At 41.2% G+C, this 116,251-nt stretch overlaps 1 protein-coding gene across 7 annotated transcripts; it reads right to left on the bottom strand.

Moving 5' to 3' along the window:
* Positions 1 to 7,345: 7,345 nt before the first annotated feature.
* Positions 7,346 to 78,795, bottom strand: PICALM (phosphatidylinositol binding clathrin assembly protein). Of its 7 annotated transcripts, XM_075416497.1 has the most exons (23): positions 78,503 to 78,795; positions 47,065 to 47,207; positions 44,790 to 44,865; positions 43,437 to 43,539; positions 41,203 to 41,296; positions 39,938 to 40,049; positions 38,734 to 38,840; positions 37,501 to 37,542; positions 36,700 to 36,785; positions 35,351 to 35,474; positions 34,864 to 35,000; positions 32,392 to 32,492; positions 28,011 to 28,160; positions 26,018 to 26,098; positions 23,172 to 23,279; positions 22,117 to 22,248; positions 21,997 to 22,027; positions 21,061 to 21,160; positions 19,482 to 19,505; positions 17,383 to 17,442; positions 16,081 to 16,185; positions 9,923 to 10,025; positions 7,346 to 9,032 (listed from the first exon to the last, which is right to left on the bottom strand). In XM_075416497.1, the coding sequence occupies exons 1-22, from the start codon at positions 78,630 to 78,632 to the stop codon at positions 9,933 to 9,935; spliced, it is 2,139 nt and encodes a 712-aa protein (XP_075272612.1). In that variant the 5' UTR covers positions 78,633 to 78,795; the 3' UTR covers positions 7,346 to 9,032; positions 9,923 to 9,932. The 7 variants fall into 7 exon arrangements, with proteins under 7 accessions (XP_075272612.1, XP_075272630.1, XP_075272621.1 ...); XM_075416515.1 differs by lacking the exon at positions 9,923 to 10,025; XM_075416506.1 differs by lacking the exon at positions 19,482 to 19,505.
* Positions 78,796 to 116,251: the final 37,456 nt, after the last annotated feature.

Here is a 116,251-nt window from a genome sequence, read left to right as displayed (position 1 = left end):
GGGTCCCTTCCAACCCAAAACTTTCTATGATTCTATGATTCTATGATTCTATGATCAGACATGGAATGGGTAGATGCAGGCTGCCATAAAATGTAGACCTGTTACAAAACATTTAATACCTTGCTAAAGCAGAATCTACTTTATCCAAACATAATTCAACTATTGCTAGAAATTGAATGTTTTAACACATTTTTTCTGTCTCTGTAAAACCCCTACTTAAATGTATTGAAATAACCAAAACTTAATTGAAAAACACTAAAAAAGAGCATAAAAATCAGCAAAGTATTATTTTAATTTTTTTTTTAAAGAATTGGCCAAATATATTGTGTAACCCTGTATCTTTGGTTCGTGGCTAGTCTCTGTGAAGGTGTATCTTAGTGCGTTGATTCCGTGGGGGGTTTTTCCCCCTCCCATTGCACATCCTGGACACCCTGGATTGTAGGGCCAATTACGGCTCCTATTACATTTCCATATTGCACATCACCAGAACAAATTAGTGTATGAACAAGGTTCAAGAACTCATGCTTACAACAAGCTTGGCCCCTGCCTGTTGTCCCATTGATTATATATGAATGACAGTTAATGACAGCATCAAGACTATAAATTAGAATTAGTAACAACTTCATGCGTAAATGGCGTGAAGTTAGCTGAGTGGGCTTGGCTGAATCTAAGCAGCAGTGGGTTGTGTAACAAAACTGAAGAGCTATCAGTACAGCCTGGGTCATGCTCCTTCCTGATCTTGAATTTTCAGCATATCAGAAATCCAGGCTGAGTGCTTCTGTTGCAAAAATATGTTGGGTTAAATTTCATGGAACTATTTTAACGCTGAGGCTTGCCTGGCAATTCTGAGTGGATTCCTGCAGGTAGTCGGTCGTTGTGAGACAAGATAACCCAGGACAGAGAAAGCCAGCACATCACTTACTGTGCTTGCTGCCTCACCATAGAGAAGTGAGATATCTGGCTCTCAGTAACTGTCCGTTATCAGGGAGGTTTCGATGCGTTCCCAGGAGACGAGATTAAGACGCAAATGGAGTCATATGCCGTGCAATCTTGTAAACTTTATTTCAGTGAGCCGGGAATCGGAGGTCGGGCGGGGATGGCAGTGGGGGGAGGAGAAGACGAGACAGAAAAAAAAAGGAGTAAAGTCGGAAAAATCCCAGCGGGCGAGGAAAAGAAGCGCAGGGGGTGGATCAGTTACCACCACCACAGATTTGACGATGTCCAGCGACGTACGGTTGGCTCAGTCTCTGTGCAAGCATGGAGGCCCTAGCAAGGGCGGAGGCCAGGAGCAAGGCGGTGAGGAGGAGAGCAAGAGAAAGAGAGGGCTCCGAGGAGCATGTGCTGCCCTTTTAGAGGGGGAACTGGGCATGCGCAGAGTGTGTCCACATACGTGCAGTTTGTGCCATGCGTGCTGCCCGCTTAGACAAGTCCGCTCTTGCCTGTCCATGTGCTACTCTGTGCACAAGCGGTGGTTGTGGTGGTTTTTTCAGAGGCCAGGAAGAGATGACAATGGCAATGTCGACACAAAACCAGTTTGTAGCAGTCTTCTACAGTAACCCACTGACATCTTACATGACCCACAGCATCTCATCCTGTACTTCAGCACAAACATTTGTCATTTTTCAAGGGAGCTCACTACAAGAAGGGCATTGAGATGCTGGAGCATGTCCAGAGAAGGTCAATGAGGCTGGTGAGGGTCTGGAGAAAAAGTCTTTTGAGGAGCAGCTGAGGGAGCTGGGGCTGTTTAGTCTGCAGAAGAGGAGGCTGAGGGGACACCTTATTGCTCTCTGCAACTACCTGAAAGGAGGTTGTAGTGAGGCAGGTGTTGGTCTCTTCTCCCAGGTAACTAGCAATAGGATGAGATGCAATGGCCTCAGGGTGTGTCAGGGGAGGTTTAGATTGGATATTAGGAAACATTTCCTTACTGAAAGAGTGGTCAGACATTGGACCAGGCTGCCCAGGGAGGTGGTTGAGTCCCCATCCCTGGAGGTGTTCAAAAAAACCATAGATGTGGCACTTCGGGATATGGTTTATTAGGCATGGTGGTGATGGATGGATGGTTGGACTTGATCTTGGAGGCCTTTTCCAACCTGAATGATTCTGTAATTTTATCCCTGCCCAGTAGGCCTCTCCTTGAGTTGCAGGTGCGTGTGCCTGTTCTCTGGGCTCCACTGACTACAGCACCTCAGAAACCAGGCTCACAAGCAGACTGTAGAGGTAGGAGCCTTCATCTCAGACTGAATCTCACTTGTGTTGCCACATGGTAAACAGTTCACCGAGTTTGGACAAGTCCCTGCTGTAACCCAGCTGAGTTACCGCACAGATGGAGGTGACTCAGGACACGGTTTAGCAGGCCTGGTGGTGTTGGGGTGACGGTTGGACTTGATCTTAAAGGTCTTTTCCAACCTTAAAATTCTATGACTTCCAGCACTCGCGTGTCGAGGGAACGGGGATCCGTACCTGCGAGGTGCTAATGTTTTCAGCACAGCAGAAGCCTCCCCTCGGCTACACGGGCTTTCCTTGAGTGAAGTGCAAGCCCTGTGAAATGGCTTGCTGGAGAGAGAGATTAGTTCTGCTCAGCGATTAGTTTAGCTTTTCGTTTAGTTGCAGAATTGGAATATGGCTTACGCTGAACAGCTTTTCAGTTAACGAAAGGCCTCTCCTCCTCCCCACCGCTCCCCAGAGGGCACCGACATTTCCCAGTGATGTAAATGTAGGGCCCCTCTCCAGGCCCCTCTTTGCTTACACCCACAACGTGTGCCACCACGGGCAGGACATACGGCAGCACAGCTTAAACTCGTACCTTGGGGAAAAAACAAACTTCCCCTCTTGAAGTCACCGTTCAGCCTTTTACCATAAAGCCTGCGTGGGCGAGAGGGAGTTAAAAGGCAATCTGCAGCACGCTCACGAGGGCGCAAGCCACAGGCTGCCTGCACGAGGCAGGAGCAACAGCCTGTAGCAAAACATACTTAGCCAAGTGTCCCAAATCCCCTCCATTTCTCTAGGATTAGTGTTAAGGCCAGTCTGAGGCGTTCACAGGGAGACAGTTAGGTCTTCAGCAAATGAGGCATCTGGATTTGATAATTTTGTTACTGGAAAAAGCTCTCAGAAAGGAGCAGCGTGTTGAAACACTGAGGGCCGATTGGTCCACCTTCTGGCAGCACGGCCAGTGCCTCCAGCTCCTACTTAATGTGAGTCAGGGCTCACTACTCCAGATAGCACAAAACTTAGAGGAATCATCCTCAAGTTCCCAGCATTATGAAACACCTTTTCTTTACTGTGTTTCTGTTGCGCAAGACAACTCTAGGACACCAGCTAGGCTACAAGATGCAGAAAAGCGTCCGTGTGTCCCCACAACTACAGTCCGAGCAAAGCCGCGGTTGCGCTGGACTCCTGTATTTAACTGGCACACAACTCTCAGAAACTCAGTTTCAACAAGGGAAAAAAACCTCACAAAGGTTCACTGGAAATTCAAAGTTAAAGAAATAAGAGCATCACCCAAGTGGCGTGTCAGTGTGTGGTAATAAAGCCGTTTTAACAGAACTGCAGTCCACGTGCTGGACCTGAGGAACATCAACCCACCAGGTGCCTCAGAAGCGCAGTGCAGCGGGGCGACTGAAGGAGCTGCTGAGCGCAGCACACCGCTGGCTCAAGCCCTCTCTGAGCAGTTTCCCTGCAGACTCAAGCAACTGGATTACATTGCTTTATAGTCTGGCCACGCAAGCATGATCCCTCCCCAGCCTGCGCTGCGGGGAACGGGGGTTACTTGACTTTTGGCCTGGTTTTTTGAGAGGTTTGCAGCCTCCGATGGAGCTCGGTTCTATAACAAGGCGATCTCTCGCAGGTTCAGACCTGCGTGCTTTGGGAAATGAGAGTAGGAGACTCATTCTGCAGCATTTGTTCTTGTTTGGCTGCTTTCAGAGAGAAATGTTTATTAAATGCTGTGCTTCTGTGGGCTGAAAGGAGTTTGCCAGAATAAGGTCAAGGCAGAAGCTGATGGACTGAAAAGTTACACTGTAGTGACAAGCAAGGAACAGGGAATCTAATGGTATTACCGTCTGAAGCTGCTGATGGCTTGCAGCTGGATGTTTCTCTGAAAAAGACTTTCCCTTGGACTTTAAGTCCACAGCAGAAGTCAGGATGTTTCTCTGTAATGCTACACTCCAGAGCTGATGTTCTGCAGACTGCCACAAACACGGTGTTGTTTTAGGCCATGATGTGGTAACAGGAGGCCAACAACCGATCCCCTATGTGACCCACTGAACACCTCCACCGAGGCACAGAAAACTCGGATTTGACATGGTGCTGGTTCTTTTCCTCACTTTGGCGATTAAAGATTGTTTAGTCTGGAGAAAAGGCTGAGGGGGGACCTTATCACTCTCTACAACTACCTGAAAGGAGGGTGTAGTGAGGCAGGTGTTGGTCTCTTCTCCCAGGTAACTAGCAATAGGACAAGAGGCAATGGTCTCAAGTTGCATCGGGGGAGGTTTAGATTGGATATTAGGAAACATTTCTTTACTGAAAGAGTGGTCAGACATTGGAACAGGCTGCCCAGGGAAGTGGTGGAGTCCCCATCCCTGGAGGGGTTCAAAAAACGTGTAGATGTGGCCCGTCGGGACGTGGTTTATTAGGCATGGTGGTGTTGGGTTGATGGTTGGACTTAATGATCTTAGAGGCCTTTTCCAGCCTGAATGATTTTGTGATTCTATGAAGTGCAGCAAGAGGCTAAAATCATATCAAATAATGCTTTTCTAGAAAAACAATACTTTGGCAATTGCTGTAGCTGGCACAGGGAAGTTGAGCAGTTACCACTACGAACAAAGCAGAGCTCTACACTATGAAAACAAACACGAGAGCTCGGCTCTCCTACAGGGCAGCTGCCGGATATCCAGTGCACCGTGCCGGCATCCAGCGCCTTTGCAGTTATCAGCACATGAGCATTATCACTGACCCAACAGAACGCTGAAGGAAGTCAGTGCTTTGTTTCAAGGCTTTTTGATCTTCGCCTCCGGAAATTTCATCAGCAGAGAAGCAAGAAAAGGAATAAGAAACATGTTTTACTCAACTGATTTGTTACCCTGGGCAAGTCATCCCCCACAGGCGCCGTGGCTAGAGTAGTTACTCAGCCTTCAGATACAACAGGGTGCCAAGTGAGCAGCTGCAATGTTCTGCCTTCAAGGGGAACCTGCTCCAGGCTCTCTCCTCCTCACTCACTCTCCTGATCTAGCCAGGACAGGGCCTGCTGATCAGGCAAGGCCCTTCATTCTCCGATCTGAACATGGAAAACATCCCTAACTCGCAGATTCTTCTCGTTGGGCAAACTCAGCAGAAGATGTCAAGACTGTTTCTGCTCTCTCCCCTGCAGGGTGAGCAAGCTGCCAAGGTCAAGTCAAGAGACTGCCAATGGGCCAAGGAGAAAGCTCTTATTTAGTTTACGTACGCTCCCATTAATGTTGATTTTTCTTCTGTATTCAGCACATTGCTTCACAACCCCTCGCATTATCTTGTCAATCTTCTGCTCCCATCAGCAGTCCCTGTCTTCCTCCGTGTTTCCAGCACCTCATTCCCCTTTTTCTGCCACAATCTTTATCTCAATTATGTCACGGCCTTCAAGCTGCACTTCATTTATGTCGCTACAAAATTCATACCCGGCTCTGACAACGGGCACTTTGTGTCTAATAAAAGACGCAGGGCTTCACCCCGTCCCTTCTTCTCGCTGAGGGGTGGCTTGGCAGCGGGGGAGCCTGTGACTTACCCAGTAGCTGGTTCAACAGACCGTCTGATGTCATGTAAAAACAGCTTTTAAACGTTTCCGGAGGTACTGTCAATGTCAATTTATTGCATACAACAGCTCGGTTTAGTTTGTGACTTTGAAACAAAGAACAGCAGCAGAAGAATTTTGGTTTGTCTTCAGACGAAGATTCTACATTTGGGCTTTTAGAAAACAGCTGAAGTCAGCAGCTGCTCAAGTTCTTGTTCTGACAAGAGTAATTGTCTCAAGAGGTAAATCCAGTTGCTTTAACTATGTATTTCTTTGATTAGAAAAAAAATATCATGACAATTTGACACGCTGGTTTCCTTCACAAAGCTCTAAAAGGAATGGCAGCCCTCGAACAAAGCACTGTATCCTCCACGGCTTGCTGAGAGCAGGCAGCTTTCCTAGGCAGAGTTTGCTCTTCGAGATCAAACAGCCTTTGGCCTCCCTTTTGAGGGGAACCAGGTTTTCACAAGCCCCCATTACTGCAAACAGCCAATAACTCAAAAGAAACAGGTCCATGAGCTATGCTTCTTAAATTAAGCTGCAACTGAGGGTTATTCCAGCAATACTGAAGGCAAACCTACTTATTAGGAGCAACATAAATGGGAAAATAAGCCTCAGGAAAACTCTCCAGCCAGTTTGTCTCTGAAGAGTAAACCAAATGCAAGGTTTATTAGCAAGGTCTCCAACATGAAAGCTAACACAGCTGCTGTGCAGACTTAAGAAAAACACAGAGCAACTACGAGCAAGCCCTAAAGGATAACAGACGAAGAATTCATCATCCCTGCAGAAGAGATGGTTTGATTTGTTTGGGGATTTTTGGTACCTGCATAATTTGCAGCCTCAAGTCTGCAGCCCCACAAAGGAGGTCCAAGGGATCAAAAAGATCTAAAAACACAGATCTATCTTCAGTCAAGAGCCTCAAAACAGAGGCTGAAACCACTGAGCAGAGAGCATCGGAGACCTGAGCAGAGGACAAGGTTGGTGTCTGCTTTTGTCATAACCCACCATACTGGGCTATGGAGGGGGAGGAAGGTCTACCTTAGTCCTTCACACAAGCTACAGACCGATTTGAACAGTTTGTACCCTGGTAGTTACCCATTTAGCTAATGGGACACAAACGTGCACCTTTATTCCAGCCAATTCAGACAATTCACATTTTTGATACTCTGAGTAGAAGGAAAAAACAAACAGAAGTCACTGTCGGGTGGTGCAGGCCCACATCGAACGCCTCAGAGGAAGGTGAAGACTGAAGTAACCTGTACATGAAACTCCCCAGGCCTGGGCACGTGCATTATATACTCCAAAAGTAACGGTTCAGGGTTTTTTTATTCACGCTTTTAGAAAGAAATTTTAAATCTGCTGATCTGACCAGATAATTTTACAATGTACATCCTCCAGGACAAGGCTCAGCAGTGACAGGAGGGAACTTCCATTTCTACCACAACTCCCCCTGATGCGAATGAGCGCCTAATGCAGACGACAGTCTGAGCAAGCTGTTGAAAGCTTCACCAGCGTCACCTTCCACTGGAAGATTAGAGAAGATGCCAAAATAGTTATTTTGGCATATTTATACTCCTTGCTCAGTTACAAACAGTACAAGTTTATTGCCATGGAAATTATGAAAAACCAGAAGAAATATCATATTAAGGAATCCAGCTCTTAACAAGACAACTCATGACAGTGGAACTCCGGCCGTCTACCACAGCACCAGGGGGAAGAGGCGGTCTAGGTCACATCACTCTCAGAGTCACAGCGCTGCGCGTTCCTGTAATATAATCTGCACATAGGAAATACATTTGGTATTTTATTAAGTAAACAAAGCAATTATCAGTGCACATTTTAAGCAGCAAAAAGAAAAGAAGCACCTCAGACTTTCATACCGTAACAAAAGTTCTGTGGAAGCTGCATTTTATTTGAAAATCCACCCATTTTTGCTAACATACATTTTAATATTTTGAACAAAAATAGAATCTGCAGAGACAATGCAGCAAGTATGCTGAATTCATGTCCAGAATTGCTTTCAGATCAGTGACTATCCTTCCGAAGGCCCCGCTCCCCACAGAAGTTATGATGTATTTACACAAAGCACCGATCAACAGCGCTACTTTAATTCATCGTGAACTAAATACCCACCAGACGTATGTAAGGAAGCTACTTCCCCTTTTTGAATTGCAAAAGGTACAGGATCATAAACATGGCACTAGCCAAATGAAAAGGCTTCCCCCCTTCCCCCCCCAAACACACACCACCTCAATTTTGGTTTTGTTTTTTTTATTTTACAGAAAAGAAGGAAAGTCTTCAAGTGAAAGCAATTCCTCACATTCATTTTGGAAAGGCCTTATAATGTCCAATGTAAAAATAATGACATGCCAAGCACAAAGCAAGAAAGTTCCTTCCCAACGCACTAATGCTGAATTAAAAATGTAGTGCTTCTTCTAGTCAGTTAACTGTTCCCTTGCAAAATCCTAGGCACAGAATTGACTACAAGGATTAATGCATTTTACAGCTCTTCCCCCAATTCCCATATATACTGAGAATTCATTAGATTCAGACCTTTAAAATATTTAGTGCTCTGTATGTCAGCTGAAAAGCATTCTGAATCAGATTCATTCTTCGTGGATAAAAATCAGACATACTGTATACACCCATACTCATTTTCATAAGGAGTTTTTTTTGATACAATATTAATGTTAAATTGATAATCATAAATAAATACAAACAATAATACATAAGGAATGTCTACTGCAAACTGAATATATAATTTTTAAAAAAAGTTAATTTCCATTACTGCTGTGCCTACATTTGTGAGGACTGAAGAAAAGGTAACTGCAGAATTAAGAGTTAGGATTTGACCCTCCCCTGCCCAAAGTCGTGTTTCGAGTTACGGTAAAGGACACATCTCCATTCCAGACAGCATTTCCAAACACCAAGCTCAATCTCCAGAGTAAAGGCTTCTCTTCGTATGTTACCGATTACGGATATTATTAGAAGCTGAAAGTATCGACAAGTTAGTCACCAGGACAAAAAAAAAAAATAGATCTTAGTCTTAATTCATGGCAATTCTTGGCTTTGCCTTGTATATTGATGTTTGCTTACGGAGCTGTCCCGGCTTCCTTCATTGGTCTTCATCACTTCACTGCATCACTTAACGGAAGAGGAGAGTTTGAGAGACTGAAGTTCAGTTTTTCCTGGAAGTGGGGATTTACTGGTGAGCACATCTTTTTGAAAATGTTCCTTGCTCTTCCATCTAAAACAGTTACATAAACTGAATCTGGAAAGATTAAAAACCTTCGTGTTAACATCCATAAGAAGTAGGACTTCACTACAAACCTGTTTCTTCAAAATTTTCCATTCTTCAAATGCCCAAGCTACCCCAAGATCTGAAGTTGCGAACAGAAATAAAAATTTTCCAAGATCAGGGCCAGAAAACCACCAAAAGCCATCAGGATGTTCTACCAACTACACCAGCCACAGGAACACCTCTTTGCATTAAGCTGGTTTGTCCAACAACAAAAAACCCCTACTTATCCCTGCAGTATCGTCATCAACATCATTATGAGGAGAACTCCAGGTCACTTTTCACGCTGAACCAGAAGAACTGCCCAAAGAAAAGCTGATGCTGTGTGCAATGAAGTCTACTCTTTCTTTACCCTATGTATTCTTGAATTTTTTTAATGTTTTTTAATTCCCACCTGCCCCTAACTGATAAAAAAAGACAGAACAGCTCCAGTGCACATCTGTACCCAAATGCAACCCTCGCGCCTCCTGCATGACGTGAACTCTGAGGTCAAGCAATGTGGTGAAGGGGACGAGCCGGACGCCAGCAGCAGGCGTTTGCTGCTAACCACGATCCCTGAACATTTTCCTGATGAAATGGTAAATGCCAGGTCCTAGCAAAGTACCCCGTGTGCTGGCTCCTGGAGTTCAGAAAGGAACAGTCAAACTTGATTTCCAATGAACTGAAGCAAAACCACTTGATTGGGCCTTTAAACTGCTGCAGTCAGGTACACCAGGTTTCCAAGTCACTTCCACAATGCTTCCAACTCAACATGACTTGTTTATTTTCGTCAGAAACAGTTCTAGTCACATTCATAAAACCTGAATTAGAACTTTAGTTTTGTATCACAAAAACCAGCATCTCCCCAGAATAACGGACAATACCTAAGTTGTTCTACAAGAAATCCTGGAGAGAGAGCTCTGCAAAGGGATCCTTTCCTGAGGCTCTGTGAGGACTCTGACTGGAAGGGCTGGATGCTGCAGACAGCTAGTAGGAAAGACGACAGAGAAAGGGAAAGAAAAAGAAAAAAAGGTCTCAGAATGACAGAATATGAAAGCTGAACGTGTAATGAAAGGACAAGGGGAGGTTAAGAGGCAAACTTGGCAGAAATCAACTATTAAAACAAGGTGTTTGGTCATATGGAAGACAGGAAGCCTCTTCAATGGTTGGTGTAATGCAGAAACAAGCTGGACATGACCCTCCAGAAAGGAAACTGACTTTTGCCAAATAAGCGGATAACCTCGTGCTTTCACAGCAGCTTTCTTTGAAAGAAGATACAAAACAAAGCCTGACACTCCTGTGAAACACGTTAGCACTCTCCCCGCTTTACTGGCAAAACTATGTACTGGTGGGGAGCGATGGGGCCGGGGGTCTGGGAGCTTTCCAGACGCCTCCTCCAGAAGGAACAGCTCTCAGCATCTTCTCCTCTCCAAGCAGGATGTGCATAAAGAGGCTGGAGAGCAGGTAATGGCTATTGCTCAGTTTGGGGGCTAGAAGGAGAGAACGTGGGGATATATTCTGGGGGTAGAAAAAAAAAAAAATAGATGCAAGTCTGTCAGCCTCTGTCGTTTTAGGTGAGACGTGAAGCCTGAGACCGACAGTTTATACACTAACAAAAATCACGTCCTACAGCCACGTATTTAAAGCACCACACCCCAAATTCAGCTGTGTAAAGCACAATCTACAAGGAGCCAATACCGGCCTTCCAGCTGCCGCTGCTGGAAGGCACCAGTAATCTGCAGGCTGTAATTGCAGGAGTGTCTCTCTGTTGATTCATGGGTTTTAGCCATTTTCCTTCTAGGTTAGTGCTTTCCCAGTTACAAATGGTGCTTTATTAAATTCTATTTGTCCTCCTCCTTTGTAGAACTTGCATGGTTTTGCACTTACAAATAAAAGTCAGCTTTCTCCAGTTCAGATTCCATCACTTTAACAGTTTAGTCGTAATCGAGTCACTAACGGCCAGTGCATACTTGCACTTCATGTCCACTGCAAAAGACTTTGTAAGACAACAAGTTTCCTCTGGAAATACCGGAATGCCTGCCAAGCCACGCATGACAGGGAACGTGCTTATGGGAACTGCTTGCACAAGTGCCCAGAGTGCAAATATTGCCATTGCAAATTGAAATTTTTCCCATTAATGTCTCTCTCAGAAACCACAGGGAGGCAAGTTCTTTCAGGATCAATACTGTCTATCCGTGCTGGAATCTTTATCTCCCTCCCGAAAGCCCACTCCCAAAGGGGCACTCGGACCCAGTCCCCATAAACAGATCATGGAAGAGTCATGAGACAGAATGGGAAGTGCTTGAGAAGCAGCTTCAGGATGTCAGAAGTTCCCCTTGTAAACTCGGTTCTTCCCTTTGGAAAGCCGCAGCACACCATACCCTGCCGCTCTCCAGGATTTGAGCCAGACTAAGGATGAAGCCCAGCAGAGCCCTAACTTCAGCAAGTCCTGCCCGCTGCGACGGGGTTTCGCGAGACATTCTTCCTCTTCACGGACAAACGGCTTGAAGTCGCACATTAAGAGTCCTGTTAAATCGAGCTGGCAAATCTCCAATTGGTATCAAGTCCAAAGTAATGTCCCAGTTTGAAAGCACTGTGGAAGACTGGTGGGTTTAGAGCTGTCGTTTGTGCAACCTCGGGGTCTAACCAGAATCAGAGGTGCCATTTCAGGAAACCTGTTCAGGTTAAATACCGGGAAAAAGAACTCAACAATGCTACTTCCTAGATGCCACAGCCAGATTCAGGCAAGGCATAGCACCTTTCAGTAAATACATATTTTAATGTAATTCCTCTAATTATTAAAAAGGAGGCCTAAAAAAAATGTGCAAAGTACAGTTAGACCGTTTCCTGCATTGCATCTATCCACAATACCACTTATAAACATATCTGAAACCAGAACCTACCTCGGCAGCTTGTAAGAAGCATTTGAAACAGCGGCACTGGCCACCAGTTTCTCCAGCGCTGCCCTGCCCAGAGCTGTGGATTTGGCCTCCTTACTGCCCGGCGCTGGTGCGATATGAAACGCAGCGTACTGTGCGGCAGCAGGCCCAAAGCTTAGGCTCACCTCCAACAGCAGTAAGGGGAGAGCACTTCTCACTGCTTCCAAGGACGACAACAACTCCCCAGAGTCACAGTAACACCGAAGAACCCATCCACAGGCGAGTGTCATACCAATTACCATTGTGAGCTAGAGTGGTTTCTCATTAAACAAGTCTGCCAAGCTGCTTTAGCATCTATTTTAGAACTGATGTGCCAAAAGGAGCACCTGTAAAGTCTACTTTATGGCATGTCTGTCCTGAACTTCATACCCTGTTCTTACAGCTTCGAAAAACCCCACCAAACCAAAAAACATCTCCCCTCCCCCCCCCCCCAACCACCTTCCTCATCTGCACATTTACCCCGTTCTTCATCGTCAGCAGGTGATCACTCCTATGACCTCCGCTGTACAATTCAGCATTACACACCACACGGATCCTGGCAGCAGGCCAAGTAATTTCTGTATACCATTTAAAAAATTTTCACTACCCAGCTGCTTCTCCTCCTCAGGCTACGTCCTTTGGGGCCCATCAGACCAGAACACGTTAGCGCTTACAGGCACGTCACTGATCTGTCGGTGTCGTACCGTTTTACACGAGCCGACACGGCAATGGTTTTGGTGGTGGTGAGCATCCAAGCACTGCTGTTGTGCGTGACGACGCCCAGGTCTTACCATGTGTTGTTTATACCCCGGTCAACTGGACGTCAGAGCTGGCCTGTCAGAAACCCTCTGCGTTTGCCACTCTGCCTCACGCCTGCCATGACTCCGGCTGCTCTTCAGCCTCGCTGGGACCACCGACTCCGCCTGTCCCTCCCTCACACACACGCTCTCCCCTTCGCTGGCTACAATTTAATTACACAGCGCCGGCCATTCTCACTCTGCTGGGCGCACGATACAATATTCTGCAGTGAGGGAAGCCGGCTATTTTATCATGACGAGAATTATTTTCTTCCTCAAGCTGGAAATACTGACCCTAATTCAAGATGTCCCTGCTCGCCACAGGGGAGCTGGGCTAGATGACCTCCAAAAGGTTCCTTCCAACCCAAAGCACTCTACGATTCTATGAGTTCAAAGACATAAAGGCACATACCAGTTTCTTTTAAAACTACGAATATCTTCTGCACCTAGACTGTCAAAGAAGCAACTGCTCTAGTCTCTTTCTCAACAGTTTCAAATTATTTTGCCCTTAAAAAACCCAAACTACTCTTGCTTTTGATAGCAACAATTAGAAGTAAAGTTGCATGCATGTAAACAACACTTGAGAGAGGCAAAATAGGTTTGTCTAGACATAGAAAAAGTATATTTACAAAGACAAATCCTTCAGAGTATCAAGTCAGCAATACCAGTTTAAGTTATAAAGAAACTGGACAGCACTGGGATGCCTGTCTTACCAGGCTGTGCACACAGCAGGAGGAGTTCCCAACACACTACAACTTGGCAATATAATTTTCTGGCAACAACTTTGTATCTGTCATTGTGCTTTTAACACCGTCAAGTTTCTTTACTGCAGACAGCAACCAATATGAAAACCAATTTACTTTTTGGCAGTGATGACACTGGATAAAACCTGTATTAGAGTAGCGGTGTTTCGAGGGATCCATGCGGGATGAGGGCAGTGTGGACTGTGCGCCTTTCAGATAACCTTTATTCATTCATTAAGATTTACTTACCCCAAGAACACACATTTTTATGTCTTTATTCTCCTATTTCTGGCACAACAGGAGTATTAACTAAACCTAAACAGACAAATACGCTCTCAGAAGAACCTCAAGACTAAGCATGCAGTAAATTGAGTGTAATCATGTTGTAACTCCCCTCCATGGCTGTACGTTAGCGAGTGCCATCTCTGCGGCGTACGGGGCAGCAGCTCTCGCAGGCAGCCTTTGTTCCACTGAAGTTGCTTTATTGATGCCAGCCTTCTGAAAATGACGCCTACAAGCAATGCAGACCATGTGTCTGTGGGAAAACCCTTCCCCGCCACACAGCAAAGCACCAATTCAGAAAGCATGTTTTCCATCAAATTAATTCTCACAGGAGCCAAACCTGTTGTCAGAGAAGCACAATAAACACAGCTCTACACACCTCAGTTGTGACTAATTCCTCTTGCTCCTGTTGTGACAGCCAGCTAGGATTCAACCTAGACCCAGCCCTGCAGTGTCAAATGGAGCAGAGAGGCTCGCCGAGCTACTCAGACCTACCTACCTGTTTGTAACTGAATCAGGCAGCTACGCAGATTTTTTGGGGGACTTTTCAAAATTGACGTTTTAGGAACTGTAGTAAAACCCCCTCTTATCCTGGAGAATCCTTTAACTTGTTCTCTATTTAAGAAGTGTCAAACACATCTTCCCCCTTGAAATAGGATCAAACTCACGTGAAAGATACTGAGTCACTTGTCTTAAGCAACAGTGAATGTGCAAAGCAGCTCTCAGAAGTTCAAAAGAAAGTCAGTTGAAAACTGTGTTTCTAGCTAAGGAAATCTAACAGCGTCCCTTCCAGATAAAACTTTTTAAAAGAAATAATTTAAAACTGTCTGTTTTAGCATAGAAAATGGACGTCCTGCCCACTGCCAGCACACAGCATAGCCTCTCCTGCTAAAGGATCAGATTCAGGCATTGGAGAAACATTTATGGCTCTTTTCCAATCTACAGCCGAATTAGTTTCCCTCCACACTCTAGTCCCAAAAAGACCCTTAAGTGAATTTATCCATGCATGTTTTTAAGCAGTCACCTATAAAGACAGAGCTCATTACAGTAAGATCAAAATACAGTCCCAATATATTACATTTTTTTAATAGAGTCATGATGTACCATGTCAACTTCGACAAAGAAATGTTTGACTAGGAAGTAAAACCACACTGCTTTTGTTTCACAAACACACCAAAATCTTCATGATCTCAGTATTTTCTGAAAACAGTATGAAGAGGTTCAAGGTTGTCCATCCCTCCACCTCCCTGTTTTTCTTTTATTTTCTTTTTTTTCCTACTGCAAAAAGCTATCTTCGGGTGGCTATTGGGTTAAAAAAGTGACTTCAGATGGAAACCTCCCAGTGACAGAAGTCTGCAAACAAACAATACGAGGTATGTACAACGCCAGTGTCGATGCAGTCCGTTGTTCTCGGTGTTCGTCAGTAACCCCGCAGCACGCTCTTCTACTCCGGTACATTAGGTAGCAAGTCTGTACACGACACATCACGAGAAGCAGAAAAGCAGGCAGTTTAAGGAACGCTCCATTGAACGTGACAGGGAAAGGCCAGATAGATCAGCGTAGCTAGTGAATATCTACCCTGTGCTGTAAATGCTGCCTGCTGCAAAACCGTGGAGGAGTACGAAGACCTTTGGAGAACACAATAGTTAAAGCTACATGAACGGGCCACGTGCCTCCCACCGAGAGGGGTCAGTACGAACAGCCAGGTGTTGGGCTGAAGTTTCACCACATTTAGTATCATGTTCTTTTCAAACCCATCTATTACCTTCTATATATAACCTAAACTACAGCATTAATAGACTTCAAAGGCTACACACACCTTGTTCATCCCCTGCAAAATGCTGTCATTAAGCACTCAAAAAAAACTTGACAGATACTGCCAGACTTGGTCACATTATAATCTAACACTTGGACATGTAACAGGTCTAAGAACAGCACCACGTATCCTTCGGAGAAAGCTGTAAGAGCGCAATCTCAAAGCCACACGTAGAGGTAAAGCAGCAGAGAACACAAACGCTGGGAAGAAGCCTGTCTGCAGCAAACAGCACAGCCACGAGCTGTTCTTATCCTTTCACCTCAGCCACATCCCCTGAAAAACGATGCCTTCACGCGCTACCCTCTTCTCTGTAGAATGAGCTTTGGTGCCGCCAACCTCAATATAAAAACCTAGGAAGCAACCCTGACATCAAGTCCTGGGCTTGTGCACCACACTTGTCCAACACAAGAAGATACCAATATGCTTTTAAAGGAACTGACCCAGCTGTGATTTGTTCCTAGCACCAATGATGTCGAATGTACGCACCTGTGCTCCTGGTACAGGGCCAAAAGGGTTTGGTGGTCTCATGACTGGCTGACTGTATATTAAAGTTGGCTGTGTCATTACTGGTATGCCTCCCATCTGTGACGGCTAAAAAAATCCAGACAACATCAAGTCACACACAGCATTAACACATTGCAAGTATTTAAGGAGAGAAAGGAAAATGGTAAACAGGTGAAGAATCTTGCTCATATTTGATATACGCAATCATATAAGATCTTTCTACAATATTCTGTAAATAAAGATTACTGGAAAGGACCATTAGAGCCTTTTCAAGGAATACTCTCAGTAACAACTGAGCCCATTTAATGTCTTATTGCGAAGATCTGAAACACTGCAACACTTGTTTAAGCACAAGCATTTGTCCTCGTCCTCTTGCTCCCCAAACTGAGGTCTGACAGCGCTTCCCTGTCTACCCTCAAAAGCACAAGAACAGTTTTACAGATACCAACGCAAAGCTGAGAGTTGAAGAAAAATTGAAAATGGAGAACTATCATAGAATCATAGAAAGTTTTGGGTCGGAAGGGACCCCTAGAGGTCATCTAGTCCAACCCCCCCGCAGCGAGCAGGGACACCACTAACTAGATCAGGTTGCTCAGAGCCCTGTATGGACAATCAATGCTAAGTCATTATGCAGTTGAAGTCTAAAGTGTTACTGACACTCTGGGCTGAGCCAAATTAAGAGTTTAGCATATCCTAATGGTCTTAGAACCATGCCTTAGGTCAGGCAGTGTCACAAGCTTGCAGTTTTGTAGCATCAATCATTTGGTGTTCAAAAAAAGTGCAGATCTGGCACTTCAGGACATGGTTTAGCAGGCATGGTGGTGTTGGGGTGACAGCTGGACTTCATGATCTTAGAGGTCTTTTCCAACCTTAATGATTCTATGATTACAGACACCTTTTGCTGAGGTTGGGAGCAAGTATTTAGGAAACTTCACCGATAAAATATTCCTGTCATGAATGTAGCTACCTATACTCACAGGATACAGTTATTTCTATGTTACACTTATTTCTACACCAATAAAGCCCACCAAGAACAGACACTGTCTTAATCTTAAACAGTTTATGAAAAACTAAGTGAGGTAAGAAAGAGCAGACTTAATTTCAGAGAAAACCCACTGAAGTAGTTCAGAAAACCAAGACTTCATGATCTGGTGAAGAATAAACCAACAGGAGCTGAAATTCAGTCTTCAGTAAAACAGTTCAGAAAAACAAACGCTATCAAAGCGCAAGTGAGCAAACGGCCCCCAGCCCCCGAGCGCTGCGAGTCGCGGCAGTTCCACTCACCATCCCGTAGCCCATCATTCCTGTCGGCGTGGTGGCAGGGTATGCCATTACCGGCGGCGCCTGGGGCGAGAAACAGAGGTGAACTGAGAGGAGAAGAGACCAGCTGCACACTGGTACGACATCGCTTTCTAAGGGTCAGCTGCAGCACTGAGCTTATTATCAACACAGCACAGAATCAACAGGTTTTGCAGTCTTGTGTATAAGTGTATCCAAATTATTTCAGATGGAATATGATGCCTAAGCTGAAGTTTCTAGGTGATCTTGGCAAATCTATAGTTACGTATCTGCTTTTAACCTGCTGGGATTCTAGCTGATTACACTAAAATTGCAGGCTACCATTCCTCTCAGCATCCTGTTTAAAGAATGCCGTGTGAGGCGGAAGTCTGGGAGAGAAAACCCAGGAAGCAGAAGCATTTTTTTAATCCCATGAAGTACATACTTATATTTCAAAGTTAGTAATGGTGCACAAGGAGTCTTAAGAGAGAATTTCTAAAGACTCAAAGACCAAATTACCATTGCTTCTACTGACATTACAGGAATTCTCTTCTCTTTAGCCAGGATGTACACGCTATGGGGGTTCTCCTACCATGCTTTAACATGCTTTAACATGAATATTCAGCTTGCATTCCCTCTCTCTCACCCACTTGGCACAGAGAATTTGAACAGATCAAAAGTCCTCTTAGTCCTCTCCAGATAGGTTTGTTACCCTTAACCTGAGTTAACTGGTATGAAGTTACAGTAAGATTGCTGTCAACAGACAAAACCTGCTGGGGTGAAGCTACATTCTGTAAACAACTTGGCAACATCTACCTAAAAAACCATCTGATAACTCTTAGAAAGAAAAATACATTAAAGACAGTTCTTCATATCCTTACCATATTCTTTGTTCTACAGTTTCATGATCTCCTTTCTAAACTAGTATTAACTCTTACAAGGACAAAAAAAAAGTTGGGTTTTTTCAAACTATAAATTGGTGCTTATAAATATTCAGACAATTTGCTGTTTATCCACTCCACTTCCTGTTAGTCACTCCTCCAAAAAAAAAAAACCCATCTAGTTTTCATGCTATCGCTAGGGGATTATTATTCACGACAAGACAAAGACCACATGTATTTCTTGGTGCACAGAGATTACTGATACAGAAAAGAGGGAAGTGACAAAGTATTAATATTACTGCATTAATCAAAGCAGATAAATTGTAACATCACGAATAGGACATCAGCAAAGCTGCTTCTGACTCAGTTCTAAGATATCAGCTGCCTCTGCACAGGGAGTAGCCAGTGTCGCTGGCATTTCAACTGCCATCAGAATGGATTTCTCCCATCATGACTTATCTAGGCTGAGTCCTATGCACATATTGCACACAACTGGCAAAGCTATCCTAAAAATCACTTATTTTTTTGTTTTGCTTGTGTATCCCCACCTACACACAGACAAACATGCTGACTAAATTTATTTTTGAGTGCTCAAGTATGGACCTACCATCCTTTAGTTACAGAGTTACCCTGCAATAAAAACAGAACACAGGGAAAGACCAATATCATTGGTGACAAAGAAAAAACATCCTTTGAAATGAAAGACTGCATTCCTCAGACAGCAAGCACAGGTTATCGCTTGCCCTTTGTAAACTGTCAGCATGGATCTTCTTTTTTCATCTGAGCATTAGTGACATATTGGTCTCTCCCCATTAGAATAAAAATAAAATAAATCTACCATAAATGTGGATAAAGTGCCAAGTATAACAGAAGCCCGTGAGGTTTCATGCAGTTATTCAAACACAAACAATTTTATCTTCATTCAAAATTCACCAAGTGCATTAAAGGCAGCACAGACACACACCCCAGCTCTCTGGCAGCAAATGGTACAGTTTAAAGCAAGGAAAAATAATCTCGATATTTCCCATGCCATCATTCGAGTCAAGAGCCTGCAGACCACCTATGAAGTTTGTGTATGCTAGGAAAAGCTCAATTTTTGGCACACCAAAGATTTTAAAAATGAGAAATGTGTAAATAGCAAGAAGGTTATGAGATTCTGCAACAGCAGTGGTTAATATCAGCATGCCAGTTGATTGCAAAAAGGCTGTGGGTTGTTTCACTTACGTATTGTGGAAAATGCATGCCATTCTGTATTTCCCAGGGAGAACAATTACATAATGCAATAACACTGGATTAGAAGCAAATACTTACACAACGGAATATACACAGATAGCATTTTAGTTCACAAATACATTAAATGTTTATCCCGACACATTCTTGTAATTCAAGTCATTTACTGGGACAACGTACACCTGTGATACTGTCACTGTTATTAGGTTTGCAGCTGTTTTGCATAGTCCATTTATTTGGTATATGCCTTTTTTCCAAAGACAAGAAAGCCTTATTTTCAAAAGCATATTTATGTAGCAAGCAGCAGCAACTCCACAATAAATAGACCAGCAGAGGAAAACAAACTTCTTTTCCCCCCCTTGATCATTTCTGTTTCAGGATTTTTACGTTAATGGAACAGTTTCACAGGAAGAGAAGTGTCTCAGCAGTATCTCTAAATAATAAAAGCTGTTAAACGTAATGACTGATCACAAGAAGATGTATATACAAGACATGAGTTATTAAACAGATTCAAGCACACAAGTGAACTCAAACCACTAGTCATTAAAGCAATGAGTAGCTACGGTTTCTTCAACACCTACACACCCTCCGGGAATGCCCACAGACATTTCTCCCTACATAGTAAGTGGTGTGAGTTGGTAGGGGACACCCAGTAGGGAAGAGGTGGTGGATCCAGGGAGACAAGATTGCTCTCTCCCAATCCACAGCGTTGTATTGTTACACTGCGGAGTCAACCTCCCCCCCATCAGTTACAGAGTCAGATGCAGTAAATCCTCGGGGGCGGTTTGTTACCTGCTCTGTCCACGTACGGTTCTCCAGGTGGGTGGTGAAAGGACAAGTAGGATTCACATGCAGAAATGCTCTGTTACCATTGTGAAAACTACTCATGTAAACTCTTCTTTTCTTTTTTGACATGTGATTAAGAGCCCTCGCTCTACGTGCTGCCCCCCAATCCTTGCCAATACTACCTGCCACAACAGACACCATGAAGTCCATCACCAAAACTGACACGCATCAAAAGCAACTGCGCACACTGGGCCAGGAAAGCCGCAGTTACATTAAGAAAGCTACGGCCCACATGACTGCACAGACACCTCTACAAATATCAAGAGCATTAACTCCTCGGGCTCTTCTCACCCCCAGCGGGGACCGAGTTCTAACATATCCATACTCGAGGTATCAGTGCACCCAAACAACACATTTTTCACACTTCTACTTTCTAGACTGCAAAGTGCCCCCCCTGCCCCCCCCCCCCCGAATTCAGTTTTATGTCAGCCCAGTGAAACGCGAAGGCTGCTATCTTGCCACGAGAGAGACCAGAGAGGCTGGTCAAACACTACTGAAGTTTACGCTAAACCCGCACATGTCACATCACAAACTATTTACTAGAACTGCACAGCTAAGAAAAACAAATCGAAGCACTGCACATCTCAGAGTGAGCACTTCAGTCTTCTGCTACCCTTTCACTGCAACTGTAGTGGCCTACAGGCCACTTTCAGATTTCTCTGTTATAGATCAGCATGCATCTCTCAGTTGCAGGGAAGTTGCTATTTCAAAATGAGTATTCGCTTACCAACGTTGGAGCATTCCACGCAGTTGTAGGTGCAATCTTGGGTTGCCAGTTGGAACCACCTGTTAGTTTCTTTTCACCTGGCTGAGTCCAGTTTACATCACTTCAAATAAATTTTTTTAAGAACTGTTAGAAAACATTGGATTTTCTTACAAACTCCCTCAAGTAAACAATGTGTCCTCTTGGAAATGTGGCTTCTTCTGTTAGTGAAGAAACTCATTTGGCAAAGGAGTTGATAAAAGGTCTCATGACAGCTTGTTTTGGCTACGAAGAGTAAGGCGAGATGTTCAACACGAGCCACCTCAGCTTTACCTGATCTCAGTCCAGCTCCCCAGCAGAGGTAAGTTAGTCTAGTCTAGCTGGCTTTCCGTGGGTCAAGACAGTTTAGTTGGGAGCAAACACATACTAGATTAGTGAATGATTTCAGAGTTGGCACAGATGGGCCCAATCAGCCTGAAATTTGCTAATCACATGCCCAACTTTGCTGCTAGAGCAGGTGTTCGCTATTCAAGAACACAGCCTGCTTCAAAATTCACCTCTCTAAAGGTCAACCGCAAGTCAGAGGCTGTCGTTTCACAGTCATTAATACAGCTCTGCACACACTCGGATCACACAAAGTATTTCTAAGGTGTGCTAAGATTACCTACAACTACAAAAAAAAAGTTTTGATGAATTTATTTCCTAAACATATACAAAGCCTGAAAGGAATCGGAAACAGGAGGACATCTTGCCTGCTGTTACTGCTGTCACTACCACTCAGCCTACAGTCACCTTCCAGCAGCTCTCACAGCTCACTATAGCTCATACGCGAAACAAAGCGCAATCCCAAACGTGCTCCGAAAGTTCACGTTATGCTATTACACACAGGCTTGAACCTCTGCTTTCAGAAAATTGTACTATCAACATCAAAATGCTCGACTTTTGACTAAACATACTCACTTTTTAGTAGTTCCATTTCCAATGCCCAAATCTGCCACAAAGTAGAAAGAGATACTATTGAAATTCTACCCGTTTGAGAGAATTTAACAAGTATTTATATGTTAGTGGTTCAATACTTACTGCCTACAAGATTGGCTAAAGATGAATCCAGATCATCTGACACTAATTTGTTAGGCGGTACTTTGGCAACTGGAAGACTCTGGTTTTGAGAGGCCACTGTTGGTTTTAGGAGACCACCTAATTCATCAAAGCCTTGGGATGATAAACACAAAAGTGGTGATTTGAATCACAGGCCTCCCACAAACGTCGTGACATTCAATTAAACAGACAGCAAATTCAACACCATGGCTACACTGATTTAACACAGTGATGCTACACTACACAAGAAGGATAAAACTCGTTGTGCCTCTTGGTAAAGCAGATATTTACTACAGAAAGGAGATTTTACTTGATCAGCTTAACCTACATAACATCAGTTTTACATGGAATGGATTCACAATGACTGCAAAGCAATCAAAATGTAAAACAAAATAAGCATCTTGAGTACTTCAGTCTTACAAAAACACTTCTGTATTTGCTTTTAACAGATCTGTGGTTTGCCCAGAAAGAATCCAACGTCAAGAGTCCAATGTCAAAAGATCCAAAGTATTTACTTTCCAGATGCTCAAAAGAACAGAAAGAGTACTATTACTACAATACAAATTTACTGTGTATGTTTGGATAATTTATCATTTTCTGAAATAATCTTAACATCAGGAGTAACACGTGGGCAAAGAATTGCCACAAATGTGTTGCACAGATATATAAAATGAAGATGCAACTTTACCTCTCCCGACCACACTCTGCAAACACAGACCTAATTTCAGTGGGAAGTGTGTAAAAATGAAAGCTGTTCACTGTGTAAAGTTTTAATGCACAAATTATTTAAGTGAAGAAAACCTATCTAAACATTTCAGAAGGGTGCATGTAGAAATAGCATTTGAGGAAAACTTATTTGATTACCAAAGAAAATTTGGACGAAGAATGCTGCTAGTGACCTTTTAAAGCCAGCTTTCTTTTCTTCAGCCAGAACACTGTCACAGCAGTATGAGTAAATAGAGATTAAGAGATTTATACCTCAGGAATAAAAAAAAAACTTAAAGGACATATGTCATCTATTTTAGTGAGTGTCTTACCACCAGAATCTAGGACAACACTGGAAGATTTGTTTCCAAACACAGACTCAAAGTCAACATTAAGGCCAGCTGATGGCTGTGGTTGAGCAACAGGAGATGGAGTGAACCCTGGGGGGAAAAAAGAAGTTGAATGTTTTCATACAGCATTTCGCATGAGTCCGTCGTCTTTATGCAAGACAAGCCAAATAAATATGTAGATTATTTAAGTACCACAGAAAGACTAGGAATACCTCAAAGGTCCAGATTACACCCTGACACCGAGAAGCATGTAAGAGAAAGAGCTGGAAGCAGTTTATTGGAAGTTTATTTGGAGTTACTCCTCAAAAAAATGGTTTTGTCTCAAAAACTGGAGAGACAGGCCATAAAAGACACTCCTCCCCCAGCCGCTAAATCTGTGGATTAACTATTCACATCTTCCTTATTCTTTCACCAAATACTTACAATAAAATTATTGAGGAAATAATCACCATGCTTATCCTGGAAGAGAAGCTGGCTGGGTACAGAATCAGTTTCGAGACTACCTGCCTGGAGATTATTCCCTCCGTGTTTTGTATTAGGTGAGCAGTTCTTAGATACAACTGGATCAAGATCCAAACCATCCCAAGGTGCCTGACTAGCAATGTCTTCAATGAAACACGTTTCATACTAATAATTTTTATAGTGCTTAGTTATTTTTGGACACACATTTTGCAGGCGACCATGTTTTGCAGGCAAGGTTCTAGTAATTATGGCAAGATACAGGGGGTTAAAGCCAAGTTTCAACTCCTGTTCATGTCTGAACTCACTGTATTTGTCTCCTGCTTTAAAACAGTTCTCCAGATGCACATTTTTTTCAATACTGTGAAAATTCATTGCAGTACAAAGCCTTGCATATGATGTTTGGCAGTGTTGATACTTCAGTAATATGGAACTAAATATTGATTTATTTCTAAAACTATATTTTTTTAAAGTTATATATGAACATGCACACAAGCATGCATGTACATCATCTTGCTATTCAGGCAATTACAGAAGCAATTATTACTTTATATGAAAAGTACTAAAAAAATTGCAATGCCATCTTGAAAACCAGCTCTTCTTGTTTCTAACAGGAATTGTGATGATACAGAGAAATCAAAGAAAAGGATGACAAGTACTTCAGCAGTAAAACATCGTGGTGAACAGAAAAAACTGACCAAGACTACTTCTTGGATTTCATTTTGCTTGCTGTGGCATTTCAATCTTACTGTCACAGATTTATAGAATGGCTTGGGTTGGAAGGGACCTTAAAGATCATCTGGTTCCAACCCCCCTGCCATGAGCAGGGACATCTTCCACCAGACCAGGTTGCTCAGAGCTCCATCCAACCTGGCCTTGAACACTGCCAGGGAAGGGGTGTCCTCCTGAAATAAGTCACATTTCACCTACAAAATTAAATAACTACAGGATGCTATCCTTGAACAGAAGCTTAATGGAAATTTGGATTATGTGTTCCTTCCTGTTTGTCTTAAAGGAACATACAACTCATAACTCAAATGCATCCATCTCTACAAATTTAAACAGCGTACTTATTAAAAACAAATAAAGAAAACAGCATACAGCAAAACATGGGAAGCAGTAATGTGGGAAAAGATGGAGAGTAAATAAACAACAAACCAAAATGAGTATCTTTATGACAAGTGTACCGTCAAGTTGTAACAAGCCATTTCAGAGACTCTGATTGGAATTCCTTTGATGGGATGTCCTGCAACTCTTAAAACCGTGCCTGTACCAACAGAAACCTTGACTTACAATAGCTCTTATTTTTCTTTAGAAATGGCCTTAAATGAAACAAGCTGAGTTTCCTGCTCTCGCATTTTAGGAAATTCCAAGCTGTATGAAGCTAACGAGATGAGACGAGCCAGAAGGCAAAACAATACATAGGACTCCTTTGAATCAGGCTCTGAAAAAGATCAAATCCTACTCCTGGTACCAACCACCAGCCCAGGGCATTTTGTCTAACCTGGATATTTTGAAAGGTGCAAAGGTCAGTATTTTTAATGAAGTTCCTTAGAGGGAATAAACCAACAAGACTTGACAGAAACTAACCATCCTGCTTTTTGGACATGGAACAAAGGAACAGAGCCATACGCAGTATTTAACCTTTTGTTAAATTACTCTAGCTAATTTCTATTCAAAGACACTAAACCAAAATGTTACTTTATGGTGCTTTTACGAACTAGCTCTTCCCCAAACCGTTCATTGAAGGTATTCTAAACCTTGCATAGCAACAATGTTAACACGCCCTGTTCAGTCTGGTTTAGGTAGATCACCATCTGCCAGTCCACAGCTCCTCTAGCAGCTCTCAGGATGGTATTCCAGCACCAGCGTCAGTACCAGGTTACTATACAGATGTGTGCAGCTGGGCAATGACTAGCCAATAATTTAATGCAGCAGATACCTCTTTCTCATGTTCTGTTGCAAAGCTTTGTACTAGTTTAGTGCACTGTTTAAGAGTAACATATCAACAAAAACGCCATAAGCAGCAAAAACATCCCAATCCCTTTATCTTAAAAGCAATGAGGCAGAGTAAGATGAGAAGATACTTATAACATGCAAGTCTTGTGTGGTATGCAGCAACACGTGAACTACAAGAGATCCTGAAATGGGGAGATACTCATTTCATGTTCAGAGTAAATAAGCCTCAGTTTAGCACAAACTGGAAAAATATATACCATTTGTGACAACACACCTAGCACAAGCACATGAATAAAAGTTGGAGCCACTGTAACGATGCACTTCTGTAGCCAATAACATACCTACTAGTTCTAGGCACACAACACATTCAAATTTCTGTGTCTGTGGTAAGGCTGCATCCCATTACCTACCTCCAAATAGACCAGCTACAGAAGAAGGCTCATTGCGGAAATGAGAAGCATTAGGGTAAGCTTGAGGACCACAAAAAGAATCTGATAAGGCATATCACACAAGAGAGAGAGCCAGGAAAGGAGAAGAGGGAGAGTTACCGAAAGAGAACCAAGATATACTGTTTATCTGCTATTCACAAATTTAATTTCAGGTCAGTATATAAACCCACATATACTCTAATAACACAGAACCAATGGAATGAAATTACTACACATCAGACATACAGTAAGGAACAAGTTTACATTATCTATAATACAGAAGGGAACAGCACAGTTTCAAAGTTACAGCTATATTAGGACAAATACTTCCCTCCCTCCCCCCCCAAGCAAATGCCACGTTTTACACCCTTGGAAGAAAGGAGTGTAAAAGCTTCAAGGCATTTTTCTTATACCTGAAGTATAAGGATACAGCCCAATAGTGGATTCATATTTGGTTGCCATAAAGGGGTTTAGTTCAGTAAATGGATTGTAATGATCTAAAGAACCAGAAAGAGTCATTTTAAATTCACATTATTGCAGCAGCTTGCTTGTGCTACAGTGAAAACTGCATGTACGTTTCACATATCAATTTGTCAGGAGCTCGCCCTTTGCTTCTAGATATATTTGTAGAGTATGAGACACTGGGAGGGAATGCAGCATATCAAACACCCTCCATCTCCAGCGACTTCGGGGCTGTCGTGTGATGAATCCTACACAAACCAGCGAGCGTCACAAAAACCCACCAGGCTCCTTGTTCACACAGCCCTGCACTGCCACAACTTTTTGTACGACTGCAGAACAAACTACACAGAGGAAACCCATCTGTCTGAAGAACCACCCTACTAAACACAGCTGTATTTCAAATGATCATTCTACATTCACATGCAGCCATACAAATACTACTGGAAGCGTGGGAAAGATCGATTAGAAGCATAGGCCAGATTAGTACGCAGTAATACCAGCGTAAGGTACTTGTATACTACTGCCTCAGCCAACTAATCCTCCCCAGGAATTGTGGAGAGAAGTTCACAGCAAGAGTTCTTGTGCTTGATCTTGCTTGCTTACTCTCTCCACTAACCAAACACAAGCTGGGAAACTGCTTAGCGAAGGTGACAAAGCGTAGGTGGTATGAATATCTCTAAAGATATCTAAAGAGATCCCTTTGTTTTCTCTTTGTTAACAAGTATCAGAGATACCAAAGATCTCTTTGTGTAAGAGCCTGGATTCCTCCATCATCACTTCTAGTGGGTTTCAACCAGCAAAAGAAAGTCCGGCTGGTGCAGCACAATTGTCTTTAAACCTAACTTTGCTTAAGAACAAAACTGGCATGTAATTAACTGATTTTTAGTCTATGAAAGCTATAAAAGTAATCAAATGATCACATAGCTGCACCAACAGAAAAGTGAGAAGGACTTCTAATCTGACAGCCATGCTGAACCACATCCGAAGTAGGATTTCAACAGTTTTCAAAAGGCGAGTCATTAGTTTATTGCCTCTCAGGTAAACAGTGCGAGTGGCCCATGCACCAGAATGTGCAGGGCTTTACCAGCTTTGTTCACGCCAACAGGACTGAGGGAAACACGCCCGCTACCAAGAGAGAGTTACATTAAGCTCCTATGTTTAAAAAGCACATTTCAACCTGAGGAACAAAGCAGTAGCATTTTCTTTTCATTCTCAGGCATACGCAGTATTTTACCTTAATATTCCGAAGCATGAGAGACTGTGTAAAACCACACTCAAACAACTGCCTTAACTAAGTTCCTTTACATCAGGTAGAATCCCATCTTGGCAGCCAAGAAAGGACTTCAACACCATTTTCATGGTACAATTACTAAATCAAGTTCTAACACAGCCCAAAAATTGGCCCCAACCAACCAGTTCTGCATTTCTGAAAGGCCCCACATATATACTTTAGAAACTGAAACAATGTTACAATTTTTAGGAAACAGGAAATTAGTTTAAAATGGTACTTTACCAACAAACATTTCATGTGTGGGTGTCCTACTGGTGAAAGTAGATACATCAGAAGACACAGACAGATGAGCAGCATCGTTAGTTTTTGTAAGGAAAGGATTTAGGTTTGGAATGGCATCATCAACACTATCAACAGTAGCAGAAAAAGGATCTGTTCAATTCCAGAGAGCAAGAGAAAGAAGAAAAGGGAGATGGATTTAGTCACATGCTGCTTCCCAGGTATAGAAGAGTAAGAGTTAAAAAGAGTCCAGGAAGTATAGTTTTCTCCTGACATCTCTAAACTTGGCATGACCTGGAAAATTGTTTAATTTTCAAATTGTCCAGAATTATCTGTTCTCTGCTCAAGAAAAATGATATAGATATTAGCTACACATTTACTTATTTTTTTCAAATTAATACCATCTTGGTCTTATGAAATGTGCTTCTCCCATAGTGTGTTTTATACTGGAAATTACTATGTTACTCCTCTTTAAAGATGATCACTTTTGGCTTCTCAGTCACGACCTGCCACTTGCAACAAATTCTCTTGAGCAGAGCCTGCCTCTTAGCATGAGAGAGCCCCAGGTGCTAAGTGAGGATTCGATGCAATACCATCCTAAGAATAGCTTTAAAAACCCAAACAAACAAAAACAACCGAGCTGTACTTTTCCTTCTTTAAACTCTGTTTATGGATATTTTTGTAACTGGGCATCATGAAATTTTCAAGAGCTACAAATACACCGAGGCAGCACACAGGACAAAAGCACTTTCCTTACTACCTGGGGCATCAGGAGCAACAAGCTTGTCGTGGCTATGTCACCCACTGCAAGCAAGCAAAAACCTGCTCTGCTTTGAGGGACAACAGCCAGTGGGCAGCAACGACGAAAATGTCCCTTATTAAAAAATGCCGGATCATACCGGGGAATGAAGGAAACTTGGATCTACGCAAGTCACTTCCCGAGGCAGATATGTGACTTTTGAGGTTTCCTGAGGATGGATACAGTTGCCAAGCTAAAACACTCCTGTGCTCCGGGATCGGACGGATAACCAGGACAGGAATGACAGCTACAACACTTGCTGACAGAAGGAGCTGTGGTTTAGCTGCCTGGCTTGAAAGGACACGAACCCTTGATGGCAAACAAGAACTCACTAGCGAGATCAGGGCCGCCCCTAGCCCTGTTTGTTTTATCACAGTGCCTAGAACTGCAACTTAACTCTTCTAGGCAAAGCCACTACAGAGGAACGTCTGAATAATAATTATACGAGAGATTTCCTGAGGACTCAAGTTTCTGGCCTTTTTTTTTTTTGCTTCCAAAAATCCTGGTTAGATTACCGATTTATCCACAACTCCTGTAAATACTGCTGTGCTGTGTGCAGCAGCTTCAAAGCATAAGTTCTTTTCTCTCCCTGAATCTGACCTCCTGATTCTCAGCTGTAAGCCCCACACAGCTTGATAGCACGTGGATTTCAGCCACACGCCAAGTCCTGAAGAAAACAAAATTTTAAAACCATTGCTGCATTATTCTTTGCAGGCTTAATACACACTTTGATTTCCTGCAAGCTGAAGGTATCTTACTCAGTAAGACCTGACTTCTCTCCCAAATTGCTTGGCTATGCTGCAAGAACAAGTGAAGTACCTTAAAAAGCCTTTTTCTAAACCATTCAGTCAGCAAAATGACAGTGTCAAGCACTGAATAAAGGATAAGCAGAATAAGCTACTACAGTATTTGCAATATGAAATAGCAATACAAAACTTTGTATTGTCTGATGCACATTTTGGATAGTAATATTACCACCTAATGCACTTGTGGACATGCCACTCGGCCAGTCACCTGAAACTGAGTCCTGGCTTTCAGGCACTGCTTACAATGCTATTCTAGAAGCTGTCGAACAAACAAATCTGACAATAGGACAGGTCAGATTATCCTTTAATGAGCTCCTGCTGGCTTTTTCTGTTGCTGCTTCACATTCTTCTGATTCTACTGTTTCTCCTTGCAATTGGAAAAAATCCGAACACATAGGTCAAACTGATTATTTCCATATTACTATATTGTTTTGCTTCTGAAGTTTAGGTACAAATTAATAGCTGGCAAATACACCAAACAGCTGGAACAGTCTCTGAACAATCCCAATAAACAGCTCAGATAAAACAACATGAAAGAAGCTAAAAAAGGACAAAAAGTTTTTAACTGTGTGTGTTTGAAACTACTACCCACTGGAATTATTTTACACATGCACTCAGCAGGATCGTTACTACATACTACTTTCTGTTCCCAAATCCCAAAGTTGTGTACGGAGTTTCATGTGCTTTGACTAGCAAGACAATGCAACACAACTTCAGATTATCAAGATATTCTCAGACTGTTCTCAGACTCTCGTCTGCCTCATTCTAATTCCAGCCGGTGTGTTCAATCTTGTCCGAGTCTCAAAACTTGCCAATGCTAGCGACAAAGGTAACTGAAAATTAATTGGATTTGGGTAATTGATATCCTTGCATATTCAGATTTTTAAAATTTCTGTCTCTCCTGACAACACCACCTCAACGTTTCTGAAGCCCAATTTCATCCCTGAATACACGACATCCCTTTGTGTCAATGTAATCACTCTGCACCTTCAGGATATCATTAGGCATTAATGATTCAGGTGCATTTAAAAGTAGTTTGAATTTTGCAAACTTCTACCATTACATGATCCAACTAGAAGTATTTTACCTGCGAGAACAATGATAAAGGTTTTTCAGTGGCATCTCTTACAGTTTGAAAAAAGCAAACTGAAAACATACAATTGCAGAATGCACTCTCCAGGAGTTTTTAACATCGTTAGCTTTAACATTTTTGGCAGCACAAGACAAAGGGCAGCAACCCAAATATAATGCCTTTGTAACAAATTATAGTTTTATCACACATCTAAGAGCTGCTGCATCAAATTTTGAAAAGTAACTGAATTTATTCCATTGCAACTTGTAGCTGGTTCGGACACTCTTCGCAAAGTCACCGTATATACCAAATACAAACATCAGCATGTCAGAAAATTACCTACGGGAGGGATGCTGCCCAGTGGCTAGAGCACAGGACTGGAAACAGCTCAGGTTCCATTGCTGGCTCTGCCACTGACTTGCCGCATGACTTCAGACAAATGTGAGAAGGTGCACAAAACACAGAGCACGGAGAAAAAAAATAAACAGGGAAGCAGAGTACATACACTGCTTATTATGAAGATACATGAGACAACTGGACAGATGTTTAGGAAAAGCTATGGATCATAAAAGAAATAAGTGAAGTAAAATTTCAGAACAGGGCTATTCCGATGCCTACAAAGCTTTCTGAAGCAGCAACTCCCAAATTTTCACATGATACAAGAAGACATTTTTTGCAAGCACCTACTTTTTTGAAAAAAACATCTGGAAACAGCCACATAGTTCAGGAGTTTACTATTTTATTAAGCATCATTTACGTAGAAAAGTAAGATCTTTATACAAGATTTTTAATCCTCCACCGGTACAACCAACAGTGCAAGCAGGCAATATGTTACCTATATCAGAAGTATTGTGGAACGCTGCAAAGCAGCAGAGAGAAAAACGGCTTTGAGTAAATGACTCAATGCTCTAACCCTCAAACTAATTTGCAGTAACAGTCAGGACTTTCTAGAACGCTCTTGCTTGCCTCCTTGGTTTAAGGACTTGCCTGTATCAATAAGATAATCTAAAATCTCATTCAGTCCACCCTAGCAACCGGTCAGAACCATAATTTGAGTGTTCTGAAGTAAATTTCAGAGGGAGGAGTTCCTTATAATTTTTGTCTCGTCACTTAAGAGATTCAACCACAGCTTTTTATTAACTTGCCTTTGTAGTGAAAAGAAACACAGCAGAGCATTTGTAAAGAGGTGTCTTATTTTTTTTTCAATAATTAACTCTGGATTTTCTCGCTTTCTATGTATAGTTGTCACGACTACTCCTTTCAGACCTCATCCAAGTTCTGCTCTATCGCCTGCAAATTTGATTTAACATAAGTCAAAATTTAAAATGTGCATTTAAAAAAATTCTGTATCCAAGTTCCTGTGTATGCGGCATGGGCTATCTGGCAGACATCTTCACAGAACTGACTTCTCACAGCTAACTCTGTAGCTTGCTACATGACTTGAAGACAGCAGTTGAGATTGACAGAGCTCATCAACAGTTAAAGTAACTTTGCTACTAAGAACTTTCATATCAAAATTCTTTGTAATCACCATGTGCCACTATACGATTTTAATCCATACCCAGATTTGACTTTTTCTGCTCCCTTCATCCACTCATAGCTCGTCTTTGCAACATCTCTGTTTTTAAGGAAGAAACAGCCCAGAGGAAACATTTACAGGAACACGGCCATAGGAACGAGAACCTTAACGCGATTCAGAGTTCTTACCTCCCCAGGTACTTCCTACTTGTGGAGCAGCAGATATAGGATGTACAGATGGATGAAAAGTTGGCTGCAAATCAAGCAGATCATTTGGCAGCTTTGAAGTGCTACAAAGACAAATTAACACAACTGAACTACGTCACAGTTTTCAATACAAGGCAAACGTTAGTGACTGTCAACAGTAAAGAAAGCTTTGTTTCAAACTGGTTGTTACAAAAAGGATAAAACTAAGCCAAAATCAGAGTCTAGTGAACTTCACATTTTCACTTCTGTAGAAAAGGGTTAATATAACAAGCTAAGTCCTATGTCATGCCAAGTGACTTTTTTCAAAGCCAAGACAGAAAGACAACCAGTCTTCTCATCTTCCTCACAGGCCAACACCAGAGCTAGAGCACGTTATGTTCAGCAATCTTCAGCAACTCTTAAAATCACCTCATGCAAGCCCTACAGTATGACAAAAGCAAATTGAACTCTAATGGGCTGCACCACCAAAATGTTACATCTAAATTCCACAATTCCTGTCTTTCCACTATCAATCTCTGCTGAGAAACTGGCTTGCACCTACGAGCTGCTTTCCCTAAAGTTCTTCAGTAAAATGTAAGAAGGTAAGAAGCCTTGAAACACTGTCACAGATTAGTCACATGAATGAAAACTCATTTAAATGCACATTTTAGACTATTCAAAACCAAACTGAGACCTAAGAACATCACATGGAAATTAAGACTTCACTCCAACACAGCCACTACAATAATTTCAAGAGTCAAACAGGAACAGTAAAATTCATCCTCTTGCAGAGAGCTCATTTCATACTTTAAATTAGTCCTGGAGAAAAAAAGACAAAAAAAGGACTACTGGTGTTCACTCGGAACTTTTTAGCACACAATGAACTAGAATTTGTGTCTACAGCTGCTACTATGGACAGAAGCTAAGTCGCTGTCGCACCCAAGCATCTTTCGAAATGAGACTGACACAAGAATTAAAGGCTAGCAGTCACATCCTAGATCTCTGTATATTTTCTTGCTGACCCCATCACTTGTATCACTCTGTTTTTTCTATTTCGTTTCTACAGTGATTGAAATCACATTTTACTACAACTGCTCCTATTAAAAAGCAGTGTGGTCTGACACAGCCCTGTACTGTGGGCAGCAGAACCAAGATAATTTTCAATGTAAAGCTTGTTCAAGTCAATGATCGGGACTAATAAGACACATTGCATCTAACAGCAAGCAGCTGAACTTATGACCCAACACCTCGCCTCCATAGCAGCTCCTGCTGTAAAATCTGGTCTTTGCTCGTAGCAGTCATTCCGCCAGCAACTGAATTTAAACATAAAGACAAACTAGCATTTGCTTTTTTAGAAGAAAATGCTCTTGTCTTCATTATGTAGCATTTCTGGCTGTTTGAAGAAGCATTATCAGATGTTTCTATGTTTCAGACCCCTTAAAAAGCAAGATCAGATATTCAAAGTTACTAGATCAAAGCATATGACCATTTCAAGTATTTTGGCCTCTAAAAAGCAATTTAAAATAATCTTTTTTGAAGCTCCTTATATGCAATTGAGCTATTTTCCACATGTGCTGTGTCAAGCAATTTCGCACAGTAGCTTTCTAATAGGGAAAGGCGGCTGTCAAAGAGCTAACTACTTCAAAAGAACAGCAAAAAGCTAAAGGAGACAAGGAGATTCTTATGTGAGCTCTAACAGAATGACCAAGCAATCCTTTAGCTTTAGGATCACACTCAAAGCAAAAAAAAAGCCTTCAGAGAGTTATTTCCTTCTACATTGACAAAAGCACTGTACCTTCTGCTTGATTTGACAGCTATTATACAGAATGAAGATCCCACACTTACTCATACCAACAGCTCCTGCTAGTCTAAGATCAGGATTAGTGTGCAGTGAGTACTCCTGCACTCTCTTTGCAAGTCCTTGCAGACAGAGATGTTCCAGATACAACTCAAGACTGCAAAACCTGCCTCTCTTCTTTCAAACCCTGTTTCAGGCTTTCCTTTTTCTGAAAATCCATCAAGAACATTTGTTACCACTCTATTTAAAAAGATCTAGAAATGCAACATTAAATGTATTATCTTTATGACTATTAAAACATGTATTATCTTTATGACCTCCCAAACTGAATTTTCATTTGCCTTTTCCCAAATTAACTTGTAAGGTTCTCTGGGGATAAAGCATGTATGTTGTCTAGTTCCCGCCGTCCAGGCTCACCGACTCAGAACAGCTACAATGGTTGTCAGTTGGTTCTTACCAGAAACTATTCTGCAAACGGACGATGAAAACACAGTTTTTATGTTATTTACGGCAATAGGTTATCTTCCCATCAACTTTACTGAAAACTTCATATCTTATCACATCATTAACGTACTCTACACCCAACCAACTGTCTGCAACATACGCTCTGCAGCAGAAATTTAGAGGAAACCCCAGCTGCAGCACATCTCACAGAGAAGCAACACCATTAAGCATACCTGTTTGAAGAGCTAGGGGTAGAAAAAATATCAATGGCTGGTGTAGTCATTATGCTTCCCGCTGCAGTCGACACAGGAGAAGCTGCAGTTGTTAAAGAGGTATGAGGTTTCTTTGCAAGTTCTTTTAGACGTTGCTCCTGTTGGGAAAGTGAGCTGGCATAAGAAATCCAGAAACAACATTTGTGTATATGACTTTGGAGGTAAATAAAGCAGAACTTAAAGAATTCTTTTTACTTATTCCACACACTAGTAGTGTCAGCTACTTATAATCACAAGAGTCAGTGGTGCCACAAATACTTCAGAAACTATTTAAACAAACCCTCCATAAGTTGCATGGTACATGTACATAAGATTCTACTTCCAGCACTTTGCCAGCAGTAGATGTTCAGTATTACTGTTTTTTCCCCTTTGCTCCTTTAAGGATCTTAATAAGCTATCAACAAGAACATAGGAAAAGTGTTTTCAATTTAAAATTCTGTATGCCTACCTTTAAAGCTTTTAAGCGAGCCTGTTCTTCCTCTAACGCAGCTTGTTTTTCCCTTTCATCAACCTTCGTGAGGGACAGGCCAGTGCTTGCAAGGGAAGAGACTGCATTGGAAAGGGTGGTAGCCCTGAAGTAATTGGACAAGAGAAAAACTGGCTGTTGATAGGTGACACGTGATAGGAACACCTACGGAACACTTCGCTTGTATCCACCCAGTCTCCTTCTGAACTGTTTATAACATTTATACCTTACACTGTACCTTCCAAAGCAACAAGTTTAAATAAGGTATAATGTATGAACCGCAAAATGAAAACGCCTAGAAATCACGCCATCTACTCTTACACTCTGGATTTTGGATTCTCCCCCTTAAATGTTTCCCCTCCAAACTGCATCACAGAATTCACGTTTGAAGCCTTTGCTCCCTTCCTGTTTGCTCAAGATGGCATTATTTGTAGATACGTAGGAATCTCCAATAATCTGGGCTCCATTTCAAATTGTTGCTAATTTAACAGGTTTAGTTAAGAAACTACCAATGTAACTAGTATGTCGCAGAGGTAAAGTTCGCAATTTATCATCATCCTTAAGAGAGTGCAAAAATATTTAAAACAAAGCCATCTTACAAAAAAAAAGCTAATATTCTGAAAAGTACCTACCAAAATGGTGCTAAACCTTAGTATTGTCACTCCGATCAAAAAGAACACATTACTGCCTTATTTTCAAGCATGCAATAAATAAACGCTATTTAATTTTGCAATTCTTCCCCCTCCAATATTAAGCTTTTTTAAATTTAAACAACGAAGTTAGTTGCCTAGAGGGTTTCTCTAGATTGCGCTTTGTGTTTTAGCAAGCACTTAAAAATCCGTGAATGCCTTTTGCCATATACAGTACAGCTTTAATCCCCAATTACTTTAAGAATTGGTTCTTAATTTAAGGACTTCCGGAAGCATTTTCTTGCTTTTGACAAAAAAGGGATTAAAGTTGAGATACACAGTCTAAGGGCATTAATAAATAAATGTTGCATACCTTAGTCTAATTACTAACATAAAAAGAACATCTGCAGGCAGTAAGTGAAAAAACCTTAGTTTCTCTCCAGAAGTTGAAGATTAGATATTAAAAGAATTACTACTAAAAGATGGATTCTACAGCAAGTGCTTGCAGCTCCTTAGATTCCAGTTCTGTTGAGCTGTCTTAAATACTCAGCAAAAGACATGGTAACTTGCTATTCTATCACTACTAATACAATATAGTCATCTTCAACATAGCCTACACAAATATTAGCCTATTATGAAATAAAAAATAATAGCTTTAACATTCGATTCAACAATTGTTTAAAAGGACAAGGGCATATGCACCTGCTTGCAGCTGTGGAATCTTTGATTTTCTTCCCTTCTAGAGAAGCTAAATGTTGTTCCAAAGCATCAAGAAGGCTACTTGGTGCCTGCAAAGAGAGACACGGAACAGATCTGAAGAATCTACGGCAAAGCAAATCAGAAGTTAAAAGACTTTCAAAGAATGCAACTGTAGGGCAACTGGTACAACAGCTCAGAATACTTACACCACATCTTGGCATCCTGTACATATTTAATTACTTAAAATATCAGATGACGGACTCTCTTCACTAAATTACTCTGTCATACTGACTCATCATTAAGTACTGAAATATGCCAAGAGATGTTAAAATTAACAGCTAGGAAACAACAAGCAGACAATTGGAAGCAGTCTGTGTTTCAAGAGACACTAAGAAGGAAATTGCACCTAAAGTCATCTCTGTGTGCACGCTCTGCAAGCCCTCAATGATTTAAATGGGCATACAGCAAAAAGCAAGCTTGGTAAAAACCACAGCTTCATAATATCGTGTGAGAGTTTCAGTACGTGAACACACAGATCCAAATTGTGTCTTCAAGCGTGATATAAATCAGGTTGCCTTAAAACTCAATTAGAGTATGACAGAAGTTATCAATAATATTTTACAACAGGATCACTGCACATTAAAAGCCAGGCTCTGACAGAGACTGGATGTAATCACAAACTTGGAAATAACCTAGTGACAACGCATGCAAGAAAGCGTAAGTGAATGCCATAATGCCAAGTTTTTCTGATTATGCAACCCCAAAACAGACATGTACTGGCAAACACATAATAGGTTTAGCTACCTGTGAGAGATCTGGTATGTCTCCTCTGTCAATTCCAACTTGCTGTAATAAAACAAATGAGCTTTAGAACCTGTTTGCTTTTCTTAAAGGCAGAGATCCTCAAAAAGCAAACAACATTAAGATGAGTCATATAAAAACCACAAACCTGTCCATATGCATTTTAAATTTCTGTATAATGGTTGGTTATAATAATTTCTTCTGTTCAATGTATATACATTTGACATGGGCATGTTACAGAGATATTTTAACAGGTACAACCTTAGAAATAAAACAGAGTAAGATTCAAGCATTTCAGAATTTTAAGGCTAGAGAAGTTTGCCTATCCCGTAATTTATGTGGTAAATTCTCAGACCTACTGATACAGAGCATATACTTGCTACAACAAAGTACCTTCAAATTTAAAGGAGCTGTTTTCTAAAACGCAGATCAAACTTAAGATGTTCTACAGCAGGACATATATTGTTACAATAGAAAGAGTAATACTTTGAGCTTCAGCTGATAGTGTCATTGACTGAAGACAGCTGAAGGCAGTATCTCCGACAGAGATATTCTGTCAGGACAGACAGCAAGCCAAGCTTCATGGCTTAATTTTGTGTTGAGAGATATGAATAATGAAGGAAAGCCAAACAAGAACAGGAGCACTTCCTGAGCAATTCCATAATACTAGGACATCAATTCAGCAAGGCTTCAGAAACAAGAATGCAACTGACTAAATACATTGAAAAAAACCCCACAAACACACCATTTTGCAAGGTAACTGCTTTTTCCTGTATAAACACACCTGCAGCCAAGATATCTTTAAAAAAAAATCATCACATGTTCATCTGCTTGTCCCAATTTCTTATTTGTGAACTGTTATTTCATCTATAACTCATGGTAGAATTATGGGTTTCAAACTAAAATACAGCTAGAATCATGGAAAGCAGAAGATCACCACAAAGTTACTTAATTTGTTTAAAAGCAAAGCTGCTCTTGAAAGACGGTTCATAGTTATCATATAACTGAGGAAACTTTAAAACACGTATTTGTAAACCCTCCCTAAAATAAGCCAGTTTATAGTCAGGTTTTTCAATACAGCCCTCAAATGAACTAATCACCAGCATAGAGACTGACAAGGTGACCCTTGATGGAACTGCAATTAGGCTGGAAGAAAGAAGTATCAGCTTTATGACAACATAAGCACTTTATAAGCTGTTTCAAATCAAGGGCAAAGTTCGGCTGACTAAATTTTACCTCTGCAACTTTAAGGAACTCCGAGATCCGTGTCATTCTAGTGAGGAACTTCTTATATATATCAAGGCCTTCTTTGCACTGGTTCTTTTTCATATCAAAGTATTTTTCTATAAACAGTAAGAATACTTGCATTAAATAAGAAATCAAGCATTCCGCAAAGGATATGCAAAATAAACACATATAAAAAGACAAACAGAAAACGCCTGCAGATCTGTCTACTTCTACCATCTGGCAGTCAAACTCTATTCCCATGGCCACGTATCAAGATTTTGATATTCTCCGCCAGACTGATGCCTCTTGTTACGGTGTGGTCTACAATGAAGGTGCAACTGATGAAAAAACATCAGTGCTGAAAGCGAGAGGGTCCCACGCTCCTTCTTGAAACAGCACTTTCAAGGCCTGTTTCTGTATTAAGCTTCACTCAAAACATGAGTGAAAGCAACTGTGTGCTAGTTCTTCTTACTGACGGAAAAGAAATAGACAGGAGCTGCAGACTAGAAGCATGACTATCCTTGACTAAGTCTGGATTTTGCTTTCCAATCTTGCAAGCATTGCGTAACAGCAGCAATCAGGTAGCCTGATCCAATAACAGAATACAACCAAACCAAGCAAATCAGATTTTCAACTTCATTATTTTCCAAATTTAGGTTCCCCTGCATCTTCAGTGTGTGCAGGTGAAAGGGCCTGAAGCCTGAATTTGTAAGTCCCCTTAAAACATAGGATATATTTTAGAAATATAAGCCAGTCAATCATTAAAATGCATCAACATTAAAGTTTTGATAGCCAAGGAATCGCAGAGGCTGGGACTGCAAATTTGTAACTGATCATAACTTCTTCCATATAAAAAGAAACAAAACCTGATCTTGTTTCTTAAAGCCAAAACCATCAGTATCAGGATTCAGGTTTGCCACACAGTTCAATGAGACAAAAAAAAATGCCAAACAAAGCAGTGTAAGAAAAAAAAAAGTGAAGAAATTCTCAAATTAGCTTCACTTCCACAAATTTACCCATCCCTGTATACAATGCAATGGAAAAGGCAATTGGGCACTAAAATCTTGGAAATAAATGTGACCTGGAAGTAACAGCAATATTTTGATGGTTTACAATAAGACTATTTCAACATCTCAAAAAAGAGCAGCTCTCTGCGATTGTTTACTGAGTGCCCTCCCCAAAGTTTAACATCACAGAAAGCAGTTACATTTACCCAAGAGGTTAATAATCCCTTCGTTGTACGCCGCGAACAGTCTAATGGCATCTTTGAAGAGGAGCATGAAGGCAGCATTAATTACACCATTCGTGAGTTCATTGCTATTAACCTAAGAAGATCAGAAAAAAGTTAATTTAACTGAATTGATCCTTTATTGGCAAGCTTCTAGTTGAACTCCAGTATGCTATGCCAAGGCGTGCTTTCCAATCATCTCACTGGCTATTAGAGGAAAGTAGCAGCACAGCAAATCAACACAGGAACACTCAGCACAGAATTAAATCGAATCATCATGTGGATCAGGTTAGCCATGAGCCAGCAGTGTGCCCTGGTTGCCAAGAAGGCCAATGGGATCCTGGGTGCATTAAGAAGAGTGTGGCCAGCAGGTCCAGGGAGCTTCTCCTTCCCCTTTACACTGCCCTAGGGAGGCCCCATCTGGATTACTGTGTCCAGTTCTGGGCTCCCCAGTTCAAGAAAGATGAGGAGCTACTGGAGAGAGTCCAGTGGAGGGCTGCGAGGATGATGAGGGGACTGGAGCATCTCTCCTATGAGGAAAGGCTGAGGGAGATGGACTTATGTAGCCTGCAGAATAGAAGGCTGAGAGAGGACCTTAGAAATGCTTATAAATATCTGAAGGGTGGGTGTCAGGAGGACAGGGCCAGACTCTTTTCAGTGGTGCCCAGCGACAGGACAAGGGGCAATGGGCACAAACTGAGGCACAGGAAGTTCCGTCTGAACATGAGGAAGAACTTCCCTCTGAGGGTGACGGAGCACTGGAACAGGCTGCCCAGGGAGGTTGTGGAGTCTCCTTCTCCGGACATATTCAAGACCCGCCTGGACAAGGTCCTGTGCAGCCTGCTCTGGGTGACCCTGCTTCAGCAGGGGGGTTGGACTAGATGATCCCAGAGGTCCCTTCCAGCCCCTACCATTCTGTGATTTTGGCAGACATTTCTGTTAATGTTAACTAACATACCTAAAAGATAGAGGGCAGAAATAATCAACTTTTAAATGAACAAACAATTCTTACACGACGTACATAATAAACAACACCAATTTAGCAGAAAGCATTCCCTCCAGTCAGAACATTTCTTTTTTCTGGATTATTGGGGGTGTATCAATGAACCAAATGATTTGTGCTCTTTAAGCTGTGCTGATAACATGGAGCCAAGTTAAAAACCTTTGATCTTGATCTACTTTACAAGCTCCTGCATGTTTGTACACCAAAGTCAACAGTACGTTAGACATGTACATGCTGCTAAACTCACATTGAAGTCCAGAAGTGCATCCATTTGATTTTGTATAATTGGTACAGTTTTTAAGAGTTTTTCTGTGCTCATTGTTCTCATCACTCCATCAGCCCTGTTGTGCAAAACAAAAGAAAATTCTCCAGCTGAATTTTGAAGGCAATTGTTAGTGAGAAACACAATGTAAAACTAAAACAGGTCATCACAGAAAACATTTAAATCATTGCCATTCAAAGTAGGCATTTTGATGTTTAGGAATGCTGTCTAGCCAATACAACCCTAATAACTGCAGTGTAAAAAAGCAACAACTTCTATTTGGTCAAAATATGAATCCAAGATGAACTATTTTTCAGAGGAAATTAAACTGATAGTGCTCAGAAATATAGCAGAGCTATGATGCATAATGTAACCAACAAAATCCTCTGAAGGTTATTTCTGAAGCAGATTTTTACCTACACTTTTTTCAATCACCCTATTATTATTTCATGATCGTTTGGGTGATTTTCTTTTCAACTAAAAGCAGTAAGACAGAATAAACAAATTTGACAATATATTTTTCAAGCTTTTCCAGAAAGATTCTAGAGACTACATGACACTTCCTTTTAATGGCTGACCACCAGTACTTGGTTGTTTATTAGCTGTCCAGATTAAATAGACTAAGAGCAAAAATACCCAAGAAAAGCAACAGCCAAGGAAGATTAAATCACTTCAGTGACAAGAAACAACTGCTTTCTGTAAGACATCTCAGACAGCCTTGTAGCTGCATCAGCATGCACACAGCAAACCAAATGTGTCCTGCAAGTGCAGATCTCACAGTGCATCTGCACAGAAAGGGCTGGGGCTGTTCCCCTGGCTGGGAAGCCACAGGGAGCACACTGCTTCCAGCCTTCCACTTGGGCCATACACTCCCCTCCTGACAACCAACAGCGACTGCAATATACCTAACGTGCCAGGGCACAGGAGCAGAGGCCCTGAGAAAAAAAAAAAAAGCTATGTGGAAAAGGTAGATTGCAGCCACTGGAACAGTTCTTCCTTCTGGCTCACAGAAGGACCTCCAGGCACGTGCTGTGGGCTAAATAATTCACCATTAGGCCTAAACCACCTGATTATAAAGCAACTGTGCAACTCCCCAGTGTATCTGCAGCCACCTGACCACACACATATCCTACATGTGGAAAAGGCTAAGTGTTTTATGTTGCTGGGACTCCAACCAGCTTTAGAGGCAGAAACAGTGGAACCACCCAAGCATTCCCCTTTAACATCACTTTTCCAAATAAAATGGGCTGTACAGTATTAGCAAGGAGGTATATGGGATTTGGAAAGTCTTCTCACGCCAATTTCAAATGGCTTTATAACACTAACAGATCTTGTTAGGCAGCCCACTTAACTTTTAAGTATAAGATAAATTATCCTGCATATGGATGACAAACAATGCCCAAACGTAAAACTAAAATTATGTTTTTAAACTTTAAAAAGCACTGCGTACAGAGATAACGGATAAAGATGGAAAGACTTTCAGTTGTGACCAGTACATTCTCTCCAGCCCCATCAATAAAGGAGATCACCAGATTAATTCAATCGTTCACTATAACTTGCATGTTATCTAACTGCCCGTGCTCTGCACTGTATTATTTCACATGTAAATAGTTACCTATAGTCTCAAACAATTGATTTCTCTTAAAGGAGCTCACCCAGGGAAAATCTGAATTCCTGTAGCCAAGCTCTCCTAATTTTGGGGTAGCATCTACTACAATGTTCTGTTAGAAGTATGAATTGTACTGCCTTCACAAAGGTAGTAAACTTCACACAGACATTTGGGCACAAGAACAGAAACACCAGGAAGGACTGCAAGGTTTCACCAAACACCCATCGTCTGAACATTCCAGAGCTAGAAACACAAGTAAACTGCACAGTCCCCTACACTACATGCAAGACAAAGTAACTTTGTGATCTATCATGGAAGACTCGTGCAAACTTCTACTTTTTTGATACATACTTTGAGGCATATCATTTTTCATTTCTTAATATTAAACTGTTAATGTTTAAAGAAATAAAATTACAATAACTGAAGTAAACTATTTTTGCAATATACATAACTGGGCAGTTGAGCCTTTGTGTGTCATGGGAGACATCCAACTGAGAAAAGCAGACATTACTGTCTGTACTAAGCTGGAGCCAGCATCAGTATTTCCACTTGAATTACAGGACATAGACCAAAACCTCAAGATAAGCAAAAACAAAAATACAGTGCTTACCCTCTTTTTACTTTTGTGAAGTCAAATGCCACTTGTCTATAGGAAACTGCCTTTTCATTCAGATATCTACTATACCGTCTGATAAATGTTGACATGTCATAGCCTAAAAAACAAGTTTCAGAAGCTTATTACTCACCTAGTCAATTAAAGATCAAAAACCTTACTCTAAATAAAGTGCAAGATATTAATGCAAGACAGTTTTGTTATATTTTTGCCTGATGTTGCACAGTTAATCTGTGTTACCAAGAACAGTGTACATCATCCTAGTCACCATGTAAATCAAACAACACTACAAATATCTTGAAGACTTGAACTATGTAAAAGTTTACATTTCACTTCCTAAGGAAATTACTTCCAAAAGAAAAACAAAGTATTTTTATGCAAGTTCTCTCATACTCTACTAGAAATTGCTACCAAAAAAATTACACAACGCATTCACAAATATGTTTGCATCAACTCCACGACACATTCTCTCATTTACAACTGAATAGAAAAAAAAAAGGCATTGAAGGAGACATTAGGACACAACAGAGATTCTTCCGTGTTAAGACAGTGACAATAGGAAATATTTTTAATAACTGTCAGTCTCAGGATACAGACCAAGCAAAAGATCTATACCGAGATCATGGAAGTTAAGACTCAATAAAATAAGGCAATCTGGTAGACTCTTGGTTATCACTGAGGTGGTTTCTGTGCTCAGGCAACCACTCTGTATGCCCACTGCAGTACAATGGTGGCAAAAATTGGAAGCAGCTGTGTAAAAAGTAATGCAGAAATTAAGAAGCCATCTCAGGAGAAAAAAGATGGCAGCTAGATGTACGATCAGAACTGCACTGAAGTGCAGTATAACAGTTTGGAAGAGTATTTCACTCAAAAAAATCTGAACCAGAGAACACTTACTTGACCATAGAAATAGTCTAAAAGATGGATGGAATGGTCTTTGAACAATTTCCCAAAAAACTTAATTTATTTTGTCTTTTTTAGACACAGTTCTTGTCTCACTGACTTGCAGTATCTGATGCACACATGATGCATTTTTTGAAGTATAACTTAATCAAAATATACCTTTCCAAATGAAGAAATCTCTTCAGAAACAGGAGGAATACTAAGTCAGATCTGTTTAGCTAAGAAAGTTAGACGTACTTATCAGTAAGCCCTTCCTAAAAGATGCAACAAATTCCTCCAGCGGACAGCTTCCGCCATGCCACAACAGCACTTTAAATTAAGAAATGCAGTCTGGGGTAAAACAGACAGAAAAATTACATCTTAAATGACACACTCCATTAGAGTTACCAAGTTGCATTTTACTGTCCCCCAGCACACTACTAACTTTTAATGAAAAAGACGTCTTACCTTGCAGTCCACTTTTGTCTAGGAAATTGCTCAAATTAAACAATGTGTTTCTGGACGCCAGATACTGGATAAAACGCTAGATGAAAGGAAAAGTTTGAATGCTTTTACTATATTACCAATGAGCTGAAACTGAGGTAACAGTTCTAGAAACTCTTTTTATCTAGCTTATGAAATTCAGCTTTTATTCTTTAAGACTGATCTCCAATCTGGAAACTATCACAAAAAGTCAGACAAATTTTCAAATGAATCTAGTTATTTTATGTATAAATCCATGAACAAATCAGTCACGCAGATATGGCATGAAGGCCTCTGACTGAAAGACTGACTATTTTAAGCCAGAACATGGAACTGGAAACTTTTGTAAAAATCCCCCCAAATGCGTTCTCATTTCACATACAATAGTTTCACTACAATTTTATAACAATTGATTTCATTTTACCAGTCAGCCAAGGAATCTTTGTTCAGCCTACAATTGTAATGGTGCTTAGCTTAAATATGAAAATAAGGTGATGTAAAGGTTATTTTGCATATAAATCACACAATAAACAAACACAAGAAACTATCTAAAACATTAACACAGTATCACACAGAACATCTCAGTTACACATAATTCTGAATTATGTTTTGCAAAATGAACGATGCTATTTTCATCTTGTAAAGACACATTTCAGATCACTGGCAGCACTAAATTATTAGTAGGAGAAATAATTTTGTCTTATGAACCATTGTACAGAGAGTTGCTACAAAAACAAACCAATCATTCACTCGCAATAACATCTCGACAGAGGAAAAAACAGTTACGATTAGTGTTACAGGTACTACTGAGTTATTTTCATTATTTAAATACATAGGTTATGTAGAAAGAAGACTCGAGAAGAGTAAAGGCACTGAGTAATTAGTATAAATGAATTAAGCAAAAGCTGGAGGATCGAACGCTTTTCAATTCTTTTACAAAGGGATCTACAGATTCCCTATAAACTTCTAGACATTTTCATAAGCACTTGATTTCCATGTTCATTGTACAAGTACTATTTCTAACTGAAAAGTTTCATCCTGAGCAGCAATCTTACCCTCATTACTTCTGTAACACATTTGGCAAGCAAAATTTGTTTGACAGTTCTGTCCGTAAAATTGAAAGTATTTCAGACAGTGGTCCATGAAATACCTTTAATTACTATGATGTGTATCGGTATCAGTTTAAAATTTGTATGACTCAAAGTGCAAGTACAGCAAAAGCATATAGACTCTATTTTGGAAAGTGTCAGTTATCCCGCTGATGATGCTTCAAGTCAACATGAGAAGTTTGCCCTCTTGTGGCTTACTTAGCTTCAAAGAACAGATTTTCACCAAGACCAGAAATACTCTGCAGCTAACCTGCAAGACAAATCAGTATTTTTTTTTTTTTTTTAAGAAAAAAAAAAAAAAACTTAACCCCCATCACCACCATGCAGCCAGTCAGCCAGAGGAAGCAGTTACATGACCTCTAAGAACTCCGAATGCAATCCAAAAGTTTGGGCCCTCTCCACAAAATCCTATTTGTAATTTTCTATAGCTATCCCTCTTAATTCCAAAATTTATATAGCTTACTTTATACTGACTGTTTGCAGTAAAAATGAATGTTTACAAACACTTTCTAAGAAAGCCATAAAAGTATAGTTTTGTTTTTTTAAATGCAGAAAATTCAAGCTGCTGCTATGCTTGGCATTTTGAAAAATAAGACCCCATAGGAACTGAAGTCGTGGAACAAAACAAGCTTATTCCTTTTTTGTGTAAATTGAGGCTTTGTTTAATTGCTCTACGGTATTTGGCGTTATTCAGATGTTCACACTCAAAGCCAGCTCACAGGCACACATTTGTCTTCACTGGAAAAGGTTAGGGGGCGATGGTGGAAATCAGAATTGAGTTACATGGGAGAAAAGCATATCTGGATTAGTTAGAGCATGAACCTAAAAATGCTTCCATTTTCAGCTTTCAGAATCCCATTCAAGAGAATTTCTGTTGGGTTTTTTGTTTGTTTTATTATTAGGACAACATCACAGAAAAAAAAGTACCTCCAGCATTCAGGACACTTACTTTTGATTCTAAAATTACACACTTTCAAGTAAAAACAAACTAAACAGACAAACATATGGTGAGACCTTGTCTAATTCTGCATGAACACAAAAAGGTAAAAATAAAGATTTTTCTTACAAAGATAACCAGCGGAAGCATTTAGCTGACTTTTATAAGAACGAAGTGCTGTAACTGTTCTCCGATATATCATTTTTTGTATTACCTCATTTCCATACACCATTAGATGATGGGTTGTGATGAGAGATTTGAAGACCACTACCCAGCTACTGTTGGTAGTTCTTTCAAACAAACTGTCTGCCAGCTGTGGGATGTTCACATTCATCTCATTTGTGCACTGGATTAAATCTGCAATACAGAAATTTTTGTTATTATTGTTACAAGTTCTGTGACGGAATATCAATAACATACAAAAAAATACCAGTACGCTCCTTTTTTACATTGTAATATTTTCTTTGGAAACTGAGGGGTTTTCCAGTAAAATACATAATTTCTTGAGAAGTACCACGGCACTGGTCTACCAGAACCTTGTAGTACAAACTCCACTCTGCTCACCGCCAAGATTCCAGGTCCTCAATCGCTTTTGCAGTTGCCTTAAAAGGTCCTGGAATAGAAGTACCATGATGACTTACACTATCTCTGACTAACAACTCCCAGCTTTCAAACATCTAAAGCATTAAATAACAAAATAATTCTTACATGCTACCACTTAATGAAGTTTTACTGGAAGATTATGGCTAGAATTAACTGTAACCTCAGATTTCCGGCCTCTTAATAGACCAGTAAACACTTCTAGACATTGGTTCAATGTGTGTAATAAAAGATTCAAATATTGCTTAGTCTTCATACAATGCAATCAACACCTTCAAGAGGTCAAGAGGAAATGTTGAATGAAAAAAAGGAGCTTCTAGCTACAGTGCCAGAAGCCAATGCACGAATTTAGTTAAAACAAAACGGGTTGTTAACTGAAAAGATGGTTAGCAGTACAGCAAACCCCAAGGTCGGCTAGCTAAAACAACGCTATCCAATTTTTGTTCAAGCTGGACTTCCAGTAGACAAGACCTAGTGACTCTTCAAATAGTTGTTCAAAAGAAGTTATCCTGTCTAAGCTTTCTGCTAGATTTGGTACTGTCACAACTGTATAACCAGAAGGAGCCATACTTATAATACAGCCAATATAATAATCCAGTAACACATTACTAATGCCGATGAAGGAAGCGATGACTTAAGATCATGATGCTACAATGACAAATACAACAGAAGCAACTATATTAACATCCAAACATGGTATAATACCATACAGCTTGCTAACATTTAATATTGAGCTTAAATTTAGTGCAACATAGTAAAGATGAGATTTTACTACACCAAAAATAAAACAGTAATTTTCACTTAAACTGCGAGCCCTCACCAATGCCGTAGCTCAGTAAGTATCAAGACTTGAGTAAGGCCTACATCTGCCCATCTAGGGGCTACTAAGACTAACTGGAAACATCCATTTAATCTGAAGGCAAACATTTAACCTTTGAAGACAGTTTTATACCTTGCTATGAATGATCATTCATCATGAAGGACTCCTGAAAGACAGAACCCTCCTTCAGCTAGAGAAGCAGGTAAGCATGGCTACCACAAACTCAGAACTAGTATGGTCAGAACTGAAACATTGACATTTACAAGTTTAAGTATTAAAGGAAGCAAGCAGGAAATGATTTCTACATTCAAAATGTAGTGAGATGGAGAGATTAGCCATTCCTTTATCTACAAGTAAAACTGTCATGACTACAGGCGTTCATGACCTCATTTTTAAGTCACGGTTATCTATGACTGGATCATGATTTGGGGCTGTTAAGACAATGCTAGGATATTACTCAGCAAGAGATGTGCTCTGAACTGGATCATTAAAACTAAGCCCTGCAGCTTGATCTTCATGTCTTCCTACCTAAGTAATAACACAAGCAGTTTTGTGCAAGGCTATCTGTCAGAAACGCACATTAAATACAAAGGTACGTGCTTCACAGGATGTCCAATCACACATTTCGGCAGAAGAGGTGCAAATACATATTAGAAAGTGAGAATTGCTATTCTTAAATGCAGTATTTGCCAACTAGTCAAGAGTAACAGAGGTGTCACTTGAAAATCCACTCTCTAAAATTACTAAAAAAATTAAATCCATTTTAGATTATATTTCATGCCAGAAATGTTTTCTAAAATGCCACTGGACTTTCAAATCATGTTTTGGTATCTGTTGCAGTGTGTGAAAGAAAACAGGCTCTGTTACGCAGCAGAAAATCATCCCTCACAGGACTGATGAGTGTTTATGTGAAAAGCATATGAATGAACTTGGGAGGTGGGAGGAGGGAAGGCAGGCCCATTAGGAAGGAGAACCAGAAGCTAACTGGGAGAGAACACAGGCAAGAACAGAAGTACGCAGGCAAGTCTAGCCTTGAATGGAAGGAAGTCAATTTGCAAATGCAAACATGGGAAAGAGTCACTGTGATACCAGTTACTACAAACTATGTTTAGCAAAACATGAAGTTTCTTTCTCTACAAAACACAGATTGAAGACCACTGATGCTCAGTAACCTAGCATGTCCCAATAGACCAAAGTGCCTACGTCGTATACATTCCATAGAAGTTATATCTATCTGAAAGTGTCTTTGAAAGTACTCGCACAAGCGATGTTAATTAGGTAAAGAAATATTTGTACAGTTAAATCCAAACTGGATCAACAATTTTTGTGCTAACCACAGCATAAGAAGCACAGTGCAGACACAGCAGAAGAGAAGCCAGTACTCTGCATCCCACACTGCTACACTGCCTGCTCAGGAAGACTGTCCCATACAGCATTCTTGCTTATTTATCCTGTTCCCACAGACACCCTTCATTAAGTGAGAGGAACAAATATATAATTATTTTTACATCCTACATTTTAGACAACTCATCTCACACCCACCTATGAAAATACAAGGTACATATTTTGAAACCTAAGTGCCCAAAGCAACATATCTCAAGACTGCTAGTTACTGAGTACGGTATGAGCAATACCACAGGCAGGTATATAACCAAAGGGCAAGGCACTAAAGGGAAAAGGTTTAACCTTGGAAAAGAGAAAAAAAAAAAAATCAAGCAAATAAAAAAGGATAACCCTTGGTGAAAGGGTGATGACTTTCAAGGTTATGTTTCATCTTTGACCTTCTTGTCATAGAAGAGAAGGATGAGGGTTGAATACTTAACCCCCATCAACACTACAGAAAGGAAAGTCACTCTACTGACCTTCTGCATTAATGCCCACAACACCTCACAGCTGAAAAAGGAACCCCCTGGGGAAGTACAAACCATCTTCCCAACTATAAAAACTGCTACAACTTCCATAAGACACACAGCATAGAAATATTAAATAATAAACATCAATCATTTACTCAAAGGCAGCAGCAGTTAGCACCAAGAATTTTAAGTCAAGCTTGCAGCTGACTGGGAGAGTTGTACGAGGGAAGCTTTGACAGCAATGAACACACAGTCATGTCCACAGATGTAGCTGAGACAGCCCTGACAAAGGCCATCAGGATGGCCAGGGCTTAAAGCACACGATGCACAAGAAGCGATTGAAGGAGGTGGGTTTATTGCATTTGCAGAACAGAAGCCTAAAGGCACAGAGGGGGAATATAAACTGTCTTCAGTCAGATGTTTCGTGAAGGTTCACAGCAACAGGATGAGAGGCAGCAGCCAGGCTGCAACAAGGGAAATTCTCATTAGTTGGAAGAAATTAAAAATCTTCACAATGAAAGCGGTCAGGCACCAGAGCCCATAAGCAACCACATCTTTTAAAGTCTGCCATGGTTCACGTAGGGGGTTGATGGGAAGACCTCTGGAGTCCCTTCCAACCTAAAGTCATCTACAATTTTACATACTGTCTATAGAAAGAGAATAAGAAAATGGAGACAGACAAAAACAGAGAAGTGACTCACAAAGTAAGCTAAAGTCCAAACAAGTAGTCCAACAGAAGTATATTTCTAAAGATATCAAAACCTTAGACCCATTTACATGATTGATAATACTTCTGTTTTGAAGAACTCCATCTACCTACCTACACTACATCATACACCAAATTTCAGCAGAGATGTCAAAAATTACATGATTTTCCTGGAAAACAGTTCTAGTTTGTTTTCAAATAGAAGAAGCTGAACCGTATTTTTGTTAAATCAGTTTAAAAATTTTACTGTTACCCAATTTTCACATAATTCAGTTCTGTTTGGGTTTATGGCTTTTTTTCCAACACAGAAAAGATTTTGCGAAGAATCATGACAAAGGTCTGGTCTACAAACATTGAAGATTTGCAATTGCACCTGTACCAACGCAACTGTATTGCCTAATCCTGCTGAAGTTAACTAGTACAAAATGTGCAGTAAAATAGAATACTCTGTGTAAGAAAACGAATGTATTTGTACTCCCAGCCAAGATACCTACAGTCTTTACAACTGTTCTGGCTTCATTACAGGAAAGAACCAAATGATTCATTGCTTTACACAATTGATAGTTATTAAGTCAGAGAAGTATAAAGGTGAAAAAGTACAGCAAGACTGAAGGTTCATACCCAAGAAACAAGCAACGATCATCTACACAAAGCAGCTACTACAAGGCTAAGATTTTGATTTGAAATACAGCATCTGCTCCACACTAGGCACTACTACACATGTAGATGTGGATTAGCCAACCTGTAGTAAGTGATCATATTATTCTTAACTTATGGCAAACATGAGGCAGTCAGGCTAGATAATAAAGCAAAGGCATCTGCCACAAATGCTCCTAGAGAACGTGTGCGCTTTCAGAATGTGCCTGTGACCTAACTCCCTGTGCAGAACCTCTTTCTATACTAAGCAGCCTCCTAAGACAAAGCTCTGAAAAACTAGTTTACTTGCCCACAAAGAGAACCATCAGGTAAACCAAACGTGTCTTTACGAATTTCATTCCAGAACCTCACCCATATTCATTCACAGTAAGATTCTAAAAATTTGGCTTGAACATAGACTAACTCAGACTGTATCATTTGCAGTAACTTGAACAGTAAACTGAACATAAGACAGAATTAGGTACTTCATGTACATACAATATCTGATTGCTTCCAATGATTTAGCCATACCTCTCATTTTGAACAATGTTTCTATTCATACATATCAACCTGAAAATATTTATAAGAATCAGATCTTCCTGGCCAGCAGAAAGAGTGCCTCACACCTCTAGTTACTCCAGAATAGGTCAAGCAACCATGACAGATTCCCATGTTGGTAACTACTGCCTTTTCATCTGTTCTACCCAAGATGCTATCTAGAGTAAACACATAATTGGTTATATTCTTCAACATACCAACAGATTATTTTTTTATGCCACAGACAGTACCCATCCAGTAAGCAGGCAATTAAAATATTGATCCTTCAACATTAGTATGCAACACACAGTGCCAAGAGTTAAAAAAATTATATTCTTCAGTAAAAAAAAAAACCAAACAATCCACAAAACCATAAAGAGAAAGTGAAGTAAATGACATCCCACTCGCAGTTAATTCTTTATTTATATATTCCCCTAGATACAGATATAATTCTTTCAGCCCCTCATATAAAACGTTTTGGCCAAACAGCAAAAAGATTGAAAATGCTGAACTGCTTTATCCGGCCGTCACCTGCCCATTTTCTACATCTCATTGAATCTGAAATCATGTCTGCTAAAATGACTAAAAATATGTGAGATTCAACAATGCTCAGTGCTGGGTCCTGCACTTGGGTCACAACAACCCCATGCAATGCTACAGGCTTGGGGAGGAGTGGCTGGAAAGATGCCTAGCAGAAAAGGACCTTGGTGTGTTGGTTGACAGCCAGCTGAACATGAGGCAGCAGTGTGCCCATGGGGCCAAGAAGGCCAACGGCATCCTGGCTTGGATCAGGAATGGTGTGGCCAGTGGGAGTAGGGAGGTGATCATGCCCCTGTACTCGGCACTGGTGAGGCCACACCTGGAGTACTGTGTTCAGTTTTGGGCCCCTCACTGCACGAAGGACATTGAGGGGCTGGAGTGTGTCCAGAGAAGGGCAACGAGGCTGGTGAGCCGTCTACAGCACAAGTCTTAGGAGGAGCAGCTGAGGGAACTGGGGTTGTTTAGCCTGAAGAATAAGGAGGCTGAGGGGAGACCTTATCACTCCCTACAGCCACCTGAAAGGAGGTTTTAGTGAGGTGGGTGTTGGTCTCTTCCCCCAAGTAACTAGCAATAGGACAAGAGGAAATGGGAAACTCAAGCTGCACCACGGGAAATTTAGACTGGATATTAGGAAAAATTTTTTTACTAAAAAGAGTATCAGGCATTGGACCAGGCCGCCCAGGGTAGTGGTTGAATTACCACCCCATAGTTATTTAAAAGATGTGTAGATGTGGTGCTTAGGGACATGGCTTAGTGGTGAACTTGGCAGTGCTAGACCAACAACTGGACTGTATGATCTTAAAGGTCTTTTCCAACCTAAATGATTCCATGATTCTATGATTCTGGTGCAAGATTTAGCAGCTGAGCTTGCCCAGGAGAAACTATTGCAAAATCAGTTTCTTAAACACTCACGTCAAAATTAATTGCAAATAGAAAGTATTCTAGAATACACATTGCCTTCCTAAATTGTGAAGCTACAGTAGCGTGAGTGATCTACGGAACAGCATCTCCAAGTAACAGTTGCAACAAAGGAGCTCGTTACCTTAGTGTTGACAAAAAAAGTGAAAATATGGCAATATGTAGTTCTTCCAGACTGACTAAAATTGGCATAAAACAGGACCAAAACAAAAAAAATCCTCAGAATAAGAGCACTTTGCTCTTCGTTCTCATATGTATGTGGCTATTGCAGTTCTACAAAGTTTCCTAATGATTTTCCAGCCAACAAGTACTGCAATTCCGGAAAGTAGCTCATATACAATATTCAGACTAACTACAACTAGAAAAGACACAGTGTCCCAGATCCTGATAGAAACTCAAGAAGTTTGTATTCTAAGAATTAGCCCAATTTATTTATTTTAAAAAAGATATTGAAAAACACAGTTCAAAAAGAGCAGCTCCACAAGACAAGCAGCTCATTTTACTGATCCCTTCTTCTCCTGTTTAAAGGCTGCAGTTCTCACACTGCAGCTACCCAACGTGCGACCGGCTTTGGATGGCATGTTTTCTTTCGCTGTCCGCTAAAGAAACTACAGTTATAAAATCTGTAAGAAGCTGTTCTGGCGGACATTGAGGAGTCAAGTCTGTGTTTGACATCCACCCACAGCCACAGAAACTGGTGTCACAAATGCGGCACTGCAACTTAGTGCAACATTCAATATGGAAATGGCCATCTGAACAACAAAAGGGGCAAAATTTGCCTTAATGCATATTTTATCTTCAGAAACTAACAAACACTAGAAGTACAAGACATGATTAAAAACAGGCACATATACCTTCACCACATAAACAAATATTTGACTTCTCCCAAGCCAACATAAGTCAACATACCAAAGCCACTACAGATGATTAATCAAGTAAAACCATCAGCCTGAGCTTATACATTCAGAATACGCACATGCCTAGCTTCAGGTCCAGTAGGAGTCTCCAATTTATTCTATGAGCTTCCACAAGCACACATTTACACAGCTATGCCTGGTAACAAGTCCTATACATGAATAGTTCTTTTTTTTTTTTTTAAAGATTAATGAAGTACCACTCTACTAAATTAAGCAAATAGCTGATTTCTTTGTCTCATTACCTCTGGGCAGATGTGCACATTACATATCTCTGTGCTACCACAAGGTACTGTCAAAGCTTAAAGGTCATTCTGAATAGACTACACACTTTCCAGATAGCATATGCTGCTTTATTTCAGATAAACTCAATGCCCAGACAAGGAAAATACTATGATAAAAGGGATACATATATAATCACACACAAATTAAAACTTCCACAAAAAATTCTCGATAGCCTACTCTTCTAGAATAGTCTGAAACTAAATAGTCTAAGATCCCAACTACCAGAAGTTCAGCATGCCAAAACAAGTGAAGTTACCCATCAAACTACAAAGTTGTCAGGAACTTCTCATTTGTCTTAACACTTCATCTTTTGTTCACAAGATGAAAGCTAAAAAACATTATTAGAATTTAAATACATATTACTGCATCCAAAGTATAAGCCAAGTATGCATCATATCAAGTTTACCTAATTGATAAACCTATAATTGAAGCCAAAACACATAGCAAAGCCTTTATTTTAAAATATAAAAGGAAACATAAAATATTTCTTGAATGAGTTGAGTAATTATTCACATGAAATTATGTCCACATAGAGGAGTTCAACAGAACACAACTCATTCAGCACAGGGATTAGCTTTCAGACTGAAGAGACAACATGCTAAGCACTGACATTCCACTTGCAGAGGGAACACTTGTGGCCAGTCACCCATGGTGGAGTATGGGACCGTGTCTATACTTAAGGTAATTCTACACAAGAGTGTGCACTTGCTTATGATCAATTCCCCTTTCACCTGAGGCCAGACAAAATTATTTTAGTAAAGTGCTTGAACTAAAGATTTAAAAAGCTATTGATACAGGATTTTCTTCTTTTCTTCCCCCTCTAGGGGAACAGTTTCTCCACAAAACGTAACATTCAAAGCTGGAACAGTTTCATTTTTATTACACTTTTGAAATCATGTGCAATGAGGAAAGTTTTGGTGTCCTCACTTAACTAAACAGCTGAAACAAAAGAAAAAAGAGATATAGGTGTCTGCTCTGCAAAGACTCAAGTTCTATTCCTTCCTTTAGCTGTCTAAATTTCAATCCATATCATAATTTCCAAGTTATACTACTTTCCACTTCCTGCTCTACACAAATATTTGATCACTGGAACAGAGCAACAAATGCTAAGAGTTCCCTCATTTGGTAAGCAATCTTAACTGAAATGCAAATGCTGAATATAACCATCCGTTACACAGTTCCACACGTAAGGCATTAGCAAGGGGTGGATGAGAATGTCAGCAGACCCACGACTGTTTCCCACATAATGACACACAGTGTAGCGGCAGCTAACGCTGTCATTTCTTTCAGAATTTGGCGAAAAATTTCAAAGATCAGAAGTTGGCAAATTTGAGCCAAATTGGTTAACAATCTGAAGTGATGGGGTTTATGATGATAGGAAGTTTGCCACTAGACACAAAACTCCCTCCTTTGATTTTGTGTTAGGAATACAGCAAGCAGTAGTGGTGGTGAAAAGGTTAATTTACTATTTCTAAAGAAATTTCACAGGGTCAGGATTAATTTCCTCCCACCCACTTAAAACAACTGGCATGATCCATGTACCCATGTTGACTTTAAATAGGCTCATCACACATTCTGGCAAGGCGCACACGCCTACCACATCTTTCCTTTCCAGGAGGACACGGAAAAATGTTCTAAAATAGGGACAATAGGTGTTATTGAAGAAAAAAAAACAAACAAACAAACAAGCACTCCTGTTAAATTACTGGAACATTTGACAGCAAGTCTTGAATGAAGCAGAAACTGAATTTAAGCACACTTTGCAGCAGCCGTGAAGTCTTCCATGGTCAGTTTTTATTCTGTCATTTGCTGAACTTAAGATTTCTTTTTAGCCTTGGTGGCTTGTTTGAAGTTTAACATGAAAGATTAGAACTACCCAATCTCTCCATATTAGATATTTTTTCTAGTTGATTTGTTCAAATTTCCATAACAGAACATCTTCCTACCTTGAATAGAATGCAAGTCAAGATAACCCCTTGTTTTCAAACACCCAACATAAAGCATTAAGGAGAAGAGTTTTTCAACTGGCCGCTGCTGACAAGTATTTTGGATTACGGTGGTTATCTTTTCCACTCACCCTGACAAGCTGATTATGCAGGTAACAAGCACTTAAGATCTTTCTTATTCTAATTTTATCCAGTTTCAAATAAAGTATTTTTCAAAAAACCCCGAAAACTTGAAATTATTTCACCAATACATATCAGTTTTATCTGAAAAGTTTAAGAACTCTAGCAAAATCCTGTGAAAACATTTATAAAACATTTAACATGTATTCTTCTTCAGTATTTAAACACTAGAGGGTTTAGCTGTGCCATGAAAGGATTTTGGACACTTATAAAAAAACGAGAAATCAGAAATACTAAAATAAGAACAAAATACAGAGGTTGGCTATAAAATTTATTATTAAACTCTACTTCTACAGATTAACAGCTCTGATGACTGAACAGACACGTTCAGCCTGATTCTATGCATTCTGACATTTTAAACTCAGATAACTTTATGTATACATACAGTAAATTTTAAATAATTAAACAATTTCTGTCCCGTTCCATAGGTGATGTCCCTTTTTAGACGTGGAAAATAGGACTAGAAAGTTCCTAGATGAAAGTAATTTTCAGAAAACCAATCTGTCTAAAAACAATAATCAAAGTAGTTTAGAACATTAATTCAAGCATGCAATATTGACAATTATTTTAAATTAATTTCTTCCTCAAAGAGATACATTTGGTAACTGCAAATGAAGCCTGTGCCAGAACAAAGAAACCCCAAATGGCATACTTCAGTGATCCAGTTACAAAGAGAGCAATGTTAAACTTCCGTCTGAGCCAGTAATTGATATTCAATCTGACAGAAGAATGTTATACACCCAGCATGTATTTGAAAACTAAGTGATACTGAACTGTTTTCACAATTACCAGAAAATACCTACATTTGTGTTTTAAACCAAAATATGCCATAAACTATATTTACTCTAAATTAATTTTTGTTTCTCTTCTGAATAAACCTATTTGTACCAAACTGCTTTACTAAGAGGAGTTTTCTACAGCAGACTTCCCAGTGGTTTCACCCAAGTCACCTCGAGAGAGGAATGAGGAAATCTGGACCACACATTTCTTATCATTAGACAATAAAAATTCAAGTTGAAAATTCTTCCTCTGCATATAACATTATTCCAAGAGCTGGGTACACTGACTCAGGAAATAATTTATGAGAGAGTTACGGAAATCTGTGAAGACCTACTCTGTTCAGTGCTTTCCATGTTTAAAAAGGAACGTGATTTAATCTTATTTATATTAGACAAGCAGAATAAAAAAGACAGAAGGCAGGTTTAATACAACGTAGAATAACTTGTTCTACAGCCAATGATTTATATTTTCATTTCATCAAGTTCCATCTTGTCTTTTTCTTCCAATTCAAGTAAGACTATCATGTTCTCTTCTCCTATCTAAAACTGCAATTCCTAATTGCAATTTTTAGAAACTACTTTAAATCTCCATCAGTAACCCTGTGAACTCAGCATTATTGCCTCAGGTATCTCTAACTGTCTAGACTTACTTTTACAGCAACTCTTTGACTAGCCTTTACTTCTTATGTTTGAGAACTGTAAAAAACGATTAAGATGTTTTCCTGTGAAAAACAGAGTAAAAACAGGTTCAGCTGGACAACTGCTTCAACAAAGACTTCTCTGAAGAACATTAGGATTTGTGTACCAAAACTCATCAGCAAACAAAGCATCAATAAATAAAATATTAAAAGAAGTTAAAAGAAGGGAAGAGCAACTCAAAAACCAATAGGTAAGTCACACTGACAAGATTTTTTTTTTTTTTAATTTACTTTTCTTCTTAACTCCCACATACAAGTAGGTGTCAAATTGCCATTTTGATCAACCATTCATAATGATTATTCAAAGTTCTCCACAGTTACAAATATTGCAGGAATGACAAGTCTGGCTAAGCTACCTTTACAGAATCAATTTCAAGACATCACAGAACATCGCTTCCCAAATCATTTCTTACCTTTAAACTTGTTGAGTATCCTTACCACACTTTAATGGCTACACTGCTAAATTTTGTCTCAACAGCTCCAGCCACATATATTAAATACAATACTCTCACTTCAACTATATTTGTCTCATTAATCCAGAAACAGTTGCAGGCACAATTACACAAGCTAAGTGTACCATGACAGCATATAAACAAGTTAGAGCAGTTTAGAAACTGAATATAACAACACCATGATCCTTCCTCATATTTGCTTAGATAAGCAGATACATTTATCCTTGGAAAAAACAACAATTTTAAGCCATTCCGTTCATCCTGCAAGCACCACCACGTTACACTTTCAGACAAGAAACGTTGCTGGTATTCTGTTAAGCTCAATTCAAGAGCATAACCTGAATTGTTAGATCATCATAGCAGAGTAAATAAAATGAGTTATACATACTTAGGATCACCGAGTGATAAAACAATATGTTGGGCAGAACCTCTGGAGGTCATTTACTGTAATCCTACATCTGACATAGGTCCATTTAGACCAACTAGGCTTGCCAAGCTCCACTCAGCTACTGCAGAGTCTTGACTAAACTGATAGGTTGTTGGAGCCTAGAACCCTCTGAGGAACATGTTCTCAAAGACATCCGACTGTGGATTCAGTATCAGTGACAACTAGTTTTGCTGAGTTTTATGAATCTTCCTGTCCCTTTTTATATAAGTAAAAGGTTATCAAGCTCACAGCTGATCAGACTTGGAGCTAATGAATCTCACTTATGCGGCTCCTCCTACAAGCTAACTCATTCCTTCATTCCCCCAACACTGATGCAAGTTTAATGTGTCACGTAAGTTAGTTTTTTTAGATCAACACAAATTCATAAGAACAGGTCAGGATGATTACACGAACAGTTAGTCTAGGAGAACCATCAACGTGGAGCAAGAGTGAGCTTAAATTACACTCCCCTTCTTACTCCCTCAACTAACTACCCCTTGTATTATTTCAAACACCAGCTACTTAATTTTCAAAGCCCCTTGTAACTGAAGTTCAGCCTATCACATCTCAATCACTATCAAATCACAGTAATCAATAAAAATTGGAAAGAACCTCAGTTAACATGTAATTTCCCTGCTTCATCTTAGACGCAATTAATTACCCACAGGATATGTTTTCATGACAGCTCACTCACATGAAACAGGGTGGTCCAATTCCTGTCTTTACCCACTAACAGCCACACACTTACACTGCTTATGTTATGCCAGCACTGGTGTACTACTTTCCAAACCACAGTAATTTCTCAGAAAATTTAAAAAAAAACCCACCTAACTTAAGTGGTGGTGGGTGGAATGATGGGGGATGACACATGGGGGGGACACAACCCTGCATAGTTCTTCCATTGTCCTACAGGATAAAAAATGTCTCACAGAAGATCAAAACTGGCAGAAGCCACTACAGAAGAAGTGATGACATGCAAAAGTAAGAATAAGAGCAAAAAGGGAAGCGGACAAGTCCTCCCACTTCCAGCAACAATGAGCTATTATATTACTCGACCGTCCAACTACAGTCACTCGCTGTTCTCCAAAGATGTCTGCCTTGGCCTTCAGTGGTTATGCTACATCCCCACAATTCCAAGGTTCCTTAGACCTATCTTATATCCCAAAAGCCCGATGTTCTGGTGCAGGTTAAAAAAGGAACTTCCTCTTGTCCTTCTCAGTAGAGCCCTCTGCAAAAAACCATCAACACAATGGAAAAACACTATTCTCTTATCTACCTTCTTAATAAAACAAATAGTTTTCTTTCAACTTTTCCTAACTTTCCAGTCACCTTAATTCACCTGATCTCCTCTGGATTCTCTACAGTTTCCTTTTTTTGTTTTTTAGTATAGTGCCCCAGCCTGGATACTGAAGCTCCCCAGCACCAAATACAATGAGAATTTCTGTCTCATAATACATTCTTCCATAGACATTTGGAAGGACACCCATCTTTCCTGCAGCCTCACAGTGGTAGTTTATAATGAAAATGAAATGAGCCAAAGCCTCTTTGACTGCTCTGCACTTTCAGATAATCCTTTCATACTTAACTGTGACACCTTTCTTACCCTTCAGAACTTTTCACTGCAATCATTCATGAACTACTATTCCACTTTATCAGTGTAACTTTGTCTTCTAATCTCGTTCTGAAGAGCAGCTGCAAATATTCCCAGCACAGTGCTATTCTCTGTTAACACATGGTGTATTCCAAAATACTGGTTATTCATAAAAGCATCATTAGAACCAGATACGGACATACTCTCCCCTTCAAATATCCTCCCATTTGACAGCAAAGTGATGGAAGCAGCCTGCAGTGAAGCAGTTCTCCCATGCACTACTGAGTTCGAGGGTCACGGAGAAAAAACGTGCCAAAAAACACACCTGTTACCTGCACCCATCAAGATCAGTTGTTGCAACAGGAGAGAACTATCTCTTAAAATCTTAACATATTAATCAATACAAAAGTACCTAAAATATATTAGTTATGTTTTTAGAGATTAATTTTCCAGGTCCTCTCCTCTCCCTACAATTCCTTTGCCTTCTGTTCATTAGTATTCACGTTTTCTTAGAGACAGCTGCCAAAAGTTTAAGAGATTATTTAAGCTAGAATAAGAAATTTCATTTCAGAGGATGTTTACCAGGTCCTGTCCATTTGAATTCAACTAACGTAAGTAAATATTCCTTAGCACAGTTGTTTTTTGTTGGTTTTTTTGTTGTTGTTTTTTTGTTTTTTATTTTTGAGGGGGTAGGGGGGAAGATAGCATTCCTTTCATCTTGTAAAGAATAACTGTACTAAATATCTTGTCACAACTACCTCTTGCGAAGCTTAAAGAAAAAAGGCCTGGTAATGTTTGAGCCATCTCAGTATCATATTCTCCCTATTCAGATAGGCATGTTTTAAAGCTAATCATCATGAAATTAAAGGTTATGGATCTCTAGAGTGGATATGGCATACTGGCAAAAAAAAAATCTTTAGATGAGTAACCAACAGTGAGTCCACATGTTTCTGCAGAAGAACTGTTCTGACAATGAACTACATCTCCACCGGGGATTTTTGCTGGTATTGGTTTTTTCATCACAGCTTTCTTAGTAAGCCATTTTAAAGAGTGAGTTAAGCTCTTTTCAGTACAAAAACCCCACATTTTTATTACAAATCCAACCTGCAGAGACAGCTTTTAAGCACACATGTATAGTGATTTTTTTATATATGCTGAAGTCACGTTTGATGAATACAAACTAAGAAGCCAAAGAAAAGGGGTGCACAGCTATACTGAGCACAAAACGTGAACGCCGATACCCAACTGATGTTCATACCAGTGGACGTTTCTGTCAGCTCAGCCTACACCGAAGGATCCACGGCTCACTGGAACTGTCTTGGCTGAGGATGTGTAAGACCAACTTTCAATTGTTTCAAGCTTCAATGCGACAGCATTGCTCTCCTTCTCCACACCACAGCAGCAGTTTGAAAGACCTCTCAAAAATTACAATCTCCCACATGCAACACTACTATTTAACTGAAACATCTATACCAACTTTAACAAATTTAAGCTGGGGGGGGGGAACCTATCAGCATGAAGGATCCAGGTCACAGCAATAAAAAAATTTTGCCAAACACTGTTGTCAAACTTCTCTTCCTGTACACCATCTATCCATGGTAATTTTCAAGAAGTTTGTTAACTTCTATTTGCCTGTATTTCATACAAAGAAGAGATGGATCTATAAGATTACTTACACAGGTAAAATTTTTCTCCCCCTCTGAGTAAGTAACACTTGTTACTTACTGAGTAAGTAACACTTGTTATGGCGGCTTTTCAGATATCCAAGTATTTTCTACTGTTAAAGAATTATCCTTACAAAGTTCCAAGTTTTATTAATATTGCATTACTCTTCAGAAAAGACTTGAAGGTCTTCCTCCAACCAAGACAACAAATCAACTTCTGCTTCAGCACTCTAAGGCTGGGAAATACACAAGGCATGCTAAAACTACTGAACACTTTTGCTCTACATTCAATTCTTACAGTACCTTTCAAAAGAATTTTATCACGAAATCTAGTTCAAAAGAAGTATTAGCTCCCACACATACGCTAGTACATTATTCCCACTGAAAAGTACCTGTAAACTTAGAGCCTTGATCCTATCTTTACAAGCACGCTTAATAATGAGCCTATGAATCATATTCTAAAGATGATTCTTGATTACAAGATGAAAAATGCATGTATCAGCCAACTAACATGACAATTCTTGCATAAGCAGTACATTCAATCTGAGTATTTGACCATTGGCCTATTTAAACCATGGAGAAACAAATATTCTTTTTAACTGATCACATGCTAGTTTCAACGCATCCATGAACAAAAATATCAATAGTTATTTGTTTAACATGAAGTCGGTGTTTTCATAGCACACAACTGCAAACACTTGAGGATACATTCACTTCTCTAGATTCTGACGAGCTAGAAAGCAGGTACGTACCTTAGTGGAACTGTGTGAGCAGCACTGTTTGAGAATGTATGAGGACAGGTGGCCAGGCAGAATTTGATTTTGAATGACAGTCATCTGATTCAATATTGAAATAAATATTTAAAGTTTAATACATCAGAGTATAATATTAAATTACTGTGTTAAATATTATGATAAATCTTTAAGTATCCAATATAATATTTATAGTGTGGATAGTCATACACAGTGGAAGGATGGAAGTACAATGAATTGCATTAGGTGGAACATTTATCTTTTGATGAACACTAATTACTTTGAAAATCGTATAGCTTTCACACTTTTCATCTCCTGCTGCATTCATGAAGCTATTTCAAGCAAACAGTCTGCATACATGCGAGTTTATCCCATGATTCTACCTTAAGGTGCATAGAGAAGGCACATAACACGGTTTATAGATAGCTGAGAGATCAGTATGTGATGCCAAAGATATTAACCTTCAGGTCTCTTCATTATCATGTACACATTGAATATGTTATCACGCTGTTCTCTCTTTCTCTCTGACAAGAATAGTGCCCAAGCCATCTGCCTTTGCGTACTGTAAATTTTTGGTTACAGTATGCACTTAGAGCCCTTTCCTTCTGCTCCAAAGGAACTTAGTCTGCAAATACTCCATAGCTATTACACCTAGACACAATAAAAAGAAGTTGTGCTAATGGACATGCATTAAAAACAAGACCCGTGAAACACACATATAAGCTGCTGTTGTACTGCCAATAGTACGCAACTAATCCTTGCAGATTGCTCTGGAATACCTCCTAGACCCATGCAAAGCACTAAGAAATGCCCTCACCTGGCAGCTTGCTAGTAGTGGTACAGTAACATTACTGTAGCCAGCCTAGTGGAACAGAGAAACCATTCTGTCAACAGCAGACACTGCAGAAAAATCCTCTACGAGCACAACTCTACAGTAGTTTTGCAGCAAGATGACCTATTTTTTCAAGAAGGTGGGCCTTTAACGTAACAAGGGTTCACTCCTCAGTCCTGCAAAGAACACCTGATCTCAACTTGTGGCACTAAGTCCTGTAGTTATTGATGACACCATTTGTGATAAAGTTAAATGGCCTGTCTCCAAGTGTCCCAGAGCTCACCTGGTCCGTATGGGATTCAGCTCAAACCTGTTAACAAGCATACCCAAAGGCAGCTGGAGTACCTATACCACCTTGCAACATCTGTGAGAAAACACGCCTGACTTCATGCACAGCACATCTAGTCAGCAAACACCTCTAGCACAGTTTCTGAATCTAAATCTATGTATCTTCTAAACATACAAAGTATTGACAAAGCATCATTTACATGTTTCTTAGAAGTTTAACTTCCACATCCTTTTATTCTCAAAGATGCATAAGAAAGTAATTCTGTAGTAGTGGTGTACCATCACTCTATAGCACAGTGAAACTGAAACCACCATCAAGCATTAACACCAGCCTGACCTCCTACCACCACATCGCACTGAACAGATTTTCAAGCCAAAAAATTCTCCTGATCTTTGTTATTTTAGAACTAATCACACACACGTAATTCCCATTTGAATGCTAGTGCTGCATCTTTAATTAGACAGTTCAACAGACAAAACCAAAGATAAGAAATAACCAAAGCCATCTGACCTGAGGTTTTCCTACTTCAATATTGTGTCTCATTTTACTAGCTCCCAAGTCTTACTCACTGTAGAAAAGTTGTTTGGGATATCCGTTTTAAAAAGACTTCAGAAAATGTATTTCCTTCTAAACAGAATCTAGTTCAGAGCAAGAATAGCACACTTCACCCGAATGCCTCTGGAAGCTGTCAGGAAACGAGTATTTGAGTTAAAGGAGTTACGCCTCTGTATTTGCCTACCTCCACCAGAGCTGAAACTGCCGATGAATATGTGTATATCCATCTCTGCACAGCAAAGTTCTCTGGTCAGACTATGACCTTTTCTACATCAAAGGTTTTCCAGTTTCTGGAAAGCATCCATGCCAAAACACATCATCTACTATGCAGCCTCCAAGACTGTACAACGTGTCCTCAGCAGAACAGAAGTTATATGGGACAATAAAAATCAATGTAATTGTAAAAATATTTAAATGCATGGTAGGACATCTTTCTTGGCAGATACCATTCTCTACAGTTTCACCTACAGTAAAGGGCTGTCTGGTTAATTACTGACAAAAAGTCCCATACCTATCTTTTCATTGAAATATGCCTTCTTTTGTCAAGAATTCACATTAGTTTGTCATACAAAATAAGCTGTACTGTCAAGAGATTCTAATGGTGCAACAGCATTTATTATAGGACCTTTTGCCCCTGCAGTACATTAGATAAAAACCAACACTCCACATTAAACTGTTTTCATATGCTTACAGAGAGTGGCAAAATTGAAAGCTTAACCTGATAAAGAGAAAAATCTGGGAAACTTTTGCACCTAACAAAGAAGTTTAAGCCACATCCTAAAAAGGTATGCTTATTAAATCACGTTCTTCCACCACCAGAAAGATGCAAAAATGACTAAGTCATTTGGGTTCATTGTAATATAGAAAGTATCAAAAACCCAGTACATAAACTTACTGAAAGTGGTGGGTTTTCTGGCATATAAGAAACAGAAGCAAGTCCAAAATATTTAGGGTTTTTTTTTTTTTAATTAGTACTATATATTACACAACAGTGCAACATGTTAATTTCCTTATAAACGGCACAATGCCCACCTGTTGGAGCAAAACTCCTCAGGTCATAGGTTTCAGCTCAGATTCTCACTATGGGGAAACTTTACACACATCATGCCACAATCCAGGCATTCAATATTTCCTATTTTGTGTAGAAAATCTGTTTATCTTACATTTCCATTGATCGCTCAGAAAATACTCAGAGCATGCCTCCACACTGCCCTGTCAGATGATCGCTTGCTGGTTTAGCTGACTAAATAGAGTTTAACAGCTCTTAATGAAAACTAGTTCTTATTTAAGAGCTTATAAACCATGACAAAAGAAATAGCCTAACAAAAGTGGAAAAAGGGAAGAAGTGGGGAAAACAAGGCAAAGTGGAGAAAAATCACACTGCTAATAAGCAACAACACAAAACAAACCACACATTTCATGAGTGAGTTCTGCTGAGGAATCAAATGTTTGTTCTGTAGTTTCTATAAAAGAAGCTGGTTAATTCCAAACTAGTAACCATCAAGATATTACCACAAAAGTTCTCTCTCCGCTGACAATGCAGGGGCAATAAAAACATTTGCTCAAAGTCTGCTGCACAGTGTTTCTTACCAAATCTCAATTAACAGACCAAGGAGGAAAGCAATTTAAATTATTTGACTATTATATGATACAATGCATTTTCTTAAAGAAAAAAAAATCTTGACAAATTATTTGAATGTACAGAGCAGAAAATCCTCAAATTTCAAATATTTATCATTCTACGAAAATCAAACATCAACATTCTACAAAGTCACTGACAGAAAATCACACAAGACAGCATCGGTTTACACTGTTGGGTACTTGGGCTAGTATCTCAAGAGATCAAACAGGCTAAGTTTTGTAGTCCCTTATGTTATCAAAACAGCTTAAATACATAGTTTGGCAGAATATGTCTGAGATTTCTCTTTTTCTGTGCTGAAAAACTGAAAGAAAAATAGTCAGCTTTGTAACAAGGCATAGAAAACTGAGATGATAGTATAAAGTCTGAAATGAATTCTAGACATTAAATTGTGCAATTGTGTTGATTTCCTTCTATTCCTTGCTCTTTCCCCTAAATCTCACAAGTGATTTCTTCATGTGAAAGGTCACCTACATACCAGCCATCTCCATATGACTTCTGTCTACTCCTCAGTAGGACTAACCTTCGTTTTTCCCAGCAGGAATAGGAGAAAGAAGCATAACAACATAAAGCTGCTTCTTCCATGCTAACATATCTTGTGACGTGCAAAGTTCTACTAGTTTCAGTTAAAAAAGCATCACTACTTTCTAAGTTACCATTCTTTTTTAAGCAACTAAAATTCAAGATACCTGGATCTAGAGTACTTCTTGCAGCCATTTTAACACAAGCTCCATCAATTCCATACCATCTATTTCATATCTTGCACTTCAAGTAGGTGAACTCATTCATGGAGATTTGTCACCAACAGTCACTTTCATACCTTTCATTTTGGCCAATACAGGATCAGCTTTTGACATGAACTGTGTTAGCAAACTGGATAGAACAGAACACCGGAGCTCATTAAAAAAAAAACAAAAAAAAACCTCACCCCTCCCCCCCATTACAGCACAGGTGTCTTCACAAAACTGTTTCAATGGACACTCGTGTATTGTAAGCGCGCAGCTCTCCCATGAAGGGAGGCAGTCAAGTAAAGGAACAGCTAAAACCTCCTCCATGCTATTAATAGAAATGTTGGAAATGCCTGCCTAATTTAGCTTTTACTTCCTTCTTCAATTTAGACTAACATCTCCCATGAGATATTTGGAGCTCCCCGAGCAAACAAAACTCATCCTGGCTCATCCCAAGTACAGCTTCAACGCACATTTGCATAGCACCCTTTCACACGGGCACAAGAGCTAAAGGATCAAAAACATCCTTTACAGCCCACGCCAAAGTTGCACGAGTAGAAGTTTTAAAATATACTGTGATACTGCTCCTGTGGAGCAGGAATGGTCTTCATTGAACATGGAGAGTGAAAATGAAGTTGTATTTGTCCAGCACCACACGTTAAGCTCTACCAGGTTTCAGTAGATAAAGCAAAAGACTCTACAAAGGGGACCCACCCTCTAACAACAGCGCTGTTATGTCCGAGTTTCATAAACCCAGCTCAGCTCTTCGCCTCATCCCCCCCGTTTTAGAGACCATTGGTGAGCACTTTATTAAGAGTGGCCATGTAGTTACAAAGTTTCACAAGTTTTAGAGCAAACAAAGCTTCAAACCCTTCAGTTTGAAACTGGACGGGTAAGTGAAGTTGTATGCAGTAAGAACTCCTCCCTATCCCACAGCTTTCAGACGGGAATTTCTCTATTCACCACGCACAATGACACATCCGTATCACAACCAGCCTCTAAGATAAACTAACTGCAAGAGCAGAAGTAACATCTGCCTTTTTGTCCTCAGTAAAAGCAAAGCTGAGTTCAGCCAGATTCTATCTTCAAAATAAAATTGTTGCATGAAGAAAAGCTCTAATGATGCAAAATATAGTTATTCTGTCTGCTTCAAAGCAAGCTTTGTTCACTGGTTAAAACCTCAGAGAGCTAAAAAGAATATGGAGCTGCAGTAAAAACTAGGTGTTATAACATCTTATGTCAGCCCTACTACATACCAAGAGGCTGACCACATTCCTGTCTACAATGGCTCCTCATTAACAGTTTAAAATAAGGACAAAAGCATCTCCTCCAACGCATTGTATTTTACTTACAGATAATTAAATCTGAAGAAAGTTTCCTCAAAAAAACTGTGTGTAAACAAAAAGCAAAAACCAACAAAACAGAAAATCAGCCCCTGAAATGTAAGGGCTTCAAATTCATAACAATGCAATTCCAAACATCAGAGGTCAAACTAACTGTGCTGTTCCCTGGTATTTGAGAGCTAACACAAAAGTTTCTCTGGATTTCCATCCACTTACACGTCAAAATCAGCACAGAAACAAAGTTCACATATTCCATATTTTCAATGCAAATTAAGCTACTAGGAAATTTAGTTAACTTATGTTTTAGCTTTAATTAAATTTGATAGGCTTAATGATGCTACTGTCGTGGCAAAGCATTCCAGATGAACAGATCTAGCAGAAAGTTTGAGCTAGCTACCTATTAACTATCAAGAACTTAAAAATAAAAGTCTGTATAAAAAATAAGAGTTATCATTCTCCCCCAAAGCACACCACAGTGGGCTAGTCCCTGTGTTTCAAACAGTTCACAGCTAGGAGCTGTGCATCAGGAGCTTTTCCACGAGACAGTTAATCAAATGCAGCAACTTACTAGGCATTTCACATCCCTGTTACAAATAACTACATCCCAGAAAAGCCGAAGTGTTCATATTTGTTTTCCGTTGGCTTTTCTTTCATTCCTATGATTAAAATCCATTTCACATGTATTTTCGATACTCTAAATTTTATTCTGCAATGCTGTACTGTGACACTTGTGACTGAAATGCAAGCACTCCAGGGAGAAGTAACACCTATTGAATTTAACACAGGTTATTAATATATTACAGAAAATTTCTTAAACGGGTAATAAATCCAAATTCAGCAATTTAAATAAAACCCAGCTAATTAGAGCACATCTATACCAATGAAAGCAAAGTCACATGGACTGTCACGCTGAGAATTAATTCAAAATTAAAATCTACTTAAGGATTCCAGCGTATTTCTAAATGGTAAACAAACTTGGTTTGTCAAGAGGAAAAAAGAACACAAGAACATTGTTCAAAAACCCATTTTTTCCTATTTAACTGCAGCTATAATTTAAACAGTACTAGTTGTAGCTTGCAATCAATAAAAAGTAATTGCAAGTAAAACACCTGAATTTCACTCTTAAAACTTACAAATTGACATAATCACTTACAAAAATATTAAATTTCAGCACCCCTTGTAAGACAGAAGAAAAGGATGAAGGCATTTCATGAGTAAGAGACACTCAGCGAGGTTAGCTTTACATCAAGACAGAAACAAAGAATTGCTTTGCAAACTACAGCTGTATGTAGCTGCTATACATAATCAAGTAAATATTTCTAACAGACTAATTTTTAAATGAAAGTTATTTTTATTCCGTACGTAACAGTATATTTGCAGAATTCTGAACATCAATGCTTTCCAGAAAACAGAAAAAGTGACAATCAATCCAATCAAATTACACCACCATTCTCAGAAAAGGGCTTAACCATCACAATGAACAACTTTTAATATTTCACATAAAAATAAGGTCAGATCAAGAATACAGAGAGTTGTGGATCAGAAACATATTCATAAAGTTTGAAGGAGGTTGCAATGACAACTGCAACTATTAATACAATACTGGGTGGGGAGGGAAGAGGTTAAATCACATTCAAATTCACGTGTAACCCAATTTTCAATTAAGTATCGACCCATTTGTCAGCAAGAGCAGAGATATCAGTCGAATAAACCAAGTGCAACTGCAAACACATGTAGGTGAAGTGCTGATCACAGAATCACAGAATAGAAGGGGTTGGAAGGGACCTCTGTGGGTCATCTAGTCCAACCCCCCTGCTGAAGCAGGGTCACCTACAGCAGGCTGCACAGGACCTTGTCCAGGCGGGTCTTGAATATCTCCAGAGAAGGAGAATCCACAACCTCCCTGGGCAGCCTGTTCCAGTGCTCCATCACCCTCAGAGGGAAGAAGTTCTTCCTCATGTTCAGACGGAACTTCCTGTGCTTCAGTTTGTGCCCATTGCCCCTTGTCCTGTCGCTGGGCACCACTGAAAAGAGTCTGGCCCCATCCTCCTGACACCCACCCTTCAGATATTTGTAAGCATATATTAGGTCCACTCACAGCCTTCTCTTCTTTAGGCTGAACAAGCCCAGCTCCCTCAGCCTCTCCTCATAGGAAAGATGCTCCAGTCCCCTCACCAACCTTGTAGCCCTCTGCTGCACTCTCTCCAGTAGCTCCTCATCTTTCTTGAACTGGGGAGCCCAGAACTGGACACAGGACTCCAGATGAGGCCTCACCAGGGCAATGTAGAGGGGAAGGAGAACCTCCCTCAACGTGCTGGCCACACTCCTCCTAATGCACCCCAGGATGGCATTGGCCTTTTTGGCAGCCAGGGCACACTGCTGGCTCATGGTTAACCTGTTGTCCACTAGGACACCCAGGTCCCTCTCCGCAGAGCTGCTCTCCAGCAGGTCCGCCCCAAGTCTGTACTGATGCCTGGGGTTGTTCCTCCCCAGGTGCAGGACCCTGCATTTGCCCTTGTTGAACCTCTGGGGAGAAGAGGGGAAAAGAGGGGCACCACATTAGGTAACAAGACGAAAGCCAAAACAAAAAGCACGCAGTTGAACAGCAAGAAACAGGTACAGAAACACTGCCCTATCTCACTACAGCTCTTTACCTACCCCAGAAGAATCCAAACATCGCCAACAGCAAAGCGAGTTACAAGCAGCCTTTAAGAATGCAAAGAACATGACTCCAAATTCTACTGTTTGATAGCCTAAACACTCAATCTTTTGATATGGCAGACAGAATGACAAATCACAGACAACCAGAACCACCCTGAGTGGACTTCCAGCCATATGAAAGGCATTAGAAAACCTAAAAAAATAAGCAAATAAACTTAAAACATGTTTACTTCTGTTTGTAACTCGAGTTTAGTTTCAAACTTGGTATATTATCCCTTCTGGGTCTTGAAATCCAGTTTACTATTGTTACTGTAGGAACTTACGCTGTGCAGTAGAATACTAGCAGGTTGTCTTTGTTAGGGCTTGGGGGAGAGGGGGGAAGGGGGACAGGGGAGATGTGTGTTTTGGTTTTTAACAAGACTAATCGAGGAATGATTTCATTATCACCTTTGTCAACCAGATAAACACACAGTTTTTACAAGCTATTAATGTGGAAAAACTTTTTTTATACACTGAATATTTGACTAGGAAACAGTGTTATTAAGGATTCATAATAGTTAAGTTACTAGAATTTAAAGAACTGATTAAAAATCAGCCAAGGTTACAAACAGTGTAGATACTTTGTTGATGTCATAACACACAGCTTGCAACTGGAGTAGCTGAGCCACATGCTACTGCAAGTACCATATTTAGAGTAAATATGTGAAATACCAGAGTGCCCTTTCAACCCGCACAAACTTACCACTTACTACATAAGCAAAAGAATCACTGCTGCTAGAACGGCACCCCTGCAAGAGCGTACAGATGTTGGGACTGAAGGACTGCTTGCTTGGGAGGAAGCAATAACATTTAGTTAAGATTTCAAAAGTCTTTTCAGCAGAGCATGTGGAAAGGGGAAAAACGAAGGTGTTGATCTGGTATGCTCTTCCTCAGTAAATAAACATAGGTCAGAAGGAAATTGCATAGGAGAGCTCAGAGTGAGTATAAAACCCACTTTCTGAATTTTTTATTTTCTAGACCATGTATATGTCACAGCATGACTTAAAATAAAACCACAGGATTTCCCTTTATGCCACCAGCACTCACTCCAGTAAATTTTCTTATTCTTTGTGCTAGGAATTGACACTCCCAAGTTAAATTTTGGTATAGATCTTTGTTTTCTACACCCTCTGCTTTGAGGTAAAACTTATAAAAGTCTAATTTACTCATGTTTACTATTGCAAATGATCCAGATAAGCATTACTTTAATAAAGCTCCTTTAGCAAAATAGCACACCGTGTTTAGTCACAAACGGAAAATCCAACATATTTGTTAAATCTTTATGAAACGCTTAACTTCATTAAGTTATTTTCACACAGTTAAATACAGCTTAGGTCCCTAATTTCTCAAATCTCAATACCTGATTTGTCACATATTGCTTATAACTTGGATTTGCCATTAGGAGACTTGAGAGTACTAACATTTACTAACATTATTCTGAGCTTTAGAAACTAACAGATAATTGATACAGCTCTGATGTAAAGCTAGGGGTGAAATACAAAGTGTAACAGGACTTCTACTTCCTTTCAGTTCACAAGGATAGATAGTTAACAAAAGTTCATACCCTGCCTGCTCACAATCACCTTTCACAATGGAAAAAATTGCTGAAAGAGCAAGAAAAACATCAGAACCAACAATTTTGTACAATCAGGTTTTTTTCCTTTCCACTTGGTTGCAGCTTTTTGGCCAGTTATTTCTTGTTTACTTCTAATCTGGTGCAGACGTAATCAGTAATAAAATCTCTCTGCTACCTAAGCCTTTACAAGATAACATTCAGCTCCAAATTACAACCACCTCTAGCATTCAGACTTCAACTGGCAGGAAATCTAAACGGTTAAACTCACATACTGATGGACAAAAAATCCCCAGTTCTTCCACACAAAGCAAAGTTTTCATTGCTGCAGCAGATGAATTTGCAAAGATGTCCAGAAGTAAGAACACATACTTGAACTTTTGCTTTAAACTGGTATTATGAACTATTTGAAAGTTTTTAATAGCTGTCCCACTACAGGACTTCAAGATTTTATAAACAAGTTATTTAAAATACTTACCTGATTTCTTCCAACATACTTGAAGAATAGCTTCTGTATGGTTTGCAGAAAAAAATAAGGGTGCTCATATCTGACCAGTAGTAGACCAGTGGGCTATTTTTAAAGAAGTAATTGATGTTTCAGAATTAATAAAAATATTTTAAAGATATAAGCTTTCAAATACAAAAGGTGATTCTGCTTCAGAAAACGTGCTGCATTTTCCAGTGACAGCAAGAAGTCAGTAACATTTTACAAGTGAGTTTTCCCAGCATTCTACCAGCATCACTTGCTACTGTAGCGTACTGATCATGTACTTTGCATCAGGCAACATATACAACACAAAAAAGAGAAGCTTGAAATTCCATGTTGGAGAAGTCCTCTTTTGTATTATGCAAACTAATGTTACTTTCTAAGCAAAGTCACCAGGAACAACTTGAAACTTTCACATCTACAGATCAAAACCTGATCTTAAGATGAAGAACTAAAGACTGAAATAGATCACTAGGTCACAGGCTGAACTACAAAAAAAAGCCTCTTCCAAGCATCACTTTTAGAAGATATGAGATGACTGCACCATGAAAAAAAATAAAAATCACAACTAGAGCTACAGCCAAAAGTTACATGACACCTGAATAACCACAGTTGATGGGAAACAACAGCAGTGTGAAGATTCACAGTAAGCTGATTGCAGGTGTCCTACAGCTTCTCCTCCTTAGTTCCTGCCTCTTTCTTCATCTGAAGCAGAATTCTGCTTCGGGCTAAGTAAAATAAAACAACAGCTGCAGAACTAAATGGCTATTCTTTCTGCAAATGAGCAGCTGTGGTAGAAAATTGGCCCTCTGGCAGTCTAGAGGAGTATGATAGTTCTCATACTCTGCTACAAGGCACAAACAAATATTCCAGAGGCATTCTAGTAAAAAGTTACGAAAAGTTGGCAAAGGAAGAAACAATAAAGGAATCATGGAAGAACCCAGAGCGAAAAATGAATACTTCAAAAGAAAGGTGTAATAATGCAATTATCTCTATCTAAAATAATTACAGTTACACAGAACAGTTCTAAGCAAAAACAACAATGGACTGCCTCCAGAAATTTAAGTCAGCTATAAAACGGGAAGCAAAGCCACAAGAAACTTCAGGTAATCCTGCCAAAACCAGAAAGAAAATATGAATTTGGTGAAGTACTGCAATACCTTACAAGGAATGTGGATAATCTATTTCTACTCGAGAACACAGTAGTACCCGCAGACACCAAGAGTTAACTCACTGCACCACTGAAATAACCCAGTTACGCTTCAGTACATAAAGGCAGGCAAGCACTTAAAACACTGGTCTTCCCAGCTTTACCACCAATCTCTTGTGAGATATAGGAAAAAGCAATGATCCTTGTCCCTCAGTTCAAGACACCCTCCGCTTACCACTTCATTTGGAAACAGAAGCTGTCCCCAGTACAAAGCAACTCTCTAGCTGGACTTTTATTTGCACTAGTAAATAGCCTCTAGACAACACCAAAACAGCTGACACTAGGGACTTGGGAAGCAAGTTCCCAACAAGCTCACTTAAGTTTACTTTCACTTACATACCTTCTCACAAACATCTGCTCAACACAGGGCAGGGTTCTGGTTTACCATCTTCCTTAAAAATACAGATTTTTCTTCACAATAAGAAACCAAGGAAGTTACACTCTGGCATAACTACAGCAAGATTTCCTGTTAAGAAGGGATAATTACAGCATCGCAACTTCCTTCCAAGCTATCCATCCACATTCTCCTTTAAATAGCGCTACTCCACTAGCTACCAGCAGATACGGTTACTATGCACCGTACTCATTCAAGCACCCAATCCTAAATAGGTTTCAGATCAAAGCTGTTTTAACTACACTCCACAACATGCACAAGTACACAAACATTTTTATGACACTGAGATACCACTGCTACAGCACTTTCACTGAACCGACCTAGCGAAACTTCCTATTTGGCATTAACTATGTATCTTCTAGTTTTCCTAGTATGAATTATCCACCACACATGCATGCTTCTAAGCGGGGGGGTGTGCCTGCATATGTAAAAAAAAAAAAAGTGAAATCTTGCAACAAGTTTTCCAGCACTATTTACATTCAAACAACCTGAAGCACTTGTTCTTAGCATCACTATACAGCAACAAAAAGCTAAACACAACAGAAAGGGTTGTATAAATCTCAGTGTACAAGTTAAACCACAAACCAGTTTAGAGCTATCACTGCTCAGAGAGGTGTGAAAACTAGGACAAAGTCCTAGCAAAACTAGGTTTTCTGTAAAAAAAAAAAATCAGGAACTATGCTTTGAGGGTTTCAAGACTATTAAACCTGTCTGATTACTGCAAAACAAGTAATCCATCCTCACAAAAGCAGCACCTGGATTAAAAAACAGAGAATCCTCATCCCAGCTATAAAACTGGACCTTCAGAATAGGAGAAAAAAACTCCCACATATCCCGAGAGCAAGCATATGACCATAAGATGATTGTTGCTCCCTGAAACCAAACAAGCCACTAAGCTTTGTAACAGGAGAGAAAGAACGTTCTCTGGAGTAGATTACATTTTTATCATCACAGGCTACAAATGCCTTTTCACATTCTTTAATTATTAAAGTAATGGTCACTAAGGGAAATACAGAGGGAATACACAAACCTAGGACGGGGAGCACTTCCGTTTTGGAACTCCACAGACAGTCAAGAGCAAGATAAATAAGGACAGGAATAATGACGTGCGCAGGTACCTACACTGGATTTTCCCCCCATCTGTATGAGTTAATGCGAGGCTGAGCTACCTAAATGTGTTTATGACAGCTCAAACTTAACAAAGAAAGAATTCCGGGAAGAGGACAGCCAGAGATTTGAGATCTGTACAAGCAACACAAATACCATATTAACAAGAATGTATGTCACGGTCACAGAAAATGCTACAAAACTAAGACTTCATTCCAGGACAGTATTACAAAACTCAGCTTATTGACTCGTCCAGTACGCAACCTTTAACAAAGTAAGTTTTAACTGTCATTATCACAATAAACACTAATTAGAAAAATATTTAAGCAGCATGCTACCTATGAAGACTGGTAGATTAATTGTCATTCACAGCAAGATGTCAGTTCATAGGACTTATCTAGCAGTTAAACTGCTTGTTGTAAAATGAAGATACGGGCAAATAATTCATAGGTCGGGCTTGAGTCACAGCTTGTGCAAAAAGCATTCTTTTTAAACATACAACCTTAAACGGTACGAACAAAGAAAATTTTCAAAATACAAAACCGTGTGTCATTTCCTCATGCCAGGAACAGAGACTCCTAACAAACTTCTTAGGGGCAGCATACAAAACTTACCTATGCATGATCTATTTCGACCACGAAAATAAAGTGACTAGTAGTAAAACTAATAAAATAAAAGTTTGCTTTGCTCTGATAGAAGAATTCTCTGAGAAAGAGGTAGGAACTGGGATGTTTGACAGTCTAGAGTTGACAAGGGAAATACAGCAACAGTCTTTTCATCCAGCAACCATCAGGCAGCTTGCTAAGGAAGTTCCAGCACCCTTCTACTGCAGCATCCTATAGGTCTCTATTAGGATGTCCCCTAGCAATTGTGTTCAGAACACCATCCTTGTACACACATGCCAGTCTGAGGAGCGGTTGCCTGGTCAGTTTGATGTTCTTTTTCACAAAGCCTATACCATGAAATAATTCAGCTGCTACACGTTCTACTACTGAAACTATACTTTTAGCACTATTCCAGGCTAAACCTGGCAAAGATTTTTTTCTAGAAAGCCTCCCTTCTGTTGTGTGAAATCCAGTAACATCATGGCTTCACACATAAGCCATATGACAAGGTGTTTTCTCTACCTGAGACCAAGTTACTTAGAGCCCAAAGATTTCCTCAGCTTTCTGACACCCTGGGCTGACCAAAAGTAAGAGCCACTAAGCTACTACTCAGTCTTCAGCTAAGAGATTAAATGGAAAAGGGAATACCAAAAAGAAACTCAGGCAACTGTTCTGTGGCTACCCTAAAAAAATGGATTAGGTACAGAACAAGAATTTCTTAAACCTTTAAGTCAGACTTGTTTTGTTGTAAAGAAGTAAGTAAGTACACTACAATTAATCCCAGTTCTATCATATGTTTTTCTCATTTGGATACAGAGGGACTGAGGAGGCACAAATTCAAGACACATGAAGACCCAACCTTCTCCTCACAGACGTAGATGGGAGGAAAGGAGAAAGCACGCATACAGAAGGCACAGCCACACATCTCTCTCCAGTAGCTTTCATTACATACAGGGGGGAGTAAAGGGGAGGGGGAGAAGGCTCCTTAAAGGGCCTAATATAAATAGATTCAAGATAATCAGGTATTCAAGCCAAGAACATCCTCAGTCCTGTGACCTTACAATTTAGTGAAAGACACATTAATACAAATTTCGGTGCTCATCGTTCTCTTCATAATCACCTGGATGGAACTGAGTTGACAGAAAATCTTTTAAGCCTTCCCACCTTGAATCTATTTTTAATAGAAGCTGAAAACTGGCCAGTCCCTGTATGGGATGTTAAGCTCCAGTACTGAAGGTCTGAAGAAGCCCTCTTGGGCCCATGTTCCCAAGTGAAGGAGACAGACTAGAAAGGGTAAGGCTGAGAAGAACACCCTTACTGAGAGGGCACTCATTTCACATTCTTCTACATGGAAGAGTTACAAGAATGATACAGAAGGAATTTTTTTTTTCTAGTAGACTATCTGGGAAAGAATTAAGATAACCGATCAGCTATTCCTTCTTGAAACTCTTGCACCTCCCATACAGAATGGGGGAGTGCTGCCCTAGCGAAACACAAACGAAATCAATTTGTAAGGAAATTACAGCTCATTCCTCTGCTTGGCCTCCGCGGCTTTCCCTCTCCAAGGAATGGGTATGGGGCAAGCCCAGTCCTTCAGGAGCTCACACCGTCCAGGGCCCTGTGCATGGGGCAGAGCTAAGGAGGCCCCTCCTGGAGAGCAGATCCCCGGAGCAGCCTCTCCCAAGCCCTCCATCGCCACGTCCCCGATCCTACCCGCCCCCCTCGCCAAGAGAACGTCCTACGGCGAGACAGACGGAGCTCCTCCGCCTCGACCAGGCTCCACGTCCCCGCCAGGCCGGTGGGAACGGCGGCAGCCCCACAGCCGGTGCTCCGGACCCCGGGATGGGGCGGGGGGGGGAGCCCGCCGGCCGCCATCCCTCCCCGGTACTCACAGTCCAGGTGCTTCTTCTTGGGGCCCATGACCTCGTGGGTCGTGGCCTTACAGACGGTTTTGGAGACCGCCGAGCCGGTCACGCTGTGCTGCGCCGCCGTGATGCGGTCGGTGAGGCTTTGGCCGGACATGGCGGGGTCGCTGGCGGCGCTGGAACCGAGAGCGGCTCCGCTGCCTCCTCAGGGGCCGGGAACGGGAGGACTGGCCGGGGGATGGAGCCGCGCGGACGCCTCACCCCGCCGTGCCGCAGGCGGCCCCCGCTCCGCCCTCAGGGACGGACCTGTCACCCGAGCAGGGACCCCTCCTCCGCCCACCCCCCTCCCCCAGCCGCCGTCCCCTCCCCCTGCGCGCCTCCCGCTCGGCCGGGGACAGGGGACACACGCTGGGCGCCGCAGGAAAATGGCGGCGGCGGCGGCTCCTCCTCGGACCTTTCCGGGCCGCCCGCATCACGTGATCCCCCGGCGCCCCGCCCCGCGCGACACGCCCCGCCCCTCCCCGCCGGTGCGACAAGGCGGGATGGGGGGATGTCACGTGGGGCGGGGCGGGGCAGCTCCGTCCCCTCAGCGCCGGGGGCTGAGGGAGGGGAGGGCGGCGGCGGCGGGAGCGTCCGTGGTATCGTGGGGTGGGTTGCTATGGAAGTGACCTCACAGATCACCCAGTTCCAACCCCGCTGCCACGGGCAGGGACACCTTCCACCAGCGCAGGGTGCTCAGAGCCCCGTGCAACCTGGCCTTGAACACTGCCAGGGAGGGGGCAGCCACAGCTTCTCTGGGCAGCCTGGGCCAGCGCCTCACCACCCTCAGAGCACAGAGTTTCTTCCTTGTATCTATTCTAAACCCACCCTCTTTAAAGCCATTACCCCTTGTCCTATCACTACATGCCCTTGTAAAAAGCATTGGTGGGCCACTGTTTGGGTTCAGCAGGGTGGGTTTAAAGCACTGTGTAAAATCTCACGGAGCAAGCAGGGTGTCTCCATCCTGAAGGAAATTTCTGTGTTTCTCGGCTTGGAAAGTTTTGTGGGAACTCCTTTGATGTCATCTCAGACATTGAATGTGTAAAGGGAAAATCTGGTCACAGGCAACAAGGAGTCTGGAGCTGTGTGGTTGCTGCGATCGTGCTTCTCAGAGCTATTTTTATTTGAAAGCTTGCCAAAAATTTCTCAAATGTACATCAAGCAGAAGAAATTGGTGGTTTCCAGGTCTGTCATGACCAGCCTCCCACTGTTTTGCTACCCAGCTAATGCTTCGCAGGGCTCTGGGACTAAGTCGGTGGCTCTGTCCTTGGCTCTCTGGGATTTTTTACAAAGTTACTTAGTGTTTCTGTTCATAAAAGTTAGCTAACTGTTCTCCCAGGTGCCTTCTGCAAGCCTGGTACCTATCTGACCCAGTTGCAGTGGCGGACAATGAGGAACAGCTACCGGAGTCGTTACATCCTACTGTGCATTGCCAAAGTGCAGTCACAGCCTCCCAGCTATCTGCAACTTTCGTTACTTGCTGCAACAGGGCTCTTCTCCTCCTTCTGGAACTCACGGCAGTGAATAATACAGCGAAACCACAGGATTCCAGCAGACAAATGCTCTTCCTCTCCCAGAAGTGCATTCTGATGCAGTCTTGGAACTGTCCCTGATCCATGCAGCTGTCGAAATATTGATTAGGCAACTTAAACAGAAGCAATATACAAAAGATACTCGGCTCTGTCTGCTTGACAGGATATACAAGTAGGATTATCTGTTTACAATGCATAAGGAGAGTCGGTGTCAGAGGAAGGACGTCTGGCGAAAGCTGGACCCAAATAATGCCATTGCTCTGTGTGTGTAAGGAGCACTTGCACGTGCAGGACTTGCTTCCTTCATAACGCCAGCCTCTTTGAAGATACTGTCGTGTTTGTATTTCCTGGCTCCTTCTGAACTGCTTCTGGAGTCACAAACTGGGGAAGTCAGTTGCAAATCCATATTGGGGAAATAAATCACTGGCGTATACAGCAGCGGACTCTGAGATACGACAGCTTTAGCATAAAGCTTTGCACCATGAAAACACCGAGACTGCTATAGGCTATTGATACAGCAACACATATTGCTGTGAATACATCGTCTTTTTGTATTGTTTCCAAATTATACTGTAAACCAGCGATCTAAGTCATTTTGACACTTCTGGTATTTTTTATACTAACTTCAGCTAGGGCCAGGATTTCAACACCCCACTTCAAGTTGCTATTTGGAGAAGTTCCATGGAATTGGCCTAAGTAATATAGGCTCCATCCGTTCTTCTCTGATTATGCCTGTTGCTTTCTCCAGGAACAGTGAAACTATCCAAACAGAGGAAGTTTGTGAGTCTAGGAGTTACTGAGACCAGATTTGGACAAAATATCTCATTCCTAAGGGGACAAAAAGTGACCTTGCTCTTGAAGGTCCAAAGCCAAAAATATATTTAGCCTTTTTACAGCTCTTCATACGCACAGAAATCTCACAGTTAAAAATTCTGCTTGTTATTTTTGTTCATAAGCAGAAATGGGAGAGAGAAGAGATGGAAAAACATATTTTCGTAATTGTTTGTTGCTTTTTAATTGCTTGGGAGCCACTTGACACCATGACAGTGAGGAGCTTGAAGAATTGTGATAGATAATATCTGAGCACCTCCCAAAGATTTGGAAATTGAAATCAAAATATTATCTCTTTTCCTTTCCAACCTGAAGAAAACAAGTTTGATTAGTTTATAACTCACTTGTTTTTGTTTGTGTGCCTGGGTGTGCTTAAGAATGAAAAGAGAAAGGAGTATGTATCAGAAAAGAAGCTAATGCAAAGATAGGAGTCCTATATTTAGTGAAATGGCAAATCTAAACAGCATTTTTTTCTCTTGTGAAAAGTTCTTCCAGTATCTGGATACAGCCACTGCAAAAATGCTGTATCTTACATTCACAAGCTCCCAAAAGTGTCAGTGTTCCACCGGCATCCAGCTATCCTGGAAGGACAGACACGCTGACAGGGCTATTTCTCCCCATGTGTATTGTATAGCGCTGAAAACCTTTCCTCAGCATGACCTCTGTAATTTATTATGTATATCACTTCCTTGCAACAGTGTCATTTCTACTCTGTGTGGTGCCTGCCACGCTGTAATGCCTGAAACCCCACTGGGTGCTTTGGCGTTCGCAGTGCTGCCAGCATCCACGCCTTCTTCCACACTTCACACTATTGCAAACGTTAGGAAAGCTGCGGGTTGGGTGGCATGATTAATCAGACATAGCTTCAGATTTAAAATAGGTGTTTCAACTGAATTTCAGGTTTATTAGAAATCAGCACTCGTGGGGCACAAAACTGGTCAGGCACAAAGCTGAGCACAGGCTAACAAACTGTAGCCAGCTCATTACCAAGGATTTGAGGATGTATCTGGAAACAGCAACAGAAAACCCCAGCAACCATAATCTGGGAAGTGAAGGGGGCTGGTGAAACAGATTTGCAAGGAGGCAAAAAACGTGGAATAGGGCTGCGTCAAGGGAATAGAGATGGAACTGCTGAAGGGAATGGTAAGAGGGACAGCGGTGGGAGAAGGAGGCAATGGCAAGGAAAACCAGAGGTAGCGAAGCCACCTGAATAAGATTGGAAAACACTCTTTCAGCGTTGTATAAATGGTTTAGAAACATGCTACAGTCCAGATGTTCCCCGTGACCCATTTCAAGGATCACCACAGTTTTATCTGCTGTTAAGGGTTACAGAATTTTCCCCAACTTTTAAGGAAAGGTGTATTTGGTGTCAGCCCCAGGAATTTAGCATCTGTTTGAGTTAGAGACATAAGATTTGGAAAATATTAATAGACTGTAGGAAACAGAAAACACCAGCTCTTTAGCTTCCCGAATGTAGCTAGCTATGACATATGCCCGTGTCCATGGCCTCTTGGGACTGTATGGTTCATTTCTCGTGCACCTCTGGCAATACAGAACTCCAGAGCAGCTGCACAGCTGGAACCAGGCCACTCACTGGCTGTATACACCAATCTAAGGTTGTTGATGCACTTCTGAGTAGCCTAATTGTGCCCCGCCTAGCAGAACTCTGCACATTTAACTGCAGTATAATAATTTCAAAACCATTTTCAAAGAGTTTGGCAAAGCTTAACCCAATGTTTCTTTTCTGCGAAAGTCATTTAAACTCATCCTCCAGCCTGACTATAATTAGAATTCAATATAATTTGCGTCACCATAGCAACTTCATAAAACAATTTTATGGACAATAATTAATTTGTTCTTCTAACACCTCCAAGAAGCTTAACATGAAGAAACTGGGACATAGAAAAGTTATGGTCAAAGTGACACCTGTTAGTGGCACAGTGAAATGAAGTAGCCCAGGCGTGTGGTTCTCGCTGCTCACTCACGCTGCCGAGAGGATCAGGCAGCCAGCAGAAGTTTGCAAAGCGGCCAGATTACGTGTCAGGAGCGGAGGAGGCAGGGCCACTGAGGACTGCTGGAATATTGCAAAATAGCCATAACACACAATGGAGTTTGGCTACTTTTTAAATTGATATCCCTTTCCACTACTCCAGATGTGCTTGTTTACACCTCCAGCATTCCTCTTGCCCACAGGTAACATGATGACCCGACAGATTTTGTTTTTGCTTCTCTTGTATCCAATTTGTATGAAATTGTGTTTCTGACCCTTCAAACTTTAAGCACTCAGCTCATCCCTTTCCCAATGACCATTATTCCATGCCGCTCAGTTCATTCCTGCTTCAAATACATCACTCTATTCCATCTAAATACCCACCTTGAGCCCATCCAGAAAGTTCCTGCTGAAATCACCTATTGCTCTGCATTCCTCTTACGGCACCTGCTTTTCTCCTAGCTCCTCACCATCCTCATACCTAGTCCAAATCTTGTCCTTGCAGACAAAGCCAACTTTCTCAAGTCCACGTTGAATCAGACATCTCTTTTTCAGTTCTCTTCCCTCTTTCCGGAAATGGTGCCAGCTTTGATGTTTCTTTTGTTCTTCTCACATTTTCTCCTTTGTGCCTCTCTAGGTAAGACCAATATCCACCGTCCTTCCTCATACATAGTATTCTGATCTTCTTCTCATGCAGTCCCAGTTAACCAGCAGTTGATGTTTGTTGCTGTTCTGTTCCCTGAAGCTGACTTTGTCGAGGAAGAAAGCAGCTGCCTGAGAGCTAACATAACTCTGACACGAGGAAAGCAGGTAGGAAGGGATAAAAGTAAAGCAGTACTGTTTGACAGGAGGGGAGCAATCAGAACTAATTTTACTGCATTCACTTAGGAGTAGGATACCTGGGTAGCAGCTCCTATGCCATATGAGAAGATCTCAGTAGAGGTGGAAAACAAATACAATGCTTCTGAATTCTGTTGTCTTATAACACCTTTCTCTCCTTGCCCTGACACGAAACTTGCACTTTGCAAAATTGATCGTGTCATTAATGCTATGAGCAAATGCCTTCAAAACCAGGACTGCTACCTGACCGACAAATGCGTGTAACAAATGCCTTCTCGAGTGTGAGACAGAAAGGAAACAATATCCCCTACATTTTGTTCACACTTCCCAGTGGATGTGTCAAACACTGACACCTCTGAAGAGCGAGAGGTATGCCGTCCCCTGTGTCTGCCGTGCACTGCCCATCAGCAAGCATTCCTAATGCACTCCTGCTGCTCTTTCCTAAGGACCTTTTTTTTACACATCCTTTCTTGGCAGCGGGCACTCTCACAGTAACTCACTCAGATACTCCACGGGGAAAAACAAACCTTGCAACACAGCCTTACCAGCATGATTACTGCACCAATATACTTCCCCAAAACTTCTGGAGACCGTCTTTCATACAGGAAAAACAAGTGGCCCGATCCCAGCTAGCGACGCTGTCTCCATCCCTCCCCCCTATAGTTTCATCTCGAAAACCTAGGGCTTTGCTGCCAAATACTTCTTCCCATCATTCCAGGCTGGCAGCGTTCGTGAGACTTGGCAGGAGATGGCACTTGATAAGAATCCTTCTCTTCTGAGAGGGCACTGTCATTCATTTCGCTCCCCTGCCAGTTCACAAGCAGCAAGCCAGCCAGACAAGTGCAGGAGGAACTGCATTCCTTTCAGGCTTCTGTAACTCGGCTCCTATCATTTTCTTCCGTCACCTTTAAGCCAAAAGCAAGCATAACACACTTCAGCCCCAAAGGAATATTTTTAAGGAAAGTTATAAGCAAGTGAAAATGCAGGGTATGAATGGAACAGCCACTTCAGCCTGCTGCCAAACTATAATTGGTACTTACACTCACACTCTTGCACACACATACATGCAGCAGAGCTTAATAGATTCCCTCATTAATGTTGAGGCTCATGTGCTCATGCACCATGTCTGGGAAAGCTTTACACCCACATGAATTTTGATGTGGAGCTGAAACAAAAATGTTGATGCTGGCAATGACAACTATAGAGAGTAAATAGCTGGGTCCCGTCCTGCCAATGCTGACTTGAATGGGGCTTCTCACCCAGAAGAAAACCTATGTGTGAAAAGTATTCTCAAGACCGGGTCTGTGCAGCAAGTCCTGGTTCCCTTCCTCAAATGAATAAACCCATTTATGCCCATGGGCTGGTTTCAAGCCTTGTATAGCTAGGTCCCACTCGCTGGTCTTTGAGATCTGAATCTTGCCCACTGGAGTGAGTCAGGCTATCAGTGTTTGGCTCTGTGCTTCAGGGGTCAGTGACTGCATTTACAGGAGGGCAGAATTCATGTTGATGAAATCAAACTGCTACACTGAAAAGGACATTAGCTAAATGTCGCCCAACATTCTGATGGTGTATAAGCTATTCTGAATCTTAAAACAAATAGAGTATTTATCCTAATTCATTCCAGTACACACAAATACATAAATGAAGGTGCTTTCTGTTCAGTGAAATGGAGGAAATGCATAAAAGAAGAAATGAACTGGATATTTAAAATTACTTTGTTTTTCACAAGCTGAGAAACAAAGAATTGCAAGTACTATCAGAGTGACTGTTCTCACCTTCTCTCTAATCCTGGGTTTCCTACTTTTATTCCTTAGAGCTCAAAAAGCTATACTTTCCAAGCAGGAGTGGTGCTGGCTTGTCTTGAGAATATGCTTCCGCCACGACCCCTGCCTAGAAGTGATTGAATTATATGTTCTGCTTGTTTCCTCCAGTGATGCCTGGACAGATGCAGGACAGATGTGAATGGCAGGGACTCAACTCTTCCTTCACAACCAGATGTCAGGCACCCACCCTTCTGCAAGCTCATCAGCCTCGGGGAGATCCCACGGGGGAAGGCCAAATGCAGGGGAATGCATACTCACAGTTCTGCTTCAGGTCGTGCCTTCTCTCTGGCTCTCCACCACTCGCAGATGGAGTTGAGGTACCAGAGAGAGGATGAGGTGATATGCTGGGAACAAGTGAATTGCCAGCACTGCAGCGGAGGGGTGGGAGAGGGGCTGCAATAAGGCTAAAATTCCTTCGGTAGCCTCCTGGTAAATCCATATCAGTTTAAGGCTACAAGTGAATCTGGCAGCAGACACCTGTGACTTCAGATCAGAAGACACCTACTGTGTTGGAAGTTGTGTGACGTGGACCTTTCCACTGGCAGCTGGCTGCAGGCCAACAAATTCAGTTTCCATGGATCACAAAATCACTGAAATTTTTACTGGTCATTTTTATCTGAATGCAGGAGGAAAGAGTGACAGAGGATCTGTGTTGAATTTCTAATGTCTCCACCTATCCAGTTCTTCTCTTTGGACCAATTCTTCTGTGTGCTTTCACGAACCAGTTGAGCCCTCCCTTGCCTTTTCATACAGTGTCCCTTTTCATTGGAAAGCCAGACATGTTGGCAGTGCTTGCTAGCGGAGAAATAAAGAAGGAATAATGATCCAAAAGGAAGGATTATAGTCTCTCAAATTGCACTGGGATATTCTCAAGTCAAACACTAACCTTGCATGTGTTGGCGCTCACTTTTAATACTCTTCAAGAGCCTGTTCATTGCTAAAGACTTCGTGCATTGCAACAGCAGCTGAAACCTAGGAAGAACTACAAAAGCAAGACGCTGATGAACATTCTGTGCACCTGTGGTTTTTAGCCCTCACAAAAAAGCCAGCGAAAGATACAGAGCAAAAATGAATATCAGATGCATTGAACGGATTCAGATTACATAACTCAGTTGGAAGAAATAGGAGAAGGTAAGTAGTTTGTGCAACAGCTTGTTGCTTGAAAGATCGGATGCCTAAAAGAACATTTAAGTAAGAACAGCTGTAAAGAAATCAGTAGTGTAGGCAGGTAAACCCAAAGATCAAATACTTTATGGGTCCGTATTTCATCACACGCAGCATGCTTTCAGATGCCAGATTCTGTTCCTATTGAGTCTATGGCAAAATGCCCACTGACTTCAAACAGAAGTAAGCTGAGAGTACGACCAGCAATACCAATGTAGTATAGAATTAAATTGTGTAGGTGAGGAGAAGGGAGCTGGTACTACAAATTTAGTGCCTGCCTGATCTTAACACTTTTATTTTCAAATTAACAAAACCCTTTTACTCTTGGGACATTATATCGATTTTTTTTTCAGGTCCACAATATTTTGAAGTTTGTTGGCTGGAGTGCTTAATGCTAATAAATATTATTTAGTAAATAATTTTAAATGGTCAAAAAAAGTGCTCACAAAAGTTAGAAACATTCTTTTCAAAACAGAACTTTTTGGTGTCATAGCAAGTTTTGTTCAGCAAAGGTCTTTAAACCTTGGTGTTGCTATTCTCTCTCTTTTACCTTCTCTGCTGCATGACATTCTGTTTACTGAAGTTTATCCGGATCTATATTCTTAAGCCTTACCCTGACAGTGGATTTGATAAATCTTTGTAATTGTTTGGCATCTTTTAGCATTATGGCATGTATCTGAGCATGGGTCTGTGCATGGATGGCAAGATGAATAGCGGAAAACAAACTACTGAACTTTTTGCGCAATTAACTAATTTCGCATCAAAACAAGTACAACTGCCAGCAGTGTATCTGTAGTATTTTAAAATCAGATAAAAGTAGGATTGCTGTATTCTTTAATTAACATAGCTGGTAGTTAGCCAAATCAGCTTCGGACACAGCAGGAGACGTACAGTTTGTCCTGATTTTGTGGGGAACAAAAAAATGTAATACTTGGCACATGATCTAACTATGCTAACCGAAAAAGTTATTAAAACATATTCAACTAAATCAAATACGGTGGTTTACCAGAGATTAGCCCACATGGTTTAGCAGAACAGAAGAGCACAGTTTTAAAGTTGTGGACTACTGAAAGAAACAAATAACAGCTAGAGAATGTGATTATCAGGGGCATGAAAATTTTAAGGAAAACTACTTACATATTGAAATCAGTAAGCTCCTTTTGCCAAGCCCTGGCATTCTTACTGACACGGAGTAATACCATCCCCTATGAACAGTTTTGTTGATTTGGGAATTCAGTCTTTTATTGCAAATGAAAGTGCAAGGTGTTTCAACTTGAGCAAACATTTTCAAATGTTAAGAAGTTAAAATCTACCATTTTTTAGTTTCTGTGTGCCCAGTTGCATGCAAAGGGTTTTGATGAGGTTAGAGGTAAAATATTAACATGGGATAAATTGTTTATTAAACAGGAATAAACATCAGCTGAGTAAACTTCTTATTAGTGCTTACAACGTCTAGCCTAGATGTAATCCCTGCCTGTGCGTGATGGAACTGCAGTGTCTTACTAAGCAGATACTTTCTTGTGCAAATTTAAGGGCAGTTTTCTGCCATTCTCCAATGCACATCCTTAAGCAAGGATACTCTCCAGAGTAACGAAAAACTTATGAAAAGCCCAATAAGAAAGCCTCTGATTAAATCAGATGCGGGCTTCAAACCAGTCCTGTCACAAAAAGGTAAAACTGATTTTTCCTGGAACAGTGAGTCCTGAATCCAGATAAATGCCTTGAGGAGGGGCACTGCAAAGTTTTACTGCTTTAAATTGCAATTTGAATTCCTGCCAGTAAGGTTATGAAGGATATTCAGTAAATTAGTGCACGTGGCAGCTGCTCTCACCATTCGCTTCTCCGTACACAGCCCAGCTCAGTTTGGGAGCAACACTGTCCCCTACACTGGGGAGCTATGTGCAGATAGCTACCCAAGTTACATTTACTGGCCTTTTCTGTCTTTAGAAATGCCTACTATTTTTTTTTTCAATAACTTAATTATGAAGATTTCCTTGTTCCCCGATGTGACATTTCACAACTTTAGAAGAAACAGTTACCTGAAGAACTTACCGCAATTCCATCACAGAACATATCTCTCGATGTTTCTCTAATGGTTTTGTTTCCTGGAAAGGGCAGCTCAGCATTTCATAGGACTGACTTTCCCCTGCACAGATGGTTTTCCTGTTAAAAAACTATCCTTCAGAAACTGCAGTAGAACATCAGCACGTTTAGGCAATACTTCTGAAATTTGGGTTTCTGACCCTTCATGAGGTTGTAGCAGTCCTGAGCGAGGTTGTGATTACAGCCAAAATTAAATAATTTAGATAGTTCTGGGGCTGTGAGCCAGACTGAAGGGGAGCTTACAAGCAGAAGAGGAATTACTTAAAAGACAACTGGACCACATCTTACTCTTGTACCACCTTCCATCTTTTGAAACTTTCATGATTATGCACATCAGACTGTCTGTAAGATGTATCTGACAGTCAAAGTGGGTGATGATTATTACAGCCCATCCATTTTACAGACAATAAACACCAAGACAGGAGGCACAAAGACAAGAAAGCCTTGGAAGATGTGAGGGTGAGGCAGAAATCTTGCCTTTCCTCAAGTCAGAGCTGCTGATTCGCTTTGCAGCACGCTCCACAGAGCTGTGACCTCTTTAGGTGTGAGACATTTGTTGGCATCCTTCTTCAAAGATCCTCAGAGCTCTTTTCTACCCCAACCCCATATCCCATTGGTGGGGAGAGATGGGATGGCTCAGTCACCCCACAGGCTCTCTGTCACTTCTCCCTGATACATACTCTGAAGAAAAGTGGAAAGCATTCTGGTTCTTTGGTAAACAAAGGAATGTGTGGGAACATTTGTCCCCTCAGAGACTTGCTAAACATCTCAAGGGTAGATGGAGAACAACTGAAAACAAAGACCTAATTCCAGTGCGCTTGCAAAAACTTCTGGCCAGCACTGTCTCTTACAAAAACAAACTGGAGGAATGTAAACATGTGTTTGGCCAGCAAAGGAGTCGTTATATAAATGTTAATTATGAGGAGGATTTCCCATGAGTACAGGGCGTTTGACACAACTTTGATCCCATGCAAGACACAAGCCTCAGGAGTCAGATGCTCTGCATTAGAATTGTGCTGACACTTCTCCGAGCCCTAAGAAGCTGCAAGGGCACTTGCTGTAGCACAGGAACAGAAGAAGCTTTGATGATTGAAACTGAAGCTTGCACAGCATCATTGCTGAAGCAACCCTCTGTTTAATTGAAAAGTTCCATTGGTCAGAACATGTGAGTTTCTAGCTATGATCCCTGGGTGCCCATGAATGCCAAAATACTGGAAAAAAATATTTTAATGAGCCTCCCAAACTCTCTCTTGTTCCCCATAATCTCATTGAAACCAGCCATAAAATCCATGTACCTTGTCTGCTCATCCAGCTATTATCTTCTCCCCAGGTTTAAATGCCTTCCTTTGGTCTCCCCTCACCTCCTGCATCATCCCAGAGGTCTTCATTTTTCTTTGCAAGGCCAATACATCTCAGGCTACACCTACAGAGTACACTGTAGCAGCCTACTGAGCAGGTAGGTGTAGTAATGAGATGGATTGCTGAGCTAGAATACCTACAGTGTGTACCGCAACCCAGCTGGTTCATTCATTATAAGGAGTAAATGTACCCTTAGGTCTTCTCTGTCTCCTTCCTGACATTTTTTCCATCTTGTCCTTGCTTCCTATGCCTTTCTCTTCCTTCCCTCTCCCTGCTTACCTCCCTCCCAAGACTGATTGCGCCTCGGTCTTCTTGTGCCCTTAATCCTGAACTACACTCTGCTGCTCTCCTCTTGAGACAGACTTTTTTAAAGTAGGATGCATTGCAAGCTGCTTTTCCCTTCATGAACAGAAACAACATAGCCAATAAAAAAGAATTAAATAAAAGCCATACATTTGCTGTAGCATGGACTATGGAGTCATTACATTTTGCTGTTATGCGTGTGAGACTCTTCTCTTTGCTTTCAGTGTTTTGAGCTGTTAGGATCTGACTTTCATGCTTTTTTCCTCCACAGCCAGGAGGGATTTAAGTTAAACTGACCTTTCCCAAGGGATACTGAGATTCTCACATGGGTAACATGACTCCAGGCTCCCACAAAGATCACAAGAACTGAGGACAACCTTAGGCTTTCTTTGCTGTGAACAGTGCCTTTTAGCGAACGGAATGACTCACCATGTCCAAAGTGAAGCCTGTCCTCAGAACACTGGAGTGAAGACACCAGAGGACTAGTTTAATAGTCAGCCTGTCAGCATTGCTGGCGGTTTAAGCAGACACTGTGACATTCCTCTCTGAATGAGCCAACCATGTCCTGGGCTGCATCCCCAGCAGCGTGGCCAGCAGGGCGGGGGAGGGGATTCTGCCCCTCTGCTCCGCTCTGGTGAGAACCCCCCGGGAGTCCCTGCGTCCACCTCTGGAGCCCTCAGCACAGGACAGACATGGAGCTGTTGGAGCGGGGCCAGAGGAGGCCATCGCAATGATCGGAGGGCTGGAGCACCTCTGCTGGGAGGAAAAGCTGAGAGAGTTGGGACTGTTGAGCCTGGAGAAGAAAAGGCTGCGGGGAGACCTTAGAGAAGCCTTTCAATACTTAAAGGGGGCTACAAGAAGGCTGGAGAGGGACCTTTTACAAGGGCCTGTAGTGATAGGACAAGGAGTAATGGCTTCAAACTGAAAGAGTGTAGATTTAGACTGGATATAAAGAAGAAATTCTTTACTATTGGGGATGGTGAGGCACTGGTACAGGTTGCCCAGAGAGGTGGTCGATGCCCCATCCCTGGAAACATTCCAAGTCAGGTTGGACGGGGCTGTGAGCAGCCTGGTCTCTTTGAAGATGTCCCTGCTCATTGCAGGGGAGTTGGGCTAGATGACCTATGAAGGTCTTTTCCAACCCAAATTCTCCTCCTTCTACTACAGCCACTGCTTCCTCATGCTCTGCCCTTGTGCATGTAGCATTTGTGCTGCTGGATGGTGAATCCAACCGGGGAACTTATCTGACCAAAAAATAACACTGGCCGTTTTTTTTGCAGGGTTACTTTTTCAGTCGGAACAGAGTTCCCTGATCCAATTTGCGATGTGCCTCCAAAGCGTGTCAGCACCGAATAAACGCGATGAGAGGTGGGAGTGTACAGGCAAGAGTGGGAATTCAGGGATATGAAAATTGTGCAAGTGGTCTTTGTCAGTCCAGTGGCTGAATGTTGAACCATGCTTTGGGACTGAAACCTTCTGTCTGACTTGCCTGGTAAACTCTTATTGCATGTGGTGCTCTATAAATTATGTCTTTTGAAACCACTGCAAGGCTATTTTAAAAGAGAAATACAGTTACTGAATTTCCACTGTGATTTATCTTCCAGCCCTCCTCCCTTCCCAGTCCCCTGTGGCTGATCATCTCATTTATGTATTTAACAAATGTGAAACAGAATACTCCACTGCTTTTCTCCCCAATCATAAATAAAATGGTGAGAATTCGGCCTTTCAAAATGACTAAGCAAGGCAACAGGACTTCTGCTGAGGAAGAAAGACAGAGATCTTCATTTGAGGCTTTACAGGGTTTCAAATAGCGAGAAAGAGTTGAAGCATTTAAAAACCAGAATTCTTAAATGACCTTTTAATTGAAGGAATGTTTTATATATCAGAATTTCTGCCCATATCCAAGGGACTGTACAAGAGTTCTGTACTGGCACCAGAGAGAGTTTGTAGTCACAAGGTAAATGTAAATGTCAACTTGCTTAAGAGATTGGTGTTGAAAATAGCATTTTTATCCCAAACAATAAAATGTGAGTTAGAGATCTGAAGATGACAGAATTTGAAGCATGTTTATTTGCAGTAAAAATGTGTCCCTGAAGGAGGAAATAATGGTTTGTTGATAATATTGATCCTGAAAGAAAGAAACTGAATGGTGTCAGAGGGCCAGCTTTTCCACAGCTTTTTCTGTGAGTGCAGTCGGTACCCACAGAGCAGGCAATAAATTATGCATCCTTGATCTATAGCTTCTAGCCATGTTACCTTTTCTTCTAGTGATGTCATAACAAGCTCCAAAAGGGAGCCAAAGCCTCAGCTGTATTTCATATTGACTGACAAGCTTTTGTCAAGGGCAAGCATGATTTCCTGATGTCTCTGACACACAGCAAAGAAGGACGACTGAGAGATCTCTGAATCTCGAAGTCCTCTTTCAGACGTAACAGAGCAAAGGAGAGAAAATGACAACGTAGCATTTACATGGTCAAAGTACTACAGTTGTAATAACCGCCCCAATACCCTTGTAAAGCCAAGGAGTAAACACTATTATCTCCATAAAGAAGCCTGCCAAAGGTGATATGCACTGGAACTTATTTTAAGTAAGATTGAACTCTTCAGTTCCTCTCTAGAAACTAATAAGCAGTTGCAAAACATGCCTGTAGCAGAAGTAAGAATAGATCCTGGGACTTGCTGGGTTTCAAGCCCACGCCACCTCACAATCATCAAAATTTCCTGTAGAAGAGGTAGCTGGAAGCCATATTAAAAGCTGGGGTTTATTGTGTTGTTGCTGCAGAGTGGACCAGTTGTCTGGAATTTGGGTCCTGCAAGTTGTCCTTCATCTGGCGTGTCCCTGGAAAGAAGTAGTCATTGTTTCCACTTCTGATGATAAACCACAAGTTAAAACAAGCAGGTTTTTTTTCTTGAATGGCAACCAGCTATTATTATACAATTTGTTATCTGATCAAAGCAAACATAACCTTAGCCCTCAGACAGTGCATCATAGTGCCATACTTTTCACATGGAAAGAGGGAGGAAGGGGGTGGAGAATGCATATCCTGCTTTGCTCTCCAGATGTGACTGCAGGTATTTTAAAACGCAATTATGGAACCGGCTAAGCTCTTTGGCTTTCGGACTGATTGGGTATCTCGCCTCCTCAGTTTATTTCTGGGTGCTATAAATATTGCTGCTCATGTAGCAGGAAAGCAACTGAGCCACAGCCTTGCTGGCTAACGACTCAAAAATGTGAGGACAGATAGAAGCCATACCTATTTCTGAAATCACTTGCTCAGCAAATCCTTACAAATCTCTGCAGCCTTTATACCCTAGCAATAGTCCTTGCTGCATAGAGGTGATTTTACATGTGAGGGATAGTGTTGACACAGGTCTCCTTCCCTCAGCCTGCCCCTTTCTGCATGTTATGAGAAGCGGACAGACCAGAGCCCAAACTTACCACCTGTAGGAAGCCTTTGCCAAGAATAGAAGATACTTTGAGCTCTTAACGTTCTTTGCATTTCACATTAAAGCGCAGCTTGTGGAACTAAGTGGTTACATGAGAAATTCAACCTTTTTTTATTTCTTTGGAAGGCTTCTAGTGTTCAGGTTTGCAAATAAAGGACTTAGGAATTCAGGGATCAGAAGTTAGAAGGAAAGGGAACCCCACTCCACAATTGCTACCTATAGGAAATGTAGAGATTTTTAAGCAAATTTCATGGTAACGAAATCTGAGTCATGATGTTTTAAGATCTGGGCTGCTGATAGTGCCTCTTTTAATGTCCTTTGCATAGTCCCACGGACTCTTTCACACCTGGTCATAGACCAAGCGCATAGTTCGTGCTGCGTAATAGCAGTACAACAGGTTTCCTGATACCGCTTACGTCTCAAAGGCCGTGTCAGATAGGCACTGCTTGCACCTCCACAACTATTTATTTTCCCTCTGAGCAAAGGAAAAGCCTGATTTAGGTCAACGTGGCTGGCGCTTCCCGCAGGTGGTGGCTTTTCCCCACTTTCCTCAGTACAGAGTTTCCATCAGCATTAAGAGTGAGCTCAGTATACAGCGCTGCTGTTCTTAAAATGGCTCTTTCTGTAAGGCATCGCTTGGGCTCTGAAGGTGATCCCTTTTTCACATGCTGCTCACACTTTTCATTACAACATTTTGAGCAATTACAGAACGCTTTACAGGCGTTAATTAATTTACCCTTCACAACACCCCTCGGAGGTGTGCAAATGTGCTTTATTATCCTTTTACTGATGGGGAAAGCAAGACGTGGAGATTAAAGGCGATATTCTCTCCTTTGTTTCCATTCTTGGAAAAGAGCCAGATTTATTAAATTCTGGCTGAAGTAGGGGGAGGAAAGTCAGGATGTGGGGGCAGGTCTGGGGCGAACTCCTGCCATTCCTTGGAGCTGTTAAAAGCAGCTCTGCCACAACCTTTGGAGGGCACATCTCTGTGAGGTCCTGGGGAGGACAAAAAGAGGTAAGAGGGAGTTTTGTGATGGTATAAATTTTCCGTTGGTCCCAGCTGAAGGTTGCAGTTTGTTGCTGCAGAGACAGGAGGCAGCCAGTAAGTGACACAGAGTTTATAAGAAGTCTGTATTTACAGGGACAGTGAGGTGGCCATAACAAGTGTCAGGGCTTCTTGCAACGTTCACTAAATTGATGTGGACCTTGAGAGGAGGAGCTGCTGGCAGAGGAGTGGGGAACAAACACCGTGAACAACAGGAGGCTGGAAGGCTTGCTGTGATGCCAATGAGCCCTCCCTGCTCTCGCTGCAGCTGGTGTGTTCCTGGCTTACTGAGGGAAAGGCCAATCCATTAGGAAAGAGAAAATTATGTTGATTTAATCAAGCAGAATTTGGAATGTATTTGCAAAGACTGTAACTCCCAGTGAACAAGGTATGTAATCTAAGTACAGAGGGCCAAAACAGGGCCTCTAACTTAATAGGAAGACTTTATCTGAGTAGGTGAATGTCATAGTGATAGATAAGTATCTTCCCCTCACCCCTAGGACAAGGCATTCCTTGTGGGAGCTGGATAGGATTGCCCAAGAGAATTATGAATTCTATGTTAGATGAAGCAACTCCTATACTTTAAAATCATCTGAATGAGTCTCCAAAACAGCTGGTACTTGGCAAGAAAACTGTGGTCTTGCACTTAAATTTATGCTACAAACTGGTCTTCCTCCATCCAGCTGTCTGTCTCGGTAATGACTCCAGTTTCCGGAAAGGGAAGGAGATGCCTCTATCCATCATCTGTTTAAGACTCAGTTCACCTACAGCTGTCATTCCAGAGAGGCAGAGAGAAATATGTAGTTCCTCTGAACCCTAGGACATTCTGTAATTTTGTTCAGGGTTTAGAAAATAAGGTGATAGATGTTTTCTAAATGTCACAGATAAGACAGATAAGTGTTGCCTCCTTAACCTACCATTTTCTTTTAAAGTCTCCCTGCCTGTTTATTGTCTCTTCTTGTACTGGTAACAGTGCTAGGCTCTGTCCAAAACACATGCAAAGAGGATCCAGTCATCATGCTGGTATCTCTGTGCCTTCGCTTCTATATCCAGAGGAATCACTAGCCAAGATATTCTGTCCTGACAGTGAAATTTCTTCTTTTCATGTTTTCTTGTTCACTGATCTTCGTTAGCCTGGTATCCAGTCTCCCACTTATATTCTGATCTAATCCCTGTGGTCACTTTAGACATAAAATGGAAAATTCCCACTCAAGCAGTGAAATTCCTGGTGATGAGGCCCTGGCCCAGGTTTCCCAGAGAAGCTGTGGCTGTCCCCTCCCTGGTAGTGTTCAAGGCGAGTTTGGACGGGGCTTTGAGCACCCTGGTCTGGTGGAAGGTGTCCCTGCCCATGGCAGGGGGGTTGGAACCAGGTGATCTATAAGGTCTCTTCCAACCCAAATCATTCTATGATTCTATGGTGATATGACACAAATGTGTTCATAGAGCAGCTTAAGATGGTTCTTGATTTATGCCTTTTTTGCAAGGTGAGGCCTAGCACACATTTAGATCAAGTTTGTCAGGCTGCATTCCCTCTTTCTGCTCCCCCAGAATCTCTTCCTAGAGGCTGCACTTTTTTCCTCACCTTTTTATTTACACTTGTCCCAACTAAGACCCCACCACGTTGTGGGACCTCCTCACCTATCTCCTTCTGGCTTTGGCCAAGCCAGCCAGTTGAGCTGAAAGGAAGACTAAGCTTGACTGATCCCCAAGGCTTGTTTCCGTTCGTCCTTCTGCTCCTGGACAGACTAGCACTGCTGTTTCAGTAGCTCACCAGAGTGGTGGTGCTGTTGGGAGTCCTTTGCTCTTTGTCCAGTTCCTCACTTTTCAATTTTTAAACCTTTGTTGCCAACTCTTTCCTTCTTTTCAGTCACTGTTCCCCGTAGTCATTTGGCTTCTCCTATTCTCTGCTTTCTCTCTTTCTTCAGCCCACCTTTGTTTCTGAGTGAGGGCTTTGAAGTTGTTTCAGAGTTGGGCTAATCCCTGTCCCTAAAATACAGAGACAAAAGGGACAGTGGCCAAACCATTGAATGAAGAGCCATCTCCTTTCATCTGTTCCACACCTGGCCTCTCCTAGCTTCACTTGGTGGCCTCATGCTCTTGCACTGGAAGAGACAGTGGAGAGTGGCCTAAAGATCTTGGCTGTTCTGTGTCACCCAGGAACCACAGGAAGGCTTTGAGGAGCTCTCAGCATTTCTGTGATTTAGGTTGCATATTCCGTGTAGAGCAGTTCTCTTGCTGAGAGCACAATGGTATGACGTTTTTGTGGGATGCAGGAAGGGGGATAAAGACAACACTCAAAGAAAAGCCAGAGGTGGGAGTGATGAATTAATTTCATTCATCTCTGTGCTATTTTCTCAGCTTCTTCTCTCCTTCACCTCTCTCTCCAGTCTCAAGGCCAGACTGTCTGTCCAGGGCAGTGGGACACTCCTGCGGACATGGGTGGAACAGCTGTGATGGAGTAATAGCAGATTTTCAAACCCCTTACACAACCCCGTGTCAGATGTTTTCTCCGCAGATTTAAATGCACAGCTCTTAAACCAAGCTACAGTCTCCTCACATCGCTTATACCTGCACGTGTACCCTCTTTTTCTGAGTGAGATTTACCAGTACATTCTTGGTACCTTGTGCTGTTTGTATCACACTGGGCATCCCAGTAGATTGGTGGCTGCTGTGCATCACTGGAATGGGGCAGCCAACACGCACTCGGGGCACCCATGAAACTGAGCGAAAGAGAACTTACTTTTCTAGCTTGACTTCATAGTATTATTGTATATGCAGTGCTCCATATGTAATAGCTACATATTTGTACTGGGTCAGTCTTATGCCATTTAAACAGCTGTTTAAACAAAAGCCCCCCAGCCTAAAACCACTTAATTCTGGCTGCTATTATATTTGATCTCCACCTTCAGTCACTGTTGGAAAGCTATTGCTTTTACAGTGCCTGCTCATGACTAATGAGGTGCCCAAGATGGGCTATTCCCCAGGTCATATAACCCCCACACTGCTGCTGAGCTTGTTAGCAGAAGATATTGGTGAGTGCAGTCGAATATGCTGCCTTGAGATCTCCGAGATGCAGTTTTTAACAGATGCTAATCCTGAGCTACCAAAAAAGCCATAGGTACAGGAAAGGCAGATCATGTTCTGCAAATCGTACACTGGGATCTAGCCAAGTACAAAAGAAACTAAACAAAAGCCACAGCCAGGCCTTTGAAAGTAAAACTGTGTGAAATATTTGCTTCTGTTAAAAATACTCCAACTGCTTTCTTTTTTTTTTTCTTTTTTTGCATCAATCTTCCTGCAAAATCATTTGCCTCTCTGGCCTTTTCTAAACCCAACTTTGGACACAAAATGCACACTCTGGCTGGCTGCCAAAATGGTGAGGTAGCTTCTCTTAGGTCGCTTAAAGAGGGCATCTGAGCATTTTTGGTTGGATTTTGTCACACGGCAAGAGGAATATGAGATTTTTCTGCTTCCCGAATGGTACAGCCTCTTGCAATACTTCAAGCAAACTGTTTTCATTGCTTTTCTCAGAAGGGGCTGCATTATGAACTAGCCAGAAAAGTGAAGCCAAGCTGGTTATCTCACACAGCTTGCAACATTATTAAGAAGCTGGTTCCCTTGTGGCTAAGATTTTCCAAAGATACTGATGATTTGAATGCACTAACATCTTTAATATCCAAGTTTTCCTCCTTGAAATATATCAGAAAGCCTGTTTTCAGAAAAACTGTGTTCCTCAGCTGTGAAATTGAGCCCTTTCAGTTGTCACGATGTAAATGGGTAGTATCAAAAATCACAGACACTTCTGAAAATCTTGTCAAAGTTAATCTTTGCCCTTATAGTTACTATATATATTTTTAAAAGACCCTGCAAACTTGTTTGTATTATTAGAATCGACCTGCGTTAATCCTGCACCCTCCTCAGAACTGTCTTATTTAGATAGGTAATTAAACAAGCAAATAAGGACCCATTTAACAGAGAATATGGGAGTAATTCAGCAGAATTATCAGTGCTGGCTTTAGCCTATTTTCTGAGGTAGACATGAGTAGTGTCTTCCCTCTCCCATTAACTTCCTAGATTCTTTGTTGCCAATTTGAACAGGAAACATTTAGTGCTAGCAAATAAGAAGTATTTCCCGTATGCAAATTTGCTTATTTGCTGCCCCTAACTTCGTGTTAAAGGAAGGGGTCATTTATTTTGCTTAAAGCTTTCCCTGGGAGCTATTTAAATTAACAAGACGCTAAGTGCTTTACTGAGGAGGGTCTTTAATTTCCTCAGCTGGTACAGCTGGAAAATCCACATTTATTTATTCTGTGCTCTGAAACTACTGGGACAGAGACATATACTTGCTATGTAAAATATATTGTTAGTTTCTCAGCATGTATCATCATGCTGGGTCAGAGTTAAGAAGGTTAATGAGATGTTTAAAGTGATTTTTCACGTAGCATTTTTTAGTATTGTAATGGATAAAAAACAGAGACAAGAGAATGTTTATGTAGGGTATCTAATCAATTGGTTTAATCCTATATAATGCATAAAGGCTATTATCGAGATGTTCTTACACCACTTGGACAAGATTATGCTTTTTATAAATACACTTTTAAAGGCAAATTTGAAATTTACTTGTAAGGTTGTGTTGCTGGAGTGGTGGACAATAGACTTGATGCCTCTCTGAGTTTGCTTTAATTTATGCTAGCGGCCAGACTGGCTCTAGCTGTTTTTAGGACTGAGATTTTTAGGGGAGGCACACCTGTGTCACCCCTGAGTCCAAAAATCAGTGGAGCTCCAGGGGTCCGAGTCCATCATGTACAATAAAGACAGTATTTCTGGCTAGCTCCCTGGTCCAAGACATCCAGACCAAGGCACCATGTAATGGTGATTTTCTTGCCTTGTATTTCTTTGCAGAACTCCTCGAGCAATGGAATTTCTCAAATGTTGTCAAAAGAAGTCAAACCCAGATGCAGGCTGTTCCTGCTCGAGATGTCAGAAGTGAAAGCAGCTTTCTGTAGCTTCCCATGCTGCAGCAAGAAAAGGATTAAAAAATAAGTTGTTTGAACACCACTAAATTACCCTTAAATGGAGCAATGGATATGCTCACGAGGACTTTTTGCAAATAAACAAATAAAAATGTCACCACTTTCAGACAGTGAGGCTTGAAAGGAACGTGCCCAGCGCAAATAACATCTGGAACTGAAACAATCTGATCCACTTCATTTGCTACTTAACAAACAAGAAGCTTGATTGATAGAAATGCTCTTAAGCCTTTCTAGCTTTGATAGATATAAGGTCGTTCCAAAGTGGTTTTACAGGAGCAGGCTGTACTGGTGGAGCATGGTGACCGTTTGACTTTTTCTAAGCAGTGGGTTTGGCATCTGCTGAACAGATCATAGAATCACAGAACGGTTTCAGTTGGAAGGGACCTTTAAGGTCATCTAGCCCAAATCCCCTGCAATAAGCAGGGACATCTTCAAGAAGATCAGGTTGCTCAGAGCCCCATCCAACCTGACCTGGAATGTTTCTGGGGATGGGGCATCTGCCACCTCAGTGGGCAACCTGTGCTAGTGCCTCACCACTCTCATTGTAAAAAATTTCTTCTTTATATCTAATCTAAATATACCCTCCCTTCATTTAAAACCATTACTCCTTGTCCTATTGCAACAGGCCCTGCTAAAATATCTGTCCCCATCTTTCCTATAGGCCCCCTTTAAGTACTGAAAGGCTGCTCTAAGGTCTCCCCGCAGCCTTCTCTTCTCCAGGCTGAACAGCCCCAACTCTTCCAGCCTTTCCTCACAGCACAGGGGTTCCAGCCCTCGGATCATTGCTGTGGCCTCCTCTGTCCCCGCTCCAACAGCTCCATGTCTGTCCTGTGCTGAGGGCTCCAGAGCTGGACGCAGGACTCCCTAGGGGGTCTCACCAGAGCAGAGTAGACATGAGAGCCAGTGCTACAAGCCAAACATGTAGTCCAGAAAAGCCTTGGGAGCCTAGACTTCAGTTTTATTTCCATCCTGCATTTATAGGCAGAAGCTACCATCTTCAGTGAACTTGTACTTAGCACCGATGAGAATGATACAGGGCAAGTTTCTGACCCCGTTTCTGGTACTGTAAAGCTAAAGCAATTCTGACTGTAGCGATGCTTTTCCATGGGTGAGCTCTTCTACGCATTTAACTGTTTATTTAGCCCCTTCAGTAGAATCATTGATCTCAACAGCAGCCAAGCACGGCCCCAGTTGGCCAGTTATTAGATAAAGAAGACAAGATTGCAGTTTCGAGGGCATTTGACACACACGGCACCACTGAGAAGATCAGTGTAGAAAGATAAACTGCCCTGGTTTTAGCAATACAAGAACCAGGCATCTGAGACAGAGATGGTTTCACTTGTGTATTCTTAGAGGCATTACAATCTATTTGTTTGGGAATTTGCTTGTTGTTTATCTTTTAAAAATCTGGAAATAAGCTTTGTCCTTTGTTTCAGCAGAGGATTTTTCAGAAGTTTCAGCTAAATAAATATGAGGCATGGGATCTTGAACAGGTACGGTTTTCTTCAGGATATATGCCAGAAATTGGAATTGATGGGTAGCAACAACAAAAACCAATGCAAATTCTAACTTTAAACAGTCGGCAAAAAACTTTGTCCTGTTAAGACTCATTTTGGGTTACTTTATAGAAATCTTTTGCAAGTTCTCCAATCTCTTCTCCAAGTAAATGTAAAACAGAAAAAGTCTTTTTACACCTTCTGCGGTCATCATAAAGAAACAAAGAATGACATCAGCCTTAAAAATATCCAGGTAACCTAGCTTATCAGATGAGAAACATGTTGGTTGAGCCAAAAATTTGGCCAGCAAATTTGAAAATGATGGTAATTCATAATTGCAAATAACCCAGCCACGCTAGTCAGAGCACTCAATATTTTTTAACGTTATAACTGGATACGGACAACAAGTCAGTGTCTGCCTTAGCAAAACCAGACAACAGGAATCCACTAGCTTAAAAGGAGGATTGCATTACGCATGAAGGGGAAAAGCCTGTTCAAGTGAACAGTTTCATTTGTATCTCACAGCAAACTAGATTCCTTCAAAATCTCCTCAAGGGAGTGTGGCATCACAAAGCCTTTCATCAGGGGCCCCAGACTGGGCTCTGCTTCAAACTTCTTCAGAAGAACAGAGCAAACATCCTCCTTCCACTGAGCCGGATGTTTTCAGAAGGTGGAACAAGGTATGCACTGTAACTCAAAGGGAGTAAGGATCACATAACACCAGGCGTAAATGTGGAGTTACCACTTTTCGCAGGCTTTTTTATTATTGTTATTTTTTTAAACCAGGAAACTTTTCCACATCCCTGTTAGAGCCATGAAGTTCTCTGGGTTTCCTCTGCTTTGGATCGACTTATGTTCAAATCCCAGGCTCTCAAACGCGGTCATTATGTGCCGGGCGTTTTAGCAGAGAGAGTGGCTGGTAGAACATTTCACTCGCATAACAGCCCTATGACAAGTACAGAAACAGTGTACATGGAAAAATATTTATCAGGAAGCATTTGATGTATTTTTAGGTTCTCCTTTAAAGCAATTTAGTGGCTGGAAAGCAAGTTCCCTGAACGCTACCAGTAACTTCTCCATAGACTTCAGATTGGAAACATGGTGCTGACCAGTTACACCAAAACCTCTTGAGAGATGTCAGCAATTCAGATCCAGGTTGAAGCACCCTTCTTATGGCACCATGCAGGCAGTAGTTCCTGCTGTTTTCTTCCTTTAACCCAATGTCCCGTTGTTAGACAAGAGAGCAAAAGTTGTTTCTGTGAACTTCTTCCAACTTTGATCATTCTCCAGAATTCAATAGGTTTGTATTCCTGTTGTGGAGCTCTCCAGGATGATGGAACAAACCACAGAAAGGGTCTTTTTCTCTAGCAAACTACACAGAGGTTCAAGTAGGAGCCTCTGTGACATTCGGTCACTTTAAAATAGAACATGTTCCTCCAGACTTTTCTGTCATTGCTTTAATGGTTTTGCATGTTTTGCCTGCATATGCAAAAAAGCTTAGATGGAGATGTTGTTTTAAGTGTTCTTGAAAATTCATTTTTTCATTCATGCCGAAGAGAGGAAAAGTCCTGATCAGCTCAAGGGATCAGTAAAAAGGGATTTGAAGTTTTTCACCTCCTGGTGACTCACTTCTGGACTGCAAGCTGTAATGATTTCAAGACTGGCCAGAAGCACACTGAAAAATGTTTCACATTTGAGGTCCCATTTCCATACATGGGAATGTCTGTCACAAACCGCATGCTGCCTGTCATTTTCTGCGAGTTTCTGGGCATTTCCAAGCTCATAAAATGAAAAATGAGTGGCGGGGAGATGACTTACCTCTTTACTCGTAGAGGGTATGTCTCAAGGACAGAAGAAAGTCATTCTGTAGTCCTTTGTGATGGATTTATTATATTGGTAATGAAAGTTGTTTTCTTTTTTACACCGTCAGGCTGCCCTTCTGATAAACTCATGTTGACAGAATAAGGCGTCTTTTTGGACTTCATTAAAAAACAAGAACTGCATAAACAGCAGCAATGGAAGCTTTAACATCTCTTCCATCCCACATGTTCCAGTCTTTATTTGGAGAGACAACCTTTCAGAAAGAGAAGATAATTTCATTAATACACTGGTTAAATATTGGCTTCTCTGCCAAGATGCTAGTGTGTCCTGAGCAATGATAGTGTTACCTATCTGCTAGGAATGAGACCCAATTCTCTTTGTAGAAGCTGAAAAAGATAGTTACATTTTTGATGTAAGTGCCTACTTAGCACTGTGAATTACATTCCCAGAGGTCAGCGCTTATCTCTTAAGCTATGATAAGTATCATAACTTGAAAATGTCTTTCTAGCCCTAGACCTTAACCCAGAGACACTGAAGTCAATATGAATCTTTCCACTGACTTCAGACTTTGACTTTGGAAAAGTAACCAGGTGGAGCAGTAGATGGGTGAAAAGAAAGATGGGTGGAAGAATAATCAATAATAACTGAGATTATTAGCAGTTGGTTAAGAGCTTGAGTCATTTTTTCAGAAGATGATGATCAAGGTTCCTACACGTGCACAAGACACAGGTTGCAGCACGTTAGAAGTGATGTCCTGATCCAAATCAGAGCAATTTCCCAAGCAGTCCTAATCCTGAGCTTGAAGTCCTGTGCAGAACTGGTATGAAAAGGAGAGAACAGACCAAGAAGCACTGAGAAAGAACAGACTCTTGGCTCAGCCAGCTTCGGAAGATAATCACAAGCTTTCTGGAAGCCAGTTTAAGTGCCATGCCAGAGCACAGTCTAATTTCTCTGTTAAGCCCTTTGCCAGGAAATAAACTATTTCATTCACGAGGTTATTGCATTAAGCAGAAATGACTAAGGCTGAGATTCTGAGATCCAGCTCAATGCTGAATGTCACCTCACTTGACAAGCAGACCTTAAATAACAAGAAAGGTATTCAAAAAGTGAGCTTTTAATTCACAGTTATATTTTTAGCTGCGCCTCCTGCTTAACTCTAGATATCTGGTTTCTTATCAGAATGAGTTAAAGCTTCATGGAGCATAAGATGGAGGAAAGCTGAGCTGCTGTGGTGCATGACTTTATTTACTGAGTAGGATCAATCAATCAGGTGAGAAACTGGGGATGCGGGATGGGAGGTAGCATTCCCTTCTCTGCACAGGGCAATGCCCAACTGTGGTAGCAAGCTGAATCTATCGAACAATACAAAATACCAAATGCATTCACAAATACTTTAATGAGTTTGTTTTACTCCGACTTCTGCGATCAGAATAATTTGCAAATAGTTGGATGACAACCAGATTTGTTTTTCAGAAGAATGCTATTCCATTGTTCTGCTTTAAAAATTTCCGTCATTCAATTAGGGAGCTGAAACAATGTCTTGGACAAAAATGACATGTTCGCTGCAAAGCAAACAAAAAACAAACACAAGCCCAGTGTTTTTTTCCATTAAAATAGCTGTCTTTCTCCAGCTGGCTGTCCCAGTATAAATCCTAATGGAAGCAAGGCACAGCGGTTTCTATCTCTGTAAACTCAAAGAAAAACACAGCCGGGGGAGCAAAGCTGATACAGCCCAGGTACCTTGAAGTGAAGAATAGATCCCTTCTGCACTGAAGACAAAGCCTTAAGCAATCAGCCACATGATGTGAGTAATGGATAGTACAGTATGCAAACAAATGATTCACGAATAAGCCATAGGCTGAGGATTATTAATTGATTTACTCACTGGATTCTGACACACACCACATTTTTAAGGCTTTCCTAATCAAAAAAGGTATCCTATTTGTTGTACATTTTAGCCAGAACTTTAGTGTGCCTAGAAAGAGCTGCGTAGTTCCGAATTCTGATTTTTTTAAAGTTAGAAACGGAATTGAAAAACCTTCCTTTGAATGAAACATGAGGCCTTGACCACTTTTTTGTCATTACGGCTACGGCACTTTCTACAGAAGTAGGGTGGTAACCTCTGAAGAAGTGGCTACGTTCCAACTCCGATGTTTTTCTTTCTTCCTGAATTTTCTCTGGAGTTTCTGTTGGATGACGTATTCCTCACTTCCCTTCCTTTGTGTAATCCCGGTGGCACAGAATGGGAAAGGCTGCTGTGCCTCCCACCACAGAACTTGCCCGCCACTGAGATGCAACTAGAGAGGGATGGCTGCACAAAGAGAACCCCACTCATACTCTTCAACGCATTTAAGAGGAGCTGCACATCCAAGAGGCAGACTTTGCCCGCAGTTTAATAAGCGCGCTGGTATCCTCCTTAGGGAATAGCAGTGCAGAAATGGGGAGCGGTGTTAACCTGAGGGTTGTTAGCTGTCCATTCTTCATCTGGAAAACAAGGGTTCTTTTCATCATGCCTAGAAAGTGACAGAGAGCACCACGATTAGCTGATGAGCTGATGAACTCCAAATTTAAGAAAGAAAGGCAATTCTGCAGCATAATAAAGGACAAAACCTCAAGAGGAACAAACAACTTGTAGATGGGCCATCTTTATGATACATAAAAGAAATCTCAAAGAATTAAAAAGGAGGCCACTCTGGTGTTCACTCTTCTCTTTTACATTAAATCCGCTTATGCCTGAGTATGAAAATCTTTAGCACCTTTCTCTGCCATGATGTCTTGTCAGTAAGTGGTGCCTTTTGCAAGCAAAGACATTTTTCTCATGTATTCTGTAGTACTGTTATAAGGTGGAAGACTACTACTCTTTTTTTATAGGCAGGAATATGAGGCATGGGCAAGTTAAAGGCCTTTCCAAAACACCTCTGAAAGGTCTGGGCTGGCATTTTTCCACTGCACCACAATCTCCCTCCTAATACAGATACATATCTGGGCCTGGAAGGAGCTTGGCTGGTATTTCAGCAGCCCTCAACTTAGAAGTAATGGATGAAGAAGCACTCAAGATACTTTTCAGAGCCTAAGAAGCCATTCAATAGAACCAGGGCAAAGTCAGTCTTGATATTGTTCATATTTCACAGAAAATCCACCTCATCCCAAGATCTTATTTTTATAACCTTTCAGGATTTCTTTGGATACTATAAAGAGAGACACAGAATAATTCCTTGAGGAGAAGTTCTAAATCTGCTTCAAAGAAGTACTGGAGCAATACCCCAGGATCTAAATGCTTCAAACTTTTGAACCACCCAGATCTGAGATTTGCAGCTTAGGCCCATCTCTGCTCTGAAGGTTAGAAAGCTATTCCTATTCCATCGGTGTGATTTTAATTTTAAAAGCAGTTTTTCTGGCAGGCTGCTCTGCCCTCAGCCGATTACGTAAACTATTGACATATGCAGACCAGTTGAGGCCATTTTCTCTGCTTAAATTCAAACCTTGTTTTAAAAGTGCAGTTTTAACATGTTGTTCTTTCTGAAATATTCCACAATATGTGCTTTCACGTTTGGTTATATAACATTAAATTCTTTTACAATAATAAAGCCGAGTGTATTTTGGAATTGTTCACAGTCTGAAGCAGTTTAGCAAACGGGACACATCCAGATGTGAAAATGTTCTGCGGCTTGGCTAGACATGTTACTAAACCTTTGACTCAGACATCCAAATGATGCTCAGGATGAATTTAGATTTCCTTTCTGAAAGGGACCTGGCGCTTTCCTAGTATGCACAGGGGAAACCAGGGGTTCCTACTTCTGAAGCTGAGGTTCTGCCGTTCAACACAATTTAGCATAAACTTAACTGAATGTTAATTCAGTAAGATCTTGAAACTGTTCATGAGTTTCATTTAGGTACTTATCTAGTCTGCTAATGGCCTTGATACAGGAGAGTACATCATTAAATAGTAATGTTGTATTGAACCTGATGTCTTCAAGCTTCAGACTAGGGGCAGAGGTGACTGGTAATAATGTGTGAAGAAAACTCTGCTCGGTAGGTTTTCACGTATGGGCAAATTGCTATGACTTCCAAATTCATCGGTGGGTACTAAAACATAAGCAACAAGGGAATCTGCTATTGTAACAGAATAAATAAAATAATTTGTAAATACGTGGGGTTTTTCTGTTTCGAGAAGCTCACGAAGGGATGTGGCTTGGTAAGGGATATTGCTATAGAGCAACCTCTTGGGTGGAGATTGGCAGGCAGGGTGTTGCGCCAGGAGATTTTGCCAGGGGACAACTCTTTCCTATAAGGGCATTTTCATGACCCTGTGGAACAGAAAGCAACTCGGGCCAAAGCTGTGGTCTGCATCTCCAAAGAGACATTTGAAGTACTTGCATAGCTCTGCCAAGGGTGTGACATCTGCAACATGAATCTTGGCACACAGGATCTCTTGTCCAGATACCATCCGTTGTCTCCGTCTGCATTGTCATATGTTGCCATCCCTGGTGCAGCTACATGACCTGCACATTTGACTGCTATAGCATACTGCATCACCCTGGCCCTGTACTATCACAGAATCATAGAATCATAGAATGGCAAGGGTTGGAAGGGACCTTAAAGATCATCTGGTTCCAACCCCCCTGCCATGAGCAGGGACATCTTCCACTAGACCAGGTTGCTCAGAGCTCCATCCAGCCTGGCCTTGAACACTGCCAGGGAGGGGGCAGCCACAGCTTCTCTCGGCAACCTGTGCCAGTGTTTCACCACCCTCATAGTGAAGAATTTCTTCCTAATATCTAATCTAAATCTGCCCTCTTTTAGTTTACAGCCATTCCCCCTTGTCCTATCACTACACACGCTTGTGAAGAGTCCCCCTCCATCCTTCCTGTCGGCCCCTTCAGGTACTGGACGGCTGCTAGAAGGTCACCCCGCAGCCTTCTCTTCTCCAGACTGAACAGCCCCAACTCCCTCAGCCTGACCTCATAGGAGAGGTGCTCCAGCCCTCTGATCATCTTCGTGGCCCTCTTCTGGACCCGCTCCAACACATCCAGGTCCTTTCTATGTTGGGGGCTCCAGAGCTGGACACAGGACTCCAGGTGGGGTCTCACGAGAGCAGAGTAAAGGGGCAGAATCACTTCCCTCGACCTGCTGGCCACGCTTCTCTTGATGCAGCCCAGGATACGGTTGGCTTTCTGGGCTGCAAGCGCACATTGCCAGCTCATGTTGAGCTTGTCATCCACCAGTACCCTCAAGTCCTTCTCCTCAGGGCTGCCCTCAAGCCACTCTCTGCCCAGCCTGTACTTGTGTTTTAGGTTGCAAACACAATGTCATCTGTGCAAATTTAGGCTTAGGACCTTACAGGATAGATCCCACAGGACTTCTCTGTAAATCAGTCCTGTATTGTCTCTGCATAAGGAGAAATTCAACGGACTTCAGGAATTTCATTACAGCCTTTGCATGCCACTCACTGCTGTGGTCCTTCACCATATCAGCTACCTGACACTTGACTTATCTATGGCCTGGGGAAGTCAGAGGACTAAAAGGTCTCCACTAGGATCAAATAATCTGCTTCAGCTGGTTTACTGCAATCTCAGATTCTGGTCTGAATCAGTCAGGACCTGTCTCATTAACTCAACAGCATTTCCGCTGGTATGAAACAATGGGTCTATGTCAACAGCGTGCTGCTCTGGCTTTACATCACATTGAAATCAAAGCAGTCATCATGTCATCAGCTTGTAGAAACACAGTGGTGAGTTCGTCCACAACAGTTATTTTAAATCTGCCTTCCCTTTTTTTTTTTTTTAAACTGACTTTGATGGAAAACTCTGGGCTGACTGCCTTTGAATTTGCTATTTTATGTTGTTTGTTGTTCTGCTTCCTGGTTATTATTGATATCCCATGATTACCCAAATACTTTCTAACCACAGGAATTAGTGCAGCTACAAATTCTCTCTCTTTCTTTTTTTTTTTTTTATTTCTCCCCTTCCTCTGTAAGTTATGGATCTCTATTTATTTGTAGAGGCCAAAAGTCACGAAGTGTTTTCATCTTTTCCCTGTGTACAGGCACAATACAGTGATTTACCATGCAAACAGACTTTAGATTTATTACCTTACAGCATTTATTGTTTTATTTATTCACACAATTATTATTTATCCATTCAAAGGATTCACCCCATCACAATTCAGTTTATTGCAGCGGTGAGTTTCTGATCTGAATGTTGAGCTTTGGCTTTCTTTATCAAAGTTACTATTTTAAAAATGTGCTTATCTCCAAATACTCTTCATTCCCAGCTGCGAGATATCTGCGTGGGAAATGACAACTTCAAATTCCATGCCAGATCTGCTTTATTTACAGATGTGCCACGTGCACAGGACGGCCACCTGTCCTCGCCAGCAGTAAAAGAGCCGTACGTTCATGTCTGCACTCCGCTTTGCAACGACGAAAGCTTTCTTTTCAAGGAAAAATCTCTGGACATTTCATGCACTTATATGGTATTTTGTAGCCCTCGTACTTTAGAGCCAAAGGAAATGTACATGTCCAAGAGAGTTTGCTGGATACACAGACAGTATTCTTGGAACCGGGCTTAACTGTAATCATCAGGGAAATCACTTCGTTGCTTTCCTTATGCTTGCACAGCCAATGTGCAATGCAGCACGAGCCTCCATCCAGAGCAGGAACTTTTCCACTCTTTCTGAAAGCAACAATTTCATGCACAATAGGTCAACCAGCAGCACATATACACACAAACATACAGACTTCTGTTCTGTTTGCACTTGATCTCTGGGAAGTCTCACACTCATACGTATGTTAATCTACTGAGTCTGTTCTGGAGACTTCCAGTTCTGCTCCAGATCTGCCTCAAGGGTTGGGAGTCATCTCACGTAATATTAGGCATCTGTAGCATAGATGTCTACAGCTAAACTAGGCATCTGAAGTGCCTTTTGTAGTCAGTGGAGAGAAATAGGCATTTTTAGGGACCAAGGTTAGGGACCTTTTTATTCAGAACCGGTCCGTATTAGATATTTAGCCTGAATGAAATAAATTTTGCCCTAAAATCCACTTAATAGATCTCCATTGTCTATAAAGGGAGCTTGGGTGATTGGCTCAGTCATAGACATATATTTAATAGTGACGCCTGAGTCCTGTGCCGTCTGTCCAAAGTAAAATCTCATCCCGATTTGACATCTTGTGTGGATGTGTAGTGGGTTTATACTCTATCTAAGAGAGACTTTTCAGCCTTTGCTACCAAAACCTATTTATCATTTTCCCAGTCACCGTGTACCGTATCATGCTCTTGCTTGCCAGTCAGATCCATATACTGGGTATCAGTTTTGACTTCCTTGACCTCTTTTGAAGTAATTTAAATACAGATTGTCCCAATTGTTTACATTCCACTAAGATAAAGCTTTTCCTATGAATCTCACATGCAAAAATTCTGTGCAAGCTTTAGGTCTTTTCCATGAGCACGCTCTAGAAATCGTCTTCAATCAAACCAGTTAAGAGTATGAAACTCATTGATAACTTTACGCAGAATATGGATAACTGTAACTATGCAGCTACTATGTACAATCCATACATTATATGCATAGCCATATCAATACTATTTTACTGGCTTCCGCTTCTGTGTTGATTCAACCTCAGCTCTATCTCTTCACCTTCACTGAGGTCTATAGCTTTTCCTTCCTCTCTCTTTCTATTATCCATACTGAGAGAGCAGCTCCTGCTTCTGCCTTCATATTTGCCACGTTTTCAGAAAAAAAACCCTGTTCCCATTAAATATCTATCAGCCCCATTCATTGTTCTCCTTCAGATTCCTACTCGTAGTTCTCCTTGGCCCTGATGCCTAGAAAATACTTGGCAAGACACACTGTCTTGCTGACTAATGCAGTTGCATCGTTTCCTCTCTCTCCATATAGGTCTGTTCTGTTGCCTTTTACAATTTGGATTGTAAAGCTATTTGCCTATCTGTATACAGGGCTGAGCTCAACTTCTCCCAAGCTGCAATAGTACAACAAGTAAATAACAATAATCAGATAAACACATTTTGAAAAAGTAGGGGTAAATAACTTTTCACAAAAAACTTTCTGGTGGAGATTTCCATTGCCCTCTTTCATAAACACTAGCACTGTGCTCCTTTTGTTACAAATTCGTCATTCTTCTGGTTTTAATTCTTTCATGCTTCTGGTTGAAAAACTTCAGCTAGGTCCTGAAGCCAGAGTACTGTTGGAAGCATGTGCTTTTTTGGGGGGAAAATTCTTTTATTTTGCTTGTGTTTGCAAATTGCCATATTTTAGGAAAAAAGATCACGACCTTTTTGAATATGCCCAAGGGAGGCAGGAAACTTCCAAGCTGTAGCAGGTTTCTACCATCTGTTGCTCAGACAGAAAGGGTTACATTTCAATTGGATATTGGTGAGACAAGGTTTATTGATAACCTTTTCTTATTAGACTAGCTGGTATAGCTTGAAAAATTAGACAACTTTCCAAAATATAAGCCCTTCCTATATCCCAAATATGTCCAAATTGTAACATATATAAAATGGTATAACATATCTCATGCCATAGGAACAAGAAACAGATAAAACACACCAGGAACTGCCAAGCCCTGAGATACCATTACATTTGGTGTGGAAAGAACACAGTCAATGCTACATCAATAATCTCAGGATTATTTTTACCAAAGGATGCTATTCTACTTCAGTACACGGAGTTTTTGAAATAGGTACTTTAACACCTCATATTCAGACCAGAAAGAAAACATCCACTGATATTATGGAGTGGCTAACAAGTGCCATCCTAGCCTGGAACCCACACAAAGGAGTTACTGCTGTGATTACAGTCTTATGAGATAAATATCCTACTTTGAAAAAGTTCTTCTATCCAACCCTCAAACAACCCTCATGTCTGAAACTAGGGTGTTATTTACAGAGCTGCCGATTCTTCAGGTCTTTTGTTTTGTTTGGTGTCTCACTTCTCTTTTATCTCCAGTGCAATCCAGGTGAGGAGATAATAGGTGGAAGAATTAAACTACTCCATGGCAGTAGTTAATAATGCAAATAACTTTGAGGGGTGAGAACTATGTATTCACTGAACTTGTTTCTCCCGAATGTATGAAAACTGAGCACTGTTGGGAGGCCAAATCAGTTGATGAGGGAAGTAGATCAGGTGCCTGTCACCATCAAACATCTATCAATGCCTGTCCTGGGGATAAAGCATCTGTTGGTGCAGGCTGTGGCAGAACGGAGCTGCTCAGAAACGGATATAGATGGCTACAGGAGATTCATCAGGAACAGAAGTCCATACAAGCTGTATCTCAGTGAAATCAGTCAGTAAAATGAAATCAGTCAGCGTTCCCTCTGAAGTCTGCTAAGCCTTTTACAGGCACCTCCGCAGTTTTACCTTGTCTTGTGTGCCGTGTTTCTCTGGATGTGTGTTTTCTGCTCTCTGCTAAGCATGCCGTGAGTGTTGGGAAATGCTGTTGATCTAGCATGTTGCCCCAAAGCTTTTGCAGATAGGCAGAAATGTTGCATTCTGATAAAGAAAGGGCTCCAGATGCACGAATACCAATTCTCATGACAAAGGGAGGAGAAAACTTGGTGGAATGGAAATAAGCCTCCTTTTTTCAAGGATGTGAGATGTGCTTAATAGTTTTTCTAACTCCCTTTTGTCTTGACAGCAGCAGCTTGTGCTCTACCTGTTATTTTGTCTGTGGAGGAGGACCTAATCTTCAGCTTGGTGCTTTATCATCCACACAAGTAACTTTTAAAAGGGGCCATGAACTTACCTGATGTTAGTCATTTGATTACAACCATTGCGGCTGCTTCAAATCTGTTGATCCTGACATCCTGGTAACATCTGCACACAACTTTCTCTACTACAGTTCCAGGCACTGTCACTTCTCTTCACCAGCATCTGCATCTGATGCAGTGTCTGTGCAGCACTGTGAAATTAGTGGCCTTTATGTAACACAGCACCGTTCCAAAAAGCAAATATTTTTCAATTTATACTTCAAAATTTCAGCTCTTATTTACCAGGATCCACTCAAAAGGGGCCTATTCACACCAGGTATGAATGTGGTCTGAGAGGAACTAAAGACTGAGACATTAAGCCCTGAGTTAGCCTGTTCTATTTTTCCTTCTCAATTGTAAGATTAATAGTCTTGGATTGTATTGCATCCCTTTACTATGCTCTTAGCAAGACACATAGGACAGAAATCACTCTGTCCTAAAGCAAATGTCTAAAGCAGACTAGAAGCATGGTGCTGCCTCCTCCCCTGGTTGCACATGGACCCCAAGGGGATTAGCTGAGACAGAGTCACCTCCGCTATGGACGCTGGGCACTGGGGGCAATGAATCCCACCTAAAGTGTCTGGAAATCCCTGAAAATACTGCAGTAACTGTGTTCTGGCATAGAGTATGTACGCTGACAGTTGCTATGGGACAACTACCTCTTTGTGCTGCCAATGAGTGTAGTTTGTCCCTACAGCTTGAGCAGCCCGAGCCGTCAAGCAGACGGGTCAAGATTCGCAATAGTTCTACATGTGCAATATTTGTTTCTTTCCTCATCCCTGAAAACCTAAGAAATAAAGGTACTAGTTGTTCAACTACAGCATGTATGTTAGGATTACATCTTTGTTTACATAATGACAGGCTATTTTGTCCTGCAGAACAATGTGCAGAGTGATTTCACAGGAGGAAGGAATTAGGACAACCTTCCATCTGGCATCTGCTTAGCTTTCCAACCTATATGCATGACGTTTTGCATAGGGTATATAGGATATATAATGGCAAGTTGTCTGTGAATCCTGTTCATAATGCAGTCAGGGAGTGAGGGGAACGGTGAAGGATGAGAAGACAATGCAGAAAAATGAAGTTACTTTCTAGCATCAGTTTTCTTCATAAAGCTGAGAAGAGGCAGAGAATGGGAGAAAAAAATTAAGTTATTAGCAAAGACTGTGGAAGGAAGTTACAGAAGAGCAGAATAAATAGTAGCGTGAGTCAAAAACTGTGGATACTCATTGCAGAGCTTTGAAAGAGTTTAAGATTCAATGAGATGCCAATAAAACTATACAGCATGCTTGTGAATGCTCATTCAGTGATCTAGCGCTGAGAGGACAGGGGAATTCATGTTTGTGTCTGGAAACTCCAGTATTGGTTTCTGAAAAGGAGCATCAGCAATATGTGCTTCATTTAACCTGCTTTCTTAGGTGTAAAACAGAGGCCCTGTCAGCCCCATGGTTGCTGCGCCAGTAGGACGTCTCACTCTTACATTACAGTACTCTGAATCCATGAATAAAATAGGAAGCGGAGCACAATCAGGTGACAGAGATTTGGACTTGAATGAGCCTTTGAGTAAGTTCTTCACAAGAAATAACTAAGCCATGTGAGAGAAGTAAAATACCGTCATAGGCCAGAGATGGGAGAAATCAGTAAGTGCCTACTGCACCCATGTCCATCACAGCCGAGAGTAGCCAAGAGTAGCCAAGAGCTGGGAGTAGAAGCCCAGTACTCAGCACAGCCTCGCCACGCTGCCGAATGGCAGAGACAGCCCAGTCCTCACAGTTTGGCATGTTACTGCAGTGCTTGCACTGCTGTGGTACTAACATGTTACACAGACCTGGGAGTGATGGTGGGGACAGTGTCACCGACATTGTCATACATGCCAGAAGCAATGCTGTCCCAAGAGCTGATCTGGTGACAAAGATTAAATGAGAGAAGAAATGCTCTTTCTGCTTGCCATGAATTCTCCAAAGGAGAAGCATCATAAAACTGACATCAATAAAGCATTTTCTACCCAAACTAAACTCTTGCTTACGTAACAAGAAAAACAACTGGTATTATTATCTGTAAAATTGCCATCTGGGGGCTACTCACATTATATTCCTTGTTTGGAGTGGTGACCATGGATTTATTCATGAATGTTCATTACTGAGCTGGAAAAGAGGTGAGAGGTAGGGAGGCAAAACCTGCAGACAAGTCAGTATTATTTAAGGAAGGAGAGACCTGGAGACAGAGCAAAGAGTTTCTGAGGGATGTTTTGGAAGAATGTGCTCAGCTTGACCACTGTGTCTAATAAAGAATGTAGCTGAAAGCAAAAGGTTGAGAGATGGGCAGTAAAAATCACGTAAGAATGGAAAACCATGGGTATTAAAGGAAAAATGTTGAAACTTAATTTTAGAAATGGGACATCGAGGGGAGACTGTGATGAAGTGCATGAGATTAACGCTTAAAAGCAGCACATTGGGATTCTTCCATTCATGTGCCTTTCACAAGAAGCCATTGACTGAAACAGAACAGTGGTGAGTGTGAAAGGGAAGAGGGAAATATTATTTTAAACACTGTGCAACCTCCATTGACTTACAGGGTATTGGGCTGAGAGATTAGCTGGGCTGAAGAAAGTATTTTCTGAATTTTTCCTGGGTATTTTCTGAGTATTTTCATGAAAATTCTAACATCTCCACTTAAAGGAATAGAGAACAAACTGTGGTACGGAAGAGATATAAGCCCTAAAATTCCACAGCATGAATGCAGCCAAACTGTAAGTGACACTCCTAGGGAGAAACCACTTACCGCAAGTATTCATGCGCTTGGTTTTATGGGATCTGACCGTCACCAAGGATAGGATAATTAACTAAATAGATCACAGTGCAGATCCAATGTAATTCCTGTGCAAGCACCAACGCTGTGGTAGGCATCCTGACTGAAGATGATGCATCGCTGCCACAAAAATTTAGACATCTATGTTGAATGGCCTTGTTTGGCTTTGGGTATCAACAGCATGAGGTACTGGGATCTGCTTAATCTTGATACAGTGTTTGTAATTTCTTCGTAAAAGATCTGCAGATCCTCCCTCTCACTACAGTGACACTTGAAGTGTCTCATGCTGTAGGTATTACGTGGGAAAACGTGTGCAATAAAACCTTTGTCCTCAGACGTCTCTGAAATCGTACACTCTTGATATGAAAAAAG

The sequence above is a fragment of the Opisthocomus hoazin genome, chromosome 1 (assembly GCF_030867145.1).
Source record: "Opisthocomus hoazin isolate bOpiHoa1 chromosome 1, bOpiHoa1.hap1, whole genome shotgun sequence".
Taxonomy (NCBI): domain Eukaryota; kingdom Metazoa; phylum Chordata; class Aves; order Opisthocomiformes; family Opisthocomidae; genus Opisthocomus; species Opisthocomus hoazin.
This window is presented reverse-complemented; position numbering and strand designations above follow the sequence as displayed.

Excerpts from the sequence above, each read along its gene's own strand:
- PICALM (XM_075416497.1), bottom strand. The coding sequence starts at position 78,632 with ATGTCCGGCCAAAGCCTCACCGACCGCATCACGGCGGCGCAGCACAGC. Across the intron at positions 35,001-35,350 it reads CTCGCTTAAAAGCTTTAAAG|GAGCAACGTCTAAAAGAACT; the intron begins GTAGGCATACAG and ends CTTTCCCAACAG. Across the intron at positions 22,249-23,171 it reads TGTTGTCCTAGATTCTGGTG|GCTTTGATGAATTAGGTGGT; the intron begins GTAAGACACTCA and ends TATCATCCCAAG.